Genomic DNA, 144179 nt, shown 5'->3' with positions numbered 1-144179 from the left:
CACTCAATTCGCATGCGTGGCCGAGCAACTTTCTCACGACCTCCCGGGTCCTTTCACACGGCCCGCGTCAACACGCCTCGGGCCAGCCCTCGAGATCAAGCCGGGCTCGTCCGCGTAACCACGCCTCAGGACATTTCTCTCGACCCGCGTAACCACGCCTCAGGTCCTTACTTGCCTTTCTAGCCACACCCGCGTAACCACGCCTCAGGTTGGCAGCCCTCAGATCAAGCCGGGCTTCGTCCCTCACTGGACATTTCACACTTTCCCACGACCCGCGCTCTTGCGCCTCGTCGCCCCTCGGATCAAGCCGGGCTTTTCTCATGCACATGCACCACAATACAAAATTCACCATGCTCTTAGTCATATAAATCAACTTCAATCACCACCCTTTCACACGCCACATCAGTCAACTCAATTCATGCTCCCCACATCGGTCTACCGACCCGACATTCATGTCGGCACATTCAATTAATTCAATTCACCCACAAGCGTCACAACAATTCAGTCAGGCATATTTATCTCAGTAAATCACTATATTAGTCACACAATTACCGCCACAATAATTCATAAATCGAGCACAATCAGTCAAAATAGCCCACGCCTAATTAAATTCCTAAGCCGGTACTAAATTTCACCCTAAACAAGTCTAAAAATACCCAAAGTACTAGGTAAGGTTTAGGAAGTCACTTACTTGGTTTTGGCCCGGAGAAAATCAACTCGGGCCTAAAATGGCCCGGGTGAACAGTGCCGAACTAGGCGCGGGCACGGGTCAACGGGCGCGGTGGCCGGCCAACGCGGCACAATGGCCGGACGGCGCGCGCTGCGCGCGGGCGCGGTGGCCGAACGGCATGCCCGGGGCGCACGGCAAGTTGAACGGGCGAGGTGCCTGGGCTGAACGGGCAAGGCGCCGGGCCACGGCCGGGCGACGCGCCTGGTTGGACGGGCGACGCGCCTGGTCGGACGGGCACGGCGCCGGGCAAGCTCGGCCACGGCCCGGGGCGCTCGACCGGCGAGCTCGAGCACGGCCGGGCACGCTCGGCCGGCGAGTGCCTGCCTGGCCGGGTGGCTGGCCGGCAAGCTTGGGCTGGCCGGGACGACGGTCGGACGGCGACGGAGGCGAGCTACGGCGGCGGGCAGCAGGCTGGTCGGCGGGCTGGGCGAGCTCGGGCAAGCCGGCGGCGAGCTGTAGCTAGCCGGCTTCGGTGAGCCGACCGGGCCGGGCCGGGCTGGGCTGGCCGGCGAGGCGACACGACGGCGGCAACGGAGACTGTAGGGGAGAGGAAGAAAGCAGGGGCAGGTGGCGAGAGGGGGCGAGCTAGGGGCTGAGGGGGGCGAACCGGCGGCGGCGACAACGACACTCGGGGCGTCGGGGCGGAGGCTGGGGCCAGGCCGGACGACCGGGCGGCATGGGACTCGCCGAACGCGGCGGCAAGCGGCGGCGAGCCGAGCTCGCGCGCCGGGAGGGGAGGAAGGCAGCGTCGGGGCGGAGGCCGCCGGGCGACGCGGCGGCTCGACGACGGCGAGAGGAGGACGGCGGCGACGGCGACCGTGGGGCGGCGTCGGGCGGAGGCGAAGGGCGGTCGAGCGACGGGGCTGCGGAGGCGGAGGAGGCTGCGGAGGTGGACGGGAGTCGGGGAGAGAGGGGAGCGACCGAGCGGCGACGGGGCGACCGACGGATCACTTGGCGGTTGGCGAGCGGCGCGCAGCTCGGTCGGAGCGACTGGCGGCGCGAGGCGGTCGGCGAGGTGCGGTCGGGCGGAGGAAGAAGCAGAAGCAGAAGCAAGGGTCGGGGGCAGAAGAGACGAAGAAGAAGAGGAAGGGAAGAGGGAGAAAAGAAAAAAGAAAAAGAAAAGAAAAGAGGAGAGAGAAGGAGGAGACGTGAGCGGAAAAGAAGGGAGAGGGGACGTCTGCATGCATGGGCAGACATGCACAGGCGCGGCAGAAGGAGGAGAGAGAGAGAGAGAGAGAGAGAGAAGAGAGAAAGCAATGATCGCGATCCAACGGTCACGATTCGAACCCGAAAACTATCCCACGGTCCACAAAAATCCTAATTATAATTTAGGAAAAAGGGCCAAAAGAAAATAACCCAAAACACACCACGAGGGAGGTCTACTAGTCCAAATTCGCACCCGGTCAAAAATCCACTTTCTCACTATTCCTGACAATCTCAACGCTGGCTACGATAATATTGACACCGTCCAATTTATTTCGTCCCGGAACTCCAAGAAATACGACACCAAAGTTTGGGCTCTAAATAACGGCCAAATTCGATCGAGTGCGATTCTAGCGAAATCTCAAGATTTAAAAATAATAACCGGGAGTGATCAGTTCCCGGGCGAGATTTTTACTATAAGCGCACTGACGAAATACCCGTTTTATAAATCCCAAAAATGGGCCAAAATTCGGAATGTCACATTTCATATATATATTTATTTACTTTTTAAAATTTTTGAAAAAAATAGAAAGCTTAATATAATTTCCCCAATTCCCTTTTGCCTTTACCAATAAGTGATTGGTCCCATTAGAACCGGACCGAACCGGACCGGACCATTGGTCCGGTCCTTGGTCCTAGGAACTGGGTACCGGTCCTCCCGGTCCAATTCTTGAGTTGGACCGGACCGGACCGGACCGGGAACCGCTCACCTCTACCTCCAGCCCTTTTTTTTTGGTCAATTTTTAGTTATTTTCTATTGTTCATTTTCCAGTTTACTTTTACCTCAAAATGTCGTCGTTCTGTGTTGAACAACCTTGGCTTGAGGTCTTAACAGATTCGGTTGGCTACGCAGACGAAAAAGACAGTAAAAAAAAGCCAGTTCGGACTTTTCCATCCACTAAAAGCTAACCGAACTGACATAAGCATTTACGTAGTGGAAGGCAATAAGTTTAGGACTTAAATGAATGAATTTAAGATTATAGTGACGAATCAACGCAATTTTTAGGACTTCTATTTGCCGTTATTCCTTTTCTTATTCGGAAGTCTTGGGATTTGATAAAATTAAGGAGAACTTGTTGGTAGTTTGTTTGTAAAACAAACAATGAGGTGCCTTGTCCCACATCGAAAGGATGTGAGTGCGCACGTGGACGAGATTTGGCACTAATCAACGATCATTTTTTATTTATTTATTAAATTTCGAATTTATTATTATAAAATAATTGTTTTGTCCTATTGAAACAATATGATTGTTCACAATTGAGTAGCGGTTATTTTTTAATAATTTAATTCCGAATTTCATATATCTTTTTTAACATGACTTTTGATTTCGTACCAATTCACCATACATCTTTTCAATGAAGGGACGCCTTTGTTCGAAATGGTGTGATTAGTGAGTCGGTTTTTTGCATAGTTGAATATCAAGTCTCTTCATTCGGAATTTAGAGATACTTTTTCATTCAGAAAACTGCAGCCATCTTTTCTAATTGTTTCCTAGAGAGACCCTGGAGATATACCGAAATTGCTATTCGGTATTCTCAATCGAGACTTTGTTGTATCCTGGAGGAAATTTGCCGGTGACCATTAGCAATTTCGTGGGGCAAATAATTCCTTAAAGAAAGTGATATCACGCCTCAAAGTCTGACTTCATTGTTCATTCCACTTAAAGTTGAAGTTTCTTTTCTTCTACAATTTAGAGGAGCACATTTTCCCAACAATTTTAAGGAATTATTTGGGCAACGATGGAGTCAAACTTTGATTACCTAATCGCATACAAATTGCGTAATCCTTTTCGCTTTCTACACATTCCACGGTGATTTGTGGAGATGGCATGGTTGAGTGTGTGGTTGGTGATGCCAAGTTAGACGTGCCAAGGAGGAGGATGTGGAATTATATTGCGGAACCAAACCAACGCAAACGAAGAGGTAACGTGAAACGTAATTGGCATCAGAACCTCCGAACGGTATATCACCGAATCCAAATCCAAAGCACAGATCTTGCAAATTTATTTCCCTTCTTCTTCTTCTCTCTGATTCTGGGTCACTTTAGAGAGAGAGAGAGAGAGATGTTGGAGTCGATTTGTCTGACGATGGTGGACACCGCGGGCAATAACATCGGGAAGGTTCTTCAAAAGAAGAGCACGGCCATTTTGCCTCCTCTCTTTTTCAAGCTCAAGGTTATTAGAGCATATGCTCTCAACAGAGATTGGGCCGTTGGGTTTTTGATGGACATACTTGGAGCATTGCTGATGTCGATAGCTTTATCTCAGGCTCCAGTATCTATTATTCAATCGGTTTATGGTTATGGACTAGCTATTCTTTCAGTATTCTCTGATTTTTCTTTGAAGGAAGTCACGAATGCAGTTGATTGGATGACAATCACATTGGCGGGAAATCATATGTGGTTGTGCTGATCTGATCTGATATTCTCATCTCACATGATATTTACTTTGGTCTCAAATGACCATTTCGGCGAGGCTGTGGACTTTTACCGCTCAATGCGAAAGGATGGTTTATTGCCCGATTACTTCACTCTCCCCTTCGTCTTGAAGGCGTGCACAAGGCTTTTGGACTTCAAGCTCGGCTGGAGGATGCACACTCTCGTAGTGAAGATGGGTCCAGATTGCGATGTCTATGTCAAGACCGGTTTGCTCTGCTTTTATACGAAATGCAGATATTTCGAAGATGCGTACAAGGTGTTTGTGGCGATATTCTTGACAAGAATGTGATTTCTTGGACTGCAATGATAACTTGTTATATCGAGTTCGAGAGGTTTGGGGAGGCGGTTGCTATTTTAGAAATACTGTGGAATCCGTATACTGTTATCAAATTGAGATTTACCTTTCTCGAGACCACGAAAGGAAGTTTTCTGAGTCTCCTTTTTGTCACTCCATTCGATATGGTGTTCGACAATGGCATCTTTTGGAATGGTAGGGTTCATTGGATTTGTCCAACAGGGGCTTCCCTTTGCTTTGATGTCTAGAAAGAGCAGTTTGGGACAATGCCAAGACTTCCCATTTCAGAGAATCGGGGGAGTAGGAGGTTCAAGATTATTCTGGGTGGTTTGTTAACTATCACGGGGAACTTGATTCTATCACGAGTGCTTTCCCGGAGATGGTGCGCGATTACATGGATCCTGGCTATATAAATTATTATGTGTTTGTTATGCTCCATCTGGTCAGAGAAGGAAACCATAAGGAGCCAACGTTGTTAGTTCATTTGCCAATTTTCGAAACCAGATGTCTCCAAGCGGATGAAAGCACTTCTTGAGATCGAGCTAAAAGTGATGAGCCAGGGTGGAAGGTTGGTGATTTTTTGATTGATGATATGCTTATTTTGGAGCCAATATAATTGGAATTATTGAGACTAAGAAGTACATAACTTTCATGTTTAAAATGAAAGATTTGGGTGAATTAGATACTATCTTAGGTATTAAAGTTAAAAGACATAGTGGGGGTTATTATTTGTGCCAATGTGATTACATTGAAAAAATGTTAAATGAATTTCAATATCTTGGTTTCAAAGATATGAGTAATCCATTTGATTCCAGTATTAAATTAAATTATAATACTGGTAGAGTTGTGGCACAACTTAAATATGCAAGTGTTATAGGGTTTTTAATGTATGCGATGCATTGTATTAGACCTGATATTGCTTATTTCGTGTGTAAGTTGAGTAAATATATTTGTAATCCAAGTATAGAACATTGAAAAGCTATTACCCAAATTTTTTGTTATTATAGAGAACTAAAAATTTGTGACTGCTCTATAATATTATTCGGTTGTATTAGGAGGATACACCGATACTAATTGGATTACAAGCGTGGGTGATAAACAATCCACTATTAGATGGATTTTCACATTTGATGGTTGTGTTGTTTCTTGGACGAGCAAGAAACAAATGTGTATAACTCACTCAACTATGGAATTTGAATTGTTACTTTAGTAACAACTGAGAAAGAGGCAGAATGGATTAGGAATTTGTTGTTGGATATCAAATTATGACCTAGTCCTATGCCTCATATTTCTATCGATTGTGATAGTTAAGCTATTTTGGCAAGAACTTATAATAACACTTATAATGATAAGTCTAGACATATTAGTCTAAGACACAAGTACTTGAGACAATTGATTAAAGATGGTACCGTAACAATTGTCTACGTGAGGTCAAGCAATAATCTAACTGATTCCTTGACAAAGGCTTTACCAAGAGACATGGTAAATATGACCTCCCAAGAAACGGGGCTGAAACCCTTTAATTAAAATCATCAGTAATGGTAACCCAACCTTTTTCTAGAACATCACTAGTTACAAGGTTTAATGGGTAAGAACAAGTTACTAAATGTGATTGTTTGATATTGACGCTAGCCCAGACATGAGAAGTCAGTATCGTCTGTTACGTTTGTAGGTTGAATTAAATTCTTAATGAAGTATGGTTCAAATGTGTTATTAGTAACAGAAACACATGAAAGATACTTCACCTATATGAGCTTAGAAGTGGTGCCGCTTCTTACGAAAGTTGGGGTTGCTTTCTAGAGAGCTCATGAAACAGGTACAAGCACAGGGCCATAATAGTGCTGAGTAATATAGAACTTCTCGCTGAAACAAGAGGTTATTATATGTGTAGTATGTCCGATTCTATTATCTAAAAGTACAAGTTTAAAGCTGAGCTACTTGTCACTTTGATAGAGTTTTGAGATAGTTGCACTAAGTAAAGGTTTAACTCGAAAGAGACCTTTATGTATGTATATTAATCTCACGGAAATTTTGGCTGTATATATTTTTAACGTTTTATTTCAATTTTGTTTTACAAACAAAGTGGGGGATTGTTGGTAGTTTGTTTGTAAAACAAACAATGAGGTGCCTTGTCCCACATCGAAAGGATGTGAGTGCGCACGTGGACGAGATTTGGCACTAATCAACGATCATTTTTTATTTATTTATTAAATTTCGAATTTATTATTATAAAATAACTGTTTTGTCCTATTGAAACAATATGATTGTTCACAATAGAGTAGCGGTTATTTTTTAATAATTTAATTCCGAATTTCATATATCTTTTTTAACATGACTTTTGATTTCGTACCAATTCACCATACATCTTTTCAATGAAGGGACGCCTTTGTTCGAAATGGTGTGATTAGTGAGTCGGTTTTTTGCATAGTTGAATATCAAGTCTCTTCATTCGGAATTTAGAGATACTTTTTCATTCAGAAAACTGCAGCCATCTTTTTTAATTGTTTCCTAGAGAGACCCTGGAGATATACCGAAATTGCTATTCGGTATTCTCAATCGAGACTTTGTTGTATCCTGGAGGAAATTTGCCGGTGACCATTAGCAACTTCGTGGGGCAAATAATTCCTTAAAGAAAGTGATATCACGCCTCAAAGTCTGACTTCATTGTTCTTCCCGATTCACGTTGATATTTTCCCAACAATTCTTTCGCTTTAAAAATGAAAGTCAGATACTTATTAATCTCAATGACTCCAGTCATATTGGTTCCAAAGATAAGCATATCATCAAGATATAAGCACACTAAGACACCATAATCGTTAGTGAATTTAGAATACATACACTTATCAACACTATTGTATTTGAAACCATTAGACAATATGACTAAATCAATTTATTTTTTATGCCACTGCTTAGCTGCTTGCTTAAGCCCATAAAGAGATTTAATCGATTTACATACTTTCCTTTCATTTCCGGGAAGAACAAAGAACTATGATTGTTCCATGTAAATTTTCTCATTTAAATCTCCATTCAATAAAATAGTTTTGACTTCCATTTGATAAATGCAAAGATCATAAATGGAATCAACTAATAAGTTCAAACAGCTCCACAATTGCCCAAGAGCAATTGCATCATATCCGCTCGTTTCTATCTCATAGCAGAAAAATGCACTAAAAATCTAATCCAGAATCATAATTCCAGAATTTACACATGCCACAAGCATATTTATAAATGTGACTTAATATGGTTCAAAACCACAGTACTGCATTCTCTGCATATATCATATGGCCTTCTAGTAGCATATTTTGCAATTGTGGTCACCTTTGATAGTTTAGTTCTAGCAATTTATACACCACTAACAATCAAAAAGCCTATGCGAACAGAAGCTTATCGCAAATAATTTTCCAATAACTTCACCAAGACAAACCAACGCTTGAACGAAAAATTGTCCCATGATTAGGACGACTCATAAGCGTTTTCGATTGTGTGCATCCGAATTCGTCAGCAACAAAACTATAATATATATCAAATCACCGAGAGGAGAGTCAATGGAATTCTCCAATTTTCTCATTCTCAGAAAGATCAAACAATAGTAAAAAACTATCTTAAAGGGTCAACCACACCGATAGACAGAATGCAATGATCCATTTCTCAATCAAACAATTACCTCGCACAAATCAGGAACCCAGAGAGAGAATCACCAACTAACCTGCAACACGACGACGGAGACGAACAACATGACTGGGTCCTTGTCCTCGGGCAAGTACTCGTTCAGATGCTCCAATCTCGCGAACGCCCTCGCGCACGGCCCCCGGAGCCTGCCCACGACGTACGAGTCCCTCCCGAAGTACTTGGCGAGGAAGGAGTTCTTGTTGCCGAGGGTCAGCCTCATTGTTCCCTACAAACCCCTAGCCAACTCCACGCTCATCTCCGCCGCTCCTTCACGTGGTCCACCTAGTTTACCCGAACTCGCCCATCTCATGCCATGTTTCATATGCTCCTTCAGGATCACCCATCCGAAAGAACATTGAGATCAACATATTGTAGGTTTGCACGCTGGGCATGCACTGGACCTCAGTCATTTTCATATAAAGCCTAATTGCTTCATCCACCTTTTGTTGTCACAAAGAACCCTTAAGAAGCAGTTATAGGTGACAATGTCGGGGATAACCATTGTTTCCCATCTCTTCCAGAACCTTCATTCCTCTAGTCGGATTTCTTACTCTACACCACCCAAAGAACAATATATTGTAGGTATAGGCGCTCCACTGAGCCTTATTCAATTCTGTCTCCTCACATATCTTGTTGCCAAATTGGATCTTATTGTTAATGGTGACGCATTTTTTCCCTCATCTACTCTTGGCCTCTCCAAGAGATTGTTCGCAGGAGATGAGCGAGATCCAGTCTAAGATGGTGCATAAAGTAAATAGAGAATCTTATTTGACAGAATGGAAAGTCGTTCATATCTCTCATTTCCATTGAATTCCTTTCACTTCTCTCTGCTTCATTGAATCCAAACGCAACCCCCATTCTTTTCGTGTCACGGTTTGGACTGCCTCACAATAACCGCCAGCGTCATCTTCTACTCCGGGAGATTAGCCTTGCAATTCGAGATTCCACCGTCCTCATCTTCTTCTCCGTCGTAAAATATGCTGTCAAGATTATCTCGAGCAGCAAAATGTTTGGGAGCCACCGACATGCACAGAGTGTGTAATTACCAACAGAACTCTTTGGCTCTGCAGTAATTTCTGCAATAACATCTATCACTAGAAAAAATAATTACCTAACTTACTGAATTCGGTATGGATGTTTCCTGTCGGTAAGGTTTGAATGGTGGTGTTGAGGTCATCTTCCCAATGCCCTTCACCATCTTGTTCGGAGAGGAGTACTTTATTTAGTTTTGGTGTCCTCAAGGCACCCTTGCAAAATATATTCATCTTGGGGCACTGCTTCACAAGAATAGACACCAATGATGGGAACGTGAAAGCGCAATTCGTGGGGGAGAAGCTCTCAAGGCTTGGTAAACCATCAAGTTTCAACACTTGCAGCTTGGGGAAAGAGATCTCCTCTGCTCCATCTCCATCATCTATTACCACGTCTTCTATTGCACCACAATCTCTTAAGGTTAGCTGAGTAAGGTGCACCAAACTTGTCACTGCTGAGCAAGTCCCCACATGGACTAAATTAGCGCAACCCTGTACTTGCAATTCCTTCAAGCTCTGGAATGAGGTCGGAGATGGAAATATGATTAATAAACTGGGGCACCACCCAACGAATAGAATTTTAATCTGTTTAAGGATTTCAGCCATCAAGGAGCCATCTTTCCATACTCGCCTCAACTTACACAGTTCCATCAGCCAAAGTTCCTTCAAATTTTCAAGTGCCTTCAAAGGTTTTTCCATGTTATTTATTCCTCCACAGGGAGTCGCTCCCCCATGTCTAAACGCATCTTCTGGGAATATCTCCTCAAAGGAACTACATTCCACTTGAAGCGCTTCTAGATTGGGGAATCTTTGGAGAAGGAAGTTGGAGGGAAAAGCGACATCTTCATCATGGTAGCATCCCAGATCCACCCATCGGAGATTTCCAAAGTCGTAATGCTGCATCATCGCAACATCCTCCCTCGATAATGCGATGTGCTCCAAGTATGGAATGACCTGGGGGAATCCGTTTAATTAGGCCACCAAAAGTAATACATGACAATGACTAAACAGTCCTTCCATTTATGGAAAATGGAAAAAAGAGCCTGCAGGTTTAGCCCGTTTTATCTTAAGCAAGGAAAAAGAAAACTTCATCGAGCCAGACGAGCAAGCATTGATGACCATTATAAACAGGATGTTTGCAGCTAGTGGTGTGCCCAATTCAATGAAAATATGTTGTGTGAATAGAACAAAGAAAGTTATAAGTCAGCAAAAAAGAATTTGTACTTCAGCCATTTCAATTGTCTATATTTAAATCCAAAAGGCAAATAAACACATGAATTTCAACAAGTTTGTAGAAAAAACTTAAAAGAAAACTTTTTTCTTTACCAAATCGTATGTAGTAGTGGATGTGTTTTAGTAGTAAGATGTATTAATATGTTGCACTCTGTTTTCTAAGTTGCATTTCGCACATCTATTTACTGTAGATCATAAGTGGCCCATGGGTTCACCGTTCTATACTCTGAGAGAAGGATGAATACAAACGGATTCGATGATTGGCAAAAAAGGGGGAAAAAAGTTGATGATGGGACATGGGCAAAAAAGCGACGAAACGTGGTAGAGATTACATTTCAATATTTAATGGTTGGTTAAATTATTTAAGACAAATTGTTCATTCTTACAATAGCAAAATGAAACGTCAAATAAACTAGGAAACAAATCAAAAGTACATAACTGCAAATAAATAAACGATCCTAGCATTTTGTGGGAATTATTGGAACCTAGCTCCGTGTTGGTCAGGGATTAAAGTTAGTTGGCATGTTAATGTAACGTATATTGTTACGTTAGTCAAATTAAGTTTGGTAATTTCAAATAAAAGTTGGTAGCTTAAAAAGCGTTGATAACCACAATAACAAATATTGGTAGATAATTAAAGTAGTTGGCAATATTGGAAGTATAAAGAAATTTTGGTACTTTTCAGAATCTAACAATATAAAAGGCCGTAAGTGACTAGAATCAGTTTGTATTTCAATGTGACGAATGTTAGTGCGTCAGTCAAATTAAGGTAGACAAATAAAATTTAGTAATTTCAAAGACATTGGTAAGCCACAAGAATAAATGTTGGCAGATTATTAAAGTAGGTGGCTATTTTGGAAGTATAAAAACCTGTTTGTGCTTTTCAAAACTGAATAAGATAAAAAGTTGGTAAATGACTAAGATCAATTTATATCCTAATGTGACAAATATTAGTACGTATGTCAAATGAAGGCTGGTAATTTCACATGATAGTTAACACTTCAAAAGTGTTGGTAATTACAATAATAGATGTAGGTGGATTAAAAAAAGTTTATAGTTGTCGAAGCCTGTTGTTAAGTTATTTTAACGTGACTGGGTAGCCAAGTACCCGCAGTATTTCGTAGCTGCGAACCAGATTTATAATGTGATCGAGTTATTTAGTTTGATAGAGGAAAGTACAGTTAAAGTTGAAGCTCAAAACTTGCGGATTCAACTCCACAGTGAGTTGAATCCGCAAAACTCCACAGTGAGTTGGGGGCTCGGGGGATATGCCCCAAAGGTGAATTTTTTATAAAAGGGTATACATGTAATTTCTATCGTACCTTTGTGCACCCTAGACTCCTCTTATATGTTGAGGCGATCTCTCTTATAATTTAAATTTGATATTGATAGTGAAAAAATTACTTAATACGATATTGTGATTTTTCCCTTTATGATTTGAAGTGTTTTCCACGTAAAAATTTAAGTGTCTTCTTATTTGATTTCTTCTCTTTTACTTTCTCGTTCCTAACATGATGCATTCGTACGGAGCTCTATTTTGCATTTAGAGCTATGGGACACTAGCAATCTACCAAATAAACATAACACTAGAATTTTTTAATTTTCGCTAACGAGAAAGGTCAACTCAAATTAAATAGGTAAACTCAGAAATTAGGAGTGCCACTAACATAATGGACTAGATAAGATACGAGCGGATCATGAGACAAAGGTTGAGAGAGCTAGATTTGAGGATTGTACCTGTTCTACAGAAAAGAATGCGGGTTGATTCTCACTGGCAGTGGTACCTTGGCAGCTTTGGATTTCACGAGCGAATGAAAATAACCTCATTTTGCCACAATGTTTCACTAGCAAGTCCTTCAAGAGAGGCCATGTCGAAGTATGGCTATTTTTGTAGAAGATCCTCAATTTTGGCAACTCAACTAAACTCAGGGAGGTCAATCGTGGAAAGAAGAGATCACCTGCACTGATCCCTACTAATTCGTCTTCCTCCGCTACAATTTCTTCCACCCCACAAGATAATACTTCAAGTGCTTCAAGCCGTGTCATACTTTTTGCTATTGAGACTGGAAATAAACTTCTGAGACTCTCACACTTGTCAGCCTTTATGCGTCGTAAGAGCCCAAAAGTAAGAGTTCCTTGAGGATGTACACTCTACACATGCTTCATTTTTGGGAGCCGTGTCAAAGCTAATGTTCTCAATTGAAAAGTACTTATGGAGTGAGCTTTGTTAAAATTGTTCTCTTGGACATGAAATAGCACTTTTAAGGAACCACAATCGGTCACGCTTAACTCCTCTAGGTTTCGGAATCTTTCGAGGATAGTACCGGATGAAAATATGGATGAAAGTTTCTCACAATTCTCTACTATTAGCATCTTGAGTTTGCTAAAGGCATTTGGAGCAAGCTCATCAAGCCATATCTTCTCCACATTATCCATGTGTGAGATCTTCATCAACTCCATGTCAGGAAACTCAACCTATTATTTTTCATTTTAATTCATTAGAGCCGATTTGTTGTCCCCCTCAAAAAAAAGAACTTTATTTCAAATGCAAGGAAAATCACAAGAGAAACATTATAAAGCAGATGAAATAGAAAGAAAAGAAAACTAGATACGCAGTATTTTCTTTTTAGCAGATGCCACCCTGAATGGACTTAGTCATACTATTTTAAATTATAAAGCATAAAGTTTTCTAATAATATATCAGGCATTATCTTTGAGCAGTGCCATAACCCATAGCCTCCTTAGTTAGACAATCATATTTATCAAAAACCAATTTGCACAAACCAATGCTTCATGGACATTGCACTTCAAAATTTTCTCCGACAAAGTATGGACTCCAAAAAAAAACGACAAGTCTCGAAGAAAAAAAATCTAACAATTAAATCAAAAGATAGGTAGAGTGCAGGTATTTACTATTCAGTTGATGTAGGACGGGATTCTCCTACCACTAGCCGATTTGCTTTTTCGTTTTGTTTAGCTATTCCATATTATTGAAGATTTAGGATATTAATCTTTATTTATTTATCTTAATAGTTGAACTCCCTTATTTAAGTTGCCTATAAATATAGGCCTAGAAAATAATTTTCTCTAGTTTAAATGATGAATTAATTTGATTACTAAGTATGCCTTTTCGCCGCATCATTTTCCCTTTCATCTGTTTCTCCTTTCTCCCTCTTTTCTGATTATCTGATTTTCCTCCACTTTCTACAAATCTAAACATAACTTTATACAAGCTTTTCATTTGACATTAGTTGGTATGGATTTAGATATGTTCTTCATCAATTGATATCCAAGCGAGATCTCTTCAAAATTAACTGGTATTAGAGCTGTACTTCGAGTAAGTCTCATCGTTGTGCAACGGTTCTACACCAAAGGCCAGTGCTATGGTTCTCATTTTAGTTGCTACACTTGCATTTTTTATCTTATCCTCATCAAGATATATGGCATTCTTGCCTATTGAAACTTCAGCCGCCATGCTTGCTGATTTGCAGCCATATGTTCTCTAATGTGCAAAACAACATGGATAAGTACTCTCGCTATTATGAAGGGTTAACTAAGGATTCTGCTTATGAGAATAGTTAACTGAGTGGGCTAAACTTTCAACTAACTAATTTGGACGAATTTATTGAAACACCTTCTGAAATTTAACTAATTTAGCACTGTAAATTCTCCTATTGATCATTCACTAAAGTGAAAAATTCGTGATACTAAAATTCTTTCTAAAATAGTTAGTGTAGCATCATACTTCGTCGATGCATATCTAAATTTATTGATTCTGGATTTTAGATTCTGGGTTTTCACAAGAATCTTATACATTTATAGTCAACAAAATAAAATTGAAAATAAAGAAAAGGGAAAATTTTGCGATTCATAAAATTCGGTAAATATAGATTCGACACTTTTCTATGAGAATTCATTACCTTTTTAGATTGTGAGATTATTTTGTGTAGAGATTTCTCGAATTTTGCAATAACAATTGTGTGAGGCAGCCCCTCCCCCCTTTGAGGTGTGATCTCTCGCAGGACTTGCTTTCTCTCTTCTTCTATTTTTAAGTTTTCATTTTATTTATTTTTTTAGCGTTGGATTTTTTTTCTAATTTCTGTCCAATTTTTATCTTTATTTTTTTTCATTTTTTGCCGATGTGGCGATAGTGAAATAATGCATTTTTGTGCTTGAGGAAGCTCCCTCACTATGTTAACAGCCACGTAGGACTTAAGATATGATAAAAATGCAAATTTTCCATCTACAAATAAAAAGATGGACTTAAGAAATCCTGAAATGCATAAAGCGAGAAAATATTACAAACTTAAATATTACAGACTAAAATGCATGTAAAAATTTCGTATAAAAATGCATGTAAAAAATTTGGACAACAGTATTTATGACACTTTACATTAGTCTAAAATTTGAAAACAAAAGAAATATATATTAAGTTATGGAAACTTATGAAAATTTTTTGATATACATGTCAATATGTTTATATTAAAGACGTAGCTTTGAGATGTTTCCTGTTAATTTAAAGTGAAAGTAGCATAAGTCACCCCGCTGACCCTTACATTGTCTAGCTCAAACCATCAGGGACAAGAAACTTGATATGCCATTAAAGAAGAATGAGTGCAAACCTTTTCCACCAGCAAAAGCGGTTGTTGCGTTGGAACGCTGCCCTCTAGTTTTCGATAACTGGGATCTCCTAGAATCACCTCCACAGCTTTACAATCTTCGACAATAAACGTTTTCAAAGAGGGCCACTCTGAAATATGCTCCCCTCGACAGAAACTTCTGAGTTTTGGCATGTTGTGAAGATCCAGAGTGACAAGTTGAGGAATTACAATTCTTTCGGCTGCTACTTCAGGTTTCTCCTCTTCTCTAGCAACAATGTACTCCATCTCTCCACAACCACCTAGACCAAGATATTGGAGTTGCCCCAGACTTTTTGCCATAGACATTGTAAAAAGGCTTCTCAGACGCGGGCACTTCTCAACTTTTACAGAGGTCAGGTTGTGAAAGCAAAGATTCAACAGATCCTCATTCTTCCATATGCATGTCAAATTTGGGAGATCACATAAAGATAGCTCTCTCAACGGACTGCTTCTTGCAGCTTCTCTCTCCATGACATCTGGGCCCCCTAGTGTATATATGCCTTCTATCAAATTGCATGATTCCACTGTCAAGGAATTTATACAGTGAAGCAGCCTCTTCCGCATGAATGAAGGAATAATATTCAATAGGTTGTGACACTGCTTCACCTCAAGGATCTTTAGGTGGCAAATGGACTCCTCGGGCATCTCATTCTCCCAAAATTCTCTTGATTGTATTCCTATTAGACGAAGCTCTTCCAATTTGGGAAAGATGACCTACAAAAGCATCACCTGGCTAAAGTAACAATGAATGGCATAGAAGCATTGCTTATGAATCCAGAGCATCACAAAGAATAAACCAAATTACGCGAGCAGAGCTACTGCTTAGATAAAGGAAAGAGGAAAACCTTCTTGTCAAATAAAGAATATGGACCTCCATCAACACCGGCAGCTCCCTCATTCGTCATCTCCTCTCTCAGTGTCGGCGGCCTCAATATGAATGCCTTGAGTTCAGTGCACTCCAGAATTGAGAGATTACTTAGGTGGGGAAACTCATACACACAACTTCCTGAGCTGAAACTAATCAAACTCTTAAGAGAACAAAGCTTCAATGTACGTAAATGAGAGAACTTCACTGCCTTCAACTTTCTCTCTTCACCATCTTCCACAGCAACTACTTCCCGCATGTTGCTGCAACCAGAAACATCTAGCATCTCAAGTTTATCAAGATTCCTGGCTGTGTCATTTGTGAAGAGATATTTTAAATCGTGGCAACAATGCAAGCTAACATTAGTCAGATTAGGAAGACCCAACGTCGCTTCAGTGCTGCTTGTCACAACCGCACTCAGCCTGGGCAGGTGCCACAACTTCACTTTATTCACTAAGAGGACCGGACGTTTTTTCTTTTTCTTAGTATTGGCAGCAACTTGTTCCATTAATGCTTCCAAAGAGGTACAGTTGACCACCTCGATCATTTTCAGGCTATGGAACCTCTCAATTAAAGTTGATGGAAAAATATGAGACAAATTTTCACAATCTCTGACCGTGATGGATCCTAGACTGTCAAATGATTCTTCAGGGAGTTCATTGTGCCATATCCTTCTCAACCCGCACAATGACAGGAGCGTCAACTCCTCCAACCTCGGAAAAATAACCTATATAAAAGGACGACCATACTTTAGTTTCATGGCCATCAACTCCTAAAAGTCCTGATTTGGGTGCTCTAATATGCTCAAATATGTTAATGTATTCTTGAGAATGAAGTTGATTACCCAAGTTAATGCCATTGTCATCGAAAAAAATGCATGGAGTAGCAAGAGGCTTGACAAGACATGCTGACAGATGGAGTTTTCAACTACTACCTCAGCAATAAGACTAAGTTACCATGAAAAATTTCTATGATAAACATTAAATAGAAAAATCCTGAGATAATTACGCACATTTTGATTAAAGAAGACATGCAAGGACAAGCCAGAGTTGATACGATCAAACTCTTGTTGTAAACATGTGTCAGCTCTCGTCAACTGTTGCTTTCCTTCGAGTGAAGAGAATGTTATCATTTTGGGGCATTCAGATATCCTCAGTCTTGTTAAAGATGGACAGTGAATACGGTACTTTCCATAAGAGAATGTCCTGATATTTGGCAATTCCTCAAGAGATAAGGATGTCAACAGAGGGAACTCCAAAGTGTCGATGGTTGCAGCTTCCTTTGATTCTTCTTCTTGCCCATCCATAATTTCCTCCATCGATGTACAACTTGCTATTTCTATTTCTTTTATTTGCCTGAGTGCTTCAGCCATGGAAGAAGAAAAAAGAAACCTCAAGTGCTCACAGTTGTGAACCTTCAATGCCCTTAAGTTTTGGCAACACACCGCTCTTCTTGGATTCTTGTTCCATATGCTTCCCAAACTTGGTAAGTTACTCAAGGTTAATTTGGTCAATCGCGATAGAATCTCGACATGCCCATTGGCTATCAGCCCTTCAAGTTCAAATACTTCTTGTATTAATGGGCATCTTTCAACAGTTATGGCTTCCAAATTATGTAGCTTTATTAGCAAATTTGATGGGATGATGCTCAAGAGGAACGTGCAATCCTCCACTTTCAGATTTTTTAGGTTGCTCACATTTGAGGGAAATCGAGAGTTCCATATCTCTTTCAAATTGGGAAGTGCAGACAGTGTCAAGGACTCCAACCAGGGCAATGAAACCTTACAGAGCCAGGAGAATAACATTATGAACACTTGTTGTATGTGAAAAAACAATGAAGGAAATAATCTCATAGATTTAAATATAATGGAAGAAAAAGCGGAGTAGTGATTTTTGAATTCTAACTTATTCTTCTTTAAAATTTACTAACTTTGCACTTACTTATATTACATACTATGTATTTGGGCTTTGCTGTATAATAATAATCACAATAATGGTAATAATAATAATGAGAGAGAATTTATTATCCATGAGTTATTGAGCTTGTTGAATTTACCCTCACATTTTGTGCTTTTTGCCTAAATTTTACAAATTCATGGCATAGACTCAATTTTATTTGTAGTCGAAACAGCACCATACGTGCATCAATGTCAATTCCAGTGAAGGATTTAATTTTACCTGTATAAACCCTAAGATACTCTTCCTCGTTATAAAACAGTTAATTGACGTCGAAAGTTTTAGTAATGTAGCCAAGAAAAAGAATCTCTTAATTTAATAAAAGATTTTAGTCGAGCATCATGCTTTTGCAGTTTGGGTTCCATGATAAACATATTTTTGAAAAATAATTTATAAAGGGGTTTCCATATTTTATTTTGTACCAACAGAATGATTACAGAAATTGTTAAATCCAAGGGATAGTGCACAAATGAATGTTAGATGTGTTTCTAATTAACTTCCAATCAAAATTTTATTACAAAAAAAAGAAGAAGAAATTTAAACATGGGCAGTACACAAATTCTACAAGTAGTATTAGGAAAGTGGTCAGAATGAAAATTTGAGGTAGATATGGCCACCACTAAAGGTCCATAGCTTCCATGAATTAGAAAAAAAAGGCTATAATTATCCACCTAACATCTCATTAATTTACCAAGGGTAACAAAAACGAATTGGCCTATCGAATATTGTATTTGATTTTTCATTTCGTAGTCACATTCCATCATGAGAGTGTAAAATAACTTATATATAGAACTTTGTGGAGAACCACATGTCCACAAAGTCCATTCACCTACCACAACTTTTTACAATTCTTTGGAAAAAAAGAAGAAGCAATATAATCGTCTCAATAACTCTAACATTGATGTACTTAAGACAAAAATTGCAAGATTAACTTATGTAATGAAATGAGATGGATGTTATCTGACACATAGTCACTAAAGTTGAATTCACCTATTGAAATTTTTTTAGTTTTTTTTTTCCTTTAATCAAGCGGATATAACAGAATTCTACAAATGCCCATTAACTATTAAATAGAAGTCATACAAATTATGGAGGTCGTATATATTTTGTTCAAGTTATGATTATATCCATAAGTGTATGTGAATGGATATCAACTTTACATGAAGCAATGATAAACTTTTAGATTATTAAAAAGATCTATTCATGTTATGGTGCTTCTTTATTTATGTTGATAACATACCAAAAAAAAAGTGAGATATAATTGATTAGTATGTAAATATTTTTATGCATCGAAGTATCACATTGCAATTCCACAAAATTGAATATTTATTTGTCTTTATAATTATGTATAAGAAATCTTTAAAGAAAAGTTATTTATTTAATTGTTCTACGTGCTATTATGCTCCTATATGTAAAATCCATGCATGAAATTTTACTTACTTCAAAATGGAAAAAGGTATCACGTTAGCAATCTTCTTTTAGTTGCGTGTATAAAAACTACATCGAGATAATTCTAAAGTCAGCACTTCAATGCGTTTATAAATCAACTATATATATAATCAAATTTGAATAGAAACAATACTTTTCAACAAAAATGTTACCAAAATAATGATAAATGCATATTACTTTGAAAAGTTCACAAAACTTCTATACATTATATCTCCAAAGTTAATATTTCAACAACTCAAATTTTTTGTAGAGTCCGCACAATGTGTGGGACTTCAACTAAAGCCTTCGAAAGGTAAGGAGCAAGTTGAAAAGGCTATAAAAGTCGGACACTTTATTCATGTTAGTTTGTCTGTCTATCCTCAGATTTATTACCGAGGGTATCACTAATTGAGTAATCAGTTAATCCACAGTTAAACCAAGTATATTTTGATGACTAACGTATTCGATTGAAGGCAATTTTCATGTTTATAACTCATGGGTCAGAAAACGGGTCGAAGAAGGTTTCCTCCAATTAGGATACTCCAGATGGAGGAAAACCTGAAATTTACCTGTTGCTCGTCAAAGAATAAGACCGAATGGTCCACGATTTTACAGAAGCTTGTCATCTCTGGCAAGCTTCGTAATGTCAGCTTGCGCAAATTGCATGACTTCACTTTGGCATCATCAACTATTTCATCTCCATCTTCGTCTACCTCAACGTCTGCGACAATTTGTTGCATCAAGTGACATCTGCTTATTTCAATTTCTTCGAGCTGCAAGAATATTCTCATCATAGACAAAGGAAACAAATGTCTAATTTCATCACAGACATCCACTTTCACAATCTTTAATTTGCTGAAGGATTCCGGGTCAAGACAACCATGACAAATCTTCTCCAAGTTCTTCAGATTCTTGAGAAATAACGATTCCAATCTCGTAAATGCCGTGCACTGTGCAATTTTTGTGGAGTGAACAACATACTGAAATGAGGGGCTATTTTGTATCTGAAGATGCTTCAACTCCTGAAAACCTTCAACACATAGATCGTGAATGCTATTGTTACCATCTTGCAATCCATCCAAGTGGAGATCTTCCGTTATTTGCAAACATTTCTGCACCCACTCTTCATGAAGAAGATTGCACGAAACCAGCTTGAGCTTTAAAGTTCTAGATTCTTTGCATTCGTCCGACCAATCCTGAACATCTCCAATTTGGATTTTATGCCTGTTCAGTTTACCAAATGGCAGGTCTCTCGAGAGATTACCAGAATGAGGAATGGCAATGTACAAAGTGCTCAACTTTTTCATGTTCCTCAGCTCAGCCAGGCTGGCATTGCTTCGCAATGCATCACCCTCGGCCTCCCACTGATAAAAGCTGTCTTCCATATACAGTTCTTCTAAATTGACCAAGCTTCCAAGAACGCCAGGTTTGATAACTTTGAGCTTAGCGCACCCCCTCAAGTCCAAAAATCTCAATTCTGTTAGTTCACTTATTTCTTTGGGCAGCTGAGCGATTGTAGATCTGCGGAAACTTAGGAATTGCAATCCTTTCAGCTTTCCAAGAATAGTCACATCCTCCAGATGGCAGTAATCGAGAGATAATGACTTGAGGTTTTGAAGGAACTCAATTGACGAAGGTAGAGAGGTGAAAGATAAGCCAGTAAAGTCTAAGACTTGGAGCTTCTCCATAGATTCAAAAAATGACTTGGGAATTTTGAGAGACGGGTTGTGTTCGCATAACATAAGCATACTCAAGTTAGGGCAGTCCAATTTTTCAGGAAGTTCATTAATGCCAATATAAGGAAAAGATATTGCGGTGCATTTTCTAAGCTCATCCTTGGACCATTGTTGAAACCCACATCCCTTCCTCCCCACCAAGGCGTTCCATTCTGTGGAAGCAATAGAAATGGCCACGTCAACAAATATGTCATGCATTCTGAACCATTCCATGTCATCACTATCTAGTAACAAAGAAGAGTCTTGCAGGCTGTGTAGATCCGTACTCAACCTATCTCTAGCATTTTCGATGGTCTTGCCAACATTTTTAAATAAACCCAAACCCATGCAGTAAACAAGGGAATCCCTCATGGAAATTCTCCCAGAGGTTAGAGCACAAACAATGAACAATTTTCTAATCCTCTCATCTTTTAAGTCTTTGTAATTTAATTCCACTAGTGATTGTACGTGCGACACGTCTATATTGGTTGAAGCGTTCCTCCATGCAGACAAATCTCCATGTTTCAACATTTTTGCCATCGAAACAATCAAAAGTGGCAAACCTCCACAGTTATTAACCACTCCATCTATCAAGGGTTTAAACTTAGGATCGTTAACTTTGTCTCCCACCGTCTTTTCAAAAAGTCTTAGTGCTTCTCCAAGCTTCAACTCATTGACTATGAAGTCTCGGTCACAGCCCATGTCAGCTCGCAAAACATTTCGGTATCTAGATGATAACAATAGCTTGCAACCTTTTACTTTATTATCGTATCCGCAAGGGATTCCAACTTCCTTCAACTCTAACTTTTTCCACAAATTATCTAAAATGATGAGAATGTTTTTCTTGGAATCACTCTGTAACCTCTTGTGCAAAGAATTTGCTCTCCCACGAGTAGTTTCCTCATTTATCAGCTTCAGGCCCAATGCATAAGCGATTTCTCCCTGGATTGTTTTTAGATCTGGATTGCGAGATACATTTGCCATGGCAACCACATCGAATAGCTTCCCTTCCTTCACTCGCCTTTCAATGTCCTCCAAAAGCTTGGACTTGCCAACCCCGCCTGATCCATACACCCCGATTACACTGAGATTGTCATCAGCTATAGCCTTCATTACACCCTCTATGATCAAAGCCCTTGACTCCAGGAAATCTTCATTCATGTCGACAGATTTTGCGGCAGAAGTGGTAGCAGTGACAATTCCTATCGGTGTATTCTCATGGTAGACTTTCTGGAAGTTACTAGTATGCCTTTTCTCAAGGAGTCCCCGAATGACTTTAGTTTTCTTCTTCACCTTCCTACCAATTGGATGGCGCACCACGGGGTTAGGAATCCACCCACGGAAGCAAGCGTTCTTTGCACTTTTGCCACGTTCTAACAGGTTTTGTGCTTCGTCAGCCTCCTTCATCACATCCGCCAGCCAATCCTCAACTTCAGCGTATATACATTTTCCGTCATACCTAGCTTCATTGACGGAGTTCTGCACCCTTTCCCTTGCAGTCTCTACCTCCTTGACTCCATTTATGAGACCTTCGACGTAGCTCTTGTAGCATAGCACGTACCCAAATTGACGTGCAATGGGAGCAATCAGGTATTTACTGAGATTCGACACTAGATTTGCCGCAACATTGGTAACAAAAGCCCCGGCCATTTCTTCCTTCTTTTCTAGAAATTTCTTCCCCACCCGCTCCTTTTTTCCCGCTTCTGGTGTCTCCTTGTTTTTTTTTTTTTTTTTGGTAAGGTAAGTATAGGTGTCTCCTTGTTTTTGCCTAAACAAATGGAAGGAAACTGAACAGAGGACAGAACTAATCACTCGATGTATGAAAAGAAAGGAAGGGCAAAGTTATAAAACAATGAGAACAGTGAAACAAAACTAGAGAGAGAGAGAGAGAGAGAGAGAGAGAGAGAGAGAGAGAGAGAGAGAGAGAGAGAGAGAGACTTGAGTGTACGGAAGCAAGAGCAATGTAAAGACTGAGGAATATCATTTAGAGTATTATAATAATCTTAAGGCCTTCCACAATCCTGATACACTGAGAATGAGTAAAAAATAGGATCGGAAAAAGAAAGAAAATACATTAGTGCAATGCATGAAGAAAAGGACGTATAGTCGATGGAAAAAAACTTGATTGCTCCTTGGCTCGCTGCACTTGGTGCAACCAAGTGACACACTACTGGTCTACGTGGACCATTCGCAGATGATCTTACGTGGAGAAGCAACACCTTACTGGCCTACTTGCGTGCAATAGGTTAAACTTCTTTCAGTTTTTTTCTGTTGTCTCCGTTTTCTTTATATTTCAGGAGCAAACATTTAAATACAGACAGCTAGAATTATTTAGAACATTTTCTCAATATTTTAGAGGTTAAAACATTTCTTTCATTTTCATTATTTTGCAAGAAAGCAAAAGGTACTTTTTAAAAAGACAGTGAGCAAGCAACATTTGAGATAGCTGGTACTTGTTTTGAAGTCCGCACCATCCAACATTTCGATTTGAATGTGTGGGAGGTTACAAATAATTCTTAAGAGGACAGCAGATGCCATGTCCCCCGTAAATTAAGAGAGAATTTCTTCAAAATGGCTACATCTAAATGTGGGAAATTCTAAAATAAAGAAATAGGATGGGGATATATCCACCTCAATTTGGCTTGGTACACACACTTTCTCATTAATTGACTGAAATAACCTTATATGTTCGGAAATAAGGTCAATCACCAATTCACCCTACTTTTTTCGATCTTATCTCATCTCTTTACCTTCTATGTTCATCGTTAACTGACTAAAAATATCCTTCTATGCTTGAAAATCAATTAATCATTTATTAATCATACTTTTTTTTCTCATACTTTGTTTCTCATCACCACCACTTCTTTTCCCGTCTTCTATTTAAATTATGATAGATTGAATTTCCTAATACTTTTAAGTTAGTAACTTTGGTCCATGAAATGCTACTTTGGTTAGAGTGATGGTTCTTCGATGTAGCTTTTCTGTTCATCTTAGTGGCAATGGGACGCCGCCAAGGCCTCACATGAATGGAGCAAATTTTCTTCATAAAGAATGCCATGCAGGGCATTGGGAGCAAATTCTCTTTGATGCATGGTTTGATTGATTTAATAGATTTAAAGATCAAATTTTTTTATTTGACTTTTGTTAAAACGGATTGTCCCCTTTAGTTTTTTCTCAAATGTCCATCAATATGGAGACACTAACTTTACAAGTCTTACTTGAATACATAGCATAAATTTTGTCCCTGATTTTGAACACATGCTAAGAAATTGATTTCCCACAAAAGAACTAGGAGATGCTTCGGCGATCATGCACATTCCTTGCTCCATGATAGACACGACAGGTGTGGCATAGTAACTTACTTATCGATCGAAATATTGTGAGGTTATTGATGATTGCTATGATCCGGATGAGTTCCCTAGAACTCAATGATGCACACTCTATTCTCTTGTTCATGGGAAGATAAGCATTTTATTTTCATTATCTTGTTCCCCCATTTCTACAAGCGGTCTTCATACGACCTCATGCAAATTTGCCCGTGAGAGAAGGTCACTTGCTAGTAGGCTTTATCTCGGCTATGGACGTATAATCTCATGAGATACTGTCACAACTTCTTGATAAAGGTCCTTTCTTCACTGTGTAACCATTTTAAATGAGTTTTTACCTAACCAGATACGAATTGATTCGTATGTGGAATATAGAGGATGATTCATGATCTTGAAAAGGATGACAAAATGTTTTAAGTAGAATAATCAATCCGAAAGTCGGACTATATATAATTTTCAACATCTGTTCTATCGTCAATTATCACGTAAGGTTAAGGTAGGTGGATCGTCATCAAGTTGGGGCCCATTTGGTTAGAATAATGTAGTCATATGCAATTCAACAAAGCAATGTGCTAACCATAATAAAAAACAAGCATTAAGTCAAGATAACATCAACATCACCTGCATTTATATTTAACTGAATTTGAATGTGGGTGATGTCTATAACATGTAATTCCAAATCAAAAGCATGACCCGAGAAAGTTTCTCCAATTAGGGTGGAAGAAACTATATCCCTTCAAATAAAACATAGTAAATTTTATTTCTTACTCTTTTGTCATCAACTCGGGAAAGTTTGTTAGCATGTGTTTGCACAAAACTCTCTCTCTCTCTCTCTCTCTCTCTCTCTCTCTCTCTCTCTCTCTCTCTCTCTCTCTCTCTCTCTCTCTCTCTCTCTCTCTTCCCGCATCTTTGAAACATTTGTTTTTTTTCGTGGATCCTCTGCTTAGTGAAAGGACGAAGCAGGTTTAAAGCAACGATGTCCAAAACTCCCCGTTGGTATAATCTACATATACACTTGCACTTTATTTTGAATGAAGCAGATGGAACATTAATAAATTAAGAGCAGGGCCGTCCATTAAAGAAACTTTTTGGATAGATATACGAACCAAAAGGTAAAGGCCCTAATTAACGATTTTTACATACCCATTTTTTCGAATGACTTTTAGTCAACCATTCTGCTCTTTGATTATAGTCAATGTTTTGAAAATGGTGCCGAAGGTTGAACTGGGGTGAGGGCTAGTATGCGAATCCACCAGTTTCACCGGTCCAACCGTTTATACCGACCAGTTTGAATATAAGCAATGAAGTATGAATAATATATATGAGCAATGATAATTTTGCAAATTTTATGTGTGATATCACATAAAATATTTGTGTACTTTAAAGGATTTTTGGTGTACTGCAATTGTAATAGGCTGAATTGTCTGAATGTCTGTGAGCAGAGACTTGTTAATTTTCCAAGTTCACTCTATTATTTTCGAGTCGCAAATTACGCTACCAACAGAAGATGGTTAAACATGATATCATACAGTCACCATCGTAGAGACATGTGAAAGCTTAGAGAGACAAATATCGGTGCCCCTGAATTAAGTTTATGTTGCAGTTATTTCACTCATTTTGTTTCTTCTTCCTGCTTTTTTTCTTTTATGTACCTTACGATTTAATCAACATAACCAGAATACTAAACAAAAAGGGTGAATGTGAAACAAGCCCTGCCTCTGATAGAACACAAAAAGTAGTTATATAATGAGACACATACCAGGAGTGGCTTCACTTTAAGGATGCAAGAGGAAGTGAGATTTCTGGGCTGCTGACTTGTCTGCAAGATGAACGAAGAGGAACGCAGGCCAAAACCATTCCTGATAACACCAGAATATCAGTGGACTTTTCAGCACAAGGCGAAAACATGGGGACACTATAGGGGAAGAAAGCAGCAGGGAACTGAAAATTCATTGAAGAGAAATTGTAACTGAGGAAGATGTCTCAATACCTTCAGCTTCGACTTGGGACGACTTAGAGGATGAAGGGATTCTACCGAGTTCTTGCTATGGGCCAATAATTGGCCATTTTTATAAAGAGCACCACTGACTCTACTTTTTGACTTGATCAAAGTTCATTGTTCGTCAACAAACAACTTGCAATTAAGAAATTGATTAGGTGTGAAATGTATAATGCTAGAGGGAATTAATTGCAAATCACCATCGGACAGAATTCTTCACTGTAGTCCTGTCCAACTTGCCGAGATAATTAATTGCAAATCACCATCGGACAGAGACAAATGAAGCAAGGCAACAACTTTGTAATTTGTCGATTTCACATCTTGGGCTTCAATAAGGACAAAGACAAATGACTTTTGCAGTTTCGTTGAATTGAGCTTCCTCTGACTGGCTCAACACGATCGAGTGTTTTTCTTATGTGGCTTAGGAAAAACACGAGAGATGTGCACATTCGCGAAAATACCAAAAAAGTCCTAGATTTATTGCATTTGTGCCAGTTTAATCCTAATTTTTTTTATTATGTCAATTAAGTCTTAAACATTTTCACATTTTGCTAATTGAGTCTATCCGGCCAATTTTGGCCGGAAATTGCTAGCCTTCCTACGTGACACGGCCAGCGCTCCGTGGACAGTTTCTAATAATATTTTAATAACTTTTTCTTTTTTTCTTTTTTTCCTTTTTTTCTTTTCTTTTCCTTAATTTTTTTTTTTTTGGACTAAGGACTGGCAAGGTCGCCGGCTAACCCTTGCTCGCCACAAGCTAGGGCCAGGATGCCCTCGCCGGCCACAGGCATGGGAGTCCCAGCCCTCGCCCGATCTAGGGCGTCGCGGCCCTCACCATCTAGGCTAGGGGCTGTGTGCCGTCGCTTTGGCCGACGAGGGCATCACGGCCCTCGCCCAGGCCCTTGCCCAGGCCCTCACTAGGGCTGCGATGCCCTTACCTAGTGTCAGCGAGGGTCACCAGCAACCCTTATCGGCCCTCAGTCCAAAAATAAAAAATAAAAAAGAAAAGAAAAAAACTAAAAAAAATTAGAAGTTTTAAAAATTATCAAAATATTATTTTAAAATGTCCATGTCAGCTCCGGCCGTGCCACGTAGAACGGCCGATATCCACGTCAGCGATTTCTAACAAAAATTAGCAATATTGACTCAATTAGCAAAATGTAAAAAAGTTTATGACTCAATTAGGACAATTGAAAATTTTAGGACCGAATTGGTACAAGTATAATAGGTTTAGGATTTTTTTGGTAATTGACCCTGTTGACATTCAGATGCTGTTAAGATATCTTTTTACGTTTCACTCGTTTTATTTTAAGGCTCTTCTTAACCTAACATATGACTTGTAATATTCCTTCTTAGTGCATTTGCGCATTTCTCTTGTGTATCTTGAATAAGATTTTAGACATAATCGATCCAACAACAGAATCCACATAAACACGAGTCCTCTTTAAAATTCATCGAGAATTTTCTCTTTTTTTTAAGAATTTATTTTTCTTTTTAAAGAATTTCGAATGTTTCTTTTTTTTCAAATTCCTTTGGATCACTGCGTCTGTGGTCCCAAAAGGCATACTCTCCAATTTTATTTTATATTTTCAATCATGAGCATACTCTCCAATTAGCTGACCATAAAATGGTCCAAATTTCTCCATCAAAGTAAAGCTGACAGGTCTTCAAAGGGCCTTTAGACTAGTGCCCGTTCGTGCGCTAGCCCGGCGTGATCGTGAGGAATTGCAAAATTATGAAGGAGCCTCGCACTGGCAGAACTCATTATTGGGTTCATGGATATGTTCCGAAGCACTGAAGCAATGGACATGTTTGAAATGATCATTACAGTCCAACCTTATTACTATAAATTATTTAATTTTATGAACCTTCTATAATGGATTTATTCTAAGAATACAACTAATGATGCAACTTTTTCATCACTCGTAAAATTTTAAAATGTATGCACATAATACATTCTATCCATCGTAAATGGATCTTATATGAAATTTCACCGGATCCAGTTATTCAAATGCCAGCTATATGCAAATTGAAATGTTTCCATGTCTTTGTGTTCATGGGGATTGTTCATCCCAAGGATAATTGTCCAATCAATCTTAAACTTATTGTACGGCTTCTAATTCAGTCTCAAATTTTCGATTTTATCAATTTAATCCTAAATATTTGCAAGAAATTTCAATATAATCCTTTTGTCCAATTCTCGCAGAAAATCGTAGACGCAGCGATATGCCACAGAGAATGGCTGACGATGCTTGGACCTCCACATTCGGCGCAAATTAGTCGGAAGGAATACATTGAATTTTCGCACAAAGATTTAGGACTAATTTAACAAAATTAAAAAATTCATGACTGAATGACATCCGTTCAAAGGATTTGATACTGATTAGTTAATTTTCCCTTCATCCCAGTCCAATCTTTTATTTCCTCACAAAGGTGAACAAAAGGATTTTTTTTTTTTGGCTAACTAAAGTTTAGCTAAATGGCAGATATGTAATTCGATACATAGCTCTAGTTCCACCGCTTGGAAAATCATTGAGTCTTTTGATGCTGACACGTTGAGTATTGCAACCGGGGAAGGTTACCTCCCAATACAATGAGAGAATCCTCACATTTAAGATCCACTTTTCTTTTTGCTGGGACCAGAATTTAGGGTCAATGTTGATCGTCCAAACATTATTGTGCACTTAAGTTCCATATCTAATTCAAATCGTACCGCGGGGTCAACATTTTCTAGATGAATCCTCGTGCTTTGTTTCCAAACCACCTACGACCTTTTTTGTCCACAATGGAAAAACGCGTACTTCCTTGGAAAGAATGGGCCTGCGAGTAATCTTCATGGAAAAGTTATAACTTCCATTCAAATTGATGTGAAAGTACATACAAAGCACTCCAAGGCCCACATCGATCGGGACATGCCTTGTCGAGTAAACCCATAAGTTAACACTTATCCTTAAATGGCCGTCCCCTTGTGAGGTTATTTGGAATACTCCTTTCAGAGGCTGATCCAGGTGGTCCGAACCGAGTTATTACAATGGTAACAGACAAGATCCCCTCCGGTAGAAGTGTGGTTCGTGAATGTACTATACCCTCTGGCAGACGAGAGTAGAGAGTTATCACCACTACGAGAGGGCTCGAATGAAGTGCGGCTCTTGGCCATTTTAAGTAATTCAAAAGTTAACACCCACCTCAAATAATCATCATCTTGTGTGGTTACTCGGAGTATTTATTATGATTTGTTAACTCAAATGGATCGGGCCGGTTTTTACAATATCACATGGACGGGGTCTTGCATCATTTTTCACTAAGACTAGGTCTAGTCGTCGCATGTGCATCTCCGCTTACTTTTACCCGAGAAATCACGACATTGTTAGCATAGATGTTGATATGCATCATGAGCATATTAGAAAAAACAGTACATTCTAGATGAGGGCAAGAAACACATGAAGTCGAATGCTCCATTAACGTCCAATCATGGCAATTTAGGATCATCACTACGTTCTTGAACGGGAGAAATAAATCAATTCTATCCAAAGGAATATCTCACCAAGCTCATTCTAGAATTGCATGATGCCTCGTCTGAAATTGATTTAAGAGTCGATTTGGTACATAGTTGTGACAGAACCGTAACTCTTTTGTGTTGAAATTTGTGTTGTTAAGTGTTGCAATTTGTGTATTGGTATTTCATATTTTAAAGCTGCAAACCATAAAAGTTACGTGAGATTATTTCTTAAAAGCTTGTATAAATTGCCATCTGTGTTTTAAAACTATACTAGCCTTTACCCAACATGAGCAAACGACAAGTGCAAGAAAAGTGCTTTCGATGAGAAAATAAATAAAAGTGTGGTCAAAGGGAATACTTTAGGGACCATTCTCGATGGCATGATTGTAACCCACTCCATCTAAAAAGCTCCAACGAGATTTTTGCTTGGTGTGGCCATGAAATTTGTCTCGCATTGATGCAAGGCAATGACTAATGAAGTAATATCGCCGATGGCCCAACTAGACTTGCTCAAATGGACGGGCAGATCAAGCCGAGACAGCACAGATTTAGCCAAGAGATAGATATCAGTAAAAATTATCCAATCGGTCCTCAATCTACTGCACGGATATCAATTCAGTGTTAAACTTTTCAAATTTACTAATTTCGTCCTAAACATTTGCGCGAAATTTGAATGTAATCCTTCCAGTCAATTTTCGCCAAAAATTATTGATTTAGTGGTCCAATCATTGCCAACTTTCCTACGTGGCACACCGCCACATCAATGATTTCCAACGAAAAATAACCGGAATAACTATATTGGAATTTCGCGGAAACGTTTAAGACTAAATTGGTAAAATTGGAAAGTTTATTACTGAATTGGCATCTGTACAGGTTTAGGAGCTTTGCATGATATATTTATTAGAATCTGGTGAACAGTGAGTCACTTTAGTGCATTTGGATGTGTGTATTATGCAATCGTACCTTATCACCTACGAAGCAAAGTTCGATAAGAAGGCGGTTTGCTTCATATTTGTGGTCTATGATGATCAAAGGAAACGGTGGAAGTGCTATGATCATACCACAGGTCGGTGTTACACTTTCAAGAATATGGTGTTCAACAAGGCATCATCGTAGTGGTTGTCACAAACCGTTGAATTACCAAATTTAAAACAAATTGAAGAGGCACATGAAAAAATGGAAGAAGATAATGGGTTTGGTAAGACCCAGCCGATTGAAGAAGCAAGTGCACAATCACTGGGAAAATATAAGAGTCCATGGCGAATTGGTGTATGTCCGAGAATGACAGAAGAGCTTTGACCAAGTCAAGTTGAAGAACCTGAAAAGCATGTGCCTAAAGTGAGGATGTCAACATTGTAGAGAAAACCAAATCCTAAATATGCAAATGTAGCATTGACCGAGGATGTTGGTGTAGAAAAGCCTTCTACATATGAGGATGCCTCACAAGGGGCAGAATGGAGGAAGGCTATGGAAGAAGAGTTCCAAAAGCAAGTTGACATGGCTGCTAAATCCACATTAAGAAAAGAGCAGTAGGGGAGGGGGACTATTGAAGAAAAAGATTCACCCTCCAAAGAATTCTAGATGTTTTTAAGGGGGATGAGCCACTAATCTATAGAATAATGTAAGGCTGTGAACCACTAATTCCTAGAGTGATCTATGGGGAATGAACCACTCTCTTTTGAAGGCTATAATAAGCCAAGTGCTCTCATTTGTGTTTGTGTGCAAGTTTTCTGAACGAATATTGTAAATAGCGTGCCTCTAATAAAAGAGTGTTTTTTTTTTCAATTGAGTTACCAATCTATCTTAACATTTGGTATCAAAGCCACTCTTCCATACTCAACAATCCCTCCCTGAGTTATAACTGGATATAGATCTTAGTCCTGGATTGAAGAAATATATTGTATATCGAGGGTCTTTGCTTTATGCCAATGATTCGGTGTCTATAAGAGAATCACCAAATGAATTAGTGAGACAGTTGGATATCTGTAGCTCGAGAAGTGTGGGCCTTTAAGCAGGAAATTGATGGAAGAAGGCCATTTTTAAGGTTAACCCACATTCGGCGCAACTCTTAATTCCGACCGACGGTCTTAATGGACAGAGAATGATTGAACGTCGAACACAAACTGAGGTCTTGTTGCGAGGAACAATGTCCTTCACATTATCAAGAACAAGGATATTGAGCTCGCCTTTAATGACTTAATGGGATTCAGTCGCTTTTTCCGCAAGTGCACAACTATATGGGAACGTGACAGATATGTGAAGACTAAAGCCAAGCCCGGAAGCTTCACGGCCATGTCGTATAATGAGAGAGGTTTGCTCGTTCACTCAGTTCATACACCGACGATTAAAAAACTATCGTGTCTCAATTTGTCTAAAGCATTGGTTACGCATACCAGACATCATAAGAAGACAAGAAAAACATTGGCACCATAACAACTAACTTTAGCTGTTCCCATGTTTATTGTGCCTTTTGTCACGGATTGGAGGTTCCATGACCCAACCGACCGAAAAAATGGCCGAAATGATCGGCAAGAAGTGCCCTGGGCTCTAGGATTTCTAGAATGCTCCTAGGGACAGTATGAGAAATGTATATTCAATATATTTTTTTTATTTAGTAGGGTAGGTGGTAGTCTTAAATTTAATATGGTAGAAGGTAGTTGGAGAGCTCTTCCCCCATTAGTATGACTCGAATATAAATATAAATAGGGAAACTCTCCCCTTATTTGTATCATCTAACATTTAAGCAATAGAAGTACATTCTCTTCCGGAGCTTCTCTCTCTAAACACATTTTCTCTCTACGATCGGGTAAGTTTGAGTGGGCGATCAATCCTTGGGGAAAAGGCTTAGCTTAGATGACCCAACAAACCAAAGGAAGCCTAAGTCGCTGCACAGTTACAATCTCAAGCACCGACCGTGACACTTTTATGATCCTTTTTATAGCGGTCATTGCATCGTGTTGGGCAAAAGAGGTGGGAGTTCATGAAATACGATGCTAGAGATATTGGGATTCGTCCATTAAATCGGTTAATTGATTGATGTGGTACTCTCTAAGTATTTTTTCTTTAAAACCGCCGACTCATTTAGACATCCAATCTGAATCTACCATTTCACTAGGTAGATAAACTAGTAGGCGGGTCTTACTATATCAAACGCTATTAGTTATGAAAATCAAGAAAACAGACATAGGAAGGAATATATCAAAATTTTGAAGTTTAGTGGGTCGGGTCATGTAATGGTCACAAAATTTTTGCTTGGGCTGCCTATGATTTAAAAAAAAAACGTTAGACATTCTTTGTAAAATTATCGAGCTTAGGCGGGCCCAAGTGGGCCTATGTTGGAGTATTCGTGCTCAAAGAGGAAATTGTTTGTCAAGCCCGCACAATTTGGGCTTCAAACTTTCTTGGCTTGGGCAAGCCTGGTCGGACCTATTGCTGTTGTTGTTGCTAAGCTCATGATTAGATCTACTAGTGGCCTTATTCATGTCGTGTTGTGCTAATCGTGTCGTGTCGGAATGGTGGCACAATACAAGTATGGCTAACTTGAACAATACGACATGTCTACCTTGACAAACACGACAAGCCCAATTAAATGGATTACATGCCGCAACACAATTAACACAATTCTCAAATGTATCACCATGTTTGGGGCCGACATATGTTAACCTATTTACGAGTATACATTAACTTGGGTATTAAATAAACAAGCGTAATTATCAAGTCAATCACAAACCTCTTTTACGGATGTCAATTCAATCCTAAACTTTCCAATTTTGTCGATTTAGTACTTGTGTGAAATTTGAATTTAGTCTTTCGGCCAATTGTAAAAGAAATTGCTAACGTGACGTCAAGTCAATATCGACTATCCTGCGTGGCATGCTAATGTGGACAACTTCATTCGAAACGACATTCTGCGTGCATCTCTATGTCAACAAATTCTTATGGCAACCCGTAGGAATGACTATATTTGAATTTGGCGCAAGAGTTTAAGACAACATTGGAGAAATTGAAAAGTTTACGATTGAATTGGTATACGTACAACAGGTTTAGGATTGAATGGTAACTTCCATAAAGACGTTAAACACGCTTATACTCATAACTTGTGTTAACACATTGAACACATTTTAGACAATATAAGTAATTGCACACCCCATTAATCTAAAGTGTACTATTGAGTAAGTTTTTCTTTATGTTTAACGATTTTTATATCACTAAATAGGCATTTATTTTTCCATTTATTCATTTTGACATGTGTGCAATATTTATAAACTTCTAACGATGAAAAAATTCTTAAAGTATGAATATTAAACGTGTTAAAACATGTCTAATTGTGTCATTATGAAACAAATGGCCCTCTTGTTGAAATGAACATGTGAGTTGTGTTAGATAAGCCGCACATTAGAGAATCAGTGTGGTGTAGAATAGTTAATATATCTCAATTGGCCTATAACCTATTGACTTAAGCTTTTGAGTGAATGTGGGTCTAACTAAATATGTTAACGAGCTTGGACTTGAGCTCCCTGTTAGCTTCTCCCCGGATGAATGCATCGAACTTCTGCTGTGCATTCCCAACAAATATTAATTAGAGCTTATGATTGATTGGTGGCTCACTCCCAATATGTATTGGTATTTGGTGAATATGTCAAGAAATGAATCTCGTGGCTAACGCGGGTTTTGTGCAGAGGTGGAGTCATGGTGTAGTAACACAGTCCTGATGGTAGCATTTATGGTTCAATCTAGAGAAAGAGATCAAGGATAAAAGTGATGTTAGATATTCAAGTTGGGACATGTTGATGCAAGGCGATACAGGAATTGAATGGAGCAATCCTAAGCTCACACGTGAATGGGAAATTGTTGAAATGCACGTATGAGTTGTATTAAAAAAAGTCTCATATCAAAAAATTATTGTGGTGTGGAGCAATTACGATATCCTAATTGGCTCATAACTCATTGGCTTAAGTTTTTTAGCGAAGGTGAGTCAAAATAGATATGTTGACGAGCTCGGACTTGACTCCCTCTTAACGAACTCCCCAAGCGAGGACGTCGAACTTTTGTTGCACACTCCCAACAACGCTAGCTTAAATGTAGGGATTCGTGTTTAAGCAGGTCAACCTCATAAAGATCATGTTCGTTACATCAACCCATATATGTTAGATCCAAACCTATTTAACTGCGTGTCTAAGCGGATCAACCCCGTAAAGATCCCGGCTATTAGTTTTAATGTATCGTAATAGATACATGACATGTACTCTTTTGAGCATTATCCTGGACAATGAAACAACAATTTTTCTGAATTGCAGAGGATATATGTCATGAATTTAACAAGAATTAGCTAGGGAAATCAATGTTTTAGAAGCCGCGTATGAAGTAAAGATTTGCTTGACATTTGCGAGGATCGAAGAAAGATATTCAAAAACATTGTGGAATCACTTATTAATGTAACGGGGTCCCACCTAATGTTAGATCATGACCGGTGGTGGTGGTTGGCCTGGCATTATTGGATAGTATTCGTCAAACCGTTTAAGAAGACGACACTCCGGCTAATTAACTGTAAGTTACCTTCCTTCTCCTACCATATAATTAATTGCACGTTCCTGTCACCCCCACTTAATTTCGTTATTCTCTATAACCATCTAAATCATATGATCAGTGATCTAATTTATTTATTTACTTATTTTTTTATGTGGATTAGGAGTTGAGAATTTAAGACCTTTTATGTACCAAAATTACTGACACCATTCATCTAGCAAGTTACCTGGATAAATTGTTATGCCGAATGTCACCAATAGTCCCATTAATTAGAGATACCGGAAATATCGTGACTCCCATCGAAAGACGTTTATGAGCATCAATACCTATCAAATGGATTCTATCAAAAAGAATTTGATTTGTAAAAGGAGCGTCATGTCAAGTATGATCAATGATTGATTTGGATGAGGTCAAGGTGGCTCCCATTACAAACATGATCATGGAAAATGGCCTTGAGCAAGTCGATGTGATTCAAGCCTAAAGCTTTAATCCAATGACTTTCTTATTATGCATATGTGAACAAACCTAATTTGTTCAGACCTATCTATCTAAATAGAGATGTGATTAGATTCGGATGGTAACCATTGATGACGGACCTAAAATCATTATTTCAAGTCCATTCTTAGTAATGTAAAGTAATGACGGAACGTGCCTACCGTCCCTCTGACCGCCGGGCTGATTTAATTTTTTTTTCCCTTAGCGTTTACTTTAGAAGAAGGCCACAGTTTCCTCCGAGTCAGAGCTCGAGGAGGAAAGTACGACATTTGAGAGATTTGTATCATTTGTGAGTAGTTTCTGACACGCATTTCGTACGCTGCAACGCATTTGGATGGTTATGTCACCTGGTCCACGAATCTCCTAGGATTCCCCTTTTATCATCTTTCCATCCCAATTGCTTGTTTTTTTACGTTCTCGATGATAAACACATAAGGGTTGAACCTTTTCTGTCTCTTTTTCTGCAATTACATGCGGGTGTTATTTTGTATCCTGTGCTCATTCAACCGATTGATACCAGAAAGGGAAGTGTAGATCATGCAGAGAGATGTCTGGAAGGAATTATTTGATTTACTGTTAATGTGCAGACAAAAGGCTGTAAAAGATAATGGAAGTTGGTGATTAAAAGACTAGATAGCCGGTTACTAACTTATATAAAAATTGGTAAACCCAAACTAAGAGGTAACTTAATCGCAAAAATATTCGTAAGCACTGTTGACAATTTCTGAAAAGAGTCAGTGAATTTGAAGACTTGGTAAGCAAGACAAATAAAAGACGGTAACTATTAGTAAACGAGTCAAATGAAAGTTGATAAGCTAATGGGAGAAAAGCTCGTAAATCACACAAATCGATGTTGGTAAATTCGCGTAAATCTAATAAATTTAAGGCATTCGTAAAACAAGACAAGCAAACATTAATTGGGAAATTAAAAGGATGAAATTAAATGTCGGTAAGTGACTCAAATAAGAGCTTGTAACCCAATACTAGTTAGTAATATAATTGGAAAAGAAGTTGGTCACTCACTCAAATAAAAATTGGTAAACTCATATGAGATTTTGATAAATTTGAGACGTTGATAAGAAAGACAAATAAAAGTTGATAAAAAATAAGAAAAATCGATAATTTTTACAAGCTATTAAAAAGGTTGATAGTTTTACAAAAGTGTTGGTAAGTTACCCAGTAAGTTAATTACCCGGAAATTAGGTACCATGTATTTTTTATTTTTCAACGATCACCAACTTTTTAAGAAATTCACTAGCACAACCCCCCCCCCACTCCTTTTCTTTTTATTTTGGGCCAGAGGCATGCTTAGCGAGTCATTTGGGGAGATGTTTCTCTAGAATTGAGTATTTATTTGGCTGGGAGTCTGGGACCAAGAGATAGATAATCCATTTCTAAGTTTTATCTAGGCTATATTACCATTTCTATATCACTAATTTTCATTTCCAGAACCAAATGAGGGGCTCATCTTGCTTATTGGAGTTCCCAAAAAAATATTCAATAATTATTATTGATCGATCTTTGTGTTGTTAAGAAGAAAATGAAATATATTTGATGCCCTGAATATCTTTTTTTCTACATGATCGAGGACATAATCCAAGAATTAAAATACTAACTAAGGGTGCGCATGACAACGATTATGTACCCGAGAACTGATTCTGTTTAAAAATGATTCTATTTGATTCCGTGACCGGGAACAATTTCTAAGCATTTAAAAACGTTTGGTAACTGCTCAAAATTTCTATTCTTAGAATAGAAAAAGAACAGAAATGCGTTTGGTAACTACACAAAATTATTTTTTATTAATAATATTTCGAATTTTTTAATATTTCTTTCTTTTTTTTTCCTTTTTTTTCTTTTTTTTCCGTTCTTTCCCTTCCCTTCCTTGGCCATGGCCGGCGAGGGTGTCGCAGCCCTCGCCCGTCACGACGGCGAGGTCGGCCTCGCCAAATCTAGGTGAGGTCGAGCCTTGCCATAGCTGGGTGAGGCCTCGCCGTCACCTCGCCGTCACCTCGCCGTCACGGCCACGAGGCGCCCTCGCTGGCCCTGGCCTATGGCCGGTCGCCGGTGGCTGGCCATCGATGGCCGGCGGCAGGCGAAGAACAACAAACCAAGAGGGAAGAAGAAATCCAAGAAGAATTAGAAATTGAAAAATTGTTCCCAGAATCAAGAAGCTACTTTTTTTTTGTTTCTTGATTCTGTTCCAAAACTAATTATGAGAACAATTTTTTGCAAATTTGTTCCCGGGCACAAAAATTTTAACAAACGGATTTCTGTTCTCAAACTGATTCTGGGAACAAAAGAACAGAAATTTTCACTATTTTGCAACTTGCCAAACGAGCCCTAAATGTTTTCCTCGAACCCTTCCCGTCTAATAAGGACATGTTTTGATTACTGAGTAACGATTCACCTGAGCCTGTTATAGGATTCCCTTTTCTCGCTTCGAAAATGTGTGGAAAGAGACTAGTATTTCTTTTCTTAAAATATGATTCCCACATGAAAAAACATGATCGTCAAGGCCTAAGTAATAATTTTTTCAACGCCACACACATTTTCTCACGCTAGTGTGCATAATAAAATGAATTAATTTTTTTATTGCTTTACGGCTCCATTTATTTTGCGGAAAATGAATTATTTAGAAAAAAAATTCCTAAAAATGATCGCTTGTATGCTTGAAATAATTAGTCAATCGAAAATATTTTCATTATCGACAACAATTTATATCTAAAAACGATGAAAATTATTTTTGTTCATTTATTTTTGTAAGCGGTACAAGTGACCATATTTAAGAAAATATTTTCCAAATCATTCATTTTTCATGAAACAAACGGAGTCTGCATTTGAAAATATCTTGCTGAGGGACTACTCGTAGTTGGGAACTTCAACTGTTGTTTCTATTGATAACAATTTTATTTGACCGTGTAGACTCATGTGAAGCTTCAATTAGTTAATATGGCCCTTTTCACAACAGATGAATTTCACTTAAATAAAAATCACTTAAAATTTGATTGCTTGGTGTCATCACTTCCCTTGAATCCAAAAAAAAAATGCTTGAAAGTCGGCAATGCAAACCAATCTATGGCCCACTAAAGATTTTGCCTTTTTTGACATTAATAAATACGTTTTGAAGTGTCCCTTTTTTTTTAAGAAAGCACTAATTATTTTTTGTCTGTCCTACTATAACTCTCAATTCACTCTCATACTTTTGTCCTGCCTCTTGTAGGGTATGAGAGTCGAAATCCATATCTGAAACTACACGTCCCCACCCCTAGCCCCTCCTGAGAAGGTGGAAAATCGAACTTCCCACCTTCCCATTCCCAAATAGGAAGGGTGGCCACTGAGGCAAACCCTAGTGGTTAGAAAGCGCCAATTTATTGAGTGCAAATTTGGGGTGAAAAATGCCCCATCCACATATGGGATAAAAAGAAGTATTCGATGATTCTCAAAAGAGGAGATCATGTATCAATTGACATTGGTTGGCCATTTTTATTATGACCATCAGACAAAGACACACAAAACAAGGCAACACAAAATCACAACTTTATCAACACATCTTGGAAAATCCAGAAATAGTGTACAATAGGTGGGCTGGAGAGTATCATTTGAAGTTCTCACATAACTAGTAGGCTAAATCCAAAAAGAAAAGAATTATATATTTATATCATAGGGAGAAGATGATCTCGCTTTCCATATATCCCTAAAAAAAAGGATGTACTATTTTACCGCCAAAAGTGGCCACCGTTATTTTTTCCATCGAAACATGATTACGTGGTAAATGGCACTTAGGTAATACGCTGATGTGGCATTTTGTTATTATTAAAAAATAAAAAGTAAATAATTTAATGATTATTAAATTAAAACAATATGATTTTTATCAAAGAGAATAGGGATAACAAAGTAACTCAATGTTGAAGCAAAAGCAAATGTCACATTTCCTTCTCTTTCTTAATTTTTCCAAGACAATATAAACATGAACAAGATCACAGTGAAAAATAGGAATGATTGAAGGGAAAAAAAAACTATGAATTGGACGTTACACTTGTTGGGAAATCCTCTATGTTGTTTTGATGACGACAAAGACAATCAAAAGCTACTAATGTGCATATTGGTAGAGTAGTACCAGGTGATATATACACAAACCGATATGCAGATGTTGTCATAATCACCACCGGATACTCTGATATGAGGAGTGCTCTACCATTATCAAGATTACTCTGCCGATATCTGAGGTAAACAAGGTATTGGGCGTTAAAAATGTCTACAAGTTGGAAGGATCTTCAAATAAGATGAATATTTGGAAATACCTTAATCGAGGGTGAACAAACCAAGAAGAACGGGGATGTTTATGATGGCTTGGACATACAAAGATCATGTGAATAATTGAATGGACTTGGTGATGGTGAAGCTTGGAAGGACCTTAGAGATGAATAGCTTAGTAGAGTCGAAATTGCTAATATGCTTAGAAGGACTAGAAGAAAGATTAGCATCATTATCGGGTGTAGCGGATTGTTATCAAAGTAGCAGATTGTTGGCAAAGAGCAGCTGCCGATATTAGAGAGGGGGAAGATTGTGATAAGACCGATGGTCCTTGTAAGTTCAGTGAAGATGAAGAACCAAAGTAGTGTCCTTGGAGATCTTTGGAAGCTAACTCAGTCAAATCAGTGAAGATGAGGAATCAGTAGGGTTGCTGATGTCCTTAGAGATCGTTGGAAATTGATATGGTTAATTAGCCAAGATGCAGAATCAATGGGGATGCCGATATCCTTGGAAGTCTTTGTATGCTGAAGAAACCAAGAAGATCGTTGGATGATTAATCGCAAGTCGTCCACACAAGTTATCAGTGGACAACATCAACAGACTAGTAATAATCTGCATGTCCTGATTATGGGTAAGGGATCATGCTGATATTTAGTCTTGGAAGGTGCTAATCACTTGGTAACCTGATTAGAACATTGAACAAGAAGAAAATAGCCGTTACAAATGTTGGGAATTCGCATAAAAATCACTAGAGTTGATCAGGAGTAGCTATGGCATTAATGAGCAAATTTGACAAAAGTACACGGACACTGTTTTTGGAAATTGCCATTGTCAAAGAGACGCTGATGTCAGAGAGCCGTTCTGGCGATTTCTAGCAACGGTCTACTGCTGGCAATAGCTAAAACCAACTGCAACTTGAGGATTTTGATGTGATGTAGCTAGCAAGGATCACCTAGAGGGGGGTGAATAGGTGATCTAAAATAATTTTTAGTAATTTATGCGGAAACGAAATAAATCACAGAAGATTCTGAATAAAGTTCAGATTCAAGACAGATTATATAGACGGTGCTCTTGATGTGCAGAATGTAAAGTAAGAGATAAGGGAAAGAGAATCTGCACACAAGTTTATAGTGGTTCGGCTTATAGCAAGCCTACGTCCACTCTCCCACGCTTACTGACCCTCTTGGCTGGATTTCACTATGTAATCAAGAGGAATTACAACTTCGAGTGTTAACACTTTTGTGTATGATAGGACTCTCTATCTCACACAATCACTCTTACAAAGTGTCCCTCAAGATCTTAATATTTGGCTCAGAATGACAAGAGAAAAATGATTGGATTAAGCTCAGACTTTGGACTTGTTGATTCTTGATTCTGTACTTCCTTCTGCTGCTCGTTGATCTCCTTAAATACTCCTCTGCTTCCAAACTAGCCGTTGGACAGCTTTCAGAGGATCATCTTCCAATCTTTACCTTGGACAGATTTGTATAGTAAGAAATTGAGTAGCCGTTGGTTGACAGATTCTGAATCCCGCTGATTCTGGTCGCCCATACAATCAGAATCTTGGTTTCCATAAGTAGAACTTTGTCCGTTGTAATACATTCTTATCATGATGTTTGATTGTCAATCAGTTTGATTCAGATTGAGACAATCAGAACATTCCTTCTGTGAAATCCATGCCAGATCACTAGCTGTTGTGTTACGTTCTAAATTCTGCGTCTGAATAATTTCTTCTGCGTCTGACGAATTTCTTCGTCTGAATAATTTCTTCGTCTGCATTTGCATCTGAATAACTTCTGCATCTGCATCTGAATATCTTCTGCTTCTGAATCTCAGAACTTCGATTATGTGGGTCTTCAAAAATATACTTGACAGCTTGTAAAGTCTGAATAACTTTCTTCTGAGCTTCTAGAATATACAGACCTTGAATAATTCAGAATAAGTATCAGATTTACAATAACATAGAAGATTTTGTCAACTTCAAAATTAATAGGAGTTTTCCTCAACAATCTCCCCCTTTTTTATGGTGACAAAACTTTCTTTGCAGATTGAATTATTTTGAAAATAAATAAACATATTAAGCTCAATAAACACATATTGAAAGAGTAAACTCTGTTGATATCTGTGTCTTTCTTCCTTTGAGAATAACCTGTAAATCTGCAATATGATTTCTCCCCCTTTTTGTCATCAACAAAAAGAATAGTAATAGATAGGATAATGCACTGATATTAAGAAATCAACCAGTCTAACAATAAGTATGAGAAATATTACAGACCAATTGAAAAAAAATAGAGAGAAATGTTGAAAAACAGGCTATTTTTTAGGAGTACGAATCAGTTGAAAATTTTCCAATATTAAGACAGCCTCCTCAATCTTCGAACTGCATTGACCTATGGCTTTATCCATGCTGGATGAGCACATAGCAATGGCTTCCTCTAATTCCGCTTTATCTGCTGCTGCTTGAAGTTGTTGAGCCTTGGTGTTTTCCTCAACAATTTTCTGTAGGTTCTGCAAATTTTGTTCTAGAGCAGCCTGCTTGTCTTTTATCTCGAGCAGAATAGAAAGGATGTTCGATTTTCGAGATGGTGACCTTGGTCATTAGCTTCTTGGATCGATTGTACCACTGCGGCGATTACGGTGGAATCTCCCCTGAGCAGGTGATTGATCTTTAGAAACATGCTCTTCATGAATTGGTTACGAAACATTTGGGCCGGTTCGGGAACATGTTACAGTTCGCAGATGTGACTGATTCAAAGTGTCTTTATACGCTTCCTCATTTGCATCATGCAGAAGAGTTTTTCTTTTCTTTCTGTACACTTTGATTGGGGTTGGAGAATCAGTTTGCTTGCTTGCTGAATTGGTTCTTTTCCTTTGCTCCTTTTCTTTCTGAACTTTCTTGCCAACAGATTTTGCCTCTGACTGTTGAGCCTCTTTCCTTTTTACTATGTCCCTTACATCTTCAAATTTCTTCATTTTGGAGAGCATTTTTTCTCCAACAAACATAAGTGGAAGCATAGTTTCTCGCAACTCACCAGGAATAGATAAATTGAGATACATGAAGATACGAGTGATCAAAGCTCCATATGGCAGATGACCCTTATCTTTCTGTAATGCTCTGTACATATGGAATATTATGAGGTGAGGAAGAGAGAATGATTGACCTGTCAAGATAGCCCAAATGAGCTTGATCTCTGATTTCGAAAGGTCAGTTTTTGAGGCATCCTTTGGCTTTAAACAGTTGATGATGATCTTATGCAAGATCACCGATCGTCTTGATAAGTCAGAATAGGAGAGATGTCTTTTTGATCCTTGAGCAAAGTTCGGATTTTCAGAAGCTAGCTGAGAAGCCTCTTCAAGACTTACTGCCAATGGAGTAAAAGTGGAGTGTGTGGCTCCAATTATCCTTGCCAACTCATGCGCCTTTAAATCAACTTTCTTGTCACCAATAGTAAACTGTAACCAGTTTGGTGACAGAATTGAAAGATTTGAATAAAAGTAGGCAGTTAATTCAGCATAAGTGTTGGCAGATTGAAGGCAAAATTCATAAACCCCTAATTTTTCAAACGGGTTACGTACGAAATTCCAGCCTTCTCCAAATACTCGAAATCCACAGTTCTATTGTTCATTACTCCTCTATCAAGTAACATGTAGTACATCGATGCGCGATGCTTCGAATAAGCCTCTGTTCCGGCAAGCCGAGATGCTATGCCAACTTTTATCTCAAAATTCTCAAAAAATCGTGCATCATCATCTGGAACAACAAATTTTGAAGCACTAGATGTCTTAGGGCTTACATGAACCGATTTCTTTTCAGATGGAGTTGAAGCTTCTCCAACTTTTTCTTTGCCCTTTCTTGAAGAAGTTTCTTGTGGAGTAGTGCTGGTTGGAACTTGCCCTGATTTAGTGCAGTATTCAGAATAGATTTTCACAAGGTGAGTTTCAGAGTGAAGATCGTTGTCTTTCAGACAAGCACGAAGAGCCGACTCAGAGGCATTATTCCTTTTCAGCCTTTGATAATTCTCCCACACACGTTTAATGTTTATGAACCGAAAATCGGTTTTACCGGACGATTTCGGTGGAGACGAACGCCGAGGGTTGACGCTTGAAGGGTCGGCATGATGATCGGATTCTGAGTCTGAAACTTCTAAAAATTCCGCCGGTGCGGTAGATTTTGAGTCTTGATTAAGAATACGAGAAGATCTTCTGTGGGCCACCATCTTGACCGGCATTATGATCACCTTTGAAGACGAAAGTTTCGATCTTTTGGAAGAAGAAGATGAGAGTCTCTGTATATCGGAAGGTTTTTGAGAGAAAAAGATCGTACTGATAGGGTTTGGAAAAGAGAAGGACGGGTTTAAAAAGGAGGTTGATAACTTTTTGGAAGGAAAAAGTACTTTTAGAAATTAAGAGATATCCTAAACAAGTAGGAAGAAAATATACTCTCTAAAACTTAACCAAACATATCAATATATTAGGCAGATTTTATCAGATAAAATAGAATGCATACCTGATTTGCTTCCAAGTATAACGAATTATAAAAGTATCCTGCCAAAAATGTCAATTATATACCCGCCAAAATTTGAATAAGGAACGTACCTGTCTTTGTGAGTCTGAAAAATGTTCAGACTGAGAATACTTGAGTCGAACAATTTCCTGTCTATCAAACACTTCAAGAAAATGGATAAGTAATGCACAGTTTTCTCGATGAATTCAAATGAAGATTTATCAAGAGGTTTTGTAAATATATCAGCTAATTGATTCTTAGAATCAATAAATTGAATATTTACATCACCATTTTGAACATGATCTCGAATAAAGTGATGCTTGATTTCAATATGCTTAGCACGAGAATGAAGAATTGGGTTCTTTGTCAAATTGATTGCACTTGTGTTGTCACATTTGATTGCAACACTTGATTCTTCAATATCAAAGTCTTGTAATTCTTGCTTCATCCACGAGAATCATGCCTGACAAACTTTCCAATGCTACATATTACGCCTGCTTAGTCAGAGAAGTGCACGTACTCTCTGCTTCTTTGAGTACCAGGATACCAACATATTCCCAAACAGGTTGACATGTACCGGAAGTACTTTTCCCGTCCACTTTACATCCAGCTAAATCGGCATCGAATATCCAGTAAGAGTAAAATCGAATCTTTGGAATACCAAAGACCTAACATTGGATATGTTCCAATGTATTTGATTATTCTTTTTACTGCAGAGAAATGAGATTCCCTTGGGTCTGATTGAAATCTTGCACACATACAGACACTAAAAAGAATGTCAGGTCTAGAAGCAGTTAGATATAATAAAGAGCCTATCATGCTTCTATATACCTTCTGATCAACCTTTTTACCATTTTCATCTTTGTCCAGTTTGGATGAATGAGACATGGGAATGTCTGTCTTCTTGCAATTCTGTAATCCAAATTTCTTGATAATCTCCTTTGCATACTTCTCTTGACAAATGAATGTACCATCTTTGGTTTGTTTCACTTGAAGGCCAAGAAAGAATGATAATTCTCCCATCATACTCATCTCGAATTCATTCTGCATATTCTTTGAGAATTCCTTGCATAGCAATTCGTTAGAAGATCCAAAGATTATATCATCAACATAAATTTGAACAATTAAGAAATCCTTACCCTTTTTCTTAACAAATAAAGTTGTATCAACTTTACCTTTGGTAAAACCATTTTGCAGAAGGAAGTTACTTAACCTTTCATACCAAGCTCTTGGTGCTTGTTTCAGACCGTAAAGAGCCTTCTTGAATTTGTAGACATGATCACTCTTTCTTGGTTCTTCGAAACCAGGTGGTTGTTCCACATATACTTCTTCTTTGATATATCCATTCAGAAAGGCACTTTTCACGTCCATCTGAAATAATGTAAAGTTATGGAAACAAGCATAAGCTAGTAGTAGCCGAATGGCTTCTAACCTTGCAACTGGTGCATATGTTTCATCATAGTCTATGCCTTCTTCTTGAGAATAACCTTTTGCAACCAGTCTTGCTTTGTTTCTTGTAACTTTCCCTTTGTCATCCAGTTTGTTTCTGAATACCCATTTTGTTCCAATTACTGGATGATTTTTGGGTCTTGGCACAAGCTCCCATACTTTATTGATTCTGAACTGCTGAAGTTCCTCCTGCATAGCATTGATCCAGCTTTCATCTGATAAAGCTTCACTAACTTCTTTTGGCTCTATTTCTGATATCAAAGCCAAGTTGCTGATGTTCTCTTTGTGTTTGGATCTTGTCTTGATACCATCTTCTATTTCTCCAATAACGAGGTTCTTCGGATGACTGGATTTATGTTTCCAGTTTTTGTCATATTTTTCCTTCTGAAAATCTGCAGACTCTGAACTTTCTGGTTGAGTCTGTATTATATCTTCTTTGCCTTTTGATGCTTCTGATAATTCTTGAATGTTGGGAGATGGTTCAGATTCATCTCTGTGAGTCTGAATGTTTTCTTCAAACCTCACATTCATTGATTCTTCAACAGTCTGAGAGTTCTTGTTGTAGACTCTGTATGCTTTACTTGAAGTTGAGTATCCAAGGAAAAATCCTTCATCTGCTTTCTCATCAAACTTTCCAGTGCGGTCATTTGGATTTTTCAGGATATAGCATTTACAACCAAACACTCGAAAATATGAAATGTTGGGCTTTCTACCTTTGTAAAGCTCATAGGGGTTTTCTCAAGAATGGGTCCGAGAAAAGCTCATTAATGATATAGCATCTTTGTAAAAGCGCATCGCCCGAAATAAAAGGAATTTTGCTTTCAATCAGCAAAGTTCTTGCCATTTCTTGCAAAGAACGATTTTTCCTTTCTACAACACCATTTTGTTCTGGTGTATAAGGAGTAGAAAAATTGTGTTGAAAGCCATTTTCCTCACAAAAATCTGAAAAACTTTGATTTTCAAATTCTCCCCCATGATCAGTTTTAATGCAGGAAATGGAATAGCCCATTTCATTCTGAACTCTTTTTGCAAATTTTGAAAAATATGAAAATGTTTCATTTTTATGAGCAAGAAAGAACACCCAAGTAAATCTTGTGAAGTCATCAACAATGACTAAACAATATTTCTTACCACCAATACTTTGTGTTCTGGTTGGTCCAAATAGGTCCATATGAAGAAGCTGCAAAGCACGATCTGTGGAAACATGATGTATAGACTTGAAAGAACTTCTTACTTGTTTTCCTAGAGTGCAGGCATTGCATAACTCTGTTTTCTTGTATTTCAAATCTGGTAGACCTCAAACCAGTTTCTTGTTTGAGATCTTTGAGATTTGTTTCATACTGATATGCCCCAGTCTTCTATGCCATAGATCTTCATCCTCTTTGATTGAGATCAAGCAATGAGTGGAGTTTGGATTGACATCTAGAAGATAGATATTGCCATGTCTTCTCCCTGTAAATGTTTGAGAAGAATCTTTGCTTGTCCCCTGAGCATGTATCTTCTTGAAAGTTGATTCTGAAACCTGTATCACATAGTTGGCTTATGCTTATCAAGTTGTAGTTGAGTCCTTTTACCAACGAGACATCATTGATTGTAAGTCCTCCAATTTCAACTGTTCCTTTGCCAACGATTTTTCCTTTGGTATTTCCTCCAAAGGATACTTTTCCACCATTCAGATTGTGTAGATCAACGAATATACTTGGATCTCCTGTCATATGTCTAGAGCATCCACTGTCTAGGTACCACTTCCTTTTTCTCTTTGTGGTAACCTGCAAAAAACACAACATCTCAAGTTTTCTTTGGTACCCAAATTTGTTTGGGTCCTTGAGCATTAGTATAGGCTGTCTTAACAAAATCTCTTCTAACAGGTCTCCAGACCTTAGGACATTCATTCTCAAAATATTGTGGATCTCCACATTTTGAGCACTTGAGTGCACTTCGACCAACAGGTTTTACAAAATTCCTTTTGAAATGATTTTTATAAGCTTGTCGAGGAGGTCTTTGTTTTAATCTCTCCTTGACCTTTGGAAAATCAATCAAGCTATCACTTTCCTTCACAAATCCGAGACCGGTTTGTTGTAGTAAGGAATTTGGATAGAAAGGATATGCTTCAAGGTTTCTGAACCCTTTGAAAATTTGGAAGTAATTTCTGAAACTTGCTTTTTCAAAACTGCATTTTCTTTGGAAAGAAAATCTCGACTTTCCTTGACTTGATGAAATTCTTTTTGAAGGAAATCGATTTTTTCTTTTTGTGAAACATCCTGTTGCCTCAGTGATGAATTTTCCTTTTTCAAAGAAGAGATGCATTTAAGAGCGATCTTGAATTCAAAGCATAATTCATCAATGTAATTTGATACCTCAATAGGCATGTCGAAATGTTTTACCTCAATTTCCACTTTGGGATCGAATCGAATCGAGTCCGAGTCGACTTAGCCATTAGACAAATCTTCATCACTTTGTCTTCACATTCTGTGTCACTCCAGGTTTCTGCTTTTAAGGCCTTCTTTGCTTTCTCAAACTTGGTCTTCTTTTTCAGAAGTGGACAATTTGGCTTGATATGTCCACGTTTCTTACAGTGAAAGCATATAACATCCTTCGATCTTTCTGTCTCATCGAAAGATTTCTTCTTTTCAAAAGGCTTCTTTCCCCTGAGGTTTCTTCCTTTGATCTTCATTTTCTTATACTTCTTTATAAATAGAGCTAGTTCTTCATCATCAACGTCTTCATCTTCAGAATCTGCATCAGAATCAATGTTAGTCTTCAAAGCAATTGATTTATTACCTTTGGATTCAATCTCCTCATTTCGTTTCTCAGTCTCATATGATTGAAGAGTTCCAATTAACTCATTCACTGATAGAGGCTTGATCCTTTGTGTCTCTCGAAGAGATGTTTTGATGTTGTCCCACTGATTTGTCAGTCCTCTCAGAAGTTTGTTGACTTTCATTGCATCTGGAACTGGTTGTCCTTGATAAGCAAGACCGTTTACTATATCAGTAAACCTGTCATATAAATCAGCAATTGATTCTCCAGGCTTCATTTTGAAAGATTCATATTGACCAAGCAGAAGATTAATTTGAGTTTCCTTGGCTCGATCTGTTCCTTCATAAGTAATAAGAAGAGTATCCCAGATTTCCTTAGCTGATTCACAAGCAGCAATTTTTTTATATTCAATAAGTGATAAGGCACAATAAAGAGAATAAATTGCTTTGGAATCTAAGGTTTCTCTTTTGGATATCTCAGTTTGAGATAATGGAGGATCTGCTGCTTTGCTTGCATCTGCCTTTTCTTTTAAATCAGAAGACTTTGGATTGACACCTCTGATGATGACATCCCATTGCATGTGATCAATTGACTTTATGAATGCCTTCATCTTATTCTTCCAGACACTATATTCCTTGCCATCGAAATATGGTGGTCTGTTGTTGCTCTGTCCTTCAATGAGCCCTGGAGCACCATAGCTAGCCATATAGATCGTTAGCTCAGAAGTAAGACACTTCAATAAATGAGCAACCTGCTCTGATACCAATTGATGTAGCTAGCAAGGATCACCTAGAGGGGGGTGAATAGGTGATCTAAAATAATTTTTAGTAATTTATGTGGAAACGAAATAAATCACAGAAGATTCTGAATAAAGTTCAGATTCAAGACAGATTATATAGACGGTGCTCTTGATGTGCAGAATGTAAAGTAAGAGATAAGGGAAAGAGAATCTGCACACAAGTTTATAGTGGTTCGACTTATAGCAAGCCTACGTCCACTCTCCCACGCTTACGACCTCTACCGGCTGGATTTCACTATGTAATCAAGAGGAATTACAACTTCTGAGTGTTAACACTTTTGTGTATGATAGGACTCTCTATCTTACACAATCACTCTTACAAAGTGTCCCTCAAGATCTTAATATTTGGCTCAGAATGACAAGAGAAAAATGATTGGATTAAGCTCAGACTTTGGACTTGTTGATTCTTGATTCTGTACTTCCTTCTGCTGCTCGTTGATCTCCTTAAATACTCCTCTGCTTCCAAACTAGCCGTTGGACAGCTTTCAGAGGATCATCTTCCAATCTTTACCTTGGACAGATTTGTATAGTAAGAAATTGAGTAGCCGTTGGTTGACAGATTCTGAATCCCGCTGATTCTGGTCGCCCATACAATCAGAATCTTGGTTTCCATAAGTAGAACTTTGTCCGTTGTAATGCATTCTTGTCATGATGTTTGATTGTCAATCAGTTTGATTCAGATTGAGATAATCAGAACATTCCTTCTGTGAAATCCATGCCAGATCACTAGCTGTTGTGTTACGTTCTGAATTCTGCGTCTGAATAAATAATTTCTTCTGCGTCTGACGAATTTCTTCGTCTGAATAATTTCTTCGTCTGCATTTGCATCTGAATAACTTCTGCATCTGCATCTGAATATCTTCTGCTTCTGAATCTCAGAACTTCGATTATGTGGGTCTTCAAAAATATACTTGACAGCTTGTAAAGTCTGAATAACTTTCTTCTGAGCTTCCAGAATATACAGACCTGGAATAATTCAGAATAAGTATTAGATTTACAATAACATAGAAGGTTTTGTCAACTTCAAAATTAATAGGAGTTTTCCTCAACATGATGGACAACGATCATATGAGGATGGATGGCTGCATATTGAGTCCAAAAGAAATAATTAGATTGGGCGAAAAACGGACAGGATGAGTCATGTGCTTTGAGTCTTTTCTTTGCTCTGTTTTTTTATTGATATTTGATGTGTATTCCTGGTGTCAATGTCTAAGTGGTGATAATATTTGTAATCAGTGATATGAGCAAGTGTACAGGAGTGATAGCAGCACGTGAGTCTTGATATTGTGATCTATTGGAAATGTGGTACTTGCTGATTGTAACTTGTTTTGAAAATTACTAGTAGATTCCAGCCTTTTTGTGACTGTTAGTGTTGAGAGTGGATGTAAGCTTGGGGATGAAGTCGAACTAGTATAAATTTACTTGCAATATCTTTAGTCTCTTCACTATTAGCTTCATCCGTTCAATATCATCACCGTCTGTTAAACAGCAGCACGCGCACTTAATTTCTACAATCTGTTTCTTCCGATGTTTGTAGTTGAATTTGTTATATTCCGCAAATATTTTCCGTAGTTCTCAAACAACCTATTCACCCGCTCTAAGTTATATTGTTAGCCTCAACTAACTTACAAAAGAGAGCATTGATCAGATGGTTTTCGAAGATACAAAGGAGCAACTAACGATGCACTTCCAATTTGAATCTACAAGATTAGGGTTAGGGTGGGTGATTAGAGGGGTGCGAGTGTAAGCCTGCCGTCGTAAACGGGGTTGAGAGATCGGTTGGTGGTTTCCCTGCCCGATTGAGGCAAGGCTTGCTAGCGGTCTCGATGGTGATCACCAGCACCACTCATGTGATCGCTTCTTTTATGATTTGTCCAAAAGAGAGATGGTGAGGCTGAGCAAGACAAGACTAGACATCCTGTCCTGAGCAAGGCAATGGCCCTTTCTCCATGGTCGCCTTTGCAGACTATGTTCCGTGGAGAAACCGATGATGGCGTCGGCCAATAGAGCCAAAAGAGCACCGAAAGTGATGCAACGGCGGTTGCGGTCACGCTTACTTTGATGGTGGCGTGGCCACCACTGCTGGACACACCCCTTCCCCTCTCTTCGCATCATTTGTCTTTGATAAAATCATTTTATTTAGAGTATAAAATCATTAATTTTATTTATTTTTCTTTTATAGTAATTAAAAACGACATGTCAATTCCACTTGTAAGCGCCCTTTGTCCCATGAGATGCCACTTACGTTCATTTGGATGAAAAAGGTCACTGGTCATCCTGTCCCTCGATTAAGGGTACGTGCTTTTTGGAGCCATTTGAAAAGTGGAGCCATTTTTGTCCCTTCGCTCTGCTTTTCTGACGATGTTAATACAATATTTACGGCCTATGAATTTTCAAGTAAGGCAATCTTTCTCATGCCAAATAAAATAAAATGAAGAAGTTGATTTTTCCTTATCAAAAATTCTTTTATTAAAAACATGGGGTAGCTAAACTTTTAAAGTCAACTAATTCACATGAATGCATGTAAATCGCCAAATTATGTACATCGGGACTTATCAAATTCTTTTTGAAATGCCATTGTAAAAAAGAGAAGTAGGAAAATATGCGTTCATGGTTCCTATAAGTTGAACTAATCCATTATGTCATCTATTGAGGTTGAATGTGAAAAAATCCTTAATTTCTCGGAAAACATTGAAAGTATTCGCAATGCCAATACTCCTTAGATTGAAGACTCACGCCTCGTCTCGTCACCATGGCCTCTCGCCCGATTGTCCTCGTTGACAAGGAAAGTCACGGGACAAGGAATCTGGTCACAATGGGAACGATGGAAGAGAAGGGAGTGAGCAAGGGTATAACTGGAATGCTAAAATATTAAGTAGGGCAAAATTGAAAGAAAAAAATTTATTCACTCATGTGTAGCATTTCGAAAATGCCGGTTGCATCGGGCTAAAGCAATTTGTAAATGCTAAATTTTGGCTCAAAGGTCTTTGGGATTATGTTAGCAAACACCTCAACTTTGGCGTACAAGCGCCTTTGGAAATATGCACCCTAAAGCAAATTTTTCCAACCAATGAATGCTGTGGTGAACCTACAGCGAAAGAAAGAGAAAGGGAAAATTACAAAAAAAGTCATAAACCTATTGCACTTTTGTTAATTCAGTCCTACACTTTTTAATTATACCAACCAAATCCTAAATCTTTTCATATTTTGCCAATTGAGTCCATCTAACCAATTTTGATCGGAAATCGCTGATGTGGATGCCAGCCGTCCTACATGACACGGCTAGAGCTATATTTTAATTTTTTCCTACATATCACGCGGAAAATTTTTAATAATATTTTAATTTATATTCGAATTTTTTATTATTTTTTTATTTTGTCGGTACTTTTTCCTTTTTCCTTCTTGTTTTCTTTGTTTTTTTTTGCTAACCCTAGGCCGGCTAGGTCGCCGGGCAACCCTCGCCCGGCCTAGGCGAGGTGAGGGCCAGGACGCCCTTGCCGGCCAAGGGTTAGAAAATAATAGAAAAGAAAAAATAATAAAAAATTTAGAAATTTTTCTTGAAATTTTTTAAAAAAATAAAATTGTCTACGTTAACACCGGTCGTGCCACGTTGAGCGGCCGATGTCCACATCAACGATTTCCGACCAAAATTGATCGGATGGACTTAATTGGCAAAATGTGAAAATGTTTAAGACTCAATTGGACAATTTTCGACCAAAAAAATATTGACACAATTAAAAGGTTTATGACTAAATTGGCAAGAGTGCAATAGATTTAGAACTTTTTTATTAATTTTCCCAAAAGAGAAATATGATCCCAAATTGGTCTTTTTCTAATAGACGTTGTTTAATGAATGGTCTCTTGCTAAATGACGTTTCGATCAATACTCATGTCATTGTCCATAAAAGAGTCCATGCTTATGTTAGAGTCAAGAGGTGTTCATAGTGGAAATTAATTTTTCAAACGATGCTATTCTCTAGTGACCTGTCTTTGTGGAAAGTGGTGTGGTGTGGTGTGGTCCCCTAAACTAAGACGTTTTCCTTAAACCCATCCCATCTAATAAGGATAAGTTTAAGTAATAAGCAATAATTCACATGAGCACGCCACACTACACCATCAACATACGCGGCAACCTCCTATCATATCAGACTCCGGGCGAGAACGATCATGTAAAATCATTTTAAATATTAATACAAAATGTGCAAAATTTGGGATGTCACAGGGGAATCTGTGGATAAGGAATTTGAAGGGGAAAGCGACATCTTCATCATGGTAGCATTTGAAAGACAAATGTCTAAGATTGCCAAAGATGTAATGTTGCTGCAGCATCAGAACATCCTCTCTCGCTAATGCCAATTTCTCCAAGTGTGGAATGACCTGTGGGAGATATCCCTTTAATTAGACCACCAGAAGTTGACACGGGGCATAGCCACGGCCCAATGACTAAAACTGTCCTTCCATTTATTGGGGAAGAGAGGGAAAAGAAGTCGAAGAGCATTTATACAAGGGATGTTTGTTGTTGTTAGTGGTTTGCCCAATTCATCAATCAAACTTCCGCAATTTCAATTGTCATCTAATCCAATCCAAAAGTAAAAATGCTTGAATTTCAACAAGTTCGTAGCAAAAACTTAAAACAAAACTTATTTGTTTTACCAATTCATGTTACATGTATAGTAAGTAGATGTGTTTCAATAAATACTAAGATGATGTGTTAAGTACAGTTCTCATATATTTTTTTTTCTTTTTGTGTAGATCACGAGTAGCGCGTGGCTTCACTATTTTTTATGACTCTGAGAAGAATGCATACAAACTGAACAAATGATTGGCAATAAAACATCAGATAAGCTAAGAAACAAACCAAAAGTACATAGCCCATTATGTGTTGGTATATCACTGATATAACACTCAAACTGAGGTTGTAATTTCGATTAATTAGTAACTTGGAAAGCGTTGGCAAGTCATCAGAATAAACGTTGGTAGAATCTTAAAGTAGCCGGTAATCATGAAAGTATAAAAAAATATAACTACTTTGCAAGATCCATAAGATAAAACGTTTGTTAGAGACTAAAATCAGTTGGTGTCTTAATTTAACGAATGTTGGTAAATCAATCAAATTAACATTTTTAATTTCAAATTAAATTTAGCGATTCATGGGGCGTTGGTTCATCACAAGAATAGATATTGATTGATTATTAAAGTAGTTCGTAATTTTGGAAACATTAGTTATTTTTAAAATCTAACAAGATAAAAAGTTGGCAAGTAACTAAAATCATTTTGTATCTCAATGAGACGGATGTTGGTACACCAATCAAATTAAGTTCTATAAATTCAAATAAAGTTAGTAATTTCAAAAACATTCGTGAGCCATAAGCAATATGCCAAATGAACACAATACGTACTATTTTTTTAAAAATTTTGGTGGACGGTATAGATCACATCAAATTAAATACGGAAAACCCACCCATAAGACACTAGGCTGCGTTTTATCCTATCCTGTGTTTAGTGGTGGTCCAGGATAGGATAAGGTCGGATATAGACTGGATATAGCCCGGATAAAAAAATCCGAGGGGGGTGGGATAGACCTGGATAGGATTTCTAATGTCTATTTTTCCAGAAACCCTACTCTCCACTCGCCGTCATCTTCATCCCCACACCTTGTGCACTTTCACCAAAAAAATTTCTCGGCTTTTTTTCCTTCGCCGACTCCTTCGGACCCATGAATAGCCAAAAAAAAAAAATTTATCCTATCCGACTTTAAATCTGTAGTCCACCAAACAGTTGATAGGATATGAAGAAATACCAAAATTTCTTATCCTATCCTATCCAGTCCTATCCTGTTTAGAAATCCGGACGACCAAACGCAGCCTAGCGGCTCATTAGAAGCCTGACTATGTATGCAAGTTAATTCAATAAATTTTTTTTTCAAAGTAAAAGCTGGGATCATTCCGAAGATTATTAGCCGGAAATAATTAACTGCAAACAATCTTTAAATTTCTAAGCAATCCACAAGTTTGGTTAGGTGAGTATTAATAAGCATAAAATGTTTGACAATTTCAATTTCCTACAAAGAATAACAAAGCACCGAAAGCTATGCACATAAACTAACGAAGAATACAGCAGAGAGCTAGAAATTAAGGACTGTACCTTTTCAAAAGAAAAGAGTGCCCGTTGATTCTCGCTAGTAGTTGTACCTTGGCAGCTTTGGAATTCCCAAGCTAATGAGAATGACCTCACCTTGCGGTAATGTCTCACTTGCAATTCCTGCAAAAGTGGCCATGTTGAAGTATGACTACTTGTAACAGCTCGAATTTCGATGTAATTCCGGGATCAATAAAATTGACAATATTTCGCATTTCATTTTAGTAAGTCTCGCCCAAAGCTGATCACTCTCGGGATACTAACCAATGGGGTATGGCTAACTAGGAAACGGAACGTGGACCAGGGACTCGATAGTGAACTGGACACCGATCTCGAGATATGATGGGGGAATATTTTGGGCCAACGTGGGCCGATCTTAGGAAAGGTGATGGATTTGGTTTAGCCAACTCCAACGATGTATAATCGAATCACAGGTGATTCTGCATGACCGAAAGTGCACGTGGCCAACCAGTCCTGAATCTGAACTGAACGATCGCGACCTCTGGAACTAGCGATAATTCCTCTCTTTCTCTCAGCGATCGAGACCGTCTCGACTCGGATAACCCTAGGTCAATACGCGTAACCCCTAAACAGCCGCCCGTTAGTGAGAGACCCTGAAATTGGAAATTTAGCGAGTTTTGGTCACGAGATTGGACCCGGATTTTGGTACCGATTTTTGAGGACTTGTACAGCTATTTTCACGATTCTGACGTCATCTTACGCTGGCCACACCCGTTTGGAGTTAGTCCGGCCGAAAAATGGAATTTCGACCCGAAAGTCAAAAATGACGATTTTGCCCCTCTGGTCACCGATGTCGATTTTGAGGCCGTCTGAGGTTATTTTTCGCGGCCGATGTCATTTTAGGGTGGCCACGCGCATTTAGAGTTGTTTCGGTCAAAAATTGGAATTTTAGCTCGGAAGTGAAAAATAATATTATTTTATTCCCTAGGACTTTGCAGCCGATTTTCGAGGGCTTAAGAGGCTATTTTCGCGATTCCAACGCCATATTATGTTGGCCACACCCATTTGGGGTTGGTATAGCCAAAAATTGGATTTTCGACATGGGACCGGAAAAATGACCATTTTGCCCCTGGGCCGTTTTCAGTTCCGAATTTTGGGAAAATATTTGGGATAATTAAGAGTATTTATCAGCTGAATTATTGGACCTGATTACCTTTTTGCCCATAATTATTTGGCTGGAATGAATATGGACCGTTAGATTAAGGGCATTTTAGTCAAAACCGTTGGATCGGCGACACGTGGCGCCCTTGGCCCACCATATTTGACTAGCTTGGACCAGTCTCTCTCTCCTCCTCCCCTCATTCGGCCAGCCCCACCGATCAGCTCCCCCTCCTCCACGTTTTCCTCTTCTTCCTCCTCGGCCGCCGTCCGTTCGCCGGAGCAAGCCACCGTCGCCAGAGCCGCCGTTCACCGAAGCTGCTGGTCGCCGGCGCCGCCTAGCCTCACCACCATCCCGTCCCACCTTTTTCTCTCTCTCATTCTCTCTCTCCCTTCCGGACAAGGAACGCCGGAGCCGACCACCGCCGAGAAGCCGGTCCGTCGCCGTCGCCGTCGCCGCCGGCACCGCCACCCTCACCGACTCACTTTTCCACCTCCGCCTCGCCTTCACCGTCCTCGCCGCCGTACGGTTCGGCCAAAGGACCGCCATCCGTACCGCCGACCGCCGTGAGCCGCCGCCGTCGCCACCGTCGGAACGCCGCCCCCGGTTCCACCGTTCACCGGTGATCGGCCGCCGTTCCCCGTCGTCGTGGTCTAGGAATAAGTGAGTGTACCTCCTAAACCCGAATTAGGACTGATAGTGCATTTTCTGGACTGGTTTGGGTATTATTAGTGTATACTGGAACGAATTGGTGAATCGATTGGTGGAGGAAAATTACTGGATTAATATCAGTGGATTAATGTGAGATTAATTAGTGGATTATTGGACTAGCCGGGACTGATTGAGAATTAGGTGACTGGACTGCCGGGTATGCCCGGGTTGGCTGAATTATGATTATTGTGCCCAATTTTGGGAAAATTGAATAATGCCATGTCGTGTGCTCGGGTGGCCGACTCATGTGGAGTGTGACTGACCAATTGACGGCTTGATCAAATTATTGAACTGTACATTGTGCATTAGGCCGCACGGTATTAATTGGCCAAGTGAGCACATTGTTGTGGCATAAATTTGACTGGTTGTCTACAGTATGTTTGATGCTCATGGTGCATTGTGCTGCATTTCATAGCCACGCATTGTGTATGCCGAGAATGAGGCATGTGAGGAAATTGTGCGAGAATGCATGCCTGTCATGAGCATATGATCACCTAATTATACCCTGATGCGTTTTTACGCGGGGTTCAGATAAAATTAACAGTGTGCTGTGTGATCACATATTGGCCTTCGGGTCGTGCCGTCCTCATGCACTTTGTAGCAGGACGATGCCCGGTATATCCGGAAGACAACCATTCTCATGCACTTTGTAGCAGGCTCTGGTTCATAAGGAGATCGGTGTTGCGCCTCATGCACTTTGTAGCAGGCTAGAGACACTGGGCAGGAGGCGTTTTTACGCTGGCCATGGAGTGTTGTGAGCCTTCGGGCCGTGATTTTTGGATCAGTTATTAATTAAAAATGGGTTGTATGCCAGGGTGCAGTGTGAGCCATAATGAACAGGGCATAATGATGACATTTACATGCATAAGAATGCATGGGCTAATGTGCGAGTGTGCGAGACTTGGTGTGTGGCATGCGAATCAAATATTAATGAGCATGAACATGCGTGTGTCGTACGTGTGACCAGTGTGTTCGCGTATGTGCCGTGAGCATTTTTATGAACTGCCTAACCTGCAAGGTCAATTGTATGATCGATCTGGGCCCAAGGGCCTAGGTCATTGTTTGTATTTTGCATTGTTTTGTTGGTCAGGAGAATGCATGTTAGCCTAGCCTAGGTTTAGGGGTTTTACTCACTGAGATTCGTCTCATGGTTGTAAAAACCCACATTTTCAGACCCCCGGCCGTAAAGATACCGAACCCATCGCTTTTTGGAATACCTATACAGATACATCAGTATACAAGTACATACCCCGCAGGAAATGGGGAATCTTATGTGAGATACCGATCCGTGGTATTTATAAACGTGGGAGAGTATTTTCATCAGACTCAGGAATATGTAGCTTGGTGCTTAAGAGATGCAGATGGAAACCTCGGGCAACCCCTTAGGACTTTTGACGTGCCGGTTGGTCAAGATGGATTGATGATCCCACAAATGGCTGATGGTGAGATTGTGGATCCCCAGATCATAGACGAGCCGGTCGATGTAAATCCGATACCCGCGATGTGATATGAGGACCCCGAACCGATGGAAGAGGAGCCGGAACCAGAGCCGATGGATCAAGACTCAAGTGAGGACGGAGAAGTCGCTGAGGTAGGATCTGACGAAGAGTTGGGAGTAGACGACGAGTTAGGTCTCTACCTAGATCCAGAGCTGGAGCAGGATTCTGAAGATGAGCGAGCCCAAGCCGAAGATATGGATTCTGAACCGTCCGAGTCTTCAGAGAATCCTTCAGAGGAGCCGTCGGACGACACTACTGAGTCTTCCGACCCTGAGTGGGAACCCTAGGTTTATCCTGAGCCATAGCTAATAGTGAGGGCTGGTAACTTTTTGACTGTAGCCCTCTCTTTGAGTTAGTCTGACCTCTCTAGCCACTTCCCTTTTTGACCCTATGGCTGCTGACTGTGTAGGTGTGGACTTGTATCTTTTGAAGGTTGTGTATGGATGTTTGTAAAGAAGTTTTCAATAGCAATGTAAAGTGCAAGTTTGTTTTCATCATTGTTGGTTGCTTGTTTGGTTATTCTTGGCTCATGTATATACTGTCAAGGTTTGTTATTTATTACTTCCGCTTGTGCTTTGTTCTCTGTTTGGGCGTTGGGTCGGCGACGCTTCCTGGGACGTCGCACACAATCAAATCGACCTTTCCGTGGGATGTTAGCGCTTCGTGGGGTACGGGGCGTGACACTACTCCCATAGAAGCTCCACAATTCGGGCAACTCAAGTAATCTCAGGTCGGTTAATCGCGGAAAGAAGAGATCACTTGCATTCATCCCTACTCTGTCTTCCTCCACGATAATTTCCTTCACCCCACTATCATGTACTAAAAGTTCTTCAAGCTGTGTCATACTTTTTGCCGCCGAACTTGGAAATAAACTTTTGAGAGTGTCACACTCGACAACTGCCATTCATCGTAAGTGTCTAAAGGTAAGACCACCTTGAGGAAGTCCACTCCACATGTACTTCATTTTTGGGAGCCGCGTCAAAACTAATTCTCTCAATTGAAAAGCGCTTGTAAAATGAGATTCGCTAAAATTGAACTCTTGGACATAAAATACCACTTCTAAGGACTCACAATCGGTCACGGTTATCTTCTTTAGGTTTTGAAATCTTGTGAGCATAGTACAAGATGAAAATATGTATGAAAGTTTCTCACAATACTCCACTATTAGTGTCTTGAGTTTGTTAAACGCATTTGAAGCAAGATCATCAAGCCATATCTTCTCCACATTATCCATGTGCGAGATCTTCATCGATTCCATATCAGGAAACTCAACTTGTTATTTTTCAATTTAATTAATTAGAGCCAACTCTCTGTTCCCAAAGAAAAGAGAAGACTGTAATTTTAGAACAAGAAAAATTACAAGATAGACATTATCAATAGAATAGAAAGAAAAGAAGATTAGATGCACGTTTTTTTCTTTTTAGCAGATGCCGCCCTCTATAAAATCCATTCTTTTGTCATATCAATTTTAGGTAGAAAGTATATATTTATCTAATATCTATCAAGCCTTATGTTTGAGCGGTAGCATAACCACTAACTACCTTAGTTAGACAAGCGCGCCTCATATGTTTCCCATTAACCTCAAATTTAACCTGTGTTAGATGTTGCTCATTGCAACACACAAATACACAATAGCCAATATACTCTCCCATTTCTTTAAACCATTTAAAAAATAAGGATAATATCATGAAAAATCCCAAACTGGTACACCTGTAACAAATTTACCATAAACTAATTTTCACCTCCAAAAACCCCAAATTGATACATTTGTAATAAATTTACCCTATGTTAAATTGAATTAATATCACGAAAAATCACAAACTTGGACACTTGTAACAAACGGAGTTTAAAACCACAAACTGATACACCCATCAACTGTCACGTGGTATCCAACTCATAAATTGATTATACAATTTGACGGAAACTAAATGAGGGTAAAATTATCATAGATGTACCAGTTTGGAATTTTTTATGGTCAAAAAATTAATTTGGGGTTGTCACACCCCGAACCCCATCGAGCTCGCGATATCCCCGCTCCGGTCAAATGGTTGCGACGTCCCAGGAACATCGCCGACCCAACCCAAACATCAGAAACACATGTGGAAGCGAATATAAAACCCCTGACTATAAAGACGACAAGGGGGTAGATCAACAAGACAGTCAAATAACAACAACAACATTCATTTATACAATACCATAGCACCGAGCATACAAACATCATATTACAAACATACTTAACAAACGAGCATTCACAACCACCGCCATAACAAAAGGATCAGGTGGTTTGGTTAACTTAACTTCACTATAGGTCGACCTATTCTGCGCAACCCCTAAAATACCCTAGGGGGAAACTACTGGTCGCCCTCCTTCATTCAGCTCCTGAGTCTTCTGGTTTCTGCTCCGGAGGATCACCTGCAGCTCCACTGGGCACCATGGGCGGCTCTTCAAACTCCAAAAAGAGGAGGCGAGCCTCCTGGGTCTAAGGTTGGAGGTCTGAAATTGTGGATTATACAACTATGAGACGAATCTCGATAAGTATACAACCCCAAACCCCACATAGGCTCTCACGTACCGCCAGACGAAACACGCACAACACATAACAATTAACCAAACTAACAATCACATGCGATCCTACCTAGAACCCATCATGCACGTTCCTACACGTCAGATAATAACACAGCCAACATGCCACAATGATGCATCATAGCTGCGCACGTGCCTCGATTATAAGGCAAAACCTACTTGGGCACGTCCCATACCATGCCTAGCAGATTTTACCCCATAATCGAGCGCTACAATACGCGATACAAACCATACTCGCACACGAACTCACACCACGCGTCAACTTTCACAATTCTCACACGTCTTGCCAAGTCCAACTCGTTCTCAACCTTTCCACCACTACCGCGCCCGCGTAAAACGCATCAGGCCAATGGTCTTCTAACCTCGTCAGGCATCGTTACCCCGTCGGGCCGGGCATCGTCACCTCGTCAGGGACGGCATCGTCCCGCGTAAATGAACACGCCTCAGGACGAAATCCTACACTCACTTGCCTTCACTACCGCGCCCGCGTAAAACGCGTCAGGCCAACAGTCTTCCGACCTCGTCAGGCATCGTCACCCCGTCGGGCCGGGCATCGTCACCTCGTCAGGGACGGCATCGTCCCGAGTAAACAACACGCCTCAGGACGGACCTTTTCCAACCAATCCTACATTCCTGTACCTTCGCACCTCACGTGCCACACTTACCACACGACCACACATACACACGGTCACCCACTATTTCACACTCCACACACACTTCGCAATGCACATCCTCGTCACACGAACACCCATGCTTGGCACGCGAACTCACTGCACAATCGCACTACCACACCTCACGGCCACACACATAGCACACACGGCTGCACATAATCAGCCCACAACATATTCCAAGCCAGCCAACAATCACAAGTCGTACAACTATCCAATTAAACCCATACAAATCATAAAACTACCAATCGAACACACAATTTAGTCGCGATCATTCCACATCACCTCAGCCCTATCCGAGCCTACTAAACCACAGATTTTCAATCACTAACTCAGTCCATAATGACCAAACAACCAGCCTTGATCTACACTCCAAAACAGCCACACAAACCACCAAATTCGAGTACTAAACGAGTCTAGCAATACCCGAGGTCCTAGGTAACATTTGGGAGAGTCACTTACCCTAGAAAGGCGGAACAAACTAGCTGGATGGGTGGCTGGAACGGCGGAACAGACAGCGGCGCCGGCGGCGCCGTCGGCGACCCGCGGGCGAGCGGGCCAGGTGGCTGCCCGCGGGCGGGTGGTGACGGGCGGGCTCACGGGCGGGGCATTTGGGGGCGATGCGGTCGTATGGACCAGGGGAGGAAGGCCAAGGGTGGCTTGGTGGTGGCGGGGCTGATCGGAACAGCGAAACAGAGAGAGAGAAGGGTAGACGGTGGGCGATGAGGCGCGGCCGGAAGAAGAAGAAGCAGCGGCGGTGACCGGCGGGAGGGCGGCGACCAGACGGCGGCGAGCTGGTGGCCGGCCAAGGGGGCTTCACGCATGGGGAGAGGGGAGAGAGTGAAACCGATCGGTGGGGGGGTGAGGAGAGAGAAAGAGGGAGAGAATAATGAGAGAGAGAGAAATGAATATATTCTACCCCCAATAATTGCACTCCGAAAATTACTAAAATATCCCTCTAACTACCCCTCCGATCTAAAGGCCAAGATTTAATCTCATCCACATCCGACGGCCCACAATTGATCTTATCCAATAATTCAAAGGGCAAAAAGGTAATTACTTATGGAAGGCAAGGGGCATTCTTGTCCCCTTATTTTCGGCCAAACAGGATATTTCTCAGTCCCCCGACTTAATCCAGTCCTCAAAATTCGTTCGCGGTCCTAGGGGCAAAACGATTATTTTTTCGGTCCCGAACCGAAATCCATTTTTTTGCAGAAATGGGTGGCCCCAAGGTTGGCCAAGACAAAAACGTCATCGGCCGCTCAAAACCGTCACTTTCAAAATTCTCGATTCCCGAGCCCGAATTTCAAGAAATGACTAGAGTCGATCAATTGCGACTTTAGCTTATCTCTTGCTAACGGGTGGCTCATTGGGATTACGCGCTCTCGACCCGTGACCGACACTAAGTCAAATCACGTTTAAGTTTGCTCGAACCAAGGTGACCTCGATTGTCATATAATTGCGATGGTCTATCGCTAGTTCCCTTCGGACACGATCAATCAAATAGATCGCTCTCTATTGGCCCAAAACATTCCCTCGTCAATCCTTATGGTCGAAGGTCGAACCAAGGTCGAGTTCTTTGGTCGTGCGAACTCAATCCCGTGATAGCCTTACCCCTAAGGTTAGCATCCCGAGAATGCGCGGTTCCGGGTGAGATCTCACTATAAGTGCATTGGCCAAATATTTATTTCATAAATCTCGGGAAAAGGATCGAAAATTCAGAATGTTACAGTGGTAAATTTATCACAGATGTACCAATTTGGGGATTTTCGTGGTATTAATTCCAAAAAATATAGCTTGTGCATTAATAGGTATTGGTGACAAAAAAGAAAAACCAATTAGCACAAACCAATGCTTCATGGATCTTGCACTTCAAAATTTCTCGGGCGAAGAATAGACTGCAAGGATACACTACAAATACCGAAGAAAGAAATCCAAAAATTAAATCAAAAGATGGTAAAGAGCAAGTACGTACTATTGAGTTGATGTTGGACGGGATTCTCCAATCACCAGCAGATTTGTTTCTTTATTTAGTTTTTGTTTTGGTTGATGTTTCTTTATTTAGTTCAGTTCTTCGAAATTATCGAACGTTTAGGATATTGATCTTGAATTATTTCTCTTAATAGTTGAACTTTATTATTTAAGTTGCATGTAAATATAGACCAAGAAAATAATTTCTTTAGATCTAATGTTGAATTGATTTGATTACTAAGTTTGCTAAAAAAAAATTTGGTCAAATAAGTTTGCTAATTAGACATATATTTTTCCCCACTTGAATTGGCCCGTCGATCTCTTTAATCTCTTTAGTTTCTCCCTCTTTTCTTATTATCTAATTTCCTCCACTTATAATGAATCTAAACCGGGATAAGAAAAATTTGATGTGGATAATTTTTAAAAATTAAAATTAAATTATGCTTTTTTATCATTGTTTATCATTTTTTTTATTTGGCCAATCTAATTTGCAGATGCGCACGATGAAGAACTTCATCTTCCCCGTGGTTGGGGTATTGTAGCATCTAGGGATTTTAGCTAGCCAAGCCCAAATCCGGCGAGGGCTCTGCCGCACACCTCGCCTCTCAAGACTCCCAGTAATTCCTCCTTGCTCCCCTATCATCACTCGCCTATCCCTTTTGACAGCCAATTGTCGTTGGCCTCTGTCCATCGCCCACCTCGACCTCAGATATGAATCCCCTTGCTCCGGTGATCATCCCCTTAGGCGCCAACCTTCACCATTGGGAGGTGTGTCAGAGACTCCGAGAAGAAACCTCGCCTTCCCAACCACACCTCTTCCGTTGCTGGTCGCTTGCCTGGGTTTTGGGGTTTATGGGTTTCTAGGTTGCTGGTGGTTGGTCACTGAGTTGCGGGTCTGGAACGCTAGTCATTAGTTGCTAGTTGTTGGTCGGGGTTGCTGGTTGGGGCTGCAGGCAAGGCCACAAATCTTGCCCAAATCTGGCGAGATTGTTAGTCGTCAACTGTGAAGGCCCTAGGCTTAGAGTTTCTTCTAATGCCACCCACAAAAGCACCCCAAAAACCGAACGGTGACTTAGGAATATGAAATAATGATTCTTGCCACCGGTTCCGACAAAACCCGAGCAGCCGTGACCAGATCCAAAAGAAAAGAAACATAGATAAATATGCATTTTTGTTTTGTGCCAGCGAGGGTCACCGGATCCTGGCCGGTCACAAAGGCCTTGCCCAGATTGGGCGAGGGCCGCTTCACTCACGGCCGGCAATGGCCTCGCCAAGGGCAAGGCGGCCCTCCCACAGTCTCAGCGAGGTCTTTGCGGCCGGCGAGGGTCACCAGGGACCCTCGCCGGCCTAGAAAAAAGCAAAGAAAATAAAAGAAAAGAAAAATAAAAAAAATCCACATCAGAATAGAAAATTAAGTAAAAAATCCACGTAGGACGATTTGCCAGAAAATGGCACTCAAATGATCCATTTTACTTCGATGTGGCACTTAAGTGAGAAAAAAAAAGTTATGGTACTTAAGTGAGCGCCGTATGAAAATTATAGCACTCCTACTGTTCTTATCCCAGCTAAACCTAACTTTCTACATGCTTTCATTTGATATTAGTTAGTATCAGATCTAGATCCGTTCTTCATCAATTTTGAGCTAGATCTCTTCAACATTAATTGGTATAAGAACTTTGCTTTGAGTAAGTCTTATCGTCGTGCAACTATTCTAGACCAAGGGCCCTTGCTATGGTACTTAGTTCAGTTGCTACACTTGCATATTTCTGATATGATATTTTATGCCTACTTAACTTCAGCCGCCATGCTTGCTGATTTGGAGCCACTCTATGTTTGGTATAATTTTCTCTTTGAATATTGTTGTGATATTTATTAAATCCAATATATCGAAATTTGAAAAGAGTAGGGGTTATCATGAGTATTTTGTTGAGTAGTATGGCGACTACTATTATTATGATTATCGTGTTATTCTAATAATTTGGACTCTCATGAGTAATACGACTATTGTCGTGATTATGATTAATATAAATCCTTAACAATCTTGAAGAGGTTAAACAAAATGTAATGATCCGAGAGAATATTTCAACAATTTTGGTAGGGATTGAATAGATTTAATCAAAAATTGCAAGGAAGACATGAAATCTAATTAATTAAGGAATGTAATTTTTCCCTTTTGTGGATTGTGAGATTATTTGGTGTGGATATTTCTTGAATTTTGCAACAACCATTATCTTACTCACAGGAATAACCAACGGAGAAAGGACTTGACTTTTCTTAATTTAGATATGATTACTTACTTGGAACTCTTGTTTTACTTACATAAAAATATAAGCCAAGATACTAATTTTCTTCAGTTTTGAGGATCATTCCATTTAACACCAAAGCTCCTTTGTTTAGCATTTGATTAAGCTGACTACATTTGACCCCAAAGAGAAAAATATTATGTTAACTCCTCGCAGTTTTAGTCAAAATCGGGAAATAAAGATGCATTGGAAGTCTTAAATCCTATGTATGAAATGTAGTCAACTTCTAAGCCTTTCAATTGATTTGCTTAAGTTTTAAATCTTTTTTGAAATTACGTAATCGAGTTCTTCTAGTGCACAATAACTTAAATTGTCTATGGCAACCTCAAATTGCCTTTTTGTATTAATTAATGACTTAATTACACCAACTGAAAGATTTAGGACTCGATTGCATTTTTGATAAAGATTTAGGACTTCACTACACCAATTGAAAAACTTATAACTCGATTGCATTTCATAAGTACATTTTAGGACTTGTGGGATTTTAACCTTTATAATCGATATCTAGATGTTAGCAATAGCTTGCAGCCTCTCACTTTATTATCATCTCCGCAAGAGATTCCAACTTCCTTCAACTCTAGCTCCTCCCACAAATTATCTAAAATTATGAGAATCTTTTTCCTAGGATCACTCTTCTCAAAATCATTTTTTTTGGGGATCAAGAATACTCTCTAACCTCTTACACAAAATATCTGCTTTCCCACGAGCAGTTTCCTCATTCATGAACTTCAGACCCAGTGCATAAGTAAATTCTCCTGTATTCGTTTTAGATCTGGATTGTTGGATACATTTGCCTTTGCGACCACATTGAACAGCTTCTATTCCTTAATTCGCCTTTCCACATTCTCCAAAAGCTTGGACTTGCCAACCACAACTGGTCCATACACCCCAACCACACATTATATTCTTTTTCCTATTTTTGTATTTCTTTCTTGTACTATAAATTGACTTGTGTACAAGCACATAAATCAGAACAATACAATACAATTTCTCCAATATTAGAGATTGGTGGTAAGAAGAGAGGGAGATTGCTCGAATTTATGGAAATTCTCACGGGACACTTTAATTTGAGAACTGCTAGGTTGTGTAGCCGAAAATCTCAAGTGTCAGTTGATTTTAGAATGATTATTTTAACTCATTATCTGTGACACCATAATATATAAATCATAAGTTCGTGCATTGACATTTCATCAAGAACACTTCTTGCGTTAACAAGCTAGTCCACGATAGTGTTGTACGTATACCGAATTTGAAATCAGGATTCAATATTTTTTTCTAATAGGTAAAAATGTACTCGGGTATGCGTTAGAGAACAAAATTATTTCTCATTTCTACTACAGTCAACTTCAAAATTGATCGTCATGGTAGATGATTACACATTATTCAGCTGCTCTCATTTTTCCCCCCAAAAGCAAAATCACAGTGACGAGATGTTCAACTCATGCAGGATCGTCGTTTTACGGTGACACGGTCTCGGTCTTGCCAGATCAGCATGTGCCGAATTGCTTTTTCGACGGCAAGACCAAATAATAATACTATGCGAAGGAGCATACAAGGGCCTGACCTGAACTGCATAGAAAAAGTAGCAACACTAGACTTTCAGCTGGTACGGAAAAGAACACTTGAAGAGACGCTATAGTAGACAAACAGCTGAAAATGACCAACGCCTTATTGCAATGACTTCCATGTGATACAATGTCGCAGACTTTGTGACCTTGGCATCAGAAGGATCCTTCTTCTCGATATTGTCGATAACACCGACAGCAACGGTCGCATGTCACTCGCGGCAAAACGACCGAGTGGAGGATACTCAGAGAAAGTCTCGACAACCATGCGCTTGGTGGGAATCATCTTCACCATCCCGGCATGACCATTCTTCAAGAACTTCGGCTCCTTCTCAAGCTCCTTACTGGATCGCCTGTCTATCTTGGTCAAATGCTCAGCAAACTCGACAGCAAGTGGGAGCTGCGGCAGTCAAGAACGGGAGCATAACCATTTCCGATTTGTCCAGGGTGGTTCATGATGATAACCTGGGAGGTGAAGCTGGCTGCTTCCTTGGTGGGATCATCCTTCGAGTCGGATGCAACATAGCCACACTTGAGATCCTTGACAGCAACGTTTGTCACCCGGAAGGGCCTCCTGGAGAACCTCATGGTCCATCTCAACGGACTTAACTTCAGTAGTCAACCCAGAGGGACCAAAGATGACTGACAACCATACCAGGCTTAAGGATACCGGTCTCAACACGACCAACAGGGACGGTTCCGATACCACCATATCTCGTACGCGTCCTGAAGAGGGAGACGGAGGAGGGGCTTGTCAGATGGTCTCTTGGGCTCATTACTCTCTTTTGGACTGAAGCAGAGCCTTGGAGAGATAGGAACTCACGCAGGTTCTTTGACAAACGAATGTTAAGAACACATCCCATCCCGCTACCCATTTGAAGACGATTGCTCTGATTAGGTCAAGTAAGAAAGTAGATCATGTCGCAAAAGCAAAACACACGTACGATGGATTATATTTTTTTATGAATTTTCGGCATACATGCATTTAGACTAGGACATACCTAATTATTCTAACACGGCTTAAAATTAAGGTTAGTGGCTACTCTAAATTAAATTCAATAAATAATACGTGAGAAACCAAGTTGCAATCCTTTTAGGATTGAGAAAATGACATAAACAGTCTCTGAACACTAGCTCAATGTGCAATATGGTCCATGAACTTTTAATTTGTTCAATGTGATCCTTGAACTTTAGCCTAATGTGCAGTATGATCCCTGAACTTTTAATTTGTTTAATGTCGTCCATGAACTTTTGACACATGTTCAATGTAGTCCTTGAACTATATTAAAATGTTCAATGTAGTCCTTGAACTATATTAAAATGTTCAATGTAATCATAATTTAAGGACTACGTTGAATATGTATAAAAAATCTATGGACCACATTGAACATTAGGCTAAAATTTAAGGATTACATTGAATAAATTAAAAGTTTAGGAAACACATCTCATATTGAACCAAAGTTCAGAACTGTTTGTGTCATTATCCTTTTAGGGTTTAAGAGGGTGTCCGTATGAAGTGTAAACCTCATCCCGCAAGAGGGTTATACATGCCCGCCTAACTATTCGTTAAAAACCCGGGGTTAAATGATTCGGGTAATCTCGGTCGCAAATCATGCCGATTGTATTGTTTACTTTTCTCATCATCTCGGGCCGGGCTCGTTAGTTTTGCGGGTCGGGTCGGGTCTATATTTTTTTCCCGGAGGAATTTTTCGATACCCGTTCTTTTTTAAACCTCATCGTGTTGTTCTTGGTTTTCAATTTCATTCAATCGCCCGCCGGCAAATCGGGGAGGACAAGAACAACTTCTGCCGAGTCCCCAACAACGTTGGGCGAACTCTCCATGGACTTGCTGGTACGGTGACCTCGCCCCTTCCAATCTCTCTCTCTCTCTCTCTCTCTATGTCTCCATATCTATCTGCGCAGAGGAAAACATCCTTCATCTTTTGCCGTTCTTGAAATCAAATTCAATCAGGACAAGATGATGCAGAAGAAGAAGAAGGAGGAGGCTGAGCTTCAGCTCAAATGGCACGAAGCAGGCCCCGTCCACTGGGTCGAGACCTCGGATTCCGTCTCTCGCCGCTTCGAATTCGAACCCGACGGTCAACTCTCCGTAAGTCGTGCTGATTTTCTTCTTGAACTCTGGTGCTTGTTCTTCCGCTCGACTGATTCGGAGCGTGATAACATGTGGGGGATGGATGGTGGGTGTCAGGTGAAATTGCTCGACGACTCGAGACCGGTTGCTCATAGGGTGGTCGATTCCTTTCTGAACAAGTTCTTCCCTTCAGGGTACCCCTACAGGTAAAGAGGTCTGTTCTTGTTTTCTTTTTCGCTGTTCGTGAGGGAGATTGCGTTGGGCTGATTGTGAAGAGTCTTTCTTGATTCTGAATTTGTGCAGTGTGAATGAAGGTTACTTGAGGTACACACAATTTAGGGCTCTGCAACACCTATCAAGTGCTGCTCTCTCTGTGTTATCGACTCAGGTCCATCTGTGATGCCTAAACATAACATCCTGGCTTGGTGGCATGCCTATTTTGATGATTTCGTGCATATTGCAAGTTTAGCTTTCTGTGGTTAGGATGTCTATTTGGATTACGTGCAATTTCATTAGACTGACTTATGCTGCGGGAGGATACTTTCTATGTGCTAACTCCTCCGCAGTCCCTTCTCTTTGCTGCAGGATTGAGGCCTACCCCGGCTCAGGCGACTGTTGTGAGTTGGGTAAGTTATAATCATATAGTGGCATCATTTTTGGCCTGTTGGGTAATTTGTTTGAAGAGATTTTGGTGTTTGTTTTTTCAACACAGATTCTAAAGGATGGGATGCAGCATGTGGGAAAGCTCATATGCAGCAATTTGGGTACTAGAATGGATTCGGAGCCTAAGCGGTGGAGGATTTTAGGTTTGTCTTTTAGTGGGATATATCAGTCTCCTGCTTCACTCTTGTTCCTGTTTTGTGCTATGAATGCCATTTAGATTTTTATGCAAGGTAATACCATCTTCAACTTGATCAATATCCTCATACGTAATATTGTCTTTGCAGCTGATGTGCTGTATGATTTTGGTACTGGCATGGAAGTTCTTTCTCCCCTATGTCCTAATCTTTTCCTTGAGATGGCCGGACTCGGCAACTTTGCGAAGGTACATGTGCTTGTCTTTGACAGGTTGTGCTTAGAATTGTCCAGATATCATTTATTAATGAGCATCTGTAGGAAAGAATTGAACAATCTGTATCATGACAATTCAACCAAATGTCTGAAAATTATTTTCTCTGATTGTTTTCGTGCGTGTAGTTTTTCTTTTAGAAATTCATGTTCTGCTTCATAATTTGATAGGGAATGGCAGTTGTGGCGGCAAGAGCGACAAGATTACCAATTTATTCTTCTTTTGCTAAAGAAGGCAATCTTAGTGACCTTTTCGCTAAGGGGGAGGCTATCTCAACTCTTTTTAATGTTGTCGGTATAGGTGTGGGCATCCAGCTAGCATCAACTATCTGTTCGTCAATGCAAGGAAAGGTACTGTGCCTACAAGAGCTTGAGTTTTCACTGTGGCTTTTATAGTTGGAATTAAATCTATTAGTGCCTATTGATTTGAAATGGCAACCACAACATTTTTTCCTTTACATTGTTTATATTTTGTTGCATCTGTACTCTGAGCAAATTGGATGCAATCTGAGGCTTTTGCTGTCAGCTCCTCCACCTAGAGTGGATGCAATTGGCCCCACTTAATTAAGTTGCAAAAAAAAAATATAATAAAGATCCAAACTATAAGCCCCCTCAACTTTTAGTTACTTCGACAGAAACAATAGTAGTTGAAAATTGAGGTTTTGTCCCTGAACCTCTTGATTTTTTAGGAGTTATTAATTAGTGCACATGCTGAATTCGGTTTAATTCTCATTTTTGCAAAATTTTATGAAATGTGTTGAATGTGCTAAATTATTTATTTATCTTAAGTTTGTGGCCTTTCTAGTATACCAATATCTACTATGATAAATATGTGAAATTGTGTCAGTTTGTTTGCAATGCATGTATGGTTATGCAACAATGTTGCAATTTAGCTCAATTTGCGTGTGAGAGTTGTGAAACACAGACCAAAAACTGTATTTTCAAAAATCAGACTCCAGATTTATCATATTTCATAATTGAGAACACAATTAGGGCCCGTTTGGTAACGTGCCAAATAGTAAAAATTTCTGTTCTTTTGTTCCCAGAAATAGTTTGGGAACAGAAATGCGTTTGGTAAACTTTTTGTTCCTGGGCACATTTTTGCAAAAATTTGTGCCGAGAAACAGTTTTGGAAGAGAAACAAGAAGTAAAAAAAAGTTGCTTCTTGTTTCTCGGCACAATTTTGAGAATCAGTTTTTTTTCTTCTTTTTCTTTTTTTTCTTTTTTTTCTTTTGTGTTGTTCTTCCCTGGGCTCCGGCGGCCGGCGGCCGGCGACCGGCCATAGCCCAGGGCCGGCGAGGGCGTCACGGCCCTCGCCGGCCGCCGACGGAGGCGAGGGTCGCCCTCGCCGGCGAGGGTGAGGCTGGACCCTCGCCGCGGGCGAGCCGAGCCTCGCCGTCGCGACCAGCGGCGAGGTGGCTTCGCCGTGGGTCGCGACGGCGAGGCTCGGCCTCGCCCGGGCGGCGAGGGTCCAGCCCTCGCCCTCGCCTCCGCCTTCGCCGGCGGCCGGCGAGGGCCGTCGCCGGCCCTGGGCTGTGGCCGGTTGCCGGCCGCCGGCCGCCGGTCACCGGCGACCGGCCATGGCCAAAGAAGAAAATGGGTAAAAAAAAAAAAATTAAACAATTCAAAATATTATTAAAATATTATTTGGCAACAGAAATTTTGTGTAGTTACCAAGCGCATTTCTGTTCTTTTCTACTCTGGGAATAGAAATTTTGGACAGTTTATCAAACGCCTTAAAATACTCAGAAATTGTTTCCGGGCACAGAATAAAAAAAAATCATTTCTGTTCAGAAATAGTTCCCGGGCACAGAATGGTATTCATGTGCACCCTTACTCTTGCGTTAGGAGTAATTCTGTCTTTCCTTATTGCCCCCACGGGTGAATGGACTTAGTTCAGCCACTTATTAATAGCTGCTTTTGCAAATCCTATATCTGTCCAGTAATAGAATGCTCGCTCTTGGCTGACTTGGGGAGTATTTTATTGGAAAGAAGCAGCAGCCTTTTACTTTTTGGAAAAACACAATGTTGGCCAAATCCCTGGTACAGCTTGCCCTTTTTCCATTGATAAGGGAAAAAAGTTCCATTCCAAAGGGTGCCCTGTCTACGGTGTTATTTACCAAAAATTGGGTTCAGTAAGTCTAGTATGCTATCTACATCAAGACTCTGGAATTGATGAAACCAAAAGTTAAGAGTAAATAACCCCAACTACTTAACAGAACCCAAGTAAACCCTAGGATGAATGACAAATGTTCCATCTTTGATTGAATCCAAAAGGGTTTTTCCTTTGGATCAGATTAAATAGGACTTGTTGGAGAGTTAGGATATTTATCTTTTGAATATCTGATTTGTAACTCCTAAGATGTATGGTTAGATCATTTATACACACGATAAGTTAAACTAACGGGGTATTGAACTTGTGAAATCACTGTCAAAATATCTTTAAAATTAGTACTCCATTATCTGTTTGTGAATTCTACAGATAAATTGTCCATAGTTCATCTGATATCAGTCAGGTTCAGGCATTGCTGGTTTTTGTTACATTTCCTTAACGATGAACTTGATGAAAAGTTCTGTAGTTCTTTTGGAATTTAAAGTAAACTTGACAATTCAAAGTGTCTGATGCCTGTATCTTACTGAATACCTTGACTATGGTCCTAGAGCTATCTCTACCCTTTTTCTACTCCCTTCAGTAAATTTCAATACTCGAATGAAAATGGTTGATGCGCATTGAAGAACTTGCTTCACTTTCTTTTTTGTTTTTAGCATATATAAACAGTTACATGTATATACCACCGCCCTCAGCGGCTGCGCTGGCTTCGGGCTCCCCTCCCCCCACGAAGGGTAGGAGTTCGAATCCCAGCGCTGGCGTTAGGGATTCTTAAGCGTGACGTCGTGGTGGTGGGTCCTGCGCTAGCGTCACCCCGGGTTTACCTCCCCGGCTGTCGGCCGTGCGGGGGGTTCCCGGGTTACCAAAAAAAAAAAAAAAAAAACAGTTACATGTATATAGATCCAAAACGGGTGACAAAAAAGGTCAAGTTTACTTATGTACAATCATCTCCAAAAGAGCTCTATTTGCTTCACTTATTGGAAAACTGTCAGATTTTCTCATGCAGATTAAATTCTCAAGTCCCAGGCAATTCCAGAAATTACTAGGTTGCTGCATCTAGTTTACCAGTTTTGGGACACATGAATGCATCTAGTTTACCGGTCTTCAGCTATTTTTTTTTCTCATTTCAGTGAAATCATTTCGAAATTCTTGCAGCTGCTTGCAGGACCTCTCCTCTCTGCAATACACATATATAGTGTCACTGAAGAGATGCGAGCTACCCCAGTGAACACATTAAATCCACAGAGAACTGCTTTGATTGTCGCCAACTTTCTCAAGGTTTGATCCTAAACTATGGGTTCTGGACTGGCTGATTTATTAGATTCTTCTGAATTTGGGTACTTTCAACATCGCTCTATGCCCAAAGTTACAGAATATCTTTCCCTTGAATTGATACAGACGGGAAAAGTATTGAGCCCAGCTGACGTACGGTATCGGGAAGATCTCCTCTTTCCTGGGCGACTCATAGAAGAAGCTGGGAACGTGAAAGTTGGAAGAGCTTTACATGATGTTTTTAGGCCTTCGAAGATTAATGAATGGAAGGAAAAACTTCCAGAGGAGAAGTTTCTTTTAAGTCGTGGCAGTAAATGGATCGACATGGTCCTTGAGCACAATGCGACAGGTGAAGATGCATTGAGGGGTTGGTTGGTAGCTGCGTATGTCAGATGTATGGAGAAGTCTTCTCATGAGATGAACGTGCAAGTCTTGCAAGACGCTTACATGAAGATGAGTGATACCTTTTCCCCGTTTGTAGCTGAAGTACAAGCCAAAGGATGGCATACCGATCAATTTCTTGACGGAACAGGAAGTCGATTTTCATGGTAGCATTATTGTTGTCTTGATGATATACGTATTCTTTAGAATAACCTCACCATCTTTACTGTTACAGAAGTTGATGAAAAGGATGATTCGAAGTTTAGAGCTGCTTTGCTCGCATGTACTATTGACCAATTTAGTCGAGAGGAGTAAAATAAGAAATGGTTGTGCACTCAATTCTGTGTTCATCGGATAAAGAAGACCGAAAGATCAGGGCAAATTTGTCTGGACTCAATGAAGGAGAGAGAAATAGGTGAAAACAAAGAGTCCGAGTCCAAATTCTGTAGCTCTTATGGGCATTTTAGATATACATCAGTGACAAATTAGCCAAAGGAGAAAGGCAGAAAAGAGTAAAAAGAATTCAGATTATAGTTCCGGTTTGGGCTGTCCATTTTGCACATCCTAACTTCAGTCATTATTGGATGCTATGAAGCTCTATATTTTTGCATATTGTAATTGCAGGAGGTTGAAAAGATAATCACCCGCTTATTGCAGACTAAGCTTTTAAGTGTTCACATAAGCAACACAAAAGACCGGAGGCAAGCCATTCATTATACAGTATAACGTATGTAGACCATTTATGTTTGGGATATTAGAGAACAAAGCAAATGCTTAACTACACCACAACATTGAAGAAAAGAGGGCTAGCTAAAAAATACATACATAAACAAATATACCGAGGAAATGTGTGGTACATTGATCGATCCCGACATGGCAAAGATATCAACAGATCAACACGAGACCATTGCTTGCAAGAAGCAGCCCTCTTTGCCTCGTGGTCGATTATTGTAGCTGCTCTCAAAATTTGTCCTCGCCGTACTCTCAATACATGTATTTCCTGAAAAAAGAAAAAAAGTGTGCTGTGATAATGGATTTTGTGATGATATTCGGTATGATTTTGAGTAACAGTTTCTCATAGTTATGCTGTTATATCATTGTACCCTTAGTAGGGTTATGCAAGTATACCTGACCGATTATTGGGCCAGTTCTGATCTTATGCTAAAAGATTATATATCTGCCTACTATGTTAAGTTACTCGTTGAATAAGATAATTCTGTATGCATAAAAACTGCATCTCCGATCGCTAGTAGAGGTAGAGGATCACTTACTGGCTAGTTTGCTCATTCCTGTATAATATAATGTTTTTCCAGATTTAGCTGAAATTGTTGAGGATAGATAGTGACTATGTTGGAAAGTTCTGAATACTTGTTTTAAGTTTATTTGAGGAGAAGACCAGTTGGTTTTTATATTAATGTATCAAACCTATGGACACAATTCCGTTGCATACAAATTGTCATGGATATGTGGAATAATATATAGAGTTAATATCACGAAAAATCTTAAATTTATACACATGTGATAAATTTATCCCAAATTATTTTTTTGACCACCTAAAACCCCAAACTTATACATTTGTGACAAATTCTAAATTAATATCACGAAAACCCACAAACCGGTACACATGTGACAAACGGAGTGTAAAACCTCAAACTAGTACACCCGTCAACTGCCACTTGTCATCCAGCTAAAAAATTTAACGATAAAATTTAACAGAAACTAACATAGGGTAAAATTGTCATAGGTGTACCAGTTTAGAGATTTTGATAGTAAAAAAAAAATTTTGGAGTAAATTTACCAGTTTTGAGTTTTTCGTGGTATTAACCCTAATTTATACAAGCGTTTTAATTTAGTGATATAATTGAGGTAGATGATTCAGGTGCTTAGCATGTGTTTGGGACTATAAAAATGCACAAGCGGCACCGCCGCGCATCCGAGATGGGTTAGGGGTGTGATAGGTCTTTATAGGAAAGTAAGATTCACTTTGATTCATGAGGATCAGAAAATGGCATCGGGCATGTCGAGAAACAGATGAAGGACATGAGTAAAGAAAGTTTTAATCGAACAGAAAGAATAAGAGAAAAGAGCGACTATGAAGAGTTATCATAAAGAAGAATCTTTCCATGGCTTCGATCTGAAAAAAAAGTAGAGATTTGGCGAAAAGAGGGCTTGAGGCTCTTGTGCAAGTAAATGAATGCATTCGAGTAGGCAAAGTCAAATTAATTTTGTTGCGAAACTTGTCATGCGATGGTTCCATGGTCTAGTGGTCAGGACATTGGACTCTGAATCCAGTAACCCGAGTTCAAATCTCGGTGGAACCTTTTTCCAAGCTCTTCGCACCCATTATTTTTTCTTCAGGATTAAAGCTAGCATAAAAACAAAATAATGAATTTTTTTTTTGTTAGGGGGATATCTGGAGCTCTTTGTAACAAAGAAACCACGTTGATATTCTCTTTTGTGGATAATTTTTTTTCTCCTCTTAAAAGTAAAGTACAACAGTATAGGGTACCTATACTTGATCATGATGTAGTCGATAACTTGGATGTCGACACACATTCTAAAGGATCCATCCTTTTTTTGTTCGAGTAGGTTTGGAATCGAACAAGGAATCATGCTTTCCCTCTGTATCCTCTTACAATTAGCTCATCGGTTTGTCATTGCAACTCTTTAGTTTCCTCCACTTGCATCCTCTTGCATCAATAAGTAGCTTTGTTGGATAAAGAAGCACCACGAAGCAAATCGATCCAATGCTCTATTCCTATATTGGGAGGTAATCCAGGTGGCAACTCCATCCAAAAAACATCTTCAAACTCATTCACCAGCGGTTGAAATTTTGGGTGTGGGAATCTCTCTATCTCATTTTTTCGATTTTCTACCATAAGTAAAGCAAAAACATTCTTTTGTTTGCGAATGACTCTCTCCACCCGTTTTTTATGCAAGGACAAATTTTCCTTGCTAGTATTTCCCTCCCCAGGTTGATTTTTGTGGTTCAAGAATGGGCTTAAAGATGTAAAGGTGATGAGTTTATGTTCTTTTTGGAATAAGTAAGTATTTTTCAATCCATTATGGATGGCTTTTCATCAAATTGCCAGGCATTCCCAATAACAAGTGGCACGCTTCCATGAGCATGACATCACACAAAACCTGATCTCGATAATTTCTCCCAATTGAAAACGAAATCAAGGCTTGTTTAGTTACCTAGATATCATTCCCTTTCTTCAGCCATCGCAACTTGTACGGTTTGGGATGCTTGGAAGTGGACAGCTTCAACTTGTCGACAACTCCACAACACTTGTCGACACTTTGTTGGAGCAGCTTCCACCATCAATGATCAAATTACATATCTTTCCACAATTGATTCATCCAGTTAGCAATCCTTTGCTACTTTTGTTTTCATTGTTGCATTCTTTACGTTTTCCTTTGTTGGATTTTATTGGTCTAGGAGGTCGGATGGTTGCTGAATCTGTTACGTCTACTGCGGTACCCTTGCACGTCCTAGAACCCAAACCAGGAAAAACTAGTTTAGGATAAATTGCATGTGAGACCCATTTGATCTACGGTTTTGCGTTTTGTGATAGTTGTTCCCATGTGTTTTTAACTTGTCCAAATTTATAAATGATGAGAGAACTATCGAAAGTTGCACAAGTCCAAAAAATGAACAATTTCACCATGGCGTGTTATCAAAAGATCGGGTAGGTATTTAAGTACATTGAACCATTTACAATAATGATGCACATGTCACAAGCGGTGTACTGAACTTGATAGACAGCCTAGCATAGCAAATTAAAAACTAGTTCTAGGATTTTTCAGCCTAATGCCTTCTAGAGTGAGAAACAAAGCAACTTTCTAGCATCATTGAGGACGGCCATAGGCCAATGTTACATCAGAAGCCAAATCTCAATGAAAGTCAATTTGCAATGATCTGTTGTTTTTGTGTATGTAAAGTTTAATCACTAGGGGAACATGCCATTATTCTTCCCCTTCATATAGCGTGCAGGAATGCATAAGGGATTTGATACCTGATGAACCAATGTTGTTCATAAAGCCATTAGCATGGTAAAAACAATCACTTGGATGAGAGAGAAATTCGGCTCGTCTAACATTGATATTGAATATGGTTTTTGCCTAATTCTAAGGATTTCCAATTTACTTCCTGGGAGTTAGGTGGATTCCCCTTTAGAGCCCTCATCCTGTTAAGCTGAAGTTCTTGTGCTAGAAACCTGGACAAATGGCTGGATACACCATTGACATGCCCGCCTTTAAACACATTCTGCTGCACAGTCAACCTAAGGACAGTCTTATGGTAAAAAAAAAAAAAAAAGAAACCTAAAGACGGTTTGTTGCTTAGGGAAAATTTTCATTCATAGTAGATGGAACTCAAATAGGATTGGAGGAATTGCACACATAGCTCTCTTCTGATCGGTCTTTGCTTCACATTCAACAATTACAAGTAAGATATTTCTCCATAGTCTGACGTTTTTTCCAGGTCTCTCCCTAATATGGCATGCACCTTTGGATAGCTTTTATTGGAAGCATAACCTGTTTATCTCACTGACTGCTGTGAATTTTCCCCAGTTTCTATGCAGGCAATGCTATTGATGGTGACAGACAGCAGCGTTGTTTCTTTGGCTATCGGGGTATCTGCTTCTCACCAGATAAACTTGAAATCGTTCTTCCCTGTTTTCTTTTCCCGTGTATTGAGCGTTGATTCTTGAGATGAAGCACATTATTCTGGTCTATTTCCTTCATAGGTTAACCAGGCCACTGAACTTGGTAGTGGACCAGGCTTTAATGAAGGCATTACCTTTGGGCCAGTGGAAATAACAATATCAAAATTTTCTAGTGCGACAAACGGGGCGGATCCATTGGTTATGCCACTAAGGAAGCGGGAGAACTACCATCTCCGCTTGTAACACTTCAAAACTTTGATATTGTCATTTCAATGCCTTCACGGAAGCCAGAGAACTTCCATTTTGTTCATCAAAACCTGGAACAATTCCGCAATGGCGTGAGCTGTCGGAGGAGGGGGATCCTGACGAGCAGCATCCCGTCGTTCATTCTCATCGACCCCATTCCCCCTCCCATCTTCTCCTATCAACTGCAGATTGACAGGACGAGGTTCTTGTCCCTAAGGAGCCTCATTCAACAGGAGCGGTGGCCTCCCAACGATCCCACGAGACAACACTTGGCCAACAGTATTTGCACTTCTCCTTGTTTGAGCCATTGCTTTCTGTAGTTCTCAAAAACAACACCAGATTGTGCTGAAATTTTTTTCCGGTGACAGGAGTAGCTGCCAAGGATTGGCAATGGGGTTTTAAACCTTGTGAATACGTGCTTCTTACTCCCTGCTTCCCGCTCTAGTCCTGCAAAACACATACACGAAAGTACTTGAGACTTGAGAGTGGTGTTTATGGGCACCGTTCCACGCTCATGTCAGATTAATGATGGTTCAAAGGGAAATTGATAAGAGTTTTGGCTCTTTTCTTACAATCCTTCACTTGGTGAGAATGAACGAGTGTTTTCCGTACCTGTTCCATCGAGTGTTGCTCAAGTTACGTCGTTCCACATTTCTGGCACTCGGGCTTTGTTGCCTTGACCGTGCGGAACTAGGTAGTTTGGACGTGCTCCGACTTTCGCAGGGTCATCTTTGATGGGCGTATGATGGGTTTGTCTCGAGACTTCGAGCCGCGCCAGTGAAGATAATAATCGCAGCATCTCTTTCGTTGGATGCACTATCAAGTGGTTCTGGACTTCGGCCTCCATGACTAGGAATAAGAAAGGAGTTTTAAGACAATTGGCAAGCCAAGTCGTTTGTTCTTGTTGTGCCAAGAAAAGACGCCAATTCTAGGCATTGGTGATGTAGAAAAGCTGACAAGTAAGCCACTCAAACGGAGGCCAAACATGGCTAATGCATTTCTGTAGTATGTTCTAATTTATAGCATGCTCCTTTTGTTGTGAACGCGAATTGTGTAAAAGTTATCGAAAAGAGAGAAGGTAAATCACCCATTATTCGTCAATCTAATATGTTGCCCGCGGTAGGCATGCTCACAGTTGGCCAATCTAATACATGTTGTAAGTAGTGGTGTCTACACGAGAACGATGAGTTAAATAAATGGATAAAAACACCGGTCATCCTTAAACTCTTTCAATTTAGTTCAATATGATTCCCAATTCTTGTTTTTGTTTAACTGAGTCCTTGAATTATATATTTCTTTTGTTTAAGTTAGTCTTTCCATCACGTACATTGACCCAATTTTTGGCGCGAAAGACCACGTCGGCGCCCCGTCAATACATGGATATCCATGTCATGCCACATTATTGTGCTATTCCAACTCTTTGCTGACGTGGAATATAGAAATAAAACAAAAAAAAATGGAAAAGAAAAGAAACAGAAGTGTAAGAGAGAGAATGCTCACCGCAAAAGTTGGGTTAACTTCTACGCCTTAATCATCCTTCGCCAGAACGTGGCGATGCGATCACGAAGGTGGCGACCGGCGTTCGCATCGGGTTCACCTAAACTTGGCAAAAGACGATGGCCCCTAGTCGGTGGTGGTGGCGCCACCACCAACGGTAGCTTTCCTTTCACTTCTCGTCCATTTTATCTTTCATCTTGGCTCCGTTTGTTTCGCAGAAAAGAAATGATTTAAAAATATATTTTTTAAAAAATGATTGTTTGTATTAATTAAACTATTGTCAATGAGAACTTTTTCATTATTGACAATAATTTATGCTTAATATTTTCTTGGGCGATAAAATTATTTTTCGTTTGTTCATTTTTGTATGTGATACGAATGATCATTTTAGGAAAATATTTTCTAATTTATTCATTTTTCGTAAAACAAACATAACCTTCATTTTTTTTCAATTTTGTTTCTCCTTTTGGGAATATTAAAGTGTTTTCTTTTGATTTTTAGTTTTCAATTGTCACGTATGATGACATGCAGATGCCACTGTGGCCAATTCCGAATCGTTGGCCACATTAGCATATTTATTGTTTTTATTGGGTTAATATTACGAAAAATCTCAAACTAATACATCTGCAATAAATTTATCCAAAATTAATATTTTGACCATAAAAAACTCTAAACCGATATACCTATAGCAAATTTACAATAAACGAATTTTTTTACCACAAAAAACCTCAAACCGGTATACTTGTGACAAATTTATCCTCATGTAGTTTCCATTAAATTTGATTAATATCACGAAAAATCACAAATCGGTACACCTATGACAAATGGAGGGTAAAACTCCATACCGATACACCCATCGACCGGCGACCGCCACGTGTAATTAAATTCAGCAATTTGACGATAAAATTTAACGGAAATTAACGGATGGTAAATTTGTCACAGGTATACCGGTTTAGGATTTTTAGCTGCCAAAAAATTAGTTTGGGGTAATTTTAACGCAGATGTACCCGTTTGAAATTTTTCGTGATATTAATATATTTTTTTAATAAAAAAATTAAATCAATTTAATGTATATAATACAAAAATCTAACTGCAAAAAAAAAAAAAGGGTCTCGAGCCTTTATCGATGAGCTTAAACCGCCTCCTGCGCCAATTCGGATTCGCGAGGGGCAGAAAGGTATTTAACCACGTCGGACGCATATCATCTCATAAACCAAAACCCCAAAAAAAATATAAACAAGAGAGAGAAACAATCTGCTCCTCTCTCTCTCTCTCTCTCTTTCTCTCTCCTTCGATCTCTCGATATCCGAACTTCGATCTTCTCTGAAATCCCAACCCAGCCAATTGCTCGGCCGATCGGCGGCTCTCCTCGGGTGGTGCTGCGCGGACCTCGTCCAGGGGAGAAACCATGGCGACCGCTTCTGGTGCGTACCCAAACCCTAATTCCATACGTCCGCTCGCCTCTCCATTTCAGGCTGATTCCGTTCCTTCTCCTTCGTTTCGGGGTTGCCCTGCCCATCTCGGCGTTTCGATTTCGCTTCGCTCTTCTTCCCGCCGTCGCGATTGCCGTCTCGTTCTCGGAGCTTCTCCGACGTTTATTCGGTGCGGCGTGGTCGATTCCGCCTTCGTTTTGGTCCGCGCGTCGCTGAATTGGAGGAGGAAATCGTGTTTTGCTTTCCCGTTTAAATTGTGCCGCACAGGCCTTTGATGAGATGTTGTGTTTTCTTACACTTGCGAGCCGTTTGAATCGAAATAAGTTCTGCTGTAGAATGTGAAGAAGGGAACGGGTTCTGATGGAATTTTAGAGTAGGTCTAAAGCGGGATTTTTGGGTGCTAGAAGGCGTCTCGATTGTATGTTGCTTCGATTTTTTGACGGCGGCTTATGTTATGGTGGTGTCTGCAGTGGCTTTCAAATCTAGGGAGGACCACAGGAAACAGATTGAGTTGGAAGAGGCGCGAAAAGCCGGGCTCGCCCCGGCTGAGGTCGATGAAGATGGCAAGGAAATCAATCCTCACATCCCGCAGTACATGTCGTCCGCGCCGTGGTATCTCAATGCCGAGAGACCCGTGAGTTGAATTATCGTTTCCTCTTGCTTCTTCGTGTAGATGTGCTTACGGCTCTGTATGTGATAGAAAAAGGCTGAATTGGCTTGTGTTTCTTGTGTTGTCAGAGCTTGAAACATCAAAGGAAATGGAAATCAGATCCGAATTACACGAAATCTTGGTACGACAGAGGCGCGAAGATTTTTCAGGCGGACAAGTACCGGAAAGGTGCATGCCAGAAGTAAGGAAGACTCTCTCTCTCTCTCTCTCTCTCTCTCTCTCTCTCTCTCTCTGTGTGTGGCACGCGCCCCCTAACCAGTTTAGGGGGTTCTTTTTGTTCAAGTTCATCATATTTCCTAGGGGTCACAACCCATGAATTGTTTCTTCAACTTAAATATGATAATGTTTGAGGAGGTTAGTGGGCTGACTTTTTCGGTTTCCTTATTCGCACTTTGTCTCCGCATTGGACCTACCGAAGAGCAAACTTGCAGTATTTCCCCTGCGTTTTTAAAGCTTGTCAAATTGCTAATATGTGTTTTTCTGATTTCAAAATTTGAATTCTCAATTTCCTTCTGTTGTTGGTTTTCACTAGGGGAGAGAATCATGAGGTATTTTGGTACGTCCATGGTGTTTAGTTGTACCTCATCATGGCCTTTACCTCTTTTATGTTGTCAACTGTGATTTCCTTGTCTTGTACCAATATTTGCTGAAAAATGGTGGCTAAATGCAATTCTGCGTTGGCTCCTGCAGCTGTGGTGCCTTGACTCATGATTTGAAGTCATGTATGGAAAGACCTCGGAAAGTGGGAGCCAAATGGACAAACACACACATTGCACCTGATGAAAAGATAGAGACCTTTGAGCTTGACTATGATGGTAAGAGAGACCGGTGGAATGGCTATGACGCGTCAAGCTATGCTCTTGTGATTGAGAGATATGAGGCTAGGGATAATGCTCGAAGAAAATATCTCAAGGAACAACAGCTGAAGAAGTTAGAGGAGAAAAACAATAACCAAAATGGTGAGGATGGTGATAGCGATGAGGAAGATGAGGAAGATGACTTAAGGGTGGATGAGGCAAAGGTTGATGAAAGCAAGCAGATGGACTTTGCAAAGGTTGAGAAGCGTGTTCGCACAACAGGTGGTGGAAGTACTGGAACTGTTAGGTAGGTGGATCCTTTTGCTTTGACATTAGCAGTCTTTCTTTCTTTCAATGTTTTAGGAACATTAATAAGAAATTAAACCACTTAAATTTTTAGTATTTGTATGATTATTTGAAGATTTACAAATTCTCATGAATGAGTTTTCTTCCCCCCTGTTCTTCATATTCTGGATATTACTGGAACTGTTAGGTAGGTGGATCCTTTTGCTTTGACATTAGCAGTCTTTCTTTCTTTCAATGTTTTAGGAACATTTATAAGAAAATTAAACTACTTAAATTGTTAGTATTTATATGATTATTTGAAGATTTACAAATTCTCATGAATGATTTTCTTCCCCCCTCTTCTTCATATTCTGGATAGTACTAAGTTGATTTATTTGTTTAGGAACCTTCGTATTCGGGAGGATACGGCGAAGTATCTTTTGAATCTTGATGTTAATTCAGCACACTATGATCCCAAAACTCGGTCCATGCGTGAGGATCCCCTTCCAGATGCCGATCCAAATGAGAAGTTCTATGAGGTAAGTTCTTTGAATTTTTTTGGCAGTAACTCTAGCTCATCTACTTACTTTTTGAGGCATAGATATATTACTAAAATCAATTGATTCTTACTTTCAGGGTGATAACCAATACAGAAATAGTGGTCAAGCTCTTGAATTTAAGCAGCTTAATATACATGCTTGGGAAGCATTTGATAAAGGGCAAGACATCCACATGCAAGCAGCGCCATCTCAAGCTGAGTTGCTTTACAAGAACTATAAAGTTATTAAGGAAAAATTGAAGTTTCAAACAAAGGATACCATCCTGGAGAGGTATGGCAATGCAGCCTCAGAGGAAGAGCTCCCAAGAGAGCTGCTGCTGGGACAGAGTGAGAGAGAAGTGGAATATGATCGTGCTGGCAGGATCATTAAGGGGCAGGTGGGGTATCTACTTAAGGTTTTCTTCAATTCAATCATGAAATAAGCTTGCTAAAACTCTCCACCTGAATTTGCTATGACCTTCCTCATTATCCTTGCTAATAATATTGGGGTTGCTTTTCCTGAATTATAAGGATATTTCCAATTCATGCGACGGTATTGAGATACTTAATCAGCTCTTGTGCTATTTCAGGAGTCAGCATTGCCCAGAAGCAAGTATGAGGAGGATGTTTTTATTAATAACCACACTTGTGTTTGGGGTTCATGGTGGAAGGATCATCAATGGGGCTACAAGTGCTGCAAACAGACTATCAGAAATAGCTACTGTACAGGTGCTGCCGGAATTGAAGCTGCCGAGGCAGTAAATGAACTAATGAAATCAAATATTGCTCGAAAAGGAGCCACAGAAGGTCAGTCCACTTTTTCACCCTAATTTTTCTGCCCTTAGAGGATCATTTGCTGGAAAAACTATTTGTCCTCGGTTTCACCTCTCTCGTTCAGCTTCTTTGATCGTTTTGATCAAAAAGTTATCGGATGCTTCTTGGTTGCTTGATTTTGTTGATTATCATGGTTGTAATATCCTTTTCCAAAGTGGAATTTTGATACTATGACCGCTTTGCTGGTTTTTGCTATGGCATTTGTGGAAACAGAGGTGGCTGCCCCAGCGGAGGAGAAGAGGCTGGCTACCTGGGGAACTGATGTCCCTGATGATTTGGAGTTGGACCAGAAACTTCTTGCTGAAGCACTTAAGAAGGTAACTGGACCATTTTCAGTTCTCTGTTCATGCTTTATTTTCTCCTTTCCAACCTATATCCTCTTAAACAGGATAATTGAGGAAAGAAGTGGGAATTTCATATAGATCAACAAGTACAATGTTACCATTGAAAATCGATGATGAAATTGAGGGTAGCTAGACATTGTTGCTCAGAATAAATTTAGTTTTTAGTTTAGTAGTGTATACTGCACTGCAGAGGGGAGGGGAGGGGAGGGGAGGGGAGTGGAGGCTCGGTGTATAGTAAGGTAAAGGTGACAGAATGTTATGCCTGTGATTTGTGGTAACCGCCTCTTTTTTTAGAAGCAATGGGAAAGCAACGGTTGAGTCATAGACAGTCCATGTTTAATTCGGCTAATTCTTGTTTGATTCACTTTGCACAGGAGGATATAAGAAAGCGAGAAGAGAAAGATGAAAGGAAGCGCAAATACAATGTCAGATGGGAGGATGAGGTATCCCTCTCTCTCAATTTTGGAGTACCACAGAAGAACTGGAATTCCACTCCTTTAATTTTTTTGTGGCTTCTGTGTTGCCATTAACACTTATTACTTGCAGGTTACTGCTGAGGATATGGAGGCTTATCGGATGAAGAAGATACACCATGATGATCCAATGAAAGCATTTCTGAGCTAGGTAGATAAATAGCATGTAATAGTCAGCTGGTCTACTTGAAACACACATACACTATGGATGTTATGTGATCGTTTGTGTTACCTCAAAATAACCATATGCTAGTGTTCTCCTAGTATTCTGTATTGAATCCAGCCTCGCGGCATGTGTTGGCAATTCTGTTTTGTGGCAATTGTTTCTGCTATAGGATGAATACAAAGCTGAATATTGGGGAATTCTTATGCTTTTTGGTTGTTTAGTTTATTTATTGACATAATGAAGGTGATGTATTTAATGAAGTCATGTTTAGTTGCACTTCTTTGATGTGTTAGGATTAGGGGTGATCGGTTCCCGGTCCGGTTCGGTTCCAAGGTGGAAGCGGGAAACGGACCGGTTCCTAATTTTGGGAACTGGGGACCGGACCGGTTGGTTCTAGGACTGATTTCGGTCCGGTTCAATGGAACCGGTCACTTAGGGTTTAGTTCACATTTTACTAATTTTTTTCAATGAATTTATGGCAATGAAGTTCACTTAGGGTTTAGTTCACATTTTACTACTTTTTGTCAATGCAGTTCACTTAAAGTTTAGTTCACATTTTACAAGTTTTTTAGAGAAATAAAAAAAGTATTTGTAGTCAGTCTGGTCGATCCAGTTCGGTCCTATTTCCCTCGGAACCGAGAGTAACGGTCCACTTTTAAGAACTGGAAATCAGACCGACACTCCTAGGAACCGGACCAAACTAATCGGTTTGATCCGGTTAGGGTGATTTTGGGTTTAGGCAGTCCATTTTGCACATTCCTAGTTAGGTTGGTGCCTCATTTCACCTCCGCGACTTTGGGTGACATTTTGCTTAACTTGATGAGGGATATCTCCGGTTGATAGCATTAAGAGAGACCGAATTTGCATGCACGCTTACTACTCTCTCGGCCGCCATATGGACTTACACCATAGGATTATCTCCCCTTTTTTTTTGGTCAGAAGATTATCTCCACTTTAAACAATGAGAATGAATGTTCCCATCGTCGTTTGCATAGCCTGATGTTCAGAAGTCCCACGTGGCTCCAAACAGGAGTGGTCATGTTTGGAGTAAAAGCAAAGAGGCAATGCCTTTTTAAGTTCATTTGTAGATTGTCTTCACATAATTGAGCCTGATGGATCTGTGAAACGAACAACTTGTGTACTCCGATAACGCGATACATCCTAGTCCAAATTCAAATGAAAGTGTTCGTCCTGGCTTTCTCACTTTCCTCGGAACCGTTGTTTAGATCAGAAGTTTCCAAAGAGTCGGTGGATATTGTTCCTGGACGTCACTCGAATTTAGTAACCACTAAAAAAAACAAGGGTTTTGCCACGAAAAATTTGGCAAAATTCATGGCAAAAACGAATTTCCAACGAAATTAGCGACGAACAAAAATTCGTCGGTAATTCGTCATCGCAAATTTTTGCAACAAAAAATTTCAATTTTCGTTGGTAATTTGCGACGAACAAATTTCGTTGCAAAATTCGTCGCTAATTATTCGTTACAAAAATCGTGGTAAAATTCGTCGGTAATTATTCGTGGTAAAATTCGTGGCAAAACGAATTTCCGACAAATTAGCGACGAAAAAAAATTCGTCGCTAATTCGGCGTCGGAAATTTTTGCGACAAAAAATTTAAATTTTTCGTTGGTAAATTGCGACGAAAACAAATTCGTGGCTAAATTCGTTGCAAAATTCGTCGCTAATTATTCGTTACAAAAATCGTGGCAACATTCGTCGCTAATTGATCGAGGCAAAATGAATTTCCCACGAAATTAGCGACGAACAAAAAAATTCGTGGCAAATTTTTTTTCGCAAATTTTGGCGACAAAAAATTTGAGTTTTCGTTGGTAATTTGCGACGAAAACCAATTCGTGGCTAAATTCGTTGCAAAGTTCGTTGCAAAATTCGTGGCAAAATTCGTCGCTAATTATTCGTTGTAAAAATCGTGGCTAAATTCGTCGCTAATTATTCGTGGCAAAATTCGCGGCACAACGAATTTCCCACGAAATTAGGGACGAAAAAAAATTCGTCGAGTCGCGAATTTTCGCGACAAAAAATTTCAATTTTCGTTGGTAATTTGCGACGAAAACAAAAGTCGTGACTAAATTCGTGGCAATTAAAAGGTTATTTTGCCAAAGAATGTTCTTTGAACTTCTTAACGGTTTCCAAAGAACCCGGATACACTCAAATCACTTCTTTAGATTTTCCTTTTACATAATCACTGTTGTAAGCCTAGACCATACAATGGCAATCAAACTTCAGAAAGCTTCCATGATTATTCAAACAGGGAATTGGAGCATTTTCAACTCTTTGATATCTAGAAGGTATACGGAGTTGATACAAACATGAGAAACAGAAGCCTTGGGCGGGGTTTACCTTCAGAAGATGGAGGTGCCTTGAACCAAGTGATGTTCAAAAGTTCATAATCACCCACCAGCGCAGGGCTTAGACAAACCCGATGTAAAGAGAGGGAAGAGTTGATTGCATATACATCACTAGCTGAGAAACTCAATCCCGTTTGCGGAGTAATATCCATTGATATATTTAATCTTGTAAAGCTGAGCATATAAAAATTTATCAACTGTATTTGAGAAACTTGCAAGCCCAGCTGAGAAGCAAATTCTTGGAGAAAAACATTCCCATCAGGATTTTGAGATACATTTAGCAGCAGAAGGTCAAGCTTTATGGGATAAACACAATGGCGACCCTCGCTGCCCCGTTTTAGCACCATGTTGGGTTGGCAACAATCTGTCAAAAGCAGGGGTGAATGAACATGATAATGTCAATTAGCCCACAATGATAAAAGTCTGAATAGAAGAAGAGAAGGCAAAGAGGACCGGTTGCCAATTTATTTTGTTTACCCCAACATCACTTCGATGCCATATTGTAATAAAACAATCAACGACTACTCTAGAATCTTTCCAATCGTTATCATTTATCAAACCCACCTTTGAGAGAGACAATTACTAGATAGTGATAGGAAAATGCATCGAGGATGCAACGTACTTGAGACATTACGCGACAGCGGTGGCTCAGCCAATGTGGCTGGAACTGTAGCAGGACTGGATTGAGTTGGGGCAATATCAGCCAGGCTGGCGCTTGGAGGCACCAAGCTGCTCCTCTTCATTGATGGCTTGGACAAGCGTGAACTTGTTGGGGGGTGACCAGAAGTTATCAAGGGGTCATAATGAGGTGAATGATCTGGCGACAAAACAAGTGCAGGTGCAGCCTGAGGAGAGATATGTCTCCGCCATTGTACGTGTGGTAACTTCTTTGGAGGGGAAAGATCAGGAATAGCAGGAGTGCTCACGGTGGCACTTGGAGATATTGGTGATGCTTGAACAGAATTGTAGTTTGAATCAGCAGATATGATGAAAATAACATGACAGGAGATGACGATCAGTTTCAGCAACAACCGTTGGACATCAATCCTTTTTCCTGCAATTTGAGAACCAAGAGAAGTCAAATTTAACAAAATCCAACGCAATAATCATGGAAATAACCTGCGGCTAATTCGCTACACGATCGTGTTAACTCTTTTCTTTTTCTGGAACAAATTATAGATAACCTGACTCTGGAATGTGTCAGATAGTATTTGCCAACAAGTGACTGACAAAGTGATACTACACCCACATGTCTCTCATTCATTAGGCATTTTTGAAGGCATTTATTAAATATTGATTCAACACCTGAATGGTCGACCATTGAGCTCAGTGTTCAACAGAATGTTGTTTGTCCAATATAGCCAGTGGAGGACACCAACAACAAATGAAACTTGTCTTGGATCTACTGGAAACCATAAGGCTTTTCTAGTCCTACAGAGTGAGCATAGCAAGTTGTAAAGGTGTCTTAGGTTAGTGATCAAAGATCACAAGCTCATTGAGTCAATGCTTGAGAGCTCAAAATGGGTATAAGTAAATGCTACAGCTTACCCAACTTATGGGATTATTTTCAATAAATGCTCTGAAGAAGGCCACTGGAACCAGTTGAAACGGCATCACCTTCTAATCGTTTTTAGTCAGCAACTTACCATGCAACAAGTGAATGCTTCTGTCAACTACACTTCCACTCCATGTCGACAGAAGCGGGATGATGTCAAAAGTCGGATTTGTCTATTTATGCGCACTCGTGACGAAATTGAGCATGCAATGAATCGAGATTGCTCAAGGACCAAACTCTCAATTAAAAGGAAAAGAGGTTTGCAAAAACAAGTGTGGTGGGAACGGATCTTTTACTTCGAGTCGCTCCTTGAAACTCCTGGTGCAACGCAGATTAGAGGTCTCGCATAAACGGGAAATTCAGAAATTTGGGTTAGTTCAACTCGAACTCCCGCACAAACACAAGTTACCTATTAATCTAAATCGTGTCGCCAACTAAATCTTTCTAACAGGCCCCCGAACCCGAAGGATTCTGTCAGAAAACACGTACACGATTGAAAATGTTGCGAAGTTTATCTTCCTACTGAAACTAGTGACTTGCCAGCCTGCTTCCGCTCTCGTTCCTCTGAAGAACCAGAGCAAAATCAAATGCTAGGCATTGAAAAACCAACACGGTCCATTGCCTCTCCCGAGCGCCAACTCCCAATGACCCGAAACATTCAGCATCGAATCAAGCCACTCGAGGAGACTACAGTCTCGTCAGAATCAAAGCAACAGGCGAAACTAAGAAATCGGAGCAAATCTCTATTACCTCCGGCGAAGAACCGCTGGAGCACCGACATCACCGACGGCGCCAGATCTGCGAGGATTCCACCAGCGGGCGAGATCGTGCGCCGAGCAGCAGCAGCAGCCGCGACGGCAACGGCGGCAACGGCGAGAAGCGGCACCACGAGCTCCGCCCAGGGGGAGTTTATCGAAGGAGGATCCGGCGGCGGAGGCGGCACGGCGAGAGCAGAAGAACCGCGGCGAGGCTCGCCGGGAGGCCAGCATCCTCAGCGGCCGGGCCGAGCCGAGCCGAGCCGAGCCGAGCCGGCGCGCGTCGAAGCTCCCGGAGCAGCAGGGGGAAGGGAGGAAAATGTCGAGCTCTCGGCGCGAGGCGAGAAGTAGAGAACTGTGTCGTTATCTTCTGCTGCACTTCACCCGTTTTTCGTCGCGAGCGACATCGAGTGAGGAAGAAGAGGAAGAGAGGACTGAAGAGAAGCAGCAGCATTTTCTTTTTCGGCTCGTGGATTTTGTTTTTGTGTGTATTTCGGGAAACACGTTTCAATTCGCTTTTTTTTTTTGTCCTTTATTATATAATTTTATTGATTTTGGCGACCATATAATATGATATTTAAATGGCTCGGATATAATAATTCTTGGCCAGGCAAGTTTCTCTCTAATATACAAAATGATGAAAGCTATACCCACAAGCAAGATCAACATCCAGAAAAATTTTCTGGCAAAATTCGTGGGAAATTTGCCACGAATTTTTTGCCCTTTTTTTTTATGTGTTTCTATTTTCGTGACAAAATTCGTGGCAAATTTGCCAGGAATTTTGCCACAAAAGTCAAGTCTCGGCGCAAATATTGTACAATGTTCAATTTTCGTGGCAAAATTCGTAGCACGAAATTTGTCACGAATTTTGACACGAATTTCAAGTTTCCGGGCAATTATTGCACTATATACTATTTTCGTGGCAAAATTAGTGGGAAATTTCCCACGAATTTTGCCACGAAATTCAAATTTCCGACGTTGGTGGCTTTTTTTGAAATTCGTGGGAAATTTCCCACGAATTTCAAAACCCCAGGGCCATAATTCTCCTATATACTTGAAATTCGTGACAAAATTCGTGGCAAATTTGCCACGAATTTCAAGTTTCCGGGCAAATGTGACTATAAGTACTACTTTCGTGGCAAAATTCGTGAGAAATTTGCCACGAAATTCAAGTTTCGGGCCAAATATTACTATGTACTATTTTCGTGGCAAAATTCGTGGGAAATTTGTCACGAATTTTGCCACGAAATTCAAGTTTCCGGGCAATAATTGCACTATATACTATTTTCGTGGTAAAATTCGTGGGAAATTTGCCACGAATAACTTTCCGTGCCAAAATTCGTCGAAAATTTGCGACAAAAAAACTTTCGTCGCTAATTTCCGACGAATTTAGTTTTCGTGGCAAAAGTCGTCGCAAATTTTCGTGGCAAAATCCTAATTTTTTTTGGTAGTGAACGGATGCCTGCTATTTTCACGAGTTGATTCATTGCGAAATTCAGGCCATGCTTGATTGGTATGGTGTTACTGGAAATCTAGGCTCTATTATGCAAAAGTATATGCACAACAGAAGGCTGAGTTTGACGACAGTAATCACAAATCCAAAGGGGAGGAAACAAAAAATAGAAGAGAAAAAGGAGAAATATATATGAAGTTATCCACTACAAACTCCGCGCCACCATCTCCTGACGCTCCATTTCGGCTCGGAACTTGGAGATGAACTCCTCGGCTCTCTCGTCGATCCTGTGAGTCAGCGGCGATGCCAGCCCTACCGACTCCCACATATCGTCCGCTTCGCATGTCTTTGCATCGCTTCCGTCGTGATCCTCGTCGTTCTTTCCTGCCTCAGGAGCAGAACGATCAATAGTAGCGATATTGCTCTTGGGACTCGGCATATACTTCACAGAAAGAGTGTCCAGGCAATGATGCTCTAAGATCCCTTCCAGAGGCTCCTTGAAGAGCTTATCGACAAAAACATGCGCCTGCTGCCTCTTGAAGACGCGGCGCCGGACGTTGAAAATGCTCGACGCCTGGACGCGCTGAGGCCTCTGCCTGTTCTGTCGACGGGGCTGCTTCACAACAAAGACGGGCTCGTCGGCTCCCGAAGAAGCGGCGGCGAGGAGTTCAGCTTTGGGCAATTTGTAGACAGGTCTCGGCCTGTGGAGCTTGGGGAGCTTCCTCTGGAGCTTGGAGGTGAGGATCTTCCACGCCTTCTTGGGAGGCGGGAGCCCCAGGCTCAGGCAAGACATAAGGAGCAAAGGAGGGAGCCAAGGAAAGCGTGTGCGCTATGGTTCTGGGGCTGGGAGTAGCATAGAAATAAGCTCTTTATAATGAGAAGTTGGGTGTAAGATTCTTCTTCTGTGTTTTCATGGGAGAGGTGACTGAAGATTTCGTGGGATGGCTTAGGTTTTACGCTGGGTCGATTCTGTGGATCAGCTTGGTTCTTACGCTAAGATTTCTGAGCCACTTTGGTCATGGCTTCTCCGTCTCCCGAACGTGAAATGCTATTGGTGTTTCTAGATTGAAAGATTCTTCGAATTTGTAATTCTGTGTTCGGTGACATCTTTTGGGTTACTGAAGTCGCAGAACTTTTCTGACCAACAAAATAAATAAGTCGCTGAACTTTGTTTTAATCTCCTGACCACTAAACTTTCTCTTCGGGAAAAGTATCAGAAAAATCTTAAACCTATTGCATTTATGCCAATTTAATTCTAAAATTTTTAATGATGTCAATTTAGTTATAAACATTTTAACCTAGAGCCTATTCGGTCATTCTGCTAAATTTAGCCGGATATTGCTGACGTGGACGCTGACCGGCCTACGTGGCACGGTCGGCACTTATATTGATAATTTTTACCAATTTTCCATTTTTTTTCTTTTTTTTCTTTCTTTTCTCTCTTTATTTCTTTCTTTTTTTTTTCTCTCTTATTTTACTCCAGTGGCGAACAATGGCTAGCCTCACCTAAGCGAGAGTGGGCCTCACCGCCACTGGCAAGGGTCGGCCTCGTCGGGACGAGGGTGAGCGCTAGCGAGGCCATCCTCGTCAAGCTAGGCGACCTCGCCGGTTGTCGCCTATGCCAAGGCGAGGCCCGGCAAGGCCAACCCTCGCCCAGGCAACATGTGGGCTCGCTAGGCCGACCCTCGCTAGCTACTGGAGGAAGAAAAAAAGAGAGAGAAAAAAAAGGAAAAAAGAAAAAAAATAAAATATTATTTTAAAATGTTTACATCAGTGTGAGCCGTATCACGTCGGTCAATCAGCGTCCACGTCAACAATATCCAGCCAAAATTTTCTAGAATGACTGATTTGGCTCTTGGTAAAAAAATTTAGGACTAAATTGACTTAAATACAATAAATCTAAAACTTTGTGACACCTTTTCCCCTTCTCTTCTATTTGCAATTCATGCATTTTGATCAAATATCGACAGTTTTCTAGCGAATTGCTGATGCGATGGACACGTGTCCAACATTCAAAATGCCGCTTGGACACCACGTCATCATTTGGCCGAAGAATCGGCTGAACCCCAATTAATACGCAACAATTACCATAAAGAAATAGAAAATTGAGCGTGTTTTAGTAGTTCGAAAAACGCCACTAGATGTCAGTGATATGAAATTTATACGCATCTTTTGTCGGTTGAGTCATGGTAGTGCAAGTGCAGTGCATCTGGGCATAATAATTAGGTGGTCCTGATCTAGCTAAGCTCACTTTGTACGAGTCATTCGATAATGTGAAATGGGATCCACATGATCTAGCCATTGGCATTCATGTGCAGTGGGCTAACATAGACCGAAAGTATAAAATAAAGCTCGCTTACTCAGGCTAATGTTTATGCGTACGCAAGATTAAGATGGAGAATTTAGAATCAGCAGATGAAATATCCTTTGAATATCCTCATCTAAATATATATATGATGCCTGAAAGTACTTTATATTCCTGTCCACCGGCCCCACTGTTACTAGGGGTGAGCATGGTTTCGGTGGGAACCTATCCGGTTCCAAGTTCCAAAATATGCAAGATAGGTTTCAGATTCTAAAAATTGAGAAACATGTTTCGACAAAATAGATTCCAATTTTTACGTATGTAGAACCCAGAACCTAAAACAAGTTTTTGTGTTTTTCTTAATCTATGTCTACGTATTCCATGGCATCCGACAACACGTGTATAATGTGGAATCACTAGTCCGAGCTTCCATTTCATGACTGAAATTTTTACTTTGTAAATATTTCATATTCTCCGCGTCTCTAAATATAAGCTGTAATCAGTGGATTGTAGCAGTAAGTGGTAGTCATTAAATGTGATGATTCATTGCAATTGTTCAATAAATACACACTACACAAGTGAAACCTGGATAGACCCTAAAACCTGTGACAAAGTAGATTCCCGGTTTCAGAATACGTAGGGTAAGTTCTAGATTCCAAAAAATGAGGAAGATTCCAAAGGATAGGTTTCAGGTTTCAAATGAAACTTGTACAGAATCTGAAACCGCCCACACCTAACTGTGACCGGCAACCCCCCACCTTCTATCACGATTCTGAGCTTGATATGGTGGAATGGAATGCTGCAATGATGGAGTAAAATGGACTGAGGACTCTCATTACTTATTTGTTTGTAAGAAAATAATTGTGAAAATGTAACTGGCATAGTGATTTTTTTCTTAATACAATTGTTAGAAATTGTAATGGGAATAAACGGAACGGAGATTTTGGTATATCTATTTAAGGATGTCTATACATTAATAGTGGATCGAGTAATAATACTTTAGCACCACGTCACTCTATATTCATTATTTAAATGAGGTATTGAATTAATGAAGGTGCTTTTATTTCGCGAAAATAAATGATTTAAAAAACTTTTTCCAAAAAAATGATTGCTTATATTGCTTACAAAAATAAATGAACGAAATATATTCATCATCTATGAAAATGTTTACATATAAATTATTGTCGATAATGAAAATATTTTTCATTGACTCGTTATATCAAGCGATACAAATAATCATTTTTAAAAAAATATTTTTCAAATCATTCATTTTTCGCAAAACAAACCGACCCTTGATTGATTAGGGTTTTCCGATACTGGTCATCCTTATCACATGTGTTATTCATGAAACCAAACGGTGTAGTAACTATCACAACTCTATTATGTTATAGTTTAATAATTATTGCGCATTTCGTTATTGCAACCAAACGGATTATAAGGAGTATGAAAGAGAAGGAGAAAAAGATAGAGAAAGAAAGGAGAGAGTTTGGATTTTTCCTTTTTGGGTTGTATATTTGGAGAAACGCCATGTTTTCCTCTATCCAAGTCTTCTAATTGATGTATTACAAACATTGATATAACCTACATTACAATTTTAATAATTTTGCATGTGAATGATCAGAGGCATCGTTGAAAGAAATTTCCTTCAACCAAAACGAGATGCGACACAAATTAAAAAGCTAAATAAGTAAAGTCGGTCGATGGATGGGAAAGTCCCAAAAAAGCCATAAACATATTATATTGTTGTCAATTTAATCATAAACTTCAATTGGGCAAATTTAGTCCTAAACATTTTGCCAATTGAGTCCAATCAATCAATTTTGACTAGAAATTGCTAATGTGGATACCAGCCGTCCTACGTGGCATGGCTGATGCTGACGTAAACAATTTTTACCATTTTTATAAGGGTTAATACCACGAAAAACCCTAAATTGATACACTTGTGACACATTTATCCCAAACTATTTTTTTTATCATAAAAAACCCCAAACTGATACACCTATGACAATTTTACCCCGAACATACCACAAAAAACACCAAACTGGTACACATGTGACAATTTTCCCCCAACTAATTTTTAATATTATTTTTTAAAATTTTTTCTTTTTTCTTTTCTTTTCTTTTTTTTTTCTTCACTTCAACCTCTGGCCAGTCGCCGGTCCGGTGACCGGCCAGTGGCGGAAGCCGGCGAGGGCCTCCCTCGGCAGCCGCTGGCGAGGGCCGCCCTCACTCAACTCAGCAAGGGCGACCCTCGCCGGATCTAGCTAGGGCGGCCCTCGCCGGCGTCGGGCGAGGCTCGACTCAGGCGAGGGCCGTCCTCGCCCGCCCAGGCGAGGGCTGCCTCGCCCGAAGCCAGCGAGGGCAGCCCTCGCCCTTACCTGGGCGGGCGAGGACAGCCCTCGCCCAACGCCGGCGAGGGCAACCCTCGCCCGACGCAGGCAAGGATCGCCCTCGCCAGATCCGGCGAGGGCAGCCCTCGCCCGATACCGGCGAGGCCCTCGCCCGATCTACGAGCCAGGGCGCCCTCGCCCGATACGAGCGAGGATCGCCCTTGCCCCGGGCGGGCGAGGGCGGCCCTCGCCGACGCCGGCGAGGGCGGCCCTCGCCCGGCGCCGGCGAGGGCGGCCCTCGCCGGCGCGGGCGAGGGCGGCCCTCGCCGGATCGGGCGAGGACGGCCCTCGCCCGATGCCGACGAGGGCGGCCCTCGCCAGCTTCCACCTCTGGCGGTCGCCGGTCCGGCGACCGGCCAGAGGTTGAAGATAAAGAAAAAAAAAATAAAAGAAAAAAATAAATAAATAAATAAATAATCGAAAAAAATAATAATATTAAAATTTTAATTCAGGGTAAAATTGCCACATATGTACCAGTTTGGGGTTTTTTGTGGTAAGTTCACGGTAAAATTGTCACAGACGTACCAGTTTGGGGTTTTTGATGGTCAAAAAAATAGTTCGGAGTAAAATTGTCACAGATGTACCAGTTTAGGGTTTTTTATGGTCAAAAAAATAGTTTGGGGTAAATGTGTCACAAGTGTACCAGTTTAGGGTTTTTCGTGGTATTAACCCTTTTTATAAAAAAAATTTGAATTTTTAATGATTTTTTCTTTCTTTTCCTTCTTTTTTTTCCTTTCATTTTGCCCGCCACCAGCCACTTGGCAAGGGTTGCGAAGGCCCTCGCTTGATCTTGGCGAGGGCTGGGGCGAGGGCTTGCCGGCCCTCGGCAACCAAAATGAAAGGAAATAAGATTAAAAAAAATTAAAAAACTGTTAAAAAATGTCCACGTCAGCGCTGGCAATGCCACATAGGATATTCGGCATCCATGTCAATAATTCCTGTACAAAATTGGCCAGATGAACTAATAAATTGACAAAATGTGAAAAGATTTAAAAAATTAAATTTATCGAATTAAAATATTTAGGACTGAATTGACACTTATATAAAAGGTTTAGGATTTTTTTTTTATACTTTTCCAGTAGAGGGATATGGTACACGGGGGGAGTTACTTGGGATCTTCTATCACCATCCTTGTTCTCCCATGGAGTTTCAACAAATCGAAACATCAATTCATATGGATGTGATCCACATGAAAATCTAGTAACCGAATACATTAATGAATAAATGGCCGATAATATGAAATTTTTTTCGGTCCGCCTTATTTCTAACTCTCTTCTCTCGGACTTTTGCTCTGTCTCTTACAAAATGCAGGAATCAACCTCCGCACCTGTAATATTAGCATCCCCACCTCCCATTCCCTTTGTCAACAAGGCCGGATACCTATTTGCTCTTGCGTGGCAATCGACAAATCGAAGAGTGACCAAGACAAATGTCAGGTCCAAAACCCCCTTCTCTCTCTCTCAGGCAACGACACTCACACTCCTCTCACAGAAGCCAGGCCACCACCACCACACGTAACCAAGGACACCATGCATGTTCAACACATAACACACCCACTCCTCCTCGCACTCTCCAACCCATTGCAATGTGGCTGCGCTCTTTCGCCATCACGGCACTCCCTCCATGCAAAATACATGCAGAACCGGCTCGCCACACGGCCACTTCACTCCTTAAATAACCACCGCACTCGCCACCATCCATCTCTCATCTCTCCACTACCGTTTCTCTCTTGGGCTTCTTCTTCTTCTTCTCCTTCCCTCTCGTCGACGTCCATGGCTAATTCGAGACTGGCCTTCCTGGCCGCGACCCTCTGCTTGCTCGTGCACGTGGCCTTCGGGAAGGGCTACGCCACGACCGGGCTCAACAAGGCCCAGCAGTGCCGACTCCAGAGGATCAGAGCCACCCGGCCGGATGAGCGCATCGAGTCCGAGGGTGGCGTCACCGAGCTCTGGTCCGAGGACGACGAGCAGTTCCAGTGCGCGGGGGTTGCCGCCATCCGCAACGTCCTGCGCCCCAACGCGCTCTTTTTGCCCGAGTTCATCAACGCCCCTCGCTTGGTCTTCATCGAGCAAGGTCATCATTTTAGTGACATAACCACATTTCCACATATGATCACCACAACAAAGGGAGAAACACCGTTTTATGCATTAGCGGTGCTTAATCATAATATTGGAACTTCTTACTAAAAATTAATGTTTTGCATGCATTTGTCTTTCATGATCTGGAATTGCATGTCCTTGTTCCTTAATTTGACGTCGAAATGGTATCCCAGGTAGGGGATTGCTGGGGATAACCTACCCGGGATGTGCCGAGACGTACCACTCGGATCGATCCTCTGGCAGCGGCAGTGGAAGCAGACAGGAGGAGGAACGTGGCGGAGGAGGGAGGGGATGGGAGGGGGGAAGGAGGGACCAACACCAGAAGGTTCACCGGATAAGCCGGGGCGACATCATCGCCATCCCCGAAGGCGCGGTGCATTGGTGCCACAACGACGGCAACGAAGAGCTCATTGCCGTCTCCGTCATCGACCTCAACAATCAGGGTAACCAGCTCGATCAAAGGCTGAGGGTAATGACTAATTAACATTCCGAAATTTTATGTCCATTTGAATTGCATGCACAGATATTCGAATTAAATTTTGGATATGCATGGTACATATTGTGAAATTAACATAAAATCACTGCCACTGCTATCTATGATCTTGCGTGGACAGGACCAACTTGATATTAGTCGGGCCGAAAAGTTTAAATATCTATTTTATTGAAAAAGAAATGGAAGTGAGGCAATATTTCTACTTTGACCTATCAGAAACTTGCTTCGTTCAGTTAGCATTTTGCTGACCTTTGGAAACTGAACAGGCGTTCTTCCTCGCCGGAGGCCACGGCAGGCAGGGCCGCCAAGAGGGTCAGCAGAGCCGCCACCAGAGCGGGCGGTTCAACGCCCCGAACATCTTCCAAGCCTTCGACACTAAACTCCTCGCCGAGTCCTTCAATGTTCCGATGGAAATAGCTCGGAGGCTGCAACAGCAGAACAACAGGGGAATCATGATCAACGTCCGCGAGAGGATGAGAGTGATAGCCCCCGAGGAGGATGACGAGTACGATGAGGAGTACGAGGGGGAGCAGGAGGAGAGGATGCGAAGACGAAGGCCGTTGACTTCGCAAAACGGGTTCGAAGAGACGTTCTGCACCATGAAGATCAAGCAGAACATCGACATCCGAAGGGAAGCTGACGTTTTCTCGAGGCAGGCCGGGCGGGTCAACATCGTCGACATGCACAAGCTCCCCATCCTGCGTTATATGGACATGAGCGCTGAGCGAGGCCGCCTTCTTCCGGTAAGGAGACCCGCAGTAATGAGACCAAAATGGAATCCACATGATACTTTTAACGAAATACCAGATTCTCTGCGTTGTCCAAACTAAACACTTTGTTTAACTCCCATCTATATATCGTGTTACAGAATGCGCTGTACACGCCGCACTGGTCGATGACCGACCACAGGATCGTGTACGTGACGCTTGGCGACGCGCACGTGCAGATCGTCGGGCATAACGGGCAGAACGTGTTCGACGAGCAGGTGAGCAAGGGCAGCATGTTCGTGATCCCGCAGTTCTTCGCCTCGGTAGCGAGGGCAGGCGACAGCGGGTTCGAGTGGATCTCCTTCAAGACCTCGAGCCAGCCCACGAAGAGCCCGCTGGCGGGTTCCACCTCCGTGTTCAGGGCCCTCCCGATCCAGGTCATCACCAACTCCTTCCAGATGTCGCCAAGGGACGCTCAGGAGCTCAAGTACAACCGCGAGCACGAGACTTTCCTCTTGTCGCCGAGCCGCCGGGGTCGGTCCATGTCTTAATTTTAGTCCGATGTACATTTTGTTGCCTAAGTAGCACGGAGGTTATGGTTAAAATATGGTATGGTAGGGGTAGTAAAGGGTCACTGTGATGCGAAAATCCTTCTTCTATAGTGAGAGAAGGTTAAGTTGTTTGGCGGGATTGAGAAGAGAGCTAAGAGTATGTTTATGAGAAACTTTTGGGTTAATCAAATAATAATAAAGTGGCCTTCTTTATATCTGTAGATGTGCTTGCTGTGATGATAAATGGGGCTGCTTCTATTTAAATGTGCTCTTTTAATTGACAAGTTAGTTCTAAGTTGAGCAAGCACACAGTAGATGCGAAATTGGTAGTTTCGAAAATCTGTTTTTGAATTCATAAATTTATTTAATTAAGGACTGAAGCTTGGTTTGTTTCGTGGAAATGATTTTTCCTCACTTTGGATATTTTAATGAGTCAACAAAAAATTTATACTTAAATTCAGAAAAATGAATTATTCTTTAAAAAATCAAAAAATATTTTATAAAATATGACTAGATATTGATGCTTGAACTCAGGCATGAGAACCCTAACGCTTATTTCCGAGTCTCTCGCATCCAAGATCGGGTCCTCAACACCCCGCTCGAGTCCATTAAGACCAAGCCCCGACCCTTGTACGTGTACCCGTGTCCAAGTCCTCGGCATCCAAACTCGAGTCCTCGGTGCCTGTGTTTGAGCCCATCAAGGTTGGGCTTGAGATCCCGGTGTTGTTGTTCAAGTCTCCAGCACCTAAGCTCGAGTCCATCGAGGTCGAGCCTAAGGTTTCGATACCCCAGCACTCAAGTTCGGGTCCACAAAGGTCGAGCGTAGGACCTCAATACCCCTGCCCGAATCCCCTGCGCACAAACCTAGGTCCACACAGGCAGTGCTCACGTCTCTAGTGCCTGTGCCCAGATCCATCTAGGCCAACCTCGATGGACCTCAGCACGAGCACCGGCGTCCCTAGGCCAACCTCGATGGACCAAGGCTCAAGTGTCGGGAACCTAAGCCTGAACGTCGAGGACAAGGGTCACCGAGGTCTCCCGCTCGGTCTTTGTGGACTCAGGCCCGTTTGCCAAAGATTCGATCATGAGCACTGGGGTCTCAGGCCCGAACTCTATGGACTTGGGCCGAAGCGCCAAGAAGCCATGGAAAGGCACCAGGTTCTCAGTTTCAACTTCTGTCGATGTCGGATTGGTTTATGTGCTCTTGCTCAAGACCCAAGTACCCTTGCCTGGGTCTAGGTCCATGACGCTAGACCTAAGATCTTGGTGCTTGTGTCTGGTTCTCAAGTGCCCGTGCGCAAGCCAGTACTGTCCGAGTAGTGTATATGTATTTAGGAAAATCATATCTAATTTTCCTTTCCGATCGATGAAAATATTTTTCGGTTCTTTTTCAAATTTCAACAAAATATTGAAAAATATTGTCATTCTCCTAGAAAAATGACTTCATGAAAAACATTTTTCAGAAAATGTAACATGTTCTGGGAAACAAACGAAGAAGGGGGTCGGATGCCAATTGTGCCCACGGCCTCAGGTCCAAACAAATTATGTTAAAACGAAAATTTCCAAAATAATTTATATAATTATAAATTTAGTCCCTTTTGGTCTCGTCCAGCGAAGCATAAAGTTCTTATTGATACAAACATTAGAGTTGGCGTAGTCCATAAAATTATTGTTGATCCGACCATTAGAATTTGAATAGTTGGTTGGGCCATCGGAATTTTCTTCTCGGAACTGGAAGGTCAACTATTCAAATATCACCACTACTCGCTGATGCGTGCATGGATGAGTGATTCCGGGAAAAGGAGATTTTCTGGTTATATGTATGGACAGTTGTATGGGTGATAACGGATTGAAATGTATAAAGGACAAAAGATATGGACGATTCACCACCGAAATATAAAGGTTAAAGCCACCAACCAAGGATAAAGAACCAGGATGGATGACAGCTCACCACCAAGGTGTAAAGGATTGCTCTACCGGCCAAAGATAAAGAATTGTTTGATTCACCACCAAGAAACTTGGATAAAGAATAGGCTGATTAACTCAACTCACGAAGAGAAATTCTCATTCATTCAACCGGTTTGCGTTACAATCGGTATGCGTTACAACTGAGAACACTCCTCAATATATAGAGGGGTTAAGACTTAGTAAATAGACAAATTTTAAAGAGACATGGGAACTACTCAAACACTTAAGGACTCGGGAACTAGAAAGTAATTAAATACCTAGGAAATTTGGACTTTGACTCTTGAAACTCGGGAAAAGTGTCAAAAAAGTCCTGAACCTTGAGCATTGGCGCCAATTTAGTCCTAAATCTTTTTTTGGTGTCAATTCAATCATAAATCTTTTGCATTTGTGTTAATTCAGTCCTAAACATTTTTTATGGTGCCAATTTAGTCCTAAACATTTTGAATTAGTGCCAATTCAGTCCTAAACCTTTTGTTTTTGTGTCAATTCAGTCCTTCCGGTCAATTTTGGCCGGATTTTGCTAACGTAGACAACTTTAATAATATTTTGATTTTTTTTGAATTTTCATTTCTTTTTTTCTTTTTTTATTTTCTTTTTTTCTTTTCTTTTTTTTTTCCCCCTCCCCTCCCTCCTTCCTCTAGCCGATTATTGGACTGGCGACCAGCCAGAGGCCAGAGGCCGACGAGGTCGACCTCGCCAGCCACTGACGAGGCTCGCCCTCGCTAGCCATTGGCAAGGGCGGCCTCACGCTGGGCAAGGCCCGACCTCGCCGACGACATCAAAGGCGAGCCTCGCCCAACCATGATGAGGCTCGAGCCCTCGCCAACGAGCTCCGGCGAGGCACGACCTCGCCAGATCTGGCGAGGTCGGGCCTTGCCTAGCCATGGCGAGGCTCGCCTTCGCCGGCATCGGCCTCTGGCCGGTCGCCGGTCCAGCGACCGGCTGGAGGAAGGAGAGAGGGGAGGGGAAAAAATAAAAAGAAAAGAATAAATAAATAAATAAATAAATAAAAATTCAAAAAAATATGAACATATTATTAAAGTTGTCCACGTCAGCAAAATCTGGCCAAAATTGGCCGGAATGACTGAATTGGCATAAAGACAAAAGGTTTAGGACTGAATTGACACAAATGCAAAAGGTTTAGAACTGAATTGGTACCAAAAAAAAGTTTAGAACTAAATTGGCACCAATGCAAAAGGTTTAAGACTAAATTGGCATAAAAAAAAGTTTAGGATTGAATTGGTACCAATGCCAAAGATTTATGACTTTTTCGACACTTTTCCCCTTGAAACTTACATAACAAATAAGACTCATAAAGACCTAGAAAATATGTTGACGACACATAGGAACTATGAAGTGCAATAAAGACATGGAGACTTGAAATTTTGACTCTTCAGCCATTCAGTTTATCTTCCCAAATTCGTCACTCCAATAAATCAGCAAATGTCATAGGAAATTGCTTGCAACTACCTCCCATTGATATGTTGTTGACCCGCATTGAAATCAACAACTATTCTTGGTGAAATGATAGCTTTAAACAACAAGAGAAGAATCGACAACTTAATAAATTGGTAACCTGGTTGATAGTCTCCTTGTCGATGATCCACCGAAACAAGTTATGACCAAATTCTACCTTAACTTGAATGAACATCGATGATGCTGAATTTGTCGATGGAGTTAAGTCGGATGCTCCCACATCACTTGCACATACCAAATGTTTGTGACCCTTACAGGGTGTCTCACGCAAAGCGTTTGCACCTATGCCTTTTAGTTATAAGAAAAACGATTATTACTTTTGAAGAACAAAAATTAAAAAGGGCGTTTGCCCCCGTGCCTCTTGGTTATTAGAAAAATGATAACTACTTTGAAGGAAAAAAATTTAAAAAGACATTTCAAAGTCGCAATAAGCACCGTTAACCCCTTCTCAGGAAAAACCATCTCAAAACAATCCAACGTCGTGGACCACTACTAAACAATACTCATAGGCTTTATTTGGTAGTCGTGATAAAAGTCATATCTTATCGTATTTAGTTATTATCCAAGATAGGACAAAATCGGATATAAAAGGATTATAACCAGAATAAAAAATATTGCCATGTGGGGGTGGAATAGAGGTGACAAGGTTTATTATGTCCATGATAAAATATAAAAAAAAGTAATTTTCTAAAAAACCATCTTTCTCCTTCTCCTTCTCCTTCTCATTTAGTTCACATTGAAGTTTCACCACTCCTCCGGAACTCTTTGGTTGGCGAGAGAGTCAAAACTCCATCTCCTCTGTGGATCTCTAGTTCACATCGAAACTTCACGTAAATAGAAAGAGAGTTGAAAGCTCATTCATCTCCATAATTTTTTAGTTCTTGTCGAAACTTTACGAAAGAGGCGAAAGAGTTAAAATATTGTACATTTCGGAATCGCAATGTTGTATGATTGTGCTTTCTTTCTCTTATAGATATGACATTTTTTTGCTGATCTATCTCATTGATGTCGCTATAGCCCGTTTACATTTCTTGTCATGGTCGATTTTATAGTTCTGGAATGCTGCAATGAGCTCTTTTGCTGTTTAATGATTAGATCGTACAGTAATTATGGATTAATCGTTGGAGTTTGTCTCCGTTTGTATATTCCAATTTTATTTTATTTTTTGCAATGAATCAATGAGAGATTCTTTCCGTTTGTTCATTTTCAGGTCCTTTAGTAGTGAATAGTAAGAAAGAGACGGCAATACATTTTGTTAGTGCATTTCCGGCAATAATCGTGGATTAATTCTATGAGAATTTGTGAGATTCTTCCCATTTCAATTCTAGGCATACGTTATTATCATTACAATTAGATTCGTTGGTTAGATATAGTTCTACTATGGGGATTTGGATGATTTTGCTATTATTGCACCTGGTTTGTACATTATGTTTATGTGTTTTCCCTCATTAGATATGGATCGTGATAATAACAAAGGATGGTATTTTTTCATGGGCAACATATAAGGGCATATTTGTGATTTACAATGATACGCAATGGCTACCAAACAATGGACAAGATATAATACAAAAAATTCCGATTTTATTGCTCTGCGATTTATCAAGTTATTGATGAATATAATAAAATTCATAATTTTATATCCTGTTCTATCATAATTAGAAATCCATTTACCGTTTGTTTTTATTAAAACCTTTTGAGGGTTAATTATCCGATCATGAATTTTATTAGCTTTTTGGTTTCTAATATATGGGCTTTCAGGGTGAAGCACAACTATATGAGCAATTATAATTATAAGCAATTAGCTCGATAAATATTCAATAAATATTTTTAGATCACTATTTTTTAGTCGTCTTTGTTTGTTCAACTTAGATTTTTCATGAAATGTTTTCTAAGTACCTTGTTTTGATTTTGATTTGTTAATTCTTATTAGTATGAATTTTGGTGTAATTACTTGAATTCTTTTGCATAGTATGGAATGCTATATATTCCACTAATTAATTATCTAATCTCTTTCATGGTTTATTTGCATAAGTTGAGGTAAAACATTATATACATCCAAAATTATAATGGATCGTTAAAATTAATTCATGCTGAATTTTCTGTACTTTTACGGGTTAATGCATTTGGTATTTTGCATTAATACATAAAAAGAAGATAATTTTGTTTTGGATGAAAAATTAGATATTGCCCTTCTTACCCCGAGAGTCACTATTTTTGCGATGTACTTAATTTTCTTTCAAATTAATTTTTAAACCAACAAAGCTTCATGCATTATTTTATAAATCATGAAAACATGTACGAAATTTCAATTGTAGCCCTTAATTTGATGAATGCACGAAGATTCAAAGAATAATTTCAATCCAAATTTAAAATATCCTTGCCCGTGAAGTACGACACTTTTAAAGTGTGAACTCATTTTTCATTGTTTTTTTTTTTTGGTAAGTTAAGTATTGTATAAACTTTTCAAATCCATGCTTATAGGGATGGTAACTGAACACAAAAACCCCGCACATATAGCGACACATTTATGTGTCCCAACAGGTGCAAAGGTGTTACGGCTAGACAAGGTATGAAAGCAGTACAAGAAGGCTTAAACATCAGCCAACTAACTAAAGAAGTTACAAACAAGGACGCATGAGCAAGTTACACGAATATGGACGATGAAATGCCCCAATTAGTTTGGATCTTCCTGTTGCGGCGAGTGTCTTGAACAGGTTGCATGGATAACCCTCTGTTCCGAACAACCTTTACAAGGTGATTGCACATGGCTGGTAAAAACAGGGGTTGGTTCCTAAAAAGGATATGATTCCATTCGGACCAAATAATATGACATAAGGCGCCAAGAGAGAATCGAGCAATCCGATGTTGGAAGTTATCACCACTAATGAACTTGCTTGCCCATCATAGATTATCTATCCACGGTTTATTCCGCCAGGAGAGATTGCAAGAGTTTGCCCAAAACAATGCAAGGGAACCAGTGCATTGGCACCCAAAAAACAAATGATCTATAGAATCCGGTCTACATTTACAGAATGCACAAAGTCCTTCCGGGATTCTGTTGTAGCTGAGTAAGACAACCTGAGTTGGGAGTCTATTTTTCGAGATGAGCCATAGTAAAAAGGCATACCTTGGTGCAATGCTACGATCCCAGATAAAGGAACTCCAAAACACTTTTGGACTCTTGGTTCTGATCAACTCCCAAGCCGTTGCTGTGGAGAATATCCTAGAAGAATGGCCTTGCCAAACGAACATATCAGGACTATCGATAATCGTGGGGACCGGGTCTGTCCATGAATTGAAAATTTCCATGAAAGAGGATTCATCCCATGTAGAGCATAGGAAATCATGGACAGATGCATTTCTCGAGATGGCAGAGGAATAGATTTCTCTATTAGAGAAAAAGTCAAAGAGAGGGCCCTTAGGCTCATTTTTCATTGTTCAGTATTGTCTAAATGACAAAATTACTCTTAAAGCGTAGAATATGGTTTAATTAAAAGGGATAAACACCACAATTGGTCCTCCAACTTATTCACATTATGTGATTGGGCTCTCAAACTTTTAACTTGTCCAATCAAGTCCTCTAATTTACATGATTAGGTCAATCAAGTCCTTTCATCATTAACACATTGAATGTGTGCCTGCTAGCATGTCAAGTTTTAGGCTTCATTGTTTCGCGGGAAATAACTTCCAGAAAATATTTTCCTAATTTTCGACGCTCGATTCACGAAAAATGAACTAGTCAAGGAAAACATTTTTCATCAATAAAGAAAACACCTTCAAAAGTGGAGAATTCCATTCTCTTTCCTCTCTACACTCCTTCACATTCCTTTTCTTTTTTCATTATTTTTCTTTTCTTTTCTTTTTTCTTTTTATTTTTTATTTTTTATTTTTCTTTTCTTTTCTTTTCTTTCGGGCAAGCTCATCCCCTCACCTATGGCCGGTCGCCGGCAACCAGCAGAGAAAAATAGAAAATAAAATAAAAAGAAATAATTACAAATACCGTCTATCCACCAGTTGCCACAGAGGAACAAATTGCTCCCCAAATTCTACTGAAGAGAACATGCCAGGGTGACCATTAAACTGAAATCCCAATGAAGAAAACCAAACATGAGCGCACGGGTAAAGAAACATCAAAACCGCATGAGGCAATTCGAGTTGCGGAGAGCATAAGATTGGATGCGCGGTACCACAAGACGCTTGACGCAGGATCAACACCCTATTCATGGCTCGATACTCATGGCATGCCAAAGTGCCCCGACGCCAGAGCCGTATAGTGACACACCGCACCTCAAATCAAACATCAAGAGGCAAACTACTTGGAACCGAAATTGCTTAAATGAGTATTATACAGTTGAATAGCACACTGCTGCAGATTATATTATCAGAAGTGACAATGCAGATATGACGGTAAGAATCAAATGGAAACAGCAGTATACCACTTTCTAATCATTCTCATGATTGTTTCCAGATTTATTTTACACGAGATGAAACATCAAATAATATACTTTCTTTTCTGTAATGGTAATCCCTCAAAATTGGCGGCGGCCTTTCGATGTCAAAACCCTCAAATGAAAAAAGGGAATATCCTACCTCAATGAGCTTCTATCCCAATCACAGCAATGAATCAATCTCATTGCTATACTAAGAAGCAACGGATCGCTCCACCCTGACGCAAGAACGATGCCTTGTCTTTCCCTGAATCAAATGATTAAATGAGTATAGCACCATCATATTAGAGCTTGGACGCCAATTTGTTGCATTTCTCTTAACCTCCAGATGGGGTAGATAGCACCTTCCCCAAGCTCTTCCGGATCCACTTGTTGCATTGCCCAGGCATAGTAGACGGTGTGTATCGTATCCTGGATACACAAACCAGTATCAGATTACATTCTGAGACATGCAATCACTCTTCATTACATGACAGATCATCGTGGTGTGCTTTCTCACTGAACAAACACATAACATCAATAGGGCTACATACCCATGTTAAATACAAGAGGGTGACAAAGGGATCCACGGCTAAACCATGCACATCTATATTTACGACACTTTAGGCAGAAAGAATAAGACTTTGTCATTCTTAAAAAGTGTGGCTCCGTAGTTCACTGAGTTGTGCTGCAAACTTATCTTCATGCCGAAACTTGATTTTGAATTGATCCAGTTGGACTGACATGTCATCATCAGGGAGGAGAATTTCAAAAAGAAGAAAGCGGTGAATCTTGAATGATTCTGCAGTTAGGACTGGCCAACCAAAGAACTATATTGCTCCATAATTAGCTACATTAGGTGCAAAGATTAAACTTTAAGCCATTTCCCTTTCATGAAAGTTGAAACTAACACAGAACAAAAGCCATTGTCCAAAAGAGGGCACATGCAACTGTGAAAACAGCATTCACCAACTAAATGATTTAGCCTTTCTTTTTGCACTCAACACAAAAAATTGGCTTTTCCTTGATCACTTGGCCTCATCCAATCAAAAGTTTGACTTACCTTGCCACCTTCAGTTATGGCACCATTTCGGTCACGTACACAATATATTTGCTGAGTTTGAAACTGCCATTAGCGGGGAAATCAGTCAGATTTTGCTTGTAAATAACAAGCTCCTACGGATAGATAACAAGTGTGCAACAGCACAAGTAGCAGAGTACAATCATACCCCGACAATGATAATTGGTGAAGTGCCCATCATTTTCGTTTCTCTTACGTCAACATCGGACACATGCAGAATCTGTACAGGATAGAATTCAAGAGTTAGAACAAGTATAAATATACTACAACAGAATGTGAAGATCTGAACCAACAAACCATGATAGTCCAGCAAATGAACTTGCAATATCTAATAGGAATAGTAAAAATAGGAAAAACAAAAACAACCACTTCCACAATCATTGCAGGGACATCAAAGCTAGAACAAAATAATCAAGACGCTATGCCAAAAGTAAGAACGTGGAAACAGAAAACTGCGAAATAGAGATAACAGAGCAATACAGCAATCCAAAAGATGCGCTATTAGAATTCAAAACCAGCCAAAAGCACATACATATATGTAATAATCGTAGATTGTGTGTTATATTTGTATACTATAACTCTTCTATTAGCTTGACATGCATGTGGTGAGACACTTCATCTAAAATTCAATTATTGAATCATTCATGTCATTTTGCAGCACTATAAATCTAAACAATCATAACGAAAAATATAATACAATATATATCATAAATCCAGAAGAATAACGACAATATGTCCCAGAAAATCACAAAGATCCAGGCATATTTTACACTTATATGCCGATTCAACACATCACCCATCTTAATTCATAAATGAGTCAGAAACCAGGATATCTACATCTGTGTCAGACAAACATACCAGAGTGCGAGTAACATAGCTTGTATTGGCACCTAAATACTAGTAAAAGCCAAAAAAGGGGGGTGCCATTACAACTTACCCACATTGCAGTTATTTGCGTATGCACAATGTGTTCATTTCTCCTTTTGTTCTCACAAAACTTCTGACATCTATTACTTACACAGTTACTACTACATAAGAGAAACTAAGAAATTATTGAAACAAAGAAACAGGACATCAATTACTTTTGTCAGTGACTTCTCTTAATATTCTCCTTCACGGAGGCTAGAGTAAAAGAGTAAACACTTCACTTAGATAATTATATGTACCTTAAATCATACCCTATTGTCGAAAAAAATGCCATGGCTCTGATAAGCACCATGCTCTGCTTTGCATCTCTCAATGATTTCAGAGCTACAATATTTCTTTAGAGTTTCAACATCTCCCTGCACAAAGCAAACACAAACATGATGATGGATAAAAGTAGCTTAAGTTCAGTTGTCCTAAGCAGAATCCATCACAAGGAATACAACAAAAGCAGACAATCGATCTTTAGGAAATAAGCTCATTATCTACCTTAATGTAAGCATTGAGCACAGGATTTACTACTTCCTGGACTTCAGCCACAAACTCTGGTAAAGAGAAAGATCTAACCCACGAATAAAGCACTAGATGTCAGCGAGCTAAAATTTCACAGGAGAACCAAATAAAACTTAAACCACAAAAAAATAGGAATGTGACCATACGGGTCTCGCCGGCGTATTTCCTTCATCGATGCTGCAGCATCTGTTTCTTGAAAGATAGTTTCATTGAGACTGTTAAGAGAGATAAACATAAGAAGAAAAACAGCTTTAACTGTGACAGGCAAAACAAGGACTGCAGGCTTGCGCATGAATTATGCTTGTATGTATGTGCTGCTATCTAGTGTGTGCAAGTAATGTCCAGGTATGAGTGCATACAGAGAAGGGGAGAAACCGCCCCCACGCGGGGGGGAGGGGGGGTTGGTGTGGGGACGCGGGGGGAAGACTTGAACAACTTACTCCTGAATTTTATGCACAACGGGATTGTCACTAGTTTCCCATCTCTCCCGCATATCTTCTGCAATCTGCAAAGTCAAACAGGCATAATTCAAAATGGATGAGAGTTTAAATTATGTTTAATATAATAACTTGCTTTTTATATAAAGAAGACATATACCAAGCAACAACATGATAATGACAAATGTGACAATCTATTGAATCAAGCAAAGTCGGACATAGTTGAACATGTGATACTACTTTCTTCTGTAACCAGAGCACCAGAAAATTACATATAGCACACAATGGGTGAGACTATTTTCTTTTCTTATAACATGGGGCATTTGAAAAACCGCCTCCAAGTAACTCTCAAACATAGGTTGACAGGTGTGGCTCCAAAGTTATTTGTGACACTGTAAATCAAATACAAGATCTGTTAGATTTGGAGCAAGCACTCGACCACTCAGCCAGTCCCTTGAAAGTTATGATGAGGCTAATTTATGCAAATTAACCTGAGTAAGAATTTTTAATGTATCAATTTCACAAGTCTTCAGCTGGGCTTTATGACTGCCCATATCAACTCTTTCTGTAGAACAATTGCATATATATGATGTCCTTGAATAAAGAAAAAAAGGGCAAATGCCCAGATGAAAAATTTGAGCAGCTGTCAGTAAGTTCAGCCACGTTCAGAAATCCCTAGTGACATAAGGGGTCTATCAATGCAGCACTACCACATAAAAACTGCTTATTAGGAACAAAAATTTCCTCTCACTCCTTACTATTATGCATGTGAGGTGATATTACACCAGACAAGCGAGGAGGGAGGATTAACAAAGTGAAAGGTGAACAGATTCAAACAACATATGCTTTTCCAGAAAACACTTCCAAGAAAGAGCAGGCTTCCCCCCACACAAGTCAATCCTATGGAACATACATCTGACAATGAGCGTAAAGACTCCCAAGGAAGAGTTGCAAAAGGATTTGGCCATACCTCCTGACCTTTCGTTACAACTGGCTCGCTCACATTACCAATACGCTTGAACATGGGATGCCCTTTGACCTACAGGAAGAAAACATTAGATTCAAGAATCATGATTAATTAATCTGTGATATTCTTTAAATCTGCAAACGGCTTCCATGCATAACAACTAGTAGAATAACATTACCTTCTCCTTAAATGCTTCCCACTTTTTACTCCATGGAGACTGCTTAGAAGGTAGAATAACTATATCAGTTCTTGTACTTCTTTCGACTGTTGACGTGGTAGGTGCTTGTTCCATATGCTTTCTCTTACTGGGGCTACCACTCAACTCATCCTTGACAATATCATATCCCTTCTTTGCCATGTCAACAACCTTTACTTCCTTCAGCTTCTCGAAAGTCGACGAGACCTTAGGAGAAGAGGAAAAGAAGCTTGTTCTGTATTTGCCAAAATATGATTCTGTGTTATCACCAGAACCAGCCTGCTTGCATTTTTCTTCTGTTGATTTTCCCTCATTTCCACCTTTGGCGTGAGCATCGTGTTTTGTTGAACCACTCGCGGATGCTGATTCCTCTTGCTTCCCAATCCCCAACTGTTCTTTGACCTAAACGCAACACAAAAAGATAATATTGCAAACAGTCACTTGCATATAAGGAAGCATTATCAGGATTACAATGGATAAAAGCAACCACACCTCCTCAGTTGCAGAAGATATTTTTTCCTTCACATTGGCAGAAACCTGGAGATAACGTAGTATTATAGAAAACAAAAAAACCCCAAAGAATATTAATGAATGCCACTAAGACTCAAAAATCCTCGCAAAAGAGGCACATAGCAAACATAGCAGAAGAGAAACGAGAATCACTACACAGAAGCATAATATAACCTACCAGGTAGCCAAGTGTAAAACTTTTGTGAACACTAAATTTCTCACCAAGAAAACACAATCAAGTTCGCAGTTATTAAATCTATCGACTTTCATGAACAAGAAAATACTATACTAGATTTTGAGAGTCTGTTGCTTCAATGAATTCACTTGTCGAGGACCAAGGCATATTCCAAGGGAATCAACTCAGACCATCTTCTGGCCCAAAAGAACAGCAAAGGAAAGAAAGATATTCATACCTTCTTTGCGGTAGCTTCAGCCTCCGTCCAAACACCATCCACATGCTTGTACAACTGCTCAGTTGTCTGTTTTGTTCTGAAAAAGCCAGTTTACGGCCTTAGCTCTTTATCCAGATGTTCAACCAACCATGACATACAGAAGTATGTCTCAGATAGTCAGATGGTTAGTTGAGGGGACTACAATCTCGTTAATAAAAGGTTTTAAGCCAACAGATTTCCAAATTACCTAACTTTAACCTCCTCTTTCACCCCTTTAAGCTCTTCTGCTTTTTCTTTCAGCTGCTTCACTGACTTTTGAAACTCTGGATTGCTATGACCAAAGGATTCAAGAAAATCGTTAACATGACTAAGCCTCTCAAGGGAACCGAGCACACTAATAAATTATTAAGCCAAGCAATATCATTTGTCTGAAAGTCCAAGTGCCAAAAACAATGAAGCAGACAACATCAAAAGTTCTTGCCTCTTTATTTTAACTGATACGCCCAAACTCATGCACGATATAATGAAGCTTCGCCATTTCTGTATTTGCAATCTATATGACACTCAAATGGTATATCTGCATCTCGATATCCCATATGTAGTCTCATTGCAAATGAAAGGAAAGTGCTCCGTGGTGGCAAATCAATATACTATGAGCTCATCCAAAAGAAAAAAAGGGTCAAACCTTTACGCATGTTTTGAGCTATAAAACCATAGAAAGGATACTTCATTCTACAGATTATTTCCTTATGATTGTAAGTGATGTTAAATCTTCAATTACGAGCTACCAGAAGCAAATGAGACTAAAATGTGAACCAAGACCACGATAACACAAAAGGGCAAAGAAACAGTTTAACAGTCCTGATTGTAAAAAGAGCATTGAACTCGATAAGCACAGACGAGTGGTCCCCGATCAAACCGCTCGTGGTGTTCGAACTGGTCATTAATGGTTGGCTTCATTGGTATCGTTTCGGTATGCGTTGCGAACACTTTCATTTTTTAGCGTCTCTACTACCAAAACAAGAAAAAAAAAAAAACAGACAGACTAAGCGGGTAATCGAAAAAATCGGCGTGGCGTACCCGCTAGCTTCGCCTTGAATTTTCTTAGAGAACTCATTAAACACGCTATATCGGCGATCACACAAGCTCCCACCTGCGGTAATCAACCTCAGCCTCGAACTCGAAGCCTATATGACAATTCAATTAACAAACCCACATCAAAAGAATTACATTATACAGAGAAAAATCAATAAAAGCCCAGAAATTCTCTTCCCTATTGCAAGAAATATAGAGAAAAAAACAGAGAAAGAGCTCGAGAAGGAAAAAACCTGGGCATGAGAACTAAGGTGGAGACGAAGAGAGTGTCCCAAGAGCACCATGTCTCGGACCAGCTTCTTGGTCGCCATTATTGTGAGCTAAACCAAATTGACAATGGGGTTACTCTCTTGTGACGTGACTTTGCTTAGCTTCAAAACAAGAAATTGGAGAAGGGTTTTGTACGGATTTTTGAGCACCAGCGCCGAAGAACGGTTTGTGAGGAAGCTGTTTCGCCAAATGTCCTAGCTCCCCCGACTACTTGAGATCATTGGAGGAACATCGCCAGGCAGGGGCACTTGGGTGGCCGAGAGAGAGAGGGCCCCGTCGTCGTCGGCGGCGGCGGCGGCGGGAGGGGCGGGGTGGAGCTGGACCGTGGCCGGAGGTGACGGGGCGGCATCCAACAGCGAGAGCTGGTGGCTCGGTCGGAGCAGTGTTGGGATTTATCGATGTGATTAGGGTTTGGACATTTGGGGACAAGGGGGCCGAGGTCGGTGGTACGAGGAGAGAAGAGGGGGGTAGCGCTTGGTGTTTCGGACGAGGAGGGCAAATTCGTCTTCTCGCCGATGTCTTCTGCTAGGATGTCTTGTATTGAAAAAACGGAGCGATGTACATGGTGGAAGGGCGAAGAGTGAGTTCGTATTTCTTGTCTTTTCGTAACATGAACACTTAGATTGTTAAGGATTAATACCATCGAAAATCCTAAAATTGATAAATATGTGATAAATTTATTTTAAATTAATTTTTTTACTATCAAAAATTTCAAATCGGTACACTTATGACGAATTTACCCTCCGTTAATTTCCGTTTTTACCGTCAAATTGTTAAGTTGGATGACACGTGACAGTTGACGGGTGTACCAATTTGGGGTTTTACCCTCCGTTTATCACAGGTATACTAGTTTTTTTATTTTTCGTGATATTAATTCAATTCAACGGAAACTAAAATAGGATAAATTTATCACAAATGTACCGGTTTAGAGTTTTTAGTGTTTGGTATATTTATCACAAGTGTACTAATTTTGAATTTTTCATGGTATTAACTCGATTGTTAATACGTTTCTGAATCTTTCACTGAACAACTTAAGCATTACAAAGGCTATGTACTTCCTCATTAAAGAATAGAACTCAAAGGCAACTAGGGCGCGAATGACAACTATTTTGTTTCAGAAATCAATTTCTAGTCAAAAATAGATTTTTCTATTTCTATTCCATGAATGAGTTTCTGAGCAAAAATACGCATTTAATAACGACACAAAATTTGTTCCCGAAACAAAAATTTATTTGATAACGACACAAAATTTCTCCCTCTCGGGCGGACGGCGAGTGGACGACGGACGGGTGGCAAGTGGACGACGGGGGGGCGGCGAGTGGGCAGTGGGCGGCGGACAGCGAACAGCGGAGGACTGCAACAGGAGGCGGCCGGCGTTGGGCAGCGAAAGGAGGTGGGCGACGGACGGCGGCAAGAGGCATGCTATAGCAGGAGGAGGGCGGCCGACAGCAAAAAACGGCGGACGGCAGCCAGCAACCCACAACGAGAGGCAGCAGACGGCGGGTGGGCGGCAATGGGCGGCAAGTGGGCGATCGACTAGTAACGAGGACGAACTTTTTATTTCTCATTTTTGTTACAGAAATAGAAAAGTAAAAAAATTTTACTTCTCATTTCTATTCCAAACATATTTCCGAAATCAAAATTTGTTTCGGAAATAGAAAAATGAAATTGCGTTACCAAACAGATTTCTATTCCAAACCTATTCCTAGGAGCTGAAAAATAGAAAAACAAAGAAACATAATGGTTATTATTCGTAGCCTTATTATCCTACATGTCGTTTATCATTCCTTTAAGCTAAATTTCTATTTTAATCTTTGAATTCGTGCTTGCTTTTCAATTAAATTGCTGAACTTTCGATTTGGCTAATCAGGTCAATCACATATCTCTGGCTCTAAATCGAGTTAATTGGAACTTACATGTTCGTTGGAGCAATGTGAAGAGCTGAAGTTTTGTGTTTGTGCTTAAAGATCTCAGTACGCAGGTCTAGCGGTTTTCGTCTTGGATATTAGCGGTTTGAAAATGATTGGGTGACGGTTTTTAATCTACCGTAAGAATAACAGTATATTCTAGACCACAAAAAAATAATAAATAATTATAAATTATTACGGGGTCCACTCCTTCAAGAATCTGTAGTCACACAACATGTTGCACTAATTGGTAGTCCATGTTGGACTCTCGCCAACATCGATCGATGTGTCCCCTCTAGTTAACAGGAATTAGAATTTAATGAAAAATTTCTGCATGTTCATGAACTTGATTCGGTAAATTTAAAATTTTCAAATATCAATTTGGAAAAAAAAATGAGCTGTTTAGGGAGTTGGAAACTTCTTTTTTCCTTCTTTTGGTAACTAATTTCCACCGCACCGTTACGTGGGCGGAGATCTTTATTCAACTTACAAGAGCACATGATGAAAGGAAACCGGAGATAAAATGATTGAGAATTCAGATAAGCAATGAACATACAATTAATTCGCTTTAGAGAGAGACAAACCTAGGGAAAATTCTGAAAAAGCGTTCAAAGTGAGATCATTTTCTCAAGAAAGGATCAAGAATAAATATTATTCCAAATAAGAGCTTGAAGTGGTCAAATCAATCTCAAATAAAAGTATGAGCTTGCCGGTCAGCCAAATGTTCGCCGTTACAATATGTTTTTTGAAAAAATAGCCTCGCTTCATTCAATTTGGGGATATTTTTCAGTTTTTACCCAATTGCAAATTTTGGACAAAATTGCCCTTGTTTGAGTAGGCAGAAAACTGTCCGCTAATGAACATTGGGCCAGCCGACAAACTCATGCCCTTTTTTTAAACTGACTTGGCCACTTCAAACTTTTATTTGGAACAAAATCCACTCTAGGCTTTTTCTTTGAAAAAATGACCCTACTTTAGGCTTAATATATTCAATGTGCTCCATAAAACTTTAAATATTTTCATATAATTTAGGGATTACATTGAATATTTACCAATAGTTTAGAATCACGTTGAACAAATTAAAAGTTCAGACATGACATTGCACACCAGATCAAAGTTAAGAGACCACTTATGCTAACTATCTTTAAAAGGTACTAGAATGATGAAACTATTCATATAAAGAGCTAAAATAGTAATTTTGTATTGTAAGAGCAAAGTTTATCATTTAGTGAATAAATTAAATTAATATTTAAGGAGATGAATCGGGCCAAAACCTGTATTTGCCTGCATGAACTTGAAAAGAGGGAGGGTACAAAATCTAAATAGAAGGAATCGGCTGGTCGATGAGTGAGAAGTACATTTTGGAATGCGATTCCATGACCTTGCAAATAAAGTATGAAACTGATGTTAGTGTACGGCGACGTGTTTCGCCTGCTCAGCGATTACGCAAAGCTTCTAAAGTTCGAGGTAAAGGCGCCTCCGGAAGTGGCCAAGCTATGTTTAGACTCGTGGCGTGCCCGGCCGACGGACTTATGAGGAAATCACGATGCGGCTCCGTGCTCGTTGCCGCGTTCTTTGCGTGACCCTCTTGAGTTGTAAGGCTTTCATTGAGAGAGGAGAGGGTGTCACTAGGCAAGTAGAGATCCGGAGGGATGAATATTGGAAGAATCTTGAGAAGCAACTCCACATTTACTCATCCACTTACGCCTTCAATCTTCTCTCTCTGAGTTCTCACTCTGACCTCCATTGACGACCTCGACCTCAGGAGGAGAGAAAAATTATCAAAAAGCACTTATGTCAATTCAGTTCCAGACCTTTCAGTTTTGTCAATTAAGTTATAAACTTTTTGACAAATTGTCGATATAGTTTTTTCGGCCAATTTTGGCTAAAATTGATGACATGGACGCTGGCCGCCTTACATGGCATGGCCGACGCTGACGTAAATAATTTTTTGCAATTTTTTAAAAAATTTCTGAATATATATTTTTTATTTTTTATTTTTATTTTATTTCTTTTTTCAACCGTGATCGGCGAGGCCACAGTTGGAAAAATAAAAAAGTACATAAAAAATTTCAGAAATTTTTTTAGAATTGTCCATATCAGTATTGGTCATGCCATGTAGGATAGTCGGTGTTCACGTTAGGGGTGTCAAAACCAAACACAATACCCGAACCGAAACACGAACCGACCCGACCCAAACACGAAATTTTCTTATTGGGTCGGGTTGGGTTTCAACTTGTTTGGGAAACAATAAAAAGAATTGGGTATTATTTGGATCTATTGGGCTCGGGTACCCAAGCACAACTCAAACAATAACCCAAACTGTTCCTGATGGTTCTTGATGGCTTCGATAGACAGAAATGGTCAATTGGCCCAACTCTAGTCTGGGCAATTCTTCGATAGATTGAAACCCTAACATCTCTGTCCACTTTTCTCTCTCACACTCTTGCCTCTTCTGCAGTCTCTCCTCCTTCCAGTCCAAGTCCGACGGCAATCGCACCAAGGCCGTCGACATGACCGGCCCCGGCGACGCCGCGGTGCAGGGGAGCGGCCGCAGCGGCGAGGGGAACAGGGGCGGGGCTATGGTGGCAGGTCCTCGTCGGAGAAGGCGGCGTCCGCGGCGTCGGCGCTGGGCTCGTGGTCCCGCCGAGGGGAGACCTCGAGGGAATGCTAGGCGGACATGAGATCCCAGGATCACCGAATATCGAGGGAATGGATCAGGGACTCCTTGGATGGCGGGATCTGTAGAGCTACGGCGGCGGACAACGGCCGCCGCCGCCGCCGCCCCCACGCCGTACTCCTGATCGCACAACACGGCCTGAACCAGGGGCGAGTTCACCATCCTCTCCAACAGATGCCGCATCGTCCACCTCCCCCAACATTTCGCCGCTGCCGACGACGTTGTCCGTCGGGCAACGAGGAGGGAAATACGGGGTCTGCTGCGGCTGCGGCGACTCGCGGGGCACGAGCTGAAGAGCGCTCTTCACCAGCTGTTGTAGGTACACCACCTGCTTGTAGGCCTCCTCCAGCGTGGCGAGTGTGTCCATCTTTCTTTCTCCCTGCGGCATCACCAGCTGCTGCTGCTGGCGGCGGCGGGTGCGGGGGCTGCGATTGGAGCGTTTCGAGGGAGCGGAGGAGGTCGGAGAGGCGGTGGAGGGGGAAGCAGAGGGTCGAGTCGTCGGCGAGCGAGAGGGAGTCAAACGGGGACGAAGCGGGAGCGAAGTCGGGGAAGCAGTGAGGGGGTTCTTGCTTGGGCATCTTGAGAGGGGACGGCGAGTAGCGAAACAAGAGAATTCATTGTTTGAAACACAGCCCGACCCGACTTGACCCGGCCTGATCGTGCGGTGATATCTTGTTCGGGTCTTGTTTCAGGTCGGGTCGAACACACATGGTCAATATTTCGGGTCGGGTCGGGTATCATGAAAACCCGACCCGACCCGTTGACACCTCTAGTTCACGTCATCAATTTTTGGCCGAAATCGGCTGAAAGAACTACATTAGCAAATCATCTAAAGGTTTAGGACTCAATTAGAAAAATTGAAATGTTTAGAACTGAATTTGTTCAAATATAATAAGTTTAGAAGTTTTTTTTTATAGTTTTCCCCTGGTTGCGGGCTGCCACAAGTGACGACTAACGATGAGTAGGCTGGAGATGCTCACTGCACCAGGCAATGGCAACGAGGGGGCTACGGGAGCTCGTTGAATTAGGGTTTGGAATTTAGTTTTTTTTTAAGGTTTAGAAAATTTAGTTTTCTTTGGTAGAATAGAAAATTTGGTTTTTTTTTGTCGAAAGAAAATTTAGTTGATTTGCTGAAGAATTCAGTATTTGATGGGGACGTTTTTTAAGAAGAAAATGACCATTTTATGATGAAAGCAACAATGGTAACTGATGTCAAGTGCAAAGTGGTGTTTTTATAAAGGGTTAATATTATGAAAAATCTCAAATTAGTACACCTATGATAAATTTACTTCAAATTAATTTTCTGACCATCCAAAACCCCAAACACCACACCTGTAATAAATTTACCCTCCATTAGTTTCCGATAAATTTTACTGTCAAATTACTAAGTTAAATGACACATAGCAGTTGACGAATGTACCAGTTTGGGGTTTTACCCTCCGTTTGCCAGAGGTGCACAAATTTATGGTTTTTTTTTGTATTAATCCAATTTAACGAATGGTAAATTTGTCATGGGTGTACCAGTTTGGGATTTTCGGTGGTCAAAAAATTAATTTGTGATGGTGGAATTGCTCAGACAAATCGATAGTTATCTTTTGTTGAAATCTCGGTTATGTCAATTTTCCTCGCAAATCCGAGGGTTTCTCTGCGTTGGGTTATGAATTTCCTATTAGCTTTTTGAAAGGAAAAACTTGAGAAATGTTGATTTACTTCTTGAAATGAAATTTGTGAAGTGTTTTATCGATTCTAACTAAAGATGAATCTTCTTAGTAGAGTGAAAGGTTTGTTGTAAAAAATAAACCAAAAAAAGAACAAAAAAATCCAGGTTATTGGGTAAATCCTGAAACCGGACCGAAAAAACAGGATAAATTTCATATTCGGTTTCAAGATAAATAAGATGGGTTTAGGTTCCAAAAACTAGAAATCGATAATAACATCCTTCGGGATAGGTTCCTCCATCCTACAGAAGTTTCCACTGGAAAAAAGCAACTGGCTAGTGATATGATGCGTGATGAGGCTGCTGCTATCGAATGGTTGGTCGAATGGTGGGTTCGTGTAGCAAGATATTGATTCGATCTTCATGGAACCGATTACTCCTAGTTAGGAGTCGCTGCCTTTGAGCCTCGGCCACCAGCACCACGCCAAAGCCCTCTCTCACGGATCTGTGCATAGCCTCAATAAACTATTTGGCCTCAACAAACTATTTGGCCACGAACGTGGCTGCGGCCGCCGCCACAGCCTCTGAGCGTCGGCCACCGGCACCAAGCCAAGCCCTCTCTCAGGGGTACGTGCATATAAATAGGTAGTCAAGACAGAGATATAAAAGAGACCACCAGTAAAACCTTTTATGACAGTTCTAGGAGCCTGTTATGGATTCTGTCAAGGACCACGTATATACTATGTTTCCTCCTATACTCGATTCTCTAGGATCTACTCTTTTTCTTTTGCCATTGTAGCATTTAGTTCCAATTTCTCGTAGCCTCATCTACCTCGTGACATAAACATACCCATTGAAGAGGCGATCTCTCCTGGGCAAAACCAAACGTATGCACGAGACTTTTAGATCTTTATTCCTCGTGCAATAACTTACACGTACAGCTACTGCATACTCATTATTACGATCCTCTTCTTACTCTTCTAAGTACATAATAACATAATTAAGAGAGGTCTCTCCGAAGGCTTTCGCTGCTGCCTACAAAAACCATTACATGCAATTCATCCTCTACTTTGGCGCTTAAGCTTCAGCCCTCCTCTGAGAGGAAGAACCGCCACACCCACTGGAGGAAAACACCGTGGTCTCCCTCCGGCTGTACTTGAGCCTCTTGGCGTCCTCCCTTGACACCTGGTACGCGTTGGCGATGACCTCGTCCGGCAACGCCCGCATCACCGAGGTCCGGCCCGCGAGCGGGTTGACCATCGCGTTGTCGCTGGTCTTGAAGGACACCCACTCAAACTCCTCGTTCTCAGCCCTCTTCACCACCGCGAAGTTCTGCGGCACCACCACGAGCTGCCCCTCGCGGAGCTCCTCATTGAACACGGTCTGGCCGTCGTCACTCACCACCTGGATGCGTGCTCTGCCGCGGATCGCATAGACCACGCTGTGGCAGTTGAGGTTGTAGTGTGGCACCATAAGTGCATTCTGCATCCCAAGTACACCATTAAAAGTAAACCCAATCAAGATCCCCACTCTATCACTTAATATTCATTTTGAAATAGTATGATAATCGATTATTCTATCTTGATATTCCTATTCATGCAATAGCTTTCAAGAAAGTAAGTCAAATCATAGTGTAGACTCAGATTATCATGATCTAGAAAGTGACACACAAGTGATGAAATCTTACTGAAATGGAAGAAGAGACACCTTACCCTGTGCAGATGGCCTTTCTCAGCACTGAGTTGGAGCCAGTACAGGATGGGCAGCTTCTGGCTGTTGAGTGTGCTAATGTGGCCGGCTCCTTGCGTGTAGATGTCCGCGCGCGACGGGTTGCCGATGTTCTCGCGGAGCCTCATGCTGCAGAGCGTCTCCTCCAACCCGTTCATGTCATACCTGTCGCCGCATCTCTCCCTCCCATACGATCTCCCACTCCCGCGTCCGCCTCTGCCGCCGTACCCCTCCCTCTCCCTCTCGCGCTCCTCCTCCCACCTGTGGCTGCCTCTGCCCGCGCCTCTGCCACCGTAGCTCTCCCTCTCCCCCTCGCGCTCCTCTTCCCACTCACGGCCACCATGTTCCCTTGGGGGCCTCACAACCTGAAGGCGACCCTCGACCCTCACGATGTTGTTCCTGTTGTCGTTCTCGTTCTGCAGCCTCCTTGCTGTTTCCAGATCCACGTTGAACGCCTCAGCCAGGAAGCGTGCGTCAAAGCCGCAGAAGATGTTACTGCATCGACCCCTTTGCTGGCCCTCCTCACCGCGGCCGAAGGGTTGGCTTCGTCGCTGTTCTTGCTCGTCTTGCGGGTCGCCAGCGAGGAAGAATCTCTAAAAGCAGGAGAGAAAAGAGAACTTATCCATTCTCAAACTTATCCTAATCATGCATGCATGCATAAGCCAATCAACTCAATTTTGCAAATTGACTCACTCTTGGGTTGAGATCAAGCTGGTTCTCACTATTGGTAACATCGAGGAGGATGACGGCGATGATGGGCCGATTGCCATCATTGTAGACCCAGTGAGCCACTCCGGTGGGCAACGCAATGGCATCGCCCTGTCCGAAGCGGCGGATCTTCTGGTGCTGATCTTGGAACCGCCGGCCTTCTCCTCCTCTCATCTGTCCTCCCTGTCCGAACTGCCGCCTGAACTGTGATTGCTGAGATGATTGGAACGTCTCAGGGCAACCGGGGATCACAGTCCCCTGAATTCCATCACCTGCATGCGACAATCAAGCAAAAGATAAATGTTTTTTCCTGGACATGTTTCTCCACTTCTTTTAGGGCTGCTAGGAAGTGCAGAGGATGACATGCAAGGCAATGATCATGACTAAACTGGGGCATGTGGTAATTAAGTACTAACAGTTCATGCATTTTTACCTTCAATAATGTAGATGAGTTGAGGTGAATTGGTGAAGGAAGGCAAGAGGAGGCCGTTGGGCTCGATGGTGTGCCGGACCATGGCGATCCCGGCGCACCGGAACATGTCGTGGTTCGGGTCCCACGACTCGACCAAGCCGGCCTCGCACTGGATGCGGTTCGTCGGCTCGAGGGCATCGAGGCGGTCGATCCGGCACTCCCCTTTCTCCCGGAGTGGGTGCCACTGGCCGGTCGGGCTCCGCTGGCTGGCGAGGCAGCCGTGGAAGGCCAAGAGAAAGCAAAATGCAAAGGAGAGATGCAAAGGCTTAGCCATGGCTATAGAGAGGGAAAGAGATGATGGCTTGGGGGGTCGTTCTGGAGTGAAGCGGCGAGTGGGAGGTGGCGGGGTTTATATAGGGGGAGGGAGTGGGATCGAGGGGAGGACACCGGAGGTGGTCGTGCAAGAATTGCTTTGACATTCTTCACTTTGCACGGCACACACGCTCAACACCTCATGGGGTGTGTTGAGGCAGGTGGCTCCATGGCTAAGAAGGAAATGTACAAAGCTTGGGAAGGAGTGCCTGGCCTTCTTTGTCTGGCTTGGCATGAGGGGGTTCGTTTCTGTGAGCTTGAGGGCCCTTCCAGATCCATGATTTTTCCTCTCTAGTTAGAAATTAAAGTTAATATCACGAAAAATCCCTAACTGATATATATATAATAAATTTACTCTAAATTAATGTTTTGACCACCAAAAATCCCAAAGTGTTTTACTTATGACAAATTTACCTTTTGTTAGTTTTCGTTAAATTTTACCGTCAAATTATTGATTTGAAAAACACGTGGCAGTAAATGGGTGTACCAATTTGAAGTTTTACCCTCTGTTTGTTATAGGTACATTAACTTGTGATTTTCCGTGGTATTAATATAATTTAACGGAAACTAATGAAGAGTAAATTTATCACAAATGTACCAGATTGGGGTTTTTGGTGATCAATAAATTAGTTTGAAGTAAATTTATCATAAATGTATCAGTTTGAGATTTTTAGTGATAAAAAATTAATAGATTTTTTTGGTGATATTAACCCTAGAAACTAAGATTGCAATGTTCCCCTGCTTCTTTGAATCGCTTTTCTTTCATTAGAGGTGTCACATTCACTTGATCTCAACAATGGTGGGCCACATCTATTTCAACCTGAACACACTCGTGTCAAGAGTGATCTATGATAGCAATCACAGACATTTTCATTTTATTATCGTTACTATTTTTCTAATAGTGCAATATCCGAAACTCTTTAAGAATCTGGCTCATCCTCATTATGTGTCGTAGTCCCTCCATCTCCTACATGTACTATGTAATTATTGAAAATACACATCCATGCACTTATGGTCAGCTGCAATGGGATAATTATTCAAAAAGTCTTAAATATATTGTCCAATTCAATTATGTCCTAAATTTTTTAATTGTGCCAATTTAATCCTAAACATTTCAATTATGTCAATGTAGTCCTAAACCTTTTAAAAATTTACTAATTTAATCATAAACCTACTATTTGGATATTAGGCCGGAAGAATTACATTGACAAATTGTCAAAAATTTTATGATTAAATTAGTGTAATTGAAAGGTTTAGGACTAAATTGGCCTCTGTACAATAAATTTATGACTTTTTTGAATAATTTTTCCTAGTCGTAAGAGATTGCCAAAAAATAGTGATCCGAGCTTCGACCTCGAGCAACGATACAAACGTGCTTACCACTTTAGTCTTTAGAAACCAGGAGGTCAATCCGCATGTTTTTCCGATTGATTGAACTGTTGTAGACCCATGTGGAATCGTGGATATATTCTCTATGTTTCTTTAAGCTAGCCAGTTGTTAAGGAGGGACCATTGAGCATCATCTCATTATCCAAAAGACCAAAAAAAAAAAACCATTACGCTTTGGAAATTCCTAATTTGAAATTCATAATGATTTAGTATGATTCATCTATTGAATACAGTTGCATCGCCAATTTTAATATTCTATCTTAGTCAATCCAAATCTTCCGGTATTTGGAACCACGGAATGAAGTGGAATACAGAAATGAAATTAAATAAAAAATAATAGGAAAAAACCACAAAAAACCCCAAACTTTACCACTTGTGACACATTTACCCCGAACTTTTTTTTGTGTCACGAAAAATCCCAAACTATGCAACTTGTGACACATTTACCCCAATATACTATAGCCTAGGGCATTTTAGTCTTTTTCCCTTTTTCTATTTTTTTCTGCTTTTTTTTTCTTTTTTCCGGCAGGGGCTGCCCTCACCGGCGAGGTCTCCGGCGACCTCGCCGGCGAGGGCGAGGACCCTCGCCCCGCCCAAGCGAGGTGCCCTCGCCGGCGTTAGGCGAGGGCGACCCTCGCCTCGCCGGCGTCGGGCGAGGACCCTCGCCCGCCCAAGCGAGGCGAAGGCGCCTTCTGCTGGCGGGCGGCGAGGCTGCCCGCCGGCGTCGGGGCGAGGGCCGCCCGCGGCGTCGGGCGACGGCTTCCTCGCCGGCCAAAGCGAGGCGCCCTCGCTTGGGCGGGGCGAGGGTCCTCGCCTCGCTCGGGCGAGCGCGAGGCGCCCTCGCCGGCGTCGGGCGGCCCTCGCTGGCGGGCGAGGGAAGCCCTCGCCCGACGCCGGCGGGAAGCCCTCGCCCGACGCCGGCGGAAGCCCGCGCTCGACAGCCGGCGGCGGCCCACTCCCGCCCGGGCGAGGGCGGCCATCACTCGCTCGGGCGGGGCGAGGGTCCTCGCCGGCGCCGGCGAGGCGAGGGCCGCCTCGCCCGCCCGAGCGAGGGCGCCTTCGCCTCGCCCGGGCGAGGCGAGTCCCTCGCCCTACTCCGGCGAGGGTCCCTCGCCCGACTCGGCGAGGCGAGGGCCGCCTCGCCCAACGCCGGGCGAGGCGGCCCTCGCTCGGGCGGGGCGAGGGTCCTCGCCCTCGCCGGCGACCTCAGCCCCCGCCGGAAAAAAGAAAAAAAACAGAAAAAAAAAATAGAAAAGGGGAAAAAGACTAAATGCCCTAGGTTACAGTATATTGGGGTAAATGTGTCACAAGTTACATAGTTTGGGGTTTTTCTTGGCACCAAAAAAAGTTCGGGGTAAATATGTCACAAATGGTAAAGTTCGGGGTTTTTGGTGGTTTTTTCCCAAAAAATAATAGAGTGAAAATGAAATACGATTGGGTTAATACCATAGAAAACCTCAAACTGGTACACCTATGACAAATTTATCCAAAACTAATTTTTTGATTGCCAAAAATCCCAAACTGGTACACCTGTGAAAAATTTACTCTCCGTTAGTGTCTATTAAAATTTACCGTCAAATTGCTAAGTTGGATGACACATGGTAGTTGACGGGTGCCAGTTTAGGGTTTTACCCCTTTATTTGTTACAGATTTACTAGTTTGTGATTTTTTGTGATATTAATCCAATTTAACGGAGAGTAAATTCATTACAAGTGTACCAGTTTGGGATTTTTGGTGGTCAAAAAATTAGTTTTGAGTAAATTTGTCACAGACGTACCGGTTTGGATTTTTGGTAGTCAAAAAAATAATTTTGGATAAATTTATCGCAAGGTGTATTAGTTTGGAGATTTTCGTGGTACCAACCCAATACAATTTCATGTGGTTTGTTTGTTAAGTTTTAGAAAAGGAATGGAATGAGGTTTCTTCTGTTTGGTGTAACAAAATAACGTAGAATTGGAATGAGACTTATGAAAACTTCGATTTACGTACTCCTGCATTTTTATTAAAAAAATGTAATAAATTTATAGTAATTAAAACTAGTATTCATTTATTTGATTAAAAATTAGATTTCGTAAATTATAATAAACTATTGTGATAAATTTATAATTCCTAAAGTATTAGTTAGCCTTTTTTTTATAATAAATGAATTTTTTAGCATTTGACTTCGTACCATTGAAGAATTTAGACAAAGGATATACCTGCCTACTAATATAATCTAGCAATGAATGGAATATAATGACATAGAGCCATTTGAGGTTCCCTTCGAATGCTATGTTGAGAGGTAAAGGAATAAACCCTTTTGAGAAAAGAACTTTCTGTTCGGAACATGAACGAGGAAAGGACGGGAAACGGATATTCAATTCGAGTTAATCATCATAATTCATAATTAGTATATAATTTTAAATAAATATTTATTTTTCATATTAGTATCTAACTATTATTGTCACGCCCCGAACCCCTACGAGCTCGCGACATCCCCTGCTGGTCGAAATGATGCGACGTCCCAGGAACGTCGCCGACCCAACCCAAACATCAGAGCCACATGCGGAAGCGGATATAAAAACCCCGGACAAAAAGATGACGACAACGGGGTAGAACACCAGAACAATCAAACAACACTACAATCATCTTTAAACAGCCACAGCACCAAATATACAAACATCATATTACAAACATAATTACAGACGAACATTCTCAGCCACCGACATTACAAAAGATCAGGGTTCTGGTTAACTTAACTTCGCTATGGATCAACCCGATTTACACAACCCCTAAAATGCCCTAGGGAAAAACCTAAGGGTCGCCTTCCGATCTACTCCTGATTCTTTGGGCTTGAGCCTCCGAACACTCACCTGCAGTTCCACCGAGCACCAAAAGCGACTCTTCGCACTTCAAAAAGAGGAGGCGGTTCCCTGGGTTTACGGCCGGGGGTCTGAAATCAATAAGTGTACAACCCCAAACCCCACGTAGGCACTCACGTACCGCCAGACGAAAACACGCATAACATACAGCAATCAATCAAACTACCAACCACACACGAACCTACCTGGAATCCATCATACACGTCCCTGCACGTTAGTCAATAACACAACCCACATATCGCAGCAATGATTCACAGACGCGCACGTGCCTCAATTATAAGACAGAAACCATTTGGGCATGTCTCATACCGTGTCTAGCAGTTTCTACCCCATAATTAAGCATCACATCACGCGATACAAACACACTCGCACACTACTCACACCATGCGTAACTTTCTCAAACCTCGCACCTCAAGCCAATTCCCGCTCATTCTCAACTCTTCCACCACTACCGCACCCGCGTAAAACGCATCAGGCCAACGGTCTTCTGACCACGTCAAGCATCGTCACCCTATCGGGCCGGGCATCGTCACCTCGTCAGGGACGGCATCGTCCCGCGTAAACAAACACGCCTCAGGACGGAATCCTACATCTCCCTTTCCTTAATTACCGTGCCCGCGTAAAACGCATCAGGCCAACGGTCTTCTGACCTCGTCAGGCATCGACACCCCGTCGGGCCGGGCATCGTCACCTTGTCAGGGACAGCATCGTCCCGCGTAAACGAACACACCTCAGGACGGACCTTTTCCCAATCAATCCTACACATCAGTACCTTCATTCCACTCATACCACACGTACCACACGGCCACTCAAACACTCTATCACACACAATCTCACACCTCCCATACACATCACAAATACACACGTTCTCACCACACGAACACGCTACTCGATCACACATACTTGGCATGCGCATCCAATGCACAATCACATTACCACGCCTCACGGCCACACACATACAGCATACAATCAAACCACAATCCACCCGAATTGCATTTCCGCACCAGCCAACTATCACAAACAATGCAATTATCAGAATAAACCCAATCAAGCCATAACAATTCCAATCAATCACACAATTAATCCCCGATTAATCCACAGCATCACAGCCCTAACTCAGCCTCCTAAACCTCGGAATTCATCGCCCAAATCAGTCCACAACAACCCAAACACCAGCCCCTAATTCAGACCCAAAACAGCCACAAAATCGTCTAAACCGAACCCTAAACGAGCCTAGCAATACCCGAAGTCCTAGGTAGTTTTTGGGGGAGACACTTACCTAATAAAAACAGGACACTCGGCTGGACAGGGGTCAGGTGACCGGAAAAAGAAGAAGCAGAACAGCAGCAGCGTGCGCCGGCGACCTAGGGGGCGAGCGGCTGAGCTGCCTTGGGCGGGTGGCTGGCAGGCGGTTCTCCGCCGGCTGGAGGCGGCGACGGCGATGTACAGGGCTGGGGAGGGCGGCCAGGGGTGGCTTGGCGGCAACTTGGCCGATCGGAACAGGGAAAGACGGAGAGAGAGGAGAGAGGCGGATGGTGGCCGGAAAGGAGAAGCAGCGGCGCCGGGCGGCTGGGCTGGGCGGCGACCGGCGGCGGCGAGCTGGTGGTCGGCCAGGGGGCTCACGCACAGGGGAGAGGGGAGAGAGAGACCGATCGGGAGGGGAGGGGGTAATAAGAGAGAGAAAACGTGAGAGTGAGAGAGAGAGAGAAAGAGAGAGAAAAAAAAAAAAAGAGATCGGGAGAGAGGAGAGAGAGTGGTCTGGCCAGAATGAGAGAGGAGAGAGAAATGGTCCAAGCTGGTCAAACATGGTGGGCCAAGGGCGCCACGTGTCGCGATCCTACGCGATCTTCCCAAAATACCCTTGATCCAATGGTCCTTGTTGGTCTTATCCAAATAATTGAGGGGCATTTGAGTCTTTAGGTCCAATAATGCAGCTGATAAACACTCTTAATTATCCCAAATATTTTTCCCAAAATTCGGAACTGAAAACGGCCCAGGGGCAAAATGGTCATTTTTCCGGTCCCGGGTCGAAATTCCAATTTTCGCCCGTACCAACCCCAAATGTGTGTGGCCAACGTAATATGGCGTCGGAATCGCGAAAATAGCTTCTTAAGCCCTCGAAAATCGACTGCGAAGTCCTGGGGATTAAAATAATATTATTTTTCGCTTCTAAGCCAAAATTCCAATTTTTTACCGAAACCACTCCAAATATGCGTGGCCACCCCAAAATGGCATCGGCCTCGAAAAATAATCTCATATGGCCTCAGAATCAACGTCGGGGTCCAGAGGGGCAAAATCGTAATTTTTCTGGTCCCGAACCGAAATCCATTTTTTGCAGAAATGGGTGGCCCCAAGGTTGGCCAAGCCAAAAACGTCATCGGCCGCTCAAAATTGTCACTTTCAAAATTCTCGATTCCCGGGCCCGAATTCCAAGAAATGACTAAAATCGAACAATCGCGACTTTAGCTTATCTCTGGCTAACAGGTGGCTCATTGGGATTACGCGCTCTCGACCCGTGACTGACACTAAGTCAAATCACGTTTAAGTTCACTCTACCCGGGACGACCTCGGTTGTCATATAATTGCGAGGGTCTGTCGCTAGTTCCCTTCGGACATGATCAATCAAATAGACCGGTCTCGGTTGGCTCAAAACATTCCCTCATCAATCCATATGGTCGAAGATCGAACTCAAGTCGAGTTCTTTGGTCGTGCGAACTCAATCCCGTAATAGCCCTACCGCTAAGGTTAGCATCCCGTGAATGCGCATTTCCAGGTGAGATCTCACTATAAGTGCATTGGCCAAAATATTCATTTCTTAAATCCCGGAAAAAGGATCAAAAATTCAGACTGTTACAATTATACTAAATTAAAAATATGGTACAATACATTCCAATGATTACTAATTTACTATTAATATTATTAGATACTAATTAATCATATATAGTTTTACAAAATTCATTTGATGGAGCCCAAATGGCTCTCTAGCCTGGGAATGGATCTCGTAGTATAATGCCATGCAGGAAGTTGCTGGAATCAGCATTCCTCTAGGTCACCATTCCATTATTCACATGTTGATCCAATCCAAAACTCATTCGTGTTAACCAAACATGCCATGAGAAAACTCCAGGAAAATGGTCTCTACAGTCATCTGCAAGATAAAAAAATACCGTCATGATACGGTGAGCCACGAAGCACACGTCGGTGCGTGCCTCTTCCTTACGCAATGCCAACTGCAAATGAGCCTTTTCCCGCCAGTTAGGGATGGCTAAGAATGATCATTTCGACATTCCTGAGAAGGAACCCACGTCTGTATAACAATCACTTTCTTCGACTAACAAAACAAGTTCGTATGCCCTGCCTTCCAAGGGTAAAAACCTTTCAAAAAGGAGGTGCGGAAGCATCGGTGACATAATATCACAGAAAGAAGGTAAAGATATGGAGAGGCTGAACAAGACAGTATCATGATCATCCACAAAGCAGCAATTAAGCCCACCAGAGATCTACCCACAAAATGTGTGTACAACCATCCGACACTGTCGGGAACACCCTCTACGTTTTGTGAGAGAGAGAGAGAGCCCTAGTTATTAAATTCAAGTTGAAACTAAACAAGCAATAATGATACCGAGAAAGCAGTCGTAGAAGTGACGAAAGAAAACTAGAGTTGTTCACAGGCAATACAGGGAGAAGTGAGAATTTGCAGTAACCTAGTCATAGCTACAATATACAGTTTCTGTAGAGGATATCTACATTGACAGTGAGAACCTTCAACGATCGGTCAAATCTTTCAGGACTCCCGGTATTTGGTCAAGTCAAATGTCAGAGTTCTTGAGCAGCTGCAACGAGTACAGAGAATACCGACGTTAATACTAATCAAGTAATCAGACTTGAACTGTAAAGGGACAAAAGGAAGACTGAAGTTACAGAAGGGAAGAGAGCCACCTCTTTTCAGAGTCCCTATATACACCGACGAGAGCTTCAGCCTTATCATAAAAGCTGTCTTTCAGAGATATCACTATGCTCTGGAAACCACAACCCGCATCTGCATCCTGATTAAGCCTGGACCCTTCGCATGACTTCGAGCGGATATATCCAGCCACCTTCGCGACATTCAAATTGTCCAGAGCAGCATCAACTTCATCCAATATGAAAAATGGCGAAGGCCGATAACTGAAACAACCCATAGATGCAAAAAACTAGACTACATTAGCAATGGTCAGAATGACGAGAGAATTGCCACGAAATAGCTACATTGTGATCATCCATATTCTCGCTAATAGGCAAAAAAAGCTAAGAACTACACGCGCAAGAAAATGTAAACTGTCACCAGAAAGCAGGAAAAGCCATCTTTTCTGATGGCTCTTCCAGCAGCAGTCCATTCTATGCCGAAAGAAAGAAATCGCTACAAAATTCAGAAAAAAGCATTTATACGGAAGGGAAAGAGGTGAAAAGGACAAAAAAAAACTTGTTAAATCTCAAAAGCTAAGAAATCGGGTCACAAAGCCATTGAATTTTCAATTAAAATAAAGAGGCAAAGAAAAACTATTAGACACAGTATGCTCACCTGTGGATGGAAAATAGTAATGCAAGTGCAGCAACCGTCTTCTCACCACCAGACAGCTGTTCCATGTCCCGGAAGCGCTTCGTTGGAGGCATAGCTGTGTACTTGATGCCATGAAGAAATGGATCATCCTCATTCTCTAAATTCAAATACGCAGTTCCACCGAGAGGATGTGTTGTGCTCTTTGTTAATTGCTTGTAGATCTTATCGATGATGCTCGAGATATGGTTAAATGCTTCCATAAACAATTCATTCCTATTTTTCCCACAAAAAAAGTTCCCGCAAAAAAAGTGTTAACACTGACGACAACACAAGTACCAGCAGAATAGTATGTGTATCGATGCTCTAATGCATCTATAGGGTGCATCGCATCTTTCAACAATGGGTTAGTGCAATCAAAATAGCATAGAAACTGAAACTGTCCATTTAATATTCAGTAAATTTAATTACATGGCAACCAGAGCCTGACAAATGAAAACGCAGCACAGCACAGTCTATGGCAAGCCGTTCTTCACAATCATATCGATCACTCACTTTCTTGAGACTAACCAAACCAAGGCACTCAGAATAAGCACATGTTTACAAATCATTTACCAGCAAACCCTCCATCTAATTAGATACATCTCCCAACTGTGAAGTGTAAATTTCCTTGTTTGGCACCAGCATCCTGCATCTGCAGAAGGTAAATTCTAGAGCAGGGTGCAGAATGCAATTGGGCAAATATCATTGAGGTCATTACTGCCTAGAGTTACTCTCATTCCTTCACTGCACCTACCAATACCATTTGCAAAAATCTTCAATGTCACCGGTCATTCTATATCCGGCCCAAAATCGTTGAAAGGAACGATGTGTCTTGCGCATGCACCTTGTTAAATATGAAATTGCCTGAACTCAGCCGGGTATAAAAATTGGCAAACTAGCAATCACAGGAGACCACAGGTATTCTTCTTCACACTGTAAAAAGGGACATGGCATGAAGGACTGAGGACAACAGACTCACAGACAGCACCTCCATATTCACACAGGATGGATACAGTAACGAAATACTGATTTGAATAAGATTCAAAGTAGTTCCCTGAATAGGAACAGATTACACATCACAAGTCTGATTTTATTCTGCAAAAGATCAATTAGAGCTCATTCAAGTCATTTCCATATTTGGTTTTCACAATCCTGATGGCCATAACCTTTCCTTAATTCCCTCCCCACCAAACCTCCCCCCACCCCCCCAAAACCAAAAAAAAAAACCCCCGGGAAGGAAAAGGGATTATGTAATTTATATATTGTTTGCAACACAGCAGCTTACCTCTTTTGCTTAACTGCGTTATACTTGTCAGCAACCTCCTTTTCTTCTTTCCTAGCTGCTTCAAACTCCTCAGTAGCAACTCTTTCCTTTTCTTTTAGAGCTTCATATTGATCAAGAGCCCTCAAATTTGGGGCAGTCCTCTCAATTTCTGATACCAAACCATCAATTTTTTGCTTGAACTCTGTCTCATGCTTTTCTCGATCAGAAGGTCGCTTATCCTGCAGTAACGATCTATTTAGTTGGCTAAAATCAAAGACAGGACCTTCTGTCAAGGATTCAGTCTCCATTGGGTCAGCGATAGTTGGAAGGCCTATATGTTCCAGTTCACAATTCTCCAGAATTTCTTGTTTTCGGGATATCAGCTGCTCAATTTGTGACTCCTACATGAACAAAATAGAAATTGTGATTATATAAAATGCCCCGTTGGTTTCAATTTTTATTATGCACCTTAAACAAATCCATATCTAGGAATGACCTTAGAATTTATCTGACGATTAAGTTTGGATAAGTTGGTCGTAGCATTAGAAGCCCGCTTCTTCCACTCTTGCATATCCTTTTCACACTCATCAGACTTCAACTTCCACTCTGCGAGAGGTGTGAACCAGTCAATGACATTTCTGATGATATATCCAATTAGAAATGTACACAGAAAAAGATGGATGCATTGATAGTTGGGTAACCATCATGAGTACAAAATGTGCTATTCTAAGTGATGCGCAGACGAAATCAAATAAAAAAGTCACCCGTCCTTCATTGTTAGAGAAAGTAGTGCAGGTGGTAATTAACTGTTAGAAAGTCCAGCCAAAAGCTTAAATTGATAGGTGGAGAGAGACCACATAAATATAAAGAACATTTAGGACTCGTTGTCAAGCGATGTGGGACAATATTTCAACACCCCCTCTCACGTGCAAGCCAAATTACGAGCTGCACATGGAATTTTTTACTACAACATGGAACTTTTTACCACACACATTCGTGAAAGGGATAGCACTGGCTCTGATACCAATCCAAAAGCTTATACTGATAGGTGGAGAGAGACCAAATGAATATAAAAAACATTTAGGACCAGTTGTCAAGCGATGTGGGACAATACTTCAACATTAATACTATCGGCATAGCCCAATTAATGCACTCTATTGATTACGTAATCACAATATTTTGGCTTAATCATCAAGATACCAATACGATCATTGCATAGATAGGCACATGATCTCGAACATTATCAAACTGCAAGCACAAAGAGAGAAACGCCCATTGCATCTTCAGTGGAAGGATAAATTGCATTCAGGAGAAGGATCTCGTCTACTCCAGCACTAATGTACTCTATATAGTCAGAAACAAAGCCATACCCTGAACTTCTTCCTTCAACCGGTTGATCTCACTGGTAGTTTTCTCTACTGCTACCTTGGCTTCAGACTCCTTCTTTTGAACATTCTTCAAATTATTTTCCAAAGAATTGAGTGAAGATTCCAGTTCTTTAATACGTGAATCCATGTCCCGCTTTTTCTCGTACTCCAACCTTGTCAATGATAGTGATACACAATTTTGAAACTTTGACTTCAGCACATAGTAGTTCTCACTAAGCAAATGCACATATAAAGTATGAAAATAAAAACATGTGCTCATCCTTGTCGTACCAGTAGTGGCATTGTCAACAAAACAGATACAATCTCACTCCGTATTGTATGATTCAACTCGATGCAGTCTTTAAATAGACAAATATCAACATTCATAAATTAGCTTATTTCAAATGTCAAAAGGAATCACAAGCAAATATACCCATAAGTAACTAAACCTACAAACTGACACTAATTAGCTGTTTCGAATATTCACAATCTAAGGAGCAATGCAATCAAGTTTCATATGAGAACTCTTTGCTAATTACTCTAATTCAGAAGTATCCTTCTATCACTCCCAATTTAATAAGGTTCACTAGCTAAAATCCTCAGCAAAACTATCCTATACCATCTTTCTGCACTTCAGCACAAATTAATTGGAGGAAGAGAAACATACTGGTATTTCAACTTTGCCAGCTGGTCGCTTACGCTAAACCTTTCTTCAGCCATTTCTTGGGCAGCTTTTAGCTGGTTTTCTTCGTACTCACGGAAGTTTTTCACCCCAAAAGACGCACTGAAATCTTTGTAAATTCTATCAACAATCTCATTTATCCTCTTCTCAAGCTTCCTGATTTCGGCACTCCTTTTATCAATTGAATCTTTCAACTGAGAAAGCACATAATAAATTCCCACTCAGATACATGCAGAAAATTAACATTCTCTTACTTGAGAAGCTAGAACATAATTTTCGGCTTAATAACTGGAGTTACTAATCACCTTCTTGAGTTCAGGACTTATACAATCAATTTCTCTTCGTATGTTTTGCTTCTCTTGTTTCAAATTGGCAAGCTTGTCCTTGATACTTTGCTGCATTAAGCCGTTAAAATTGTCAATTATCAACACGAGCATTACAAGTACAAGGTTCCACAATATCAACACAAGCATTACAAGTACAACGATAACCACCTCTTTAGCAAATTATCATTGCCAAAAAGAACTAACCAGAAATCTGGAAACCTTAAATCCAACAAATATCAACTAAGGAATCTCAGTAATGAAAAGAGAGGTCTTACACAAGGACAGCTCAGGTCAGGACAAAGATAATTTCAAAGCCAACAAACTTTCAGGGTGGCCATAGCTTCAAAATGAGTAGCCAGTCTACCCTAAGGAGTAAACTAGCATTGACATGCAGAGGTGCAAGTGCAACTGAAGCATACAGACATTTGAGATATTGTACTGCTGACGTTTTCCTTAATTATTATTCTTTGCATCATAAGTACTCAGCTGGGTCTCCGTACGAAAGATTTTAAATTGCGGTAAGCGGTCACATTGCAATAATCGCAGAATGAGCATTCAGCAGCCTCCAAATAGTGGATAGCAGTCACAGCAGGCATGAACTTTTTAATAATAATCACACAACAAATGGCACAATCATATTTAGTAACTTGAATGCAACTTTAGCAGTGATTTCAAAAGATATTAGAGTATCATTCCAAGCATCAAGAGTGCAAAAACATTTTCACCTGTAGTAACTTGATCAGAAGGCTTTATGCAAACTGAAACTTTTTATCATAAAACATATGGTTCCATATGTATACGAATTGGGCTAAAGGATTTGAGCCACTACACTAATGACAATAAAAGTTTTGACCTCTCTCCCATACAGAGAAGAGACACAGAAAAGAAACAAAAGGTGAATTCAGCTGTGTCCAAACATGCTCAGACGTCAGTTAGCTTAACAAGCCTTTCCATATAGCTTGAATGGCGTATCATACAACAATCGAGTTTCATGTGGGCCCCTTTTGTAACAGACGCCACATATTAAAATGCTTATTAGTATTTGAAAGGGGGAGGTGTTGGATGGACAGTGTCGATATCGTCTGCGACATGGGTTGTCAGTGCAATAGTGCCAATGGTGACTGCCATGGGTGTGAATTTCTCACTCCTATGGCGAAAGAGGCGGTGGTGCCAATATTGACTGCCATTAAAAACCAGCAGTATCCTTTTTACAAGCAATGAGAGGGCTGAGTAACATACTGTTGGACTAGGTAGATGTGACATGGCAAGTTCCAGATGTTGTGGCCAAGCAGGGCAGGTATCAAGAGAGAGACAAGAGGCAGTAGAAAACGTGGGTAGAGACAAAAGAAGTAATTTCCAACGAACAAAGCTATGAAAGGTTTACTACTACATACTGCACAATGGCATGAAAAACATTCATGTGGCAAAACTCTTAATCCATAAGGCTTAAATTGTCAATGTCATTATCCCTCCTTTGTCAGTAACTCATAGACTCGATAACCTTTACCTTTTCGATATCAGCATACTGCATCTTCTTCTCAAGTCCACTAATTTTCCCAGATAATTCAGACTCTTTCAAGCGCATCTCTCTTAAAGAACCGAGTTCTTCAAGCTCTGACTCATATTGTTCCTTCAATTTTTTAAGTCCTAAGAAAGAGTTCACAAATAAATTTATAGAAGAGGCAGGACAAAATTAGTAAACCAAAGATAAGTCCTAATCATCCTGTTCATATGCCAAAGAACCTAAAAACAATGTTTATAGATCTAACCTTCAATTTCCGCATCATCCCATTTTTTAGATCTTGCTTCCATCCCACCACTGGTACCACCCGTCATTGTTCCGGACTTTGTGAGCAGGATACCATCAGTAGTGACAACTAACAAATAACCACATGATGTATTTAGCATAAGAAAGTTTGAGTTCACAAACTATCGGTAGGAAATAACAAAAATATGCACCTTTGAACCTCTCTCCGCTCCAGCTTAGAACTTTAGCTTCATCAAGATTGTCGCAAACTAGAGTATTACCAACGGCATAGAGAACCGCCTTCTCCAATGCAGGATCAAATGTGCTCTTTGTTAAGTACCCAAAAGTATACACAGAAGCCACTCAACATACAAATTGCTTTGGATGTCTAACATAAGGATAGAGTGGTAAATAGTCTAAACTTTGAGTGCACAATGTCATCTATTTGCACATGTATGCACGCGCGTGCATGAGAGAGAGAGAGAGAGAGAGAGAGAGAGAGAGAGAGAGAGAGAGAGAGAGAGAGAGAGTTACATAATAAGCATGAACAGCAACCATAGTACACAAAAAGAAAATATGCTTTCACAAAAAAGCTAAAATGTTAAAGAGTATTTAATTGGTGTGCAATATCGTTCTCAAGCACTTGATGAACAAGATGGCCACCTTCTCACCAAAAACCTACCCAACATTAAATGAGGGAAAAAGCTAACAAGCAACAGAAATACGCCAAGAGCATTAAAAATGTATTAAACACTCAAGCAACTATGGTGAAAACCAGTAACACCAACCACATAAACGATACGCTTCACATAGAAAGCTAAAAGCACAGACTGCACTGCCATGCAAGCTATTCATCAAGCCTGAATACATAATATTTTACAACATCAACTAAGACATTAAGCAGAAGTTTCTGTTTTGGCTTTTCATTAAACTTAGTGGACTGAGGTGCAAAATGCATCAAACTGAATCATTATGTAGTTAAATGCCCCTAGTTTCCCACATTGCATCATGTCTACCAGTTGAAGTTGACATAAGCATTATAAGGTAAAGCTACACCTTGAAAGAGCAATAAGCATAATTGATGTTAAGGGACAATGCTATTAAGGGGAAGTGAAATTTTTTTCCATGGTCCGAAGGAGGAAACTGCAATTAAGCCCACAAATTATCAAAATAAGTACTTGTCATTAAGCTACTAGTTTCTGACCCAAAAAAAAAAAGCTACTATTCATTATATATATATATATATATATATATATATATATATATATATAAAAAGCATCACGTGATAACAGCACTAATGAAAAGTGGACTAAGACATTCCACCCTTTCCCATGCAGCATTAGAAAGAATCACATGTTTAATATGCAATTTTAAATATCTATTTTGAGCGAAGACATTTTACATGTAAGGTAAATTAATTTGCTATTTCTGACAAAGGATATTGAATCACATCAAAGACAAGCTTTGAAGTCCCACCCAAGGTGCGGAGCCTCTCGATAATTGGCTTTACCCTAACCGCTTGAAGTGGTATAAATGTCTGAGGAGGAAGTCTTTGTTCTTTCAAATACTGTACACAAGAAAACAGGAGCTCATCAATGATACATGAAGAAATTTTTAGACACCATATACATTTTTCAGATATACAACCTAACCAGGCTAGAGAGCATAGGCACTGGTCTCATGTGATTGTACCACATCGATAAGCAAGAGCAATGAAAAAGTAAGCCAAAAATGACAAAATAGCCAGCAGCAAGTTTCTCCATCGATCCACCTCATACCCAGCTAAATTACTCTAACCATAATGACCTGAAGATAAGGGTTTAGTTTAATATCATTAAAATAATTCTGCTTTTCTATCTATCCACCCAAATCAATACCCTTCATCTATATTCTACAGATTTGTAATATGCACAAAAGCAAAAAGGAAGCAGATACAAGTTTTCGTTTCCTCCAAAAATACGCTTAAAGTTTTGTTTGACAAAATGATAAAGAACTGTCAGTGAAGCATCTTATTTTCCCTTGTACTACAGCGCTGCATCAGCAGAAAATACACCATGCTAAAAAATGGGGCGAACTCTTGAGTCACTGCAGTTGTTGCTTTAATTTCTCAGGCCCATGGCGCAGCAGCTACTAGCAAACCCCACTTTCACTTAGGGAAGGTCTGATTAGTGACAATAGGTGCCAAGATTGCTTTACTGAAACATGTGACTTGGTAACTGATGCAACCATAATAGAGCTTTTAGACAATTGATTGCCTGTCAAGAATTTCATCCTTAGATGCAATGTCCTTTTAAGGACATACAATAGCATGACAAGATATCCATTCTTTTCATAATGTATATAGCTTTTCACGATGGTTGGAGATGGTGTAGGTTCTGTTGGTTTTGGTTTTTGATAATGAGACTGACTTTCCACATGCTGCGGACAAATTAGTCTACCGCGTGAAAACCAGGCATCCATCTCCTCCAATGCTAGGGAGCATGAAACGCAGCCTCTACAGTCTTCAGAAGACATTCACTATGGCTCGTGAGAGGTTTCTTAATCCCTCACTCAGAAGCATATCCAATTCTCATCACCATAACAACCATATAAATTTGCCGTCCAAGCCAAAGAAAAAAAAGGACCAAAAGCAAAAACAAAAGGAAAGTGGAAAAGGTCTTGCGAAATCTCAAGCGTATTATAATTAACTGTCTCTCGAAATTTCGCCGTTGTATGATCAGAGATTTCTTTTAACATCAAAAGATGTTACAAAAACAATAGTTCAAAGTCATCTATTAAGAACTACTTTCAACTAGCAAACTCATCAACATACAAGTAGACAAGAAAAGTGCATAATGCACAAACGCAATGCCATGAATGCTGTTGTGATCATCAGCCTATCCTCTTAATTACAGTAAAGGTTGGCCGTTATATCACATTAAGGGTCAGAATGAAAGCATTATTCTGCCAGTTTTATATATGTATAATATTTAATATCATTATGCACGTATATCACTCTCCTTTGACAGGTGGAATTACATTTAAATGCTTCTTAAGTACTCAGGAAACATAATGCTTCAATCACGTTGCCGCATAAGCGCACATAAAAGTGGCTTCCAGCGACATTTCTCTATCTTCTGACTAACCCAAACAGCTTTCCACAATAATAACACAAGAAAGACTTATTACCTGCAGTCCTTCTGTCGCATTCATTCATTATGGACTTATTTCGACACAGCATAAGTAGAATGTGGTTCAGCAACTGAAATCAAATTATTCCCACATCCCATCTTCTGACTTTGCACAATTGTCTATTTCCCCCCTAGATACTATGACTTATCAATGCTCCACACACGGTTGTAACGCAAAAAATCATCTTTTTCCCAAAAGATCAAGACAACTTAGTCAGGTAAAGTTACTCGGAATTTATAGGAATTCAAAGAGCGCAAAACATATCTCATCTCATTAAGCAAAAGTGGAGGTACCTTGATGCATTCCTTTCCTGTTTGCTCATCTTCAACAACAACCGCATCCATGAATTTACCCATAGCGACAGTAACAGCAAGGTTGTACTTTTTTTGTGTTGGCTTGCAAAGATCAGTCACTCGACCATGAACCCCAGGAAAGAGGCGTCTTAGAGCATCAACTGCTTGAGATAATCTAGTGTCCCTCTCGTTTTCATGTCTATCAGCCCTTGATTCACTCAATTTGTCCTCCACTTCGCTAAGTCTTGATTTAAGATTTTCATACTTACTCCTGCACAGACCACGCAACAAGTTTAAATCATACAATGCAATAGGTACACATAAAACTATTTTCATACCAGCAATTCTAACCTAACAACCTAGTTGAGCCTCTGAGGCACAGAACACATAAAAACAATTCATGGCGATCCTTGAGAAGAAGAAATATATTATGAATAACCTGGACTTGCGGGATTTATCTTGCAGAGAACGTAATTCCTTATTCAATTCTGAAAGATCATCCTTGTGCCTCGCAGATGAATCCAGAATTCTTTTTAGCCTACTTCGCATTTGTTCCTCCTGTGACTCAAGTTCATTCTCTCGATTCTGCAACTGCTGAAGATTTTCTTCTAAATTATTTTGAGCTTCCATATCAGCATGTTGTTGCCTATCCAAAACTTCTTTCTCATCTCTGAGCTTCGCTGTTCTTGTCCCAGCATCCTCCTTCCTGAAACATCAATTTCTAGTTATCAGAGACCCTTATTGCACATGTTATACGTTATTGACTTGATCAAATGCTAAAGGGTTCAGGCCATAAACTTATATTCCAGTCTATTTTCAGGAGACAAGATAATAAAAAAATGACGAGCAACAACAATTA

At 40.6% G+C, this 144179-nt stretch overlaps 8 protein-coding genes, 1 non-coding gene and 3 pseudogenes across 12 annotated transcripts in view; 4 read left to right on the top strand and 8 right to left on the bottom strand.

Annotated features, from left to right (window-relative positions):
• Positions 1-9427: 9427 nt before the first annotated feature.
• LOC115677559 (uncharacterized) lies at positions 9428-22875 on the bottom strand (annotated as a pseudogene).
• Positions 22876-53855: 30980 nt separating this feature from the next.
• Positions 53856-65195, bottom strand: LOC115677507 (uncharacterized; annotated as a pseudogene).
• A 3245-nt stretch (positions 65196-68440) lies between these two features.
• LOC115677557 (elongation factor 1-alpha-like) lies at positions 68441-69901 on the bottom strand (annotated as a pseudogene).
• A 208-nt stretch (positions 69902-70109) lies between these two features.
• On the top strand, positions 70110-75634 carry LOC115677592 (protein root UVB sensitive 2, chloroplastic). Its single transcript, XM_030600779.2, has 10 exons — positions 70110-70224; positions 70345-70482; positions 70582-70670; positions 70768-70852; positions 71031-71090; positions 71177-71270; positions 71412-71509; positions 71704-71883; positions 74798-74920; positions 75041-75634. Exons 1-10 carry the CDS (start codon positions 70213-70215, stop codon positions 75464-75466), a joined length of 1305 nt encoding a protein of 434 aa, XP_030456639.1. The 5' UTR covers positions 70110-70212; the 3' UTR covers positions 75467-75634.
• Positions 75635-77544: 1910 nt separating this feature from the next.
• Positions 77545-77616, top strand: TRNAQ-CUG (transfer RNA glutamine (anticodon CUG)). Its single transcript has one exon. It is a non-coding gene; the product is annotated as a tRNA-Gln (tRNA).
• Positions 77617-82950: 5334 nt separating this feature from the next.
• LOC115677561 (pre-mRNA-splicing factor SLU7-A) lies at positions 82951-87508 on the top strand. 2 transcript variants are annotated; one of them, XM_030600742.2, is made up of 10 exons: positions 82951-83132; positions 83612-83775; positions 83880-83992; positions 84502-84915; positions 85297-85432; positions 85530-85829; positions 86022-86238; positions 86479-86582; positions 86984-87052; positions 87156-87508. In XM_030600742.2, exons 1-10 carry the CDS (start codon positions 83117-83119, stop codon positions 87231-87233), a joined length of 1611 nt encoding a protein of 536 aa, XP_030456602.1. In that variant the 5' UTR covers positions 82951-83116; the 3' UTR covers positions 87234-87508. The 2 variants fall into 2 exon arrangements, with proteins under 2 accessions (XP_030456602.1, XP_030456603.1); XM_030600743.2 differs by lacking the exon at positions 82951-83132 and having other exon boundaries at positions 83581-83775.
• A 2023-nt stretch (positions 87509-89531) lies between these two features.
• Positions 89532-92404, bottom strand: LOC115677511 (pectinesterase inhibitor 10-like). Of its 3 annotated transcripts, none has more exons than XM_030600683.2 (3): positions 91919-92404; positions 90236-90667; positions 89532-89977 (listed from the first exon to the last, which is right to left on the bottom strand). In XM_030600683.2, exons 1-3 carry the CDS (start codon positions 91947-91949, stop codon positions 89547-89549), a joined length of 894 nt encoding a protein of 297 aa, XP_030456543.1. In that variant the 5' UTR covers positions 91950-92404; the 3' UTR covers positions 89532-89546. The 3 variants fall into 3 exon arrangements, with proteins under 3 accessions (XP_030456543.1, XP_056159969.1, XP_056159970.1); XM_056303994.1 differs by lacking the exon at positions 91919-92404 and adding an exon at positions 90919-91072; XM_056303995.1 differs by having other exon boundaries at positions 89623-89977; positions 90178-90667.
• Positions 92405-93429: 1025 nt separating this feature from the next.
• Positions 93430-94317, bottom strand: LOC115677510 (uncharacterized). Its single transcript, XM_030600682.2, has one exon. The coding sequence runs from the start codon at positions 94167-94169 to the stop codon at positions 93582-93584; it is 588 nt and encodes a 195-aa protein (XP_030456542.1). The 5' UTR covers positions 94170-94317; the 3' UTR covers positions 93430-93581.
• A 5526-nt stretch (positions 94318-99843) lies between these two features.
• On the top strand, positions 99844-102054 carry LOC115665024 (11S globulin seed storage protein 2-like). The gene is made up of 4 exons (XM_030586905.2): positions 99844-100144; positions 100344-100639; positions 100930-101406; positions 101532-102054. The coding sequence occupies exons 1-4, from the start codon at positions 99844-99846 to the stop codon at positions 101919-101921; spliced, it is 1464 nt and encodes a 487-aa protein (XP_030442765.1). The 3' UTR covers positions 101922-102054.
• Positions 102055-109767: 7713 nt separating this feature from the next.
• Positions 109768-116227, bottom strand: LOC115663573 (mitochondrial import inner membrane translocase subunit TIM44-2-like). The gene is made up of 14 exons (XM_030585563.2): positions 116141-116227; positions 115893-115999; positions 115060-115143; positions 114834-114909; positions 114403-114447; positions 113893-114312; positions 113718-113786; positions 112751-112815; positions 112457-112525; positions 112287-112359; positions 112052-112156; positions 111022-111093; positions 110856-110918; positions 109768-110224 (listed from the first exon to the last, which is right to left on the bottom strand). The coding sequence occupies exons 1-14, from the start codon at positions 116216-116218 to the stop codon at positions 110093-110095; spliced, it is 1458 nt and encodes a 485-aa protein (XP_030441423.1). The 5' UTR covers positions 116219-116227; the 3' UTR covers positions 109768-110092.
• A 7271-nt stretch (positions 116228-123498) lies between these two features.
• Positions 123499-125603, bottom strand: LOC115663572 (11S globulin seed storage protein Jug r 4-like). Its single transcript, XM_030585562.1, has 4 exons — positions 125291-125603; positions 124843-125129; positions 124134-124742; positions 123499-123903 (listed from the first exon to the last, which is right to left on the bottom strand). The coding sequence occupies exons 1-4, from the start codon at positions 125601-125603 to the stop codon at positions 123499-123501; spliced, it is 1614 nt and encodes a 537-aa protein (XP_030441422.1).
• Positions 125604-133472: 7869 nt separating this feature from the next.
• LOC115677586 (structural maintenance of chromosomes protein 1) overlaps positions 133473-144179 on the bottom strand; it is a 16285-nt gene continuing 5578 nt past the window's right edge. The window contains exons 5-18 of the mRNA XM_030600773.2: positions 143760-144026; positions 143321-143591; positions 141299-141423; positions 140069-140178; positions 139879-139986; positions 139617-139756; positions 138089-138178; positions 137769-137977; positions 137105-137274; positions 136231-136340; positions 135756-136135; positions 134453-134704; positions 133831-134058; positions 133473-133724 (exon numbers count right to left, since the gene is read on the bottom strand). Coding sequence (XP_030456633.1) covers positions 133676-133724; positions 133831-134058; positions 134453-134704; positions 135756-136135; positions 136231-136340; positions 137105-137274; positions 137769-137977; positions 138089-138178; positions 139617-139756; positions 139879-139986; positions 140069-140178; positions 141299-141423; positions 143321-143591; positions 143760-144026 — 2509 coding nt within the window. The 3' untranslated portion in view covers positions 133473-133675. The remainder of the gene's footprint in view (positions 133725-133830; positions 134059-134452; positions 134705-135755; positions 136136-136230; positions 136341-137104; positions 137275-137768; positions 137978-138088; positions 138179-139616; positions 139757-139878; positions 139987-140068; positions 140179-141298; positions 141424-143320; positions 143592-143759; positions 144027-144179) is intronic.

The sequence above is a fragment of the Syzygium oleosum genome, unplaced genomic scaffold (assembly GCF_021117445.2).
Source record: "Syzygium oleosum isolate NSW1041296 unplaced genomic scaffold, Sole_v2.1 Sole_v2.30, whole genome shotgun sequence".
Classification (NCBI taxonomy): Eukaryota; Viridiplantae; Streptophyta; class Magnoliopsida; order Myrtales; family Myrtaceae; genus Syzygium; species Syzygium oleosum.
The sequence above is the reverse complement of the archived record's forward strand: the minus strand, read 5'-3'. Positions and strand labels throughout refer to the sequence as shown.

Coding starts and splice junctions, on each gene's coding strand:
- LOC115663573 (XM_030585563.2), bottom strand. CDS start 116,218: ATGGCGACCAAGAAGCTGGTCCGAGACATGGTGCTCTTGGGACACTCT. Junction 115,144..115,892: donor ATTCAAGGCGAAGCTAGCGG/GTACGCCACGCC, acceptor CTTTGGTCATAG/CAATCCAGAGTTTCAAAAGT. Junction 112,526..112,750: donor GTTGTGCATAAAATTCAGGA/GTAAGTTGTTCA, acceptor CTCTCTTAACAG/TCTCAATGAAACTATCTTTC.
- LOC115677592 (XM_030600779.2), top strand. Junction 70,671..70,767: donor CCTTCAGGGTACCCCTACAG/GTAAAGAGGTCT, acceptor GAATTTGTGCAG/TGTGAATGAAGGTTACTTGA. Junction 71,271..71,411: donor TAAGCGGTGGAGGATTTTAG/GTTTGTCTTTTA, acceptor TTGTCTTTGCAG/CTGATGTGCTGTATGATTTT.
- LOC115677511 (XM_030600683.2), bottom strand. CDS start 91,949: ATGTCGGTGCTCCAGCGGTTCTTCGCCGGAG. Junction 90,668..91,918: donor CCAGCGGTTCTTCGCCGGAG/GTAATAGAGATT, acceptor CTCAAATTGCAG/GAAAAAGGATTGATGTCCAA. Junction 89,978..90,235: donor GCTGTCGCGTAATGTCTCAA/GTACGTTGCATC, acceptor TGCTTTTGACAG/ATTGTTGCCAACCCAACATG.
- LOC115677510 (XM_030600682.2), bottom strand. CDS start 94,169: ATGTCTTGCCTGAGCCTGGGGCTCCCGCCTCCCAAGAAGGCGTGGAAG.
- LOC115663572 (XM_030585562.1), bottom strand. CDS start 125,603: ATGGCTAAGCCTTTGCATCTCTCCTTTGCATTTTGCTTTCTCTTGGCC. Junction 125,130..125,290: donor ACTCATCTACATTATTGAAG/GTAAAAATGCAT, acceptor TGTCGCATGCAG/GTGATGGAATTCAGGGGACT. Junction 124,743..124,842: donor AGCTTGATCTCAACCCAAGA/GTGAGTCAATTT, acceptor TCCTGCTTTTAG/AGATTCTTCCTCGCTGGCGA.
- LOC115665024 (XM_030586905.2), top strand. CDS start 99,844: ATGGCTAATTCGAGACTGGCCTTCCTGGCCGCGACCCTCTGCTTGCTC. Junction 100,145..100,343: donor CTTGGTCTTCATCGAGCAAG/GTCATCATTTTA, acceptor ATGGTATCCCAG/GTAGGGGATTGCTGGGGATA. Junction 101,407..101,531: donor AGCGAGGCCGCCTTCTTCCG/GTAAGGAGACCC, acceptor ATCGTGTTACAG/AATGCGCTGTACACGCCGCA.
- LOC115677561 (XM_030600742.2), top strand. Junction 85,433..85,529: donor CAAATGAGAAGTTCTATGAG/GTAAGTTCTTTG, acceptor TCTTACTTTCAG/GGTGATAACCAATACAGAAA. Junction 85,830..86,021: donor GCAGGATCATTAAGGGGCAG/GTGGGGTATCTA, acceptor GTGCTATTTCAG/GAGTCAGCATTGCCCAGAAG.